The sequence below is a fragment of the Myxocyprinus asiaticus genome, chromosome 1 (genome assembly GCF_019703515.2).
Source record: "Myxocyprinus asiaticus isolate MX2 ecotype Aquarium Trade chromosome 1, UBuf_Myxa_2, whole genome shotgun sequence".
NCBI classification, from domain to species: Eukaryota; Metazoa; Chordata; class Actinopteri; order Cypriniformes; family Catostomidae; genus Myxocyprinus; species Myxocyprinus asiaticus.
This window is the reverse complement of record NC_059344.1, coordinates 42,678,355-42,822,533: the sequence shown is the minus strand read 5'-3', so window position 1 is coordinate 42,822,533 and position 144,179 is coordinate 42,678,355. Positions and strand designations below refer to the sequence as shown.

The 144,179-nt window shown below is 40.0% G+C and overlaps 1 protein-coding gene across 4 annotated transcripts; it reads left to right on the top strand.

Moving 5' to 3' along the window:
* Positions 1 to 32,120: 32,120 nt before the first annotated feature.
* Positions 32,121 to 124,458, top strand: LOC127446082 (cadherin-11-like). Of its 4 annotated transcripts, none has more exons than XM_051706752.1 (13): positions 32,121 to 32,574; positions 80,533 to 80,607; positions 104,760 to 105,225; positions 106,000 to 106,294; positions 107,054 to 107,173; positions 107,865 to 108,032; positions 109,551 to 109,738; positions 113,196 to 113,449; positions 113,976 to 114,112; positions 116,005 to 116,126; positions 116,383 to 116,500; positions 120,199 to 120,450; positions 122,689 to 124,458. In XM_051706752.1, the coding sequence occupies exons 3-13, from the start codon at positions 104,977 to 104,979 to the stop codon at positions 123,183 to 123,185; spliced, it is 2,400 nt and encodes a 799-aa protein (XP_051562712.1). In that variant the 5' UTR covers positions 32,121 to 32,574; positions 80,533 to 80,607; positions 104,760 to 104,976; the 3' UTR covers positions 123,186 to 124,458. The 4 variants fall into 4 exon arrangements, with proteins under 4 accessions (XP_051562712.1, XP_051562693.1, XP_051562703.1 ...); XM_051706743.1 differs by lacking the exon at positions 32,121 to 32,574 and adding an exon at positions 73,246 to 73,341; XM_051706733.1 differs by lacking the exon at positions 80,533 to 80,607.
* The last annotated feature ends 19,721 nt before the right edge of the window (positions 124,459 to 144,179 follow it).

Below are 144,179 nucleotides of genomic sequence, written 5' to 3'. Positions count from 1 at the left end.
AAATTCTGTCCATTGACTAATCCTCTTATCTGTCTGCCATAGTTACACTCATATCACCCAACACCCATATTTGCAGAAGCATCAAATATCTTAGAGCAGAGATGGGCAAAGTTTTTTGGTACAGAGCCCACAGCTGGCTTCAAGTAGTACATAGGCAGCCACATTGTATTCCTTTTGAGATACAATGTTCTGCATTGATTTAGTTCTTGTATCTTTTAAGCATAGAAATAGTTCTCATTCTAATGCATGATGCACAATTTTCTGACATGTATTTGTGACCGATGATGGGACTATTCTGCCTGAAGTATTGCTCTATAAAGGTAGATACTTTTCAATCAGGCATTAGAAAAACTTGATAAAACTTGATATAGATTTTTTATTTGATCATCTCTACTTTCCTGGTAATTTATTTTCCAAATGAACACTCTCTACATCAGGGGTTGGTACCTCACATTTTGGCGACATTTTGAAGTCTATTTGACCATATAGCGCTTTTCACAACACGCATAGTTTCAAAGCAGCTTTACAGAAAATTACATTGGAATGTCTGGAATGTCTTAAAGTCCTCATTCTGCGGTTTGATAAAAAAAAAAAAAAAAACATGATTGTAGATTATGCCTTGAAAATTATATATATATATATACGTATATACAGTTGAAGTCAGAAGTTTAAATACACTTAGATTGAAGTCATTAAAACACATTTTTTAACCACTCCACAGATTTCATATTGGCAAACTATAGTTTTGGAAAGTCGTTTAGATCATCTACTTTGTGCATGACAGGAGTAATTTTTCCAATAATTGTTTACAGACAGATTGTTTCACTTTTAATTGACTATATCACAATTCCAGTGGGTCAGAAGTGTACAGGTGCATCTCAATAAATTAGAATATCGTGGAAAAGTTCATTTATTTCAGTAATTCAACTCAAATTGTGAAACTCGTGTATTAAATAAATTCAATGCACACAGACTGAAGTAGTTTAAGTCTTTGGTTCTTTTAATTGTGATGATTTTGGCTCACATTTAACAAAAACCCACCAATTCACTATCTCAAAAAATTAGAATACATCATAAGACCAATAAAAAAAACATTTTTAGTGAATTGTTGGCCTTCTGGAAAGTATGTTCATTTACTGTATATGTACTCAATACTTGGTAGGGGCTCCTTTTGCTTTAATTACTGCCTCAATTCGGCGTGGCATGGAGGTGATCAGTTTGTGGCACTGCTGAGGTGGTATGGAAGCCCAGGTTTCTTTGACAGTGGCCTTCAGCTCATCTGCATTTTTTGGTCTCTTGTTTCTCATTTTCCTCTTGACAATACCCCATAGATTCTCTATGGGGTTCAGGTCTGGTGAGTTTACTGGCCAGTCAAGCACACCAACACCATGGTCATTTAACCAACTTTTGGTGCTTTTGGCAGTGTGGGCAGGTGCCAAATCCTGCTGGAAAATGAAATCAGCATCTTTAAAAAGCTGGTCAGCAGAAGGAAGCATGAAGTGCTCCAAAATTTCTTGGTAAACGGGTGCAGTGACTTTGGTTTTCAAAAAACACAATGGACCAACACCAGCAGATGACATTGCACCCCAAATCATCACAGACTGTGGAAACTTAACACTGGACTTCAAGCAACTTGGGCTATGAGCTTCTCCACCCTTCCTCCAGACTCTAGGACCTTGGTTTCCAAATGAAATACAAAACTTGCTCTCATCTGAAGAGAGGACTTTGGACCACTGGGCAACAGTCCAGTTCTTCTCCTTAGCCCAGGTAAGACGCCTCTGACATTGTCTGTGGTTCAGGAGTGGCTTAACAAGAGGAATACGACAACTGTAGCCAAATTCCTTGACATGTCTGTGTGTGGTGGCTCTTGATGCCTTGACCCCAGCCTCAGTCCATTCCTTGAGAAGTTCACCCAAATTCTTGAATCGATTTTGCTTGACAATCCTCATAAGGCTGCGGTTCTCTCGGTTGGTTGTGCATCTTTTTCTTCCACACTTTTTCCTTCCACTCAACTTTCTGTTAACATGCTTGGATACAGCACTCTGTGAACAGCCAGCTTCTTTGGCAATGAATGTTTGTGGCTTACCCTCCTTGTGAAGGGTGTCAATGATTGTCTTCTGGACAACTGTCAGATCAGCAGATTGTGTAGCCTAGTGAACCAAACTGAGAGACCATTTTGAAGGCTCAGGAAACCTTTGCAGGTGTTTTGAGTTGATTAGCTGATTGGCATGTCACCATATTCTAATTTTTTGAGATAGTGAATTGGTGGGTTTTTGTTAAATGTGAGCCAAAATCATCACAATTAAAAGAACCAAAGACTTAAACTACTTCAGTCTGTGTGCATTGAATTTATTTAATACACGAGTTTTACAATTTGAGTTGAATTACTGAAATAAATGAACTTTTCCACAACATTCTAATTTATTGAGATGCACCTGTACATACACTAAGTTAACTGTGCCTTTAAGCAGCTTGAAAAATTCCAGAAAATGATGTCAAGCCTTTAGGCATTTAGCCAATTAGCTTTGGATAGGCTAACTGGCTAATTGGAGTCAATTGGAGGTCTACCTGTGGATGTATTTTAAGGCCTACCTTCAAACCCAGTGACTTTTTGCTTGACATCATTGGAAAATCAAAACAAATCAGTCAAGACCTCAAAAAAAATAAAAAAAACAAATAAAAAAAAAATAAATTGTGGACCTCCACAAGTCTGTTTCATCCTTGGGAGCAATTTTCAAACACCTGAAGGTACCACGTTCATCTGTATAAACAATAGTATGCAAGTATAAACACCATGGGACCATGCAGCCTCAGGAAGGAGACACATTCTCTCTCCTAGAGATGAACGTAGGTTGGTGTGAAAAGTGCAAATCAATCCCAGAACAACAGCAAAGGATCTTGTGAAGATTCTGGAGGAAACCGGTAGACAAGTATCTATATCCACAGTAAAATGAGTCATATATTGAAATAACCTGAAAGGCTGCTCAGCAAGGAAGAAGCCACTGCTCCAAAACTGACATAAAAAAATAGACAACAGTTTGCAAGTGCACACGGGGACAAAGATCTTACTTTTTGGAGAAATTTCCTCTGGTCTTATAAAATAAAATTTGAACTGTTTGGCCATAATAACCATCATTATGTTTGGAGGAAAAAGAGTGAGGCTTGCAAGCCGAAGAATACCATCTGAACCGTGAAGCATGGGGGTGGCAGCATCATGTTGTGGGGGTGCTTTGCTGCAGGAGGGACTGGTGCACTTCACAAAATAGATGGCATCATGAGGAAGGAAAATTATGTGGCTATATTGAAGCAACATCTCAAGACTTCAGCCAGGAAGTTAAAGCTTAGTCGCAAATGGGTATACCAAATGGACAATGACCCCAAGCATACTTCCAAAGTTGTGGCAAAATGGCTGAAGTACAACAAAGTCAAGGTATTGGAGTGGTCATCACAAAGCCCTGACCTCAATCCGATAGAAAAATTGTGGGCAGAACTGAAAAAGTGTGTGTGAGCAAGGAGGCCTACAAACCTAACACCAGTTCTGTCTGAAGGAATGGGCCAACATTCCAACAACTTATTGTGAGAAGCTTGTGGAAGGCTACCCAAAACATCTGACCCAAGTTAAACTATTTTAAGGCAATGCTACCAAATACTAAAATTCGCGTGTGTAAACTTCAGGGAATGTGATGAAAGAAATAAAAGCTGAAATAAACCATTATCTCTACTATTATTCTGACATTTCACATTCTTAAAATAAAGTAGTGATCCTAACTGACCTAAGACAGGGAATGTTTTCGACGATTAAATGTCAGGAATTGTGAAAAACTGAGTTTAAAAGTATTTGGCTAAGGTGTATGTAAACTTCTGACTTCAACTGTATATACACTGGCAGCCAAAAGTTTGGAATAATGTACAGATTTTCTCTTATGGAAAGAAATTGGTACTTTTATTCACCAAAGTGGCATTCAACTGATCACAATGTATAGTCAGGACATTAATAACATGACAAATTACTATTACAATTTGAAAAAAATGTTCAGAACTTCTTAAACTACTTCAAAGTGTTCTCATCAAAAAAAAAAAAAAAAAAAAAAAAACCCAAGACAGTAAGGATTTAAAAAGGTAAGCTTTTCTGATGACCCAGAATTTTTTAACTTTACATCTATATCAGTTGAGTGACACATTCAAAGTCATAGTGTGAATATATAACCTAATATTTGTAAATAGCAGGATTTTTAAAAAATACAGCCATGTCATAATTATTCAACCCCTATTGCATGTAGCTGTTTCTTAAATATGTAAGGCTCCACAAGTAATTGTTTTAAACAAAATTAAGTCATCAATCTGCAATTGCACTTATTTAAGTTTAAAAATGTAAGTTTAGCATTGTAAGCAAAAATGTATTTCTATGCAAAAAATGCAATTCAAAATAAGCTGTCTCAAAAGCTAATAGAGGAGATTATTTCATTACACAAGAAATGTCATGGCTAAAAGTACATTTCCAAGGCACTTCAATTTACAGTAGACAAAGTTGGCAGCACCATTCATACATTTTTTTAAATATGGAACAACAGCAACCTTCTTGGGGTGCGGAAGAAAGCAAAACTTCACCAAGGGAAATGTTGACTTGAATATTCAAGAAGTAATTAGGAAAGACCTGTGGAGTCCTGGAAGGTTTTATAGACGTATGACACTAAACTGAAAATGAGTTTTAGACCCATGGGTCAGCAGTACGTCTGGAGTAAGATGACAAGGTGATGACAAGAACGACACCATCCCCACAGTCAAGCATGGAGGTGGGTCAGTCCTGTTATGAGGGTGTTTTGCAACTACAGGAAACGGCTATCCTGACTATGTGACTGACACCATGGATTCTTTCAGGTATCAGGCCATTTTGGCATGAAAAATGTGATGCCTTCAGTGTGTAAACTGAAGCTCAGTGATCACTTGACTTTCCAACAAGACAATAACACCAAGGATACATCCAAGTTGTCCAAAATCTGGTTCAGGGATAGGTTGTGGAATGTCCTTAAATGGCCCTTTCAGTCCATCATTAAAATCCCATTGCAAACCTTTGTTGGGATTTCAAGGAAGCAGTGGCAGCACAGAAACCAAAGAAAGTCAATGAGCTGGAAGCTTTTGCTAAAAATTCTAATAGAGAATAGTCAGAAGCCTGAGAACACTTACCTGAAACATTTATTTGCTGTTATTGAGGATAAAGGATGCTCCACAAATGATTGACTTTGGGGGTTGAATATTTTTGACATGACATTTGTGGAGAGAATTAATTATTTTTTATTTTAAAATTTGGGTAAACTGAACTCTTTGTTCTCAAATCACTCAAATGTGTATTAAAAACTTACTTTGACTGTTTACTGAGGTTTTAGTTGATGTGTTTTAATTCACATCACCAGAATGTATTGCTGGTCAGGGGGGTTGAATAATTTTGATTGCAACAGTGTATATATATATATATATATATATATATATATATATATACAGTGGTGTGAAAAAGTGTTTGCCCCCTTCCTGATTTCTTATTTTTTTGCATGTTTGTCACACTTAAATGTTTCAGATCATCAAACAAGTTTAAATATTAGTCAAAGATAACACAAGTAAACACAAAATGCAGTTTTTAAATGAAGGCTGTTATTATTAAGGGAAAACAAAATCCAAACCTACATGGCCCTGTGTGAAAAAGTGATTCCCCCCTAAACCTAATAATTGGTTGGGCCACCCTTAGCAGCAACAACTGCAATCAAGTGTTTGCGATAACTTGCAATGAGACTTTTACAGCGCTGTGGAGGAATTTTGGCCCACTCATCTTTGCAGAATTGTTGTAATTCAGCCACATTGGAGGGTTTTCGAGCATGAACTGCCTTTTTAAGGTCATGCCACAGCATCTCGATAGGATTCAGGTCAGGACTTTGACTAGGCCACTCCAAAGTCTTCATTTTGTTTTTCTTCAGCCATTCAGAGGTGGACTTGCTGGTGTGTTTTGGATCATTGTCCTGCTGCAGAACCCAAGTTCGCTTCAACTTGAGGTCACGAACAGTTGGCCGGACATTCTCCTTCAGGATTTTTTGGTAGACAGCAGAATTCATGGTTCCATTTATCACAGCAAGTCTTCCAGGTCCTGAAGCAGCAAAACAGCCCCAGACCATCACACTACCACCACCATATTTTACTGTTGGTATGATGTTCTTTTTCTGAAATGCGGTGTTACTTTTACGCCAGATGTAATGGGACACACACCTTCCAAAAAGTTCAACTTTTGTCTCGTCAGTCCACAGAGTATTTTCCCAAAAGTCTTGGGGATCATCAAGATGTTTTCTGGCAAAAATGAGACTAGCCTTAATGTTCTTTTTGCTCAGCAGTGGTTTTCGTCTTGGAACTCTGCCATGCAAGCCATTTTTGCCCAGTCTCTTTCTTGTGGTGGAGTCATGAACACTGACCTTAACTGAGGCAAGTGAGGCCTGCAGTTCTTTGGATGTTGTTGTGGGGTCTTTTGTGACCTCTTGGATGAGTCGTCGCTGCGCTCTTGGGGTAATTTTGGTTGGCCGGCCACTCCTGGGAAGGTTCACCACTGTTCCATGTTTTTGCCATTTGTGGATAATGGCTCTCACTGTGGTTCTCTGGAGTCCCAAAGCTTTAGAAATGGCTTTATAACGTTTTCTAGACTGATAGATCTCAATTACTTTCTTTCTCATTTGTTCCTGAATTTCTTTGGATCTCGGCATGATGTCTAGCTTTTGAAAATTTTTTGGTCTACTTCACTTTGTCAGGCAGGTCCTATTTAAGTGATTTCTTGATTGAGAACAGGTGTGGCAGTAATCAGGCCTGGGTGTGGCTAGAGAAATTGAACTCAGGTGTGATAAACCGCAGTTAAGTTATGTTTTAACAGGTGGGGCAAACACTTTTTCACACAGGGCCATGTAGGTTTGGATTTTGTTTTCCCTTAATAATAACAACCTTCATTTAAAAACTGCATTTTGTGTTTACTTGTGTTATCTTTGACTAATATTTAAACTTGTTTGATGATCTGAAACATTTAAGTGTGACAAACATGCAAAAAAATAAGAAATCAGGAAGGGGCAAACACTTTTTCACACCACTGTATATACAGTACTGTGCAAAAGTCTTAGGCACATAAGATGTTTTACAAAAACAAAGTATCAATAGGAAATATACATTTTAGACTCACAACCATTCCTTTTGCTAATTGAATAGAAGAACAGGGAGCCCTGCAACAGATGGCAATGCCCCCACTGAGCCCCCCACTGAACATCGAGTCAGTCTGGGATTACATGAAGAGACAGAAGTAATTGAGACAGCCTAAATAGATAGAAGAACTGTGGCAAATTCTCCAAGAAGCTTGGAACATCCTATCTACCAACAATCAAGAAAAACCGTGTCCAGGTATACCTAGGAGAATTGGTACTGTTTTGAAGGCAAAGGTGGTCACACCAAATATTGATTTAGCTGTTTTATATTTACTGGACTTTGTATGATGTTAACTGATAAATGAAAACTATATATGGCATTATTTTTGAAGACATTCTCACTTTGCAACATTTTTCACAAGTGCCTAAAACTTTTGCACAGTACTATATGTGTATATACACACACACACACAGTATACATATATTATTTGTCGTTAGGCTGTGGCAAGGAACTGTGGCAAGGAACAGAAAAGAACAAAAAGTAAAGCACAGCACATATACATATGCCGCCTGTTAGTCAAACAGTTGCTACAGAAGCAAAGAAAATAAAAATGCTGTTTTAGATTTTATAGAGATCAAACTGTGGTTGTCTTGCTATCACAATCATCATAATGAGCACACCTGGTCTAGATGTAGAACATAGTCTAAATACTGTATAGAAAATTACTCAAAAGTTGCACCACGTCAGATTGTCACCTCGCACCCAGTGTTGCCAGATTACTTTGATGATTTGCCCAAAATGCCCAAATAGTGTATATAAAATCAAGCACATTTAACCATAATAAGGAAGCATAACCTTGATAAACTTAATGACACAATTAAGCAACATAACAATAAAGTTTACAAAAACCTTTACTTTTACCCCTTCTTTTCTTAGGGCGTTTTCACACTTGGTCCGTTTCAGGGGTCTGAGCACGGTTCGTGGGATTTTTGGCCCATATGTGAACAGTCCAAATGATCACAGACCACTTTAAAGTGAACCGAACCGAGACCATCTCGGGAGGTGGTCTGAGTGTGGTTCGCTTGCAGTCTGCAGTTCGGTTCGCTAATAACGTGCATTGTGAACAGGGTTGGGGAGTAACGGAATACATGTAACGGGTATACGTATTTAAAATACAAAATATAAATAACTTTATTCCGCTACAGTTACAGATTAAATCACTGGTATTCAGAATACAGTTACATTCAAAAAGTATTTTGATTACTGAAGAGATTTCTTTGCATTTTATTGTCATTTGTTTCATTTAATATTTAGTCTTTTCAGATGGAAAACATTTATACATATAAATGATGCAATCCAAAATGCATTTTAACAGCGGTGAAACACTTTCTTATGATGTGTTACAGTCATACGAGCAGACAGAGAAGTAAGTTTGAAGTAAGTTTGGAGCAGAAGAAATAGAAATAAACCTTGTGTAAACTGTCAGCTTTACGCTAAGCTAAAATGCCATTTCTAGCCATTTTACATGCACGTCACCACGCACGATCATATTTTTTATCAAGAAAATTCGCGTTGGGTCATCATTTCTTTTTTTCTAGTAAGACCTTTGATATTAGGGCAAAAATCTTATTTTTGATAATAATGTTTTTTATTGTTTTCCTGTAAAAATATCTAAAAATCCTTAAAACAAGATCAGTTTGATTTACTTTGTTTTAGAATCAACACTGCATAAAATATTTAGGTTTTTCAGAGAATGTATTTTTAACATGTGTATTTTGTCTTACTGTACTGGCAGAGTTTTTATTGTCAAAACAAGTGAAAAAATCTACCAGTGCTGAAGAAGTAATCCAAAGTATTTAGAATACGTTACTGACCTTGAGTAATCTAACAAAATATGTTACAAATTACATTTTACAGGATGTATTCTGTAATCTGTAATGGAATACATTTCAAAAGTAACCCTCCCAACCCTGATTGTGAACACAAAACGTTCCGGGCTAACTTGATTTTCTCTTTCACCTAATGCCAAACATGTTCGACCCTGAGAGGTAACCCTACACAAGTAATGATGATGCACAGATAAGTGACGCGACGAGCCGCTTATTCTGTTTCTATGGAGATGACAGAGTAAGTTGCTGATGAAAACTATTTAGACTGTTTAAGACTGCATTAGAATGGCACGTGACAGTTAGAGATTACGATACGAATATATTACTATTGTTTTCAATGAATGGATGTTGCCCGATGCTTTCAATAGATAAAATCATGGTCAATCGTATTTTTATTTTATTATTTTTTTTGTTGATAATACGACTAATCTGCCATAATCCATGATTGAATTTCTTGAATTTTGCCTCTAAATACAGTATTATTATTATAAAAATACAATTAATTCAGATTAATGCATTGCTTTTCCCTCTTAATTTATAAAAAAATACAAGATGTTATATATTTACACTATGTAATACAGTTCTTTTTTGATGCAGAAGATCAATAAAATATGTTTTTCCTGTGGATATTAAGAAGCCAAATAATAAAAGTGCTGTAAGTCGTTGTGCTATGATTGAAGTTATGTTTTTGCCATTCAGTAGTTTATGAATATATCAAATAAAGATCATATGTAATCTGTCCTACCTTTTTACACTGTCATGGCTCATTCCAAATTCCAACTTGAACATAACTGTAAATCTTTGAACAGCCAGTTGAATTGACTAATACACAGAAGAGTCAAAGTTCCCAGCTGTCAGGGAGAATGGGAAAACAGCTAATCCATTATCCATTGTGTAGTGTTACTCATGAAAATGCTCTCTCCACATGATTATTAGATAAAGAAAAAGCAATATGATCACCATGAGTGCTAAAATCTCAAAATATCCTGCAGTGGTCTCATCCAGCATCATTAAACTGCTAGATCTCAGGAGCAATTTTTCCACTGTGTTGCAAGAGTGACAAATATGCTTGAGAAAACGTCCACAGTCATTTCCCCATTTTTGAAATTATCTTACATTTTTAATCACTTTGTCATTTTTTAGATTGCCTAACTAACTTCTATAGCTAAAATCTACGAGCAACACCTGCAGATCACACACTGGTTTAGAACATTGTAGTGGGTGTTCCTCAGAACAGGATTTAACAAATTTTCTGTCAGTCATTGTTTTGGCTATTTGATTGAATGATTGGGTGTGGGTGGGGACTATTGATTTTAAGTTGTGGATTATAAATGCTTTGTAGATGCACTCTGTTTGCTCACTTAGCTGTTATTCTGTGATTGACTGTAATTCTCTGCAGGGTCATTGATAGTGTAGTTTTTATGCTATTTTTAAAAATGAAGATGAAATAACATGGACTGATGACTTCAGCAGAAGCATATGCCATTGATTAACAACCTCAGAGTTCACAGTAGGTTATTGTTAAAAATTGCATATGGGCAAAAGTAATGGTATTTTTTTTATTTCTGGAACCAGACTGTTGTGTTCTATTGGCTTCTAAAAATAATAAGAAGAAAGGAAGTCCATGTTAAATTTTGTAAACATGAATATCATTATTATCAAATAAAAAGCAGAGTTTCACGTTTAATAAATTTAACATGGACTTCCTTTCTTATTATTACTTTGAGGAGCCAATAGAACACAACAGTCTGGTTCCATAAGTAAAAAAATACCATTACTTTTGTCCATAGGCAATTTTTAACAGTATCCTACTGTGAAATCTGAGGTTATTAATCGATGGCATATGCTTCTGCTGAAGTCATCAGTCCATGTTATTTCATCTTCATTTTTTAAAATATCATAAAAACTACACTATCAGTTAATAAATAATGAATAAATTATTATACAGAATTTTAACATTTTATAACTGACATTGAGGAAGTGATACCACTGTAGTCTGTGGTGTTGGATCTTTCTTTTACTGTGAATACGCTCCAATTTTTGTCCATGCTGTCTGGTGATTAGCCACAGTGGTCCATCCTTGACACTAAGGAAATGCCCCATGCCACTTCTTGGCATTAGAGGATGCCAGCTGGCTGTGGATTGCTCGATTTCCTGCAATCTGAAACAGGGATTTCTGCATGCTGAAGCCTAGGCCATAAGGGATGAAAGGATAAAGTAAAATAGAATTATTCTGAAGGTTTTTGTGTTGAAATCAAACTCAAACTCAAATGTTGCATAAGTCATAACGATGTAACCAGCATTTTGGTCTTGTAACTGGCATTTTGTACTCAGTTAATAAATATATACAACATGCTCACAGTCATTAGAGGGATGGAGTTTGAGGGTGTTTACGAATAACAGGCAAAGTGTTATTCTTTTTTTTTTTTTATTCCTTTTCTCCTCAATTTGGAATGCCCAATTCCCAATGTGCTCTAAGTCCTCGTGGTGGCGTAGTGACTCGCCTCAATCCAGATGGTGGAGGACGAATCTCAGTTGCCTCCGCGTCTGAGACTGTCAATCTGTGCATCTTATCACGTGGCTTGTTGAGCGCGTTACCGCGGAGATGTAGCGCGTGTGGAGGCCCACGCTATTCTCTGCGGCATCCACGCACAACTCACCACGTGCCCCACTGAGAGCGAGAACCACATTATAGCGACCATGAGGAGGTTACCCCATGTGACTCTACTCTCACTAGCAACCAGGCCAATTTGGTTGCTTAGGAGACCTAGCTAGAGTCACTCAGCATGCCCTGGATTCGAACTCAGTCAGCATCAATACTCGCTGAGCTACCCAGGCTTCCGGCAAATTGTTATTCTTAATCTATTTGAAATTGTGGCAGCAACAGCAAGCTGATGAATTGTGAATTTTAGAGGAGAGCTTATGTAATTGACTCTGTGGTGGGTCGTGACTCTGAACAGATTGATGGATGAGTTGGACTGAAGGGGCTATAGGTTGCGACAGCGTGATTCGATTGAGTGTCCCCTACCAGGTGAGGGGAAATTTTGGAGAAAACACAAGGCAACTAAGTGACAGGTATGGCCAGGCGCTGTCAGAGGTGATTCTGGTATGGTGCTTGAAAGGAAGTTAGAATCTCATCCACCTTGTTTAAAACAGTGACAGCTGTTAAGTCACTCAACTCAGACATGCAGCAAAACAGCACACTGTTTGATTAGCTGGAGACATGACAAATCAATTCCGCCATCTGTTTTTGCTAATTTAGCGTATTTGAGGGTCAAACTACCTTAGCATCATTCTTCCACAATTTCACAAAAAAAAAAAAAAAAAAAAAAAACGAAAAAAACTCCATAATACTACAATTGATTGAGCTGGAAAAAGGGAGCCCTCAATTTGTGATAGGCATTGTTGAATAAACTCATTTTATACTGAATGTTTGCCTGGGGCCAAGACCTAGTTTTCATCAAAGTATAATCAACATCTCCTAGAGCTTACAGGAACTAGTTTATCTTAAGACTGCCTGAAATATAACATCCTTATGGCATGCCCACTTAGAAGAGGACTATAGGACTATATTTACCAGGGGTTATATATCAGTGCATGTGTACTGGTATATGATAAGCACTCAATATAATCATGGCAATTAAAATGTGCCATGCGAAAAATAACATTTGTAGGCTAGTGTGTCTTTAATCATATAACCCTGAAGCACATTTTTGGAGAATTTCGTGAAACTGAGGAAATGCTGACTTCTCTCATAGCAATTACTAGCTGGAGATAAATACAAGCTAAATATTGAAATGAGTGCTAATGATCCTCTGATTACACCAAATTTGCATTGCCTGTTCGATCCATGTGTTGTAGCATGTTATCATTCTCCTTGTATACCCTCAGAAGTGGTCTCGGGGTATCATGCTTCTTGCGAACAGATTAGAGGGTAACACATGGCCAAGGGGCTAGTAAGATTGGGGGAACGGGTGCTGGTCCAACTCCATGGCATCCAGTAGACGAAACCCCATTGGGCTCAATCATATTTACTGGATATCCATAGTAGCAGGAGCCCTCCGTACTGTGGCAAAGATTCCCATTTGAACCCAGCAGCCTGTTTCCTTTCCATTAGCTGGTGCAGCACTGCACCATTCAATTACATTCGCTATACCTGCTAATGGCTCCCCTGCACCAGTGCGGGCTGACCCACTCATTGCCTGGACTTATCAAGTTAACTGTTTAAAACAGGTTTTACTTTTACCTATTCAAATTTAGGGGCAGTAACCTGAAAATAGAAAGCAGAGTGGTAGACCAAGGTAATAGTCTACTTTAGTTTGATTAGCAAAGTAACAATAGATGAAGGGACTTTTCAAACTAACACTCGGACAAACTATTAATGGTTTGAACTGCTTGTAACATTCTCAATCAGATTAACATGAGGCTTGCAGTGATTTCCATGTACAACTTTTATAAAAGAAATACTCAATGTTTGATTGTCAAATTAGGATGTATGTGTCTGTGTATGCTGTCATTCAGGAGACAAACTTTTTTTATTAGCATTCCTTCTATTCTTTCAAAGAATTTGCTATCTCTAAAGTGACACCACCGAAATATTTCTGTGATGAGGAGGAGGGTGTGGCCGGGCAGTAAGGACAGACACCTGCTGCTGAGTTGCCTCAATCAGACGGCAGAGGGATAAAGAGGAGCCAGAGACTCCAGTTCGAGAGAGAGAGAGTTGCACACAACTCGCAAACGTGTGCATTCTGTGTTGGGCCGGGAAGGTCAACATTGTAAGCATCACACAGAGCTGTGTGTGTGTCTGCCGGCGCGTGTGTGCTAGATAGCACTTTGTATGTTGTGTCTGAGTGAACTGTTTGTAATTAAAGTCCTACGTGAAGTGTTCACCCAGTTCCCGCTTCCTCCAGGTCTGCCACAGTTTCCTTATTAGCATATATGTCAGAGAGTGAAACTTTTAGCCAGCTGCACCATCAATTAGCCAGTTTCTTCATAAAGACTTGTATCAGCAGAAAAAAGAAGTAATCATTTGCAGTAATGCGAAAGGCCTTCCTCCATGGTTTCCTCATTAAATTATTCATAGGGCTTCCTCTGCTTGTATGTTTTCCATTTAGAATGACAAGGTTCATTATAAAGATGAAGCTCCTGTCGTGTTTTTGTGTAACTCTACTGACAGGGTCTTTTCTGATTTTCTGGATCACAATCACATGTCATGGATCACAGGCATGAAGGGGGGTAAAAGAGTGAGTAAAAGAGTAGAGAATCAGGAAGAGAAAGTAATGAGTAGAAAAGAAAACAAGATTAAGAGGTAGATCTAGAACAACAACATGACTGTTTGCTTGCTTTGTAATTGCTTTCATTTTTACTTCCCACTTAAAGTCTATCCATGTCCATTCTGATGTGACATGACCTGATAAAGAGAAAGGACCCAGTGTTTCTAAAATCACCTAAAGTAGAAAGTTGGCACCTCACCCACAACCATATATTTGGAGAATCTCTTAAAGAAAATAAAGAGAGCTCTCTCTGATGAACACCTCCAGCTGATAAGGTGTCAGATGTACCACTCCATTACTGTGACTAGGGTCGTTCTGTTTTTCTTTCATTTGAAATCTCACCGCAACAGAGTGAGTAATCAGCCTCACTCCGTGCTCTGTACAGAGACCCCTGCCAGCTCTCTGATCCACAAACAGGTATTAGTCTGTCTAATAATGGATTAAAATAGGGTTAGGCAAAATGGATATCATATCAAAGAGTGCATGTGTCTTGCTGTTTCTGCAGTGCATATGTGATCAAAACAACAGACAGAGTAATAATAGTTCTAAAGTGTGTTGGAATCCCATCTGGGGGACAACATGTTTTATTCAGCTCCTGATCTGATTTTATTTACCCAACTGTGCCCTAGTAAGACCATGCAATACAATATATTGGCAGTCAGTTGTCTGTGTAAATGAACAATAGACATTAAAAAGCATGTTCATTTTTTGCCATATCTGAAATATTATGCTTTTCAGCATATTACTTTATTGAATTTTTTGTGTTCCTTCAAAACTTAATCTCTGGTGGAAAGTTAAAGGAATGGTTCACCCAAAAATGAAAATTCTCTCATCATTTACTCACCCTTATGCTATCCCAGATGTGTATGACTTTCTTTCATCTGCTGAACTCAAATTAAGCTTTTTAGAAGAATTTCTCAGCTCTGTAGGTCCATACAATGCAATTGAATGGGTGCCAAAAATGTTAAGCTCCAAAAATCACATAAGCCAGTATTAAAGTAATCCATAAGACTTTAGTGGTTAAATCAATGTGTTCAGAAGCAACATGATAGGTGCTGGTGAGAAAAAGATCAATATGTAAGTCCTTTTTTACTATAAACGATCCTCCCTGCTTAGTCACTCTCCACTTTAACTTTCAGTTTCACATTTTTCTTCTTGTGTTTTTGATGATTCACATTCTTCATGCATATCACCCCCTACTGGGCAGGGAGGATAATTTCTAGCAAAAAAAGGACATAAAAATTGATCTGTTTCTCACCCACACCTATCACATCACTTCTGAAGATATCGATTAAAACACTGGAGTTGTATGGATTACTTTTATTATGCCTTCATGTGCTTTTTGGAGCATTACAATTTTGGCACCCATTCACTTGCACTGTATGGACCTAGAGAGCTGAAATATTCTTCTAAACATAATTTGTGTTTTGCAGAAGAAAGAAAGTCATACACATCTAGGATGGCATAAGGGTTGAGTAAATGATGAGAGAATTTTTGGGTGAACCATCCCTTTAATAAGACAGACTGTATAAAACATGCCATGGACTTCTCCAGCGGAGCTTAAACAGTCTCTCCTAAGATGTAAAATTGTAAGTTGATACGTGCAATTGGGATTTAGAGAGGAGAAGCAAGACGTTTTCCTTATATGACGAATAATTTGTGCCTCCATGGAAACTGATTAAAAACTGACACGCATCTGATTGCTCTGCCATCCTGAGGAGTCACTGCCAAAGTGGTCTCTCTCTTTTTCCCTTCCATCCACACCCCTGCCCTTCTCTGCTACTTCTCTCTTTCTCTCTCACTCTCTCTAACAGACTTCTTTAAACCACCCTTGGCTGAAGCGACAGTGTGAGTAGTGAATCCATTATCCAAGCGACAGCTCAATTCAATTATTAGATGGACTAATAATCTGACTGAATTGATTGTTCACTATATCCCCAGCCAAATGGCTGTTGGGAAGAGGATCATGTTTGAGATTTCTTAGCGTTAAGACAGGAATAAAGGCAGGTTGACAATGACTAGGATCTGCTCTTAATAAAAAGCACTACGCTTCCTAAATCTGAGAGTGTGGAACTTGAAAACATGGAATTATTATTATTATTATTATTATTATTATTAGCGAAACTCATGTGATAACTTTCTTTATTATAACATGGTTGCAAAAACACCAAAGAAACAGTGAAGAAAATTATTTTCATCTCATTAAACTCCATCTAAACGGAAAGTTATGCATTTCCCCTGATAGACTCCAAAATGGGATTCTAAATAGCGATATTAGACCTGAATTGATGTAAGATCCACATTCACTGATAAATGGACTTTTCTGCCTAAACCTTAAGCCACAAATGAAAAACAAAGTGGGTCAAACTGCAGTTTCACTAGACTACCAATTTCAATCAACAAAGCAAAATGGTAAGAGCAGACATTCCAATTAGCAGGGCAGTAATGGATACCATAATTATAGACCTAACCTACAATTAAGATCTGACATGATGACCGGAGTAAAGGTCTTACTGCATAATGACCTGTTTCCAAAATGAGTTTTGGTGAGCTTTGTTCTGTTTCCACGAATGTGTGGAACAGTCAGGACCATGTATTTCTTTCTATAGGGGAGGGGAGGTGTTGCCCTTTCGGCCATCCTCCCACTGGCCGGTTTTTCCCACTACTGGGAATCTGAGTAGGGAGAGGGGAAAGGGGAAAGAGAGAGCGGGAGAGCCCGAGAGAGAGAGGGGAGAGAGAGATAAAAAAAAAAAAACTCTGGTTCCTGACCACGCTGCCACATGGTCCTCAACCAACTGCACTGCCCCCTGGTGGATGGCAGTGGGCTCCTCCTCCCCGTGGTGGACAGAAACAGGCTCCTACGCCCAGTGGTGGATGGAAACGGCACCTCCGCCCCCTGGCGGACGGCAGCGTAGAGGATTCCATGACAGCGTGTCTTCCTCCAATCCCGGGTTTCGCACCAGTGTGGCAGAGATGCCTCTTGTTCATCGGGAGAGGAAGAAGCAGGAACCGGGTTATCAACCAAAAAGACTTTAATTACAACTTAAACACAACACAAACACTGACACACATACACAGCGGCTGCGTGCATCTCTCCCGCTCTCTCTCAAACTGGCATCCCTGGCTCCTCTTTATCCCTCTCCCGGCTGACTGGGCTGATTTAGCACTGGGCGTCCATTGTTACGGCCCGACCACGCCCTCCTCCTTGCCATATACACTACCGGTCAAACGTTTTGAAACACTTACCATTCTATATTATAATTTTTTTTCTTCACATTTTAGAATAATAGTAAAGCCATTAAAACTATGGAATAACATAAATGGAACTATGGGAATTATGTTGTGACTAAACAAAATCCCAAATAAATCAAAACTGTGTTATATTTTAGCATCTTCAAAGTACTCACCCTTTGCCTAGAATTTTCAGAAATGTACTCTTGACATTTTCTCAACCAACTTCTTGAGGTATCACCCTGGGATACTTTTTAAAAGTAAATTCCCATCTATATGCTGGGCACTTATTGGCTGCTTTTCTTTATTATTTGGTCCAAGTCATCAATTTCAAAAACTTCTTTTTTTTATTTTACATAATTTGAAGTCAGAAGTTTACATACACCTTAGCCAAATACATTCAAACTCAGTTTTTCACAATTCCTGACATTAAATCGTAGAAAACATTCACTGTCTTAGGTCAGTTAGGATCACTACTTTATTTTATGAATGTGAAATGTTACAATAATAGTAGAGAGTGATTTATTTCAGCTTTTATTTCTTTCATCACATTCCCAGTGGGTCAGATGTTTACATACACTTTGTTAGTACTTGGTAGCATTGCCTATAAATTGTTCAACTTGGGTCAAATGTTTTGAGTAGCCTTCCACAAGCTTCTCACAATAAGTTGCTGAAATTTTGGGCCATTCCTCCAGACAGAACTGGTGTAACTGAGTCAGGTTTGTAGACCTCCTTGCTCACACATGCTTTTTCCATTCTGTCCACAAATTGGATTGAGGTCAGAGCTTTGTGATGGTCACTCCAATACCTTGAATTTGTTGTCCTTAAGCCATTTTGCCACGACTTTGGAGGTATGCTTGGGGTCATTGTCCATTTGGAAGACCCATTTGCAACCAAGCTTTAACTTCCTGGTTGATGTCTTGAGATGTTGCTTCAACATATCCAGATCATTTTCCTTCCTCATGATGCCATCTATTTTGTGAAATGCACCAGTCCCTCCTGCAGCAAAGCACCCCCACAACATGATGCTGCCACCCCCATGCTTCACGTTTGGGATGGTGTTCTTCGGCTTGCAAGCCTCACCCTTTTTCCTCCAAACATAACGATGGTCATTATGGCCAAACATTTCAATTTTTGTTTCATTAGACAAGAGGACATTTCTCTAAAAAGTAAGATCTTTGTCCCCACGTGCACTTGCAAACTGTAGTCTGGCTTTTTTATGGTGGTTTTGGAGCAGTGGCTTCTTTCTTGCTGAGCAGTCTTTCAGTTTATGTTGATATAGGACTCATTTTACTGTGGATATAGATACTTGTCTACCTGTTTCCTCCAGCATCTTCACAAGGTCCTTTGCTGTTTTTGTTTTGGGATTGATTTGCACTTTTCTCACCAAACTACACTCATCTCTAGGAAACAGAATGCGTCTCTTTCCTGAGCGGTATGATGGCTGCATGGTCCCATAGTGTTTATACTTGTGTACTATTGTTTTTACAGATGAACATGGTACCTTCTGGCATTTGTAAATTGTTCCCAAGGATGAAACAGACTTGTGAAGGTCCACATTTTTATTCTGAGGTCTTAGCTGATTTCTTTGGATTTTCCCATGATGTCAAGCAAAGAGACACTGAGTTTGAAGGTGGGCCTTAAAATACATCCACAGGTACACCTCAAATTCAGTACACCTCCTATCAGAAGCTAATTGGCTAATTGTCTAAAGGCTTGACAACATTTTCTGGAATTTTCCAAGCTGCTTAAAGGCACAGTTAACTTAGTGTATTTAAACGTCTCACCCACTGGAATTGTAATATAGTCAATTAAAAGTTAAACAATCTGTCTGTAAACAATTACTTATATCTTGCACAAAGTAGATGTCCTAAACAACTTGCCAAAACTATAGTTAGCAAATATTAAATCTGTGGAATGGTTAAAAAATTAGTTTTAATGACTTCAACCTAATTTTATGTAAACTTCTGACTTCAACTGTATATCAGGCACATGCCGTGGGCTTTGAGACTGGGCAAGCATCAAATATTTTTAATACACATTATTAAATGCTGTGCCCAAAACACATTATACGGGTGAGTGTAATGTCACGGAAATTTTATAGACGTAAATTGTTGCTTTAGAACCCACCAGTCAAAAGAAAAATATCACAGTGGCGAACTGCATGACCAAATTATTTTAAATTCAGGATAGCAATATTGCTCATATCACACAAATAAAATATTGTCATATATTGAGCCAAGCATGTCCACTGAATCATACAATGAACCATAGTGCCAGAAGAGCTTTTTTTGACATACAAAAAGAAAAAGAAAAGATTGCAAGTTACTAGTTTCACTACATCACTCTTCCCACAGTTCAGAAACACTGCAATGGACAGCAGCATTTAACTAATCTGACCTCCAAAGACAACATTCTTAACCTGAATGCACAAGGCAAATACGGCAGTCATCCCTTAATATATATATTTTTAAACAGACACTGCGCCCTAATGTTCTAACTATAAAACGAACAGAGCATAACACAAGAAGGACATGATTGCCAGATCACCACTTCATAACCTCAGACTAACCAGAAACAATGACCTAGTATCTATGACCTAGTATCAGCAACACAGATTTTTAATAAAAATATTAACTTACCTTTACTGAAACACAAAATCCATGCATCTCTCCTTGCGAATGAACATCTCCGTCACTTAGTTTGAGTACAGAAATACTCAAACCAGCCCATCTGGCACCAAAAATCATGCCACAGTCCAAATCACTGAGATCACATTTTTTCACCATTCTGATGGTTGATGTGAACTCTAAATGAAGCTAGATGGGCTAGTTAGAGTATTTTTGTAAATGCTGATCTCCTGCGATTTTCACACATAACAGTCTAGAGTTTACTCAGAATGGTGGCAAAAACAAAAAACATCCAGTGAGCGGCAGTTCTGCGGACGGAAACACCTTGTTAATGAGAACAGAGAATGGCCAGACTGGTTTGAACTGACAAAGTGTACATTAACTCAGATAACCACACTGTAAAACTGTGGTGAGAAGAATGCTATCCTGAGATGCGGGTTGGCGCTGTTTTGGTGGAACGAGGTGGACCTACACAATATTTAGCAGGTGGTTTTAATGTTGTGGCTGATCAATGTATATACAGTATATACAGTAAAATACCTATCTGATATATACTGTATATATATCCACCTGGGGAAACATTGTGGGTGGGACTTCTGCCGGAAGTCGTTCTATAGCATTACCTAGCTCTGGCTGCAGTCAATTTAGACCCTGTTTACAGCTGGTATTAAGATGCGTTTCGGATGATCCAATCTCAAATGATCAGCACTAAATATAGTTGTAAATGGGGTGCAAATTTTTTTGTGATTGGAAATACAGAGGTAGTCAAAAACCACATCGCATTTGAGGTTTAAAATGCTGTTCTGATGTGACCCCGATGGCAGCGAAGCACCACCTCTCACCAGTCAATCACCTGCAGAACAAATGTATAAATGTTTAATAGGAAATTACCGTCAGATCGGACAACTTGAAAAAGCGATTACATACCCAAGGACAGTGCTTGAAGTGGGTGGGAACTCAGTGGTAAGCAGTACCTGCACTTCTCTAATTTAGTCTACAGAGTACCGGCAGTTCCCTATCTGTCACTCACTCGACGTTGTGTCGATGTAGTGACACTAGGGGTCACTCTTGGGAGCCCAAGACACCTCTGGTCTTTGATAAAAGGCCAATGAAAATTGGCATGTGATATTTGCATGCCACTCCCCCGGACATACGGGTATCAAAGGAGCTGGCGTGCAACCACTCATTCAGATTTTCTCTTCGGAGCCGAACAGTCGATGTTTACTGAGCTGACTGTTCATTCACCTCTGCTGGATGTGACAGCGCATTTCAGCAGCTTCTCCCTCCTCTGCAATGTTGCACTGCAGAGAACACCCCTTCAGCAGTATCCACTTCACCTTGGTTAAGGACGAAAATGCTGCTACCTTGCGTGCGGAGATCGCCACCCTCCTACGGAAGGTATCTCTTTTCTCCGTTTGGAGTTGGTCTCGTTGACAGCATACCTCGCGAACGAGCGCGCACAGTCGGTGCAGACCTGTTTGAAGGCATTCAGACAGAAAACAGCGGTTCCACTGAAACTCTTTCAGAGGCTCCTGGGGCATATGGCATCCTCAGCAGTGGCCATTCTGCTCGGGTTGAGGCATATGAGACCGCTTCAGCACTGGCTTCAGACTCGAGTCCCGAGATGGGCATGAAGCTGCGGGACACATCGCGTGGTCATCATGCCGATCTGTCACCGCCTCTTCAGCCCTTGGACCGAACTCACATTTCTACGGGCAGGCGTTCCCTTAGAGCAGGTCTCCAGGTGCGTCGTGGTCACGACAGACACCTCCAAGACGGGCTGGGGTGCCATTTGCAACGGGCACGCAGACGCCGCCTTGTGGACGGGCCCGTGGCTGTGTTGGCACATCAACTGCCTCAAGTTGCTGGCAATTCTGCTCGCCCTGCAGAGGTTCCAGCCATTGATCCAGGGCAAGCATGTGTTAGTTCGGACAGACAACACGGCAACAGTAGCATATGTCAACCGCCAAGGTGGTCTGCACTCTCGCTGTGTGTCACAACTCGCCCGCCGTCTCCTCCTCTGGAGTCAGCAGCACCTCAAGTCGCTGCGAGCCACTCACATCCCGGGTGACCTCAACACTGCAGCGGATGTGCTGTCACGGCAGGTTACCCTCAGGGGAGAGTGGAGACTCCACCCTCAAGTGGTCCAGCTGATCTGGAGTCAATTTGGACAGGCACAGGTAGACCTATTCACCTCCCAAGAATCCTCACACGTCCGCTCTTATATGCCCTGACCGAGGCACTTCTCGGTATAGATGCGCTGGCACACAGCTGGCCCCCTGGACTGCGCAAATATGCAAGGTCAGGGAGGACAAGGAGCAGGTCGTCCTGGTAGCATCCTACTGGCCCACCCAGACGTGGTTCTCGGACCTCACACTCCTCGCGACAGCCCCCCCCCGGCGAATTCCCCTGAGGAAGGACCTTCTTTCTCAGGGACGGGGCACCATCAGGTTACGTGTCGGCCTGGTGCGCTGGCTATGAGGCACACATTTGTCTGCCCATCACACACCACCAGTTCACGTAACACAGTTCAGCCAGTTGCGGCGTTTTGTATAGGGACCCCTAGTGTCACTACAACGACACAACGTCGAGTGAGTGACAGATAGGGAACGTCATAGTGTTGGGCCTCATATATTCAGATAGAAGACAAAGGCAGGCCTAACACAGTCATAAAACCTAACTCTGGCCCACATACAAAGTCATGAATCTTAATGATAAAAAACGCGCCAAAATCAAACAAAGGGAGTCAAAAACAGACTACAAATCCTATGAAGCCTTGCTCACTAAAGGATTGAACTCTCAACTCCTATTGGATGAGGCACACAACAGAACGCCCCTCAACCATGACGTCATCGGGAGTAGAAATATCTCTGAGATGCTTCCGGGATTTGCTTCCAGCAACTCTGCTCACGGTGCGTAGACGCAGCTCATCGCTGCTTTCAGGTGTAGCCTCGTGGCACAAGGAAGTAACGTCCGACATGAAATTGTGGCCATACAATCTCCATCTCGCTGGACGAGTTGAGATTACTCTGTGTTCCACCAAACACACTAACGGATCCGAAGGAGACCGCTGAGCAATCCGCATCTTCATCCGTTTGCCTGCAGAAGTGAAGAGAAAAGATTTCTCTTCCATCTTCAATCAAGTCGACGTCGCTGATTTCTCCTCCAGCCCGCCGAGAATCAGCAGCCGTACTGCCCACCTACAGAGCGAGGAAACGGCCTCCCGTCATCACCCAAGCCTCGAGGAACCAAGTCGGAGTTGAAGGATGGATGAACACACATTCTAGCCGCATCCTCATGAGATTCAAGTAAGAGGTTTACGTCTGGGCAGAGACAGAATATTATAGTGTGTTATTCTTGTGTATCAAGGTTATTGCTTGTACAGTTTACAGACCATCGAGTCCGCTCATTGCGGCTAATACATAAGGTATTACTGTATGTACTATTATCACGAATGAGATCTGCTGTGTTGTAGTCCAACCACATTGGACTGTTGTGTATTTCCACCATCGCGGGTGAGACCGGCACACCGAGTTTATCCATTAAAGAATCAAAGACTGCGGGACAGTTTACGAGCTGTCCACCACGTCTCTGAGTGATTAACTAACAGCTGCTTTCTCTCCCACAATCGCGAAACCGGCTTTGGTGCTATCACTTAATTCTCTCTCTCTCTCGTACTAACCACACACACACACGCGACCCCTCACAAACATTCTCGCACACACTTTTGGCTAGTAGATACATTCGTTATAAAGCTCAGCTTTGTCCCTAAGTTATCGTACAAGCAGAGACACGTGGTAAACTGGTAGACGCCATTGACCGGTTTCTCTCCGCCCACATTTGTGGCCATATTCTCTGGCCGGAAATCTCGCGTGACGTACTCTCCACGAGAGTCAAGTCTGCCATTTTGTGCGCGTCCCTCCTCACACACACACACACACCTTCCTCGTGTTATAGGATTGTTTTGGTTTCCATATCTAATCATATCACTGTTTAGTTTGTAGTTGTAAGTCATAAGTTTATTGACTGCATTGTATTAATTATCAATTGATATTACTGCATAAATAAACTTCGTTATATTTCAAAGAGAAGTGTTTTGATTTGTTTTGCATACACCTGTGTCAAATGCTGACGGGATGTCAGTGCTCGGATTCAAGCCTTCACTGTTTTTTTTTGAAAATCGATGTCGATTTTCCTAAGAGAACAATTTAATATTGAGACTGTTATACTATCTGGTTATTAGTCCCTGATTCCAGGGTGGTACCCCAGCGATATTATTCCTTATTAATATTCTATTGATTTTTGATAATTGATAATTATCTTTGATGATTGTTGAATTTGAAGAATCAATAAGCTATTGTTAATTTTAATCAATGTTTCATCGATGTTAACAATTAGCGATGATCTTTGATAATTGTTGATGTAAAGGATTAAAAAAAGCTAACATTGATTCAAATCAATGTTCTATTGATTTTAAATATTAATAATTATCTTTGATAATTATTAATTATTGCTAATAACCAAACCCACTCCTAAACGTAGCGCACTACATTTACTGGAGCCCCATATGAGGTTTTAATGAGTTAGATTCTATTATTTAATTTAAATATTAATTAATAACTAAAGAAATAATTATTAATTAATTCTGATAGTAACACTGATCTAAACAACCAGTAAAGTCCTACAATGGTTACTTGTGTAACCTCCGTTCCCTGATGGAGGGAACAAAACATTGTGTCCCTCCTGCCACAACGCTGAACTTCCCGCTGAAATGGCCGGACCTTGTCTCAGCTCCTCAGCATAAAACCTGAATGAGTGGTTGCACGCCAGCTCCTTTTATACCCGTATGTCCGGGGAAGTGGCATGCAAATACCAATCGCCAATTTTCATTGGCCTTTTATCAAAGACCAGAGGTGTCTCGGGCTCCCAAGAGTGACCCCTAGTGTCACTATATCGACACAATATCTCGTTCCCTCCATCAGGGAACGGAGGTTATGCAAGTAACCATGACCTTTTTTTTTTTTTTGCGTACCACCACTTCTCATAGTCTCCCGGTACAATGTAATGTCTTTATTAAATGTAAGTTGGTGATTTGATGAGACCTGCCAATCACTTTTATCTGACCTTCCAAATATCCGAGCGCAGCGCTCTCTGAGTTTAACAACACTCAGCACGTGCAACAGCCTAGTGGTCGTCAAGCAATCCATGGTCCAGTTCCGGACTGGAGCACACGTATTTAAGCTGGTTTGGACATAGTTCAATTACACTCTTCTCCAAAACATGAACCAGGAACTTTTAGGTGAGCACATTTTATTGCATCTTATTCACTCAAATGTATTTATGCAAATTGTTTAGCTGCAGGGTCAAAACTACAGACTTAAAAAAAAAAATTCAAAGCTGTAACAGAAACGATGTCAGCTTATATGCTCAACCCAAAACCCACAAGCCCAGAATATGAACAAAATCTTAGTACTTTAAGCTACGATAAGCATTTTCTTTAAAGAGTTTTCTACACAGGAAAAATGCTTAAAGAGCAACTTTGTGCATTGCATTCAGATTCTGGGCTCATCTGCCTACCTGTATATAGTATGCGTCATCAATAAGGTGCATACTGAATTTGGTCTTCAAATATCACTGTTTTAGTACTTTGAGCCACGTTAAGCATTTTTCACGTTAAGCATTATAGAATGTCCCAGATTATGTGAAGTGTCACTGAACCTGCCTATGCATGATATATCCTGACAGTGTTTAGTTCTACATAGAGATGTTTGTCACGCTGGGTTCACACATCCTCCCGCAGGGTTCACACATCCTCTGTGAACATGGTGTGAGCAAGGGCGGTCGCATTGGATGTTTACATTGGCTGAGTCTGTTCGGTGAGAAACAGCAGCGTCTTTGCGCAGGAAATAATGTTGTCATAACTGGGATAAAATTAGGGCCACATTTTTTCTTTAATAAGGTTATAATAAGCTGAGGTTATTGCTGCTTCAAGGACAACAGTGGGCAGTCACTTGCACCTCATCTTTATCAACACACTTGGTTGTGATTGGTTAATGTTGTGTCTAAACTGCACACCTATATACACTGAATGGCAAAAGGTCCGGTAGTTTATTAATTCTTTACTTTATTGACTTTACTTGCATGTAGACATATAAATTGTACTGTACTATAGGTTCGGTTTGAATAATTTTGATTTGCTGATTATTTTAGTGTTGTACTGCACCCAGAGCCGCTGAGTTTAGCGTGAGCCACACGGCAAAAATAGGCTCAACGCAGAAACTATCCGCTCACTGCTGCATCTGGGATGCTTCTGGGACTCTTCACTTCACGACTCACCCTTGCAGTGTAAACGGTGTCATCTGTTAATATGGGCGCCGAACGAAAACGCTCCGCTCACGCCTCGCTCACAGATGATGTGTGAACCCGGCATCAGCGTTCACAATCCTGAACATCATCAAATAAGTTTGTTCATCATTATTATGATCTGCACAAGTATCTGGCTCCTGTGTGCAAATTCATCATATGTGCAGGACAAAGAAAGGCAAATTTTCCCCTCATTTATTGGGAGGATAATGGAGAATTGGAGAACAGACATAATGCTCTTTTTTGTATTTTTTTTATTTTTTTTTATGCTACACTTATTTTGTGTAAAAAGACAGTTCTACATTAGATTGCCACTGTTTTCTTATGTGGGTTAATATTGTCAAAGTTTAGAAGATCTAAATGCTCCTCAGTTTTCATAAATAATAATTCTACATGTTTTTATTTTCAAGGTAAAGGTAATCAAAACTTATTTGTTAGTTGAGGGTTTGAGGTCATGTTTGTTCTTCAGACAAATTTTAATGTAATTACGTACTATGTTAATGTAAATAAACACATATTATTAATAATGTTTTGTTTTTCATATTATCATGTTAGTTGCAATAAAAGTGTTAGGTAAGACAAATATGGAAGAAAAATATTTGCCCTAGCTGAGTGTTCATCTGGATAATCTGGCTCCCGCATGAAAGTTTTTGAAGAGCCCTTCCGGATAGTATAAAACATATATTTATTTATAAATAAGCATATGTTGTTAAGAAAAAAGTTTCACAGTATCATTTATTTACCCCCCAAAAATGAATTAATATTAACAAGAAGAGTATCTGACAAGATGACAAGTACTAGGGTGACAAGATTTAGAATGTCTCAAACCTGGACGGGACTGCAATATACAGGTGCATCTCAATAAATTAGAATGTCGTGGAAAAGTTCATTTATTTCAGTAACTCAACTCAAATTGTGAAACTCGTGTATTAAATAAATTCAATGCACACAGACTGAAGTAGTTTAAGTCTTTGGTTCTTTTAATTGTGATGATTTTGGCTCACATTTAACAAAAACCCACCAATTCACTATCTCAAAAAATTAGAATACATCACAAGACCAATAAAAAAAAACATTTTTAGTGAATTGTTGGCCTTCTGGAAAGTATGTTCATTTACTGTATATGTACTCAATACTTGGTAGGGGCTCCTTTTTGCTTTAATTACTGCCTCAATTCGGCGTGGCATGGAGGTGATCAGTTTGTGGTACTGCTGAGGTGGTATGGAAGCCCAGGTTTCTTTGACAGTGGCCTTCAGCTCATCTGCATTTTTTGGTCTCTTGTTTCTCATTTTCCTCTTGACAATACCCCATAGATTCTCTATGGGGTTCAGGTCTGGTGAGTTTGCTGGCCAGTCAAGCACACCAACACCATGGTCATTTAACCAACTTTTGGTGCTTTTGGCAGTGTGGGCAGGTGCCAAATCCTGCTGGAAAATGAAATCAGCATCTTTAAAAAGCTGATCAGCAGAAGGAAGCATGAAGTGCTCCAAAATTTCTTGGTAAACGGGTGCAGTGACTTTGGTTTTCAAAAAACACAATGGACCAACACCAGCAGACGACATTGCACCCCAAATCATCACAGACTGTGGAAACTTAACACTGGACTTCAAACAACTTGGGCTATGAGCTTCTCCACTCTTCCTCCAGACTCTAGGACCTTGGTTTCTAAATGAAATACAAAACTTGCTCTCATCTGAAAAGAGGACTTTGGACCACTGGGCAACAGTCCAGTTCTTCTTCTCCTTAGCCCAGGTAAGACGCCTCTGACGTTGTCTGTGGTTCAGGAGTGGCTTAACAAGAGGAATACGACAACTGTAGCCAAATTCCTTGACATGTCTGTGTGTGGTGGCTCTTGATGCCTTGACCCCAGCCTCAGTCCATTCCTTGTGAAGTTCACCCAAATTCTTGAATCGATTTTGCTTGACAGTCCTCATAAGGCTGCGGTTCTCTCGGTTGGTTGTGCATCTTTTTCTTCCACACTTTTTCCTTCCACTCAACTTTCTGTTAACATGCTTGGATACAGCACTCTGTGAACAGCCAGCTTCTTTGGCAATGAATGTTTGTGGCTTACCCTCCTTGTGAAGGGTGTCAGTGATTGTCTTCTGGACAACTGTCAGATCAGCAGTCTTCCCCATGATTGTGTAGCCTAGTGAACCAAACTGAGAGACCATTCTGAAGGCTCAGGAAACCTTTGCAGGTGTTTTGAGTTGATTAGCTGATTGGCATGTCACCATATTCTAATTTTTTGAGATAGTGAATTGGTGGGTTTTTGTTAAATGTGAGCCAAAATCATCACAATTAAAAGAACCAAAGACTTAAACTACTTCAGTCTGTGTGCACTGAATTTATTTAATACACGAGTTTCACAATTTGAGTTGAATTACTGAAATAAATGAACATTTCCACGACATTCTAATTTATTGAGATGCACCTGTGTGTATATATATATATATTGCAGAAAGTTTAATGCAAATTTTAACACATTTTTACCTTTTTTTAATGTACAAATTCCATGTAGACTGTTCTTCCTATTTTATGTCCTCTTGTATGTGTAATAATATGTCTTGTCAGTGCTTGAATTTTCTTGTCAACTACACATTTTAACACAAAGTTTGCAACATTAGAATCTAAAATTTTAAATGCAATTCCCACATTTCAACATTGAATTGCTTGTACTACGTAAATAAATGCAGTGTGTCTGTCTTAGCTGTCTGAATATAACCTGCAATCTCTGATTTACCTCTGTGGCCATGGGAATGTGAACATTTACAGTGACAGCAAAACACTAATTAAAATTTTCCTGTGTCGCTCAAAGAAATGGATCTGCTTCTTTCAGCTTTTTGAACACGCATTTTCATTTGGCCATTTCTAATTTGTGCTGGCTGATGACAGAGAGCAGCAGTGTGCGCCAAGCGTGGCATTGTTGTCATGGTAACCAGAAACATTGTAAGCGGATTGTTGTAGACTAAAGTGAAAGTATCGTCAAATCAACAAGCAATACAACAAAATAGCTTCCCTTCCCTGCAAACGATACCAGACACTATACCTAGAAGGACGTCGAGGATATTTAATTTCAAAGAAAAAAAATCAGTGAACCTAACAGCTGAAACCGGGACATAATTAAATTTTTCAGGTAATCATCAGGACACTGGGACACACCTCGTAAAACCGGTACTGTCTCGGGTAAACCAGGACGTCTGGTCACCCTAACATGTACACTAATCTGAAATTGAACTAACACAGGTACTCCATAAAAAAACAACCAATAATTTTGCTCGCAATGTTGCATTTGTGCTTAGATTAAATTTCAACTGCATCTGGGAGAAACAGCGCAACAGTTTTGTTTGCGCTTTCTTTGTCTTTTATGAATTTTTGCAGTTTTTTATCATTCAGTAACACTAATATAGTGACTGATGTATGTCCTCATGAAATCATAAAAATCCCAACACGGCAACGAAAGAATGAATGGATGTACGCTGCAAAAACAGCTGTGTTTACTTGACAACGGAAGTAACAGCCACATTTGCCGCTAAGCATCACAGGACATAGGAAAAACGTGGATATACAGTGCATTCATAAAGTATTCAGACCCCTTCATTTTTTCACATTTTGTTATGTTGCAGCCTTATGCAAAAATGCTTTAAATTATTATTTTTTTCACATCAATCTACACTCCATAACACATAATGACAAAGCAAAAACCAGATTTTTGATAGCTTTGCAAATTTATATATATAATAATAATAATAATAATAATAAAAAAAAAATAATAATAATAATAAAAAAATATCACAATGACATAAGTATTTAGACCCTTAACTCAATACTTAGTTGAAGCACCTTTGGCAGTGATTACAGCCTCAAGTCTATTTGGGTAAGAGGCGACAAGCTCTGCACACCTGGATCTCTGAATTTTCTGCCATTCTTCTCTGTAGATCCTCTCAAGCTCTGTCAGGTTGGATGGGGATTGTCGGTGGACAACCATTTTCATGTCTCTCCAGACATGTTTGATTGGGTTCAAGTCTGAGCTATGGCTGGGCCACTTCGAGGGCCTGAGCTCTGGACCAGGTTTCATTAAGGATATCTCTGTATTTTGCTGCGTTCAGCTTTCTCTCAACCCTGGCCAGTCTCCAGTCCCTGCTGCTGAAAAACACCACAACAGCATGATGCTACCACCACCATGCCTCACCGGTGGGATGGTATTGCGTAGGTGATGAGCGGTGCCTGGTTTCCTCCAGATATGACGCTTGGAATTGAGGCCAAACAGTTCAATCCTCATTTCATCAGACCAGAAAATCTTGTTTCTCACAGTCTGAGAGTCCTTTAGGTGCTTTTTTGCAAATTACAAACAGGCTTTCATGTGTCTTGCACTGAGGAGAGGCTTCCGTCTGGCCACTCTGCCATACAGCCCAGATCGATGGAGTGTTGCAGTGATGGTTGTCCTTCTGCAAGTTTCTCCCATCTTCACATATGATCTCTGAAGCTCAACCAGAGTGACCATTGGGTTCTTGGTCACCATTATTACTAAGGCCCTTCTCCCCCGATTACTCAGTTTAGCCAGGCAGACAGCTCTAGGAAGAGTCCTGGTTGTTTCAAACTTTCTTCCATTTAAGAATTTTGGAGGCCACTGTGCTCTTGGGATCCTTCAGTGCAGGCAAAAAGATCTTTTGGAAAGATGCCTTCCCCAGATCTGTGCCTCGACACAATCCTGTCTCTGAGCTCTGCAGGCAGTTCCTTTGACCTCATGGCTTGGTTTATGCTCTGATTTGCATTTTCAGCTGTGAGACCTTATATACTGTAGACAGGTGTGTGCCTTTCCAAATCATGTCCAATCAATTGAAACTGCCACAGGTGGACTCCAATCAAAGTGTAGAAACATCTCAAAGATGATCCAGAGAAATGGGATACACCTGAGCTAAATTTCAAGTGTCATAGCAAAGGGTCTGAATACTTATGTCAATGTGATATTTCAGTTTTTTTCATTTTTTTTTTAATACATTTGCAAAGTTATCAAAAATCTGTTTTTTGCTTTGTCGTTATTGGCTATGGAGTGTAAACTGGTGTGGAAAAAAAATATTTAAAGCATTATAGCATACATGGACACAAAATGAAATTTCTATGAACATGACACATGTTTTAATCTAATTTTTAAATGATTTATTATTGTAATCAGCCAAGTGTATTTGTCAATAACCACATACTAACATACAAATTGTATTAGCCTAAAAAAAGCAAGAGAAGCATTACTCCTACTAAGACATGCCCAGTAGACAGAACTGCATAGAGAGTGCATGGGGAAAGAGTAGCCTATAATGAAATTGCAATCAAAATAACATCTTAATTCGTCTTTGAAAATCGATGCCTCAAAGAGAATTTTGTCAAAAAAATAAATAAATAAATAAATAAAAAAATAAATAAAATAAATTCTACCTAATTCCATGTTTGTTTGTTTTTTTATTATTATTCCCCATTGGGGGGCTTAGCTTTCATCCGCCTGTTTTGATTGGAGGAGGATTTTAGAGGCCGGTTTAACTATTGCGTTGATGGGACTCAGATGGGACCGCGCGACAGGACGGATGAGAAACTGCTTCCATCTGCAAACCCAGGGAGAGGAGGGTTGTCTCGACTTAGTCACCGGCGGTAAGGCACATCCTGTTTGCGTTACTGCACCGGTCATCATCATTCCAACTGGTAGAGGAGGAGAGCGAACGTGCGCGCAGAGCAGCAGCACCTGACTGATCGTGGATACCTCAATTGTATTTGCAATTCTTCAACTAACAGTTGCCATCGGTACTTGCTTAAGAAGGAATATAAAAAGAAGTCAAGTGGGATTCTTTTTTATTTTTATTTTTGGTTGGTTCAATTCTGGGAGAGGACTTTGGCAAGAAGGACCTTGTGTCTGGAGTGCTAGTAGGACACAGACTCTTGTTGGATGTTGATTGTTTGTCAAAGTGAAGAAGTGACAGCGTTCGACCGCTGTTGGGATCATCACTGGACAGCCGGTGTCGTGTCTGAAAGTCTTCGAAGGTAGGGAGTGATGATGCTCTTAGGACTGTTGTAGCGTTTTTTGAAGGAAGAGAAGGCGCACATTAGATATACGTTTAATGACAACGGTGGACGGCAAAGTGCTAACTTCAGAGGAATGGAGAGGACAATTCAGGCGATCTCACCCAATGTCCTCTCCATTCATCTATAGACAGCTCTTTTGCAAACCGTGCACTATTCCGTCTGCAATAAATGTTCGCGCATTAGATGACATTGACGAGTGATGGACTCTTCTCCTATGGCTCTGTGAGTAGCGCAACTTTTAGTTTTGAACTGTTCTTGACACCAGAACGGCGTGGTGGATATGACAAAAAAAAAAAAAAAAAAAAAAAAAAAAAAGCAATAAGCATTAAAATCAAGTTTACTGAAATACAGGTACGCAATTACGAGACCATTGCAGAAATACTGTAGCAAAAATGTCGTTCTCTTTTTAATGTTTATCTGTTTATAGGTTAGCTTCTCTGATTATTTGATTTATTTATTTCCTTTGGCTACGCGATTAAGGCACTATGCCTTGAAGAAAAGTCTTCATGCTGTTTTATATAATAGTCATATTAATATGCCGTCTCGTGCACAGTGCAGGCACGGTGTTCTTATTTATTTATTTATTTTAAGAAGAAGTTCAAGTATAGAGAGCACCAGTAAAGACAATATTTAGCTACAAGTCGTGGCTCTTTTTTCCGCATAATATCTTCGGCGAATTTCTGGTCTGCAGAAGGGCGTTATATAAAACTGAGAATGACTGAGTCGCCTCTCGCTTGAGTGAATCCATAAACCCCTCAGCATTCACGGTGATTTTGTTCGGCTGAGAACGGAGGAGTCGTGCAGGCGGAGAGAGAGTACAACTCTGGGCATGAACAGAGTCATATACCCCCCCAGTGTGAGAATCACATCATTACGAACTGCCTTCACGAACGATATCAGTTCCTCAGAAAGATATTGAACGCGAAGAAATGGTCAAGACAGTGAGTGAATTAGCGAAACGGAGCTGTATATGTCTGAATTTGATTGGGAGGGGCCCTTAAAAGTCTGCATGCTGTGATTTTTAATTAAATAAATAAATAAGAAACATATGCAAACAAACGAATTACAGTTGTAAAAATAAAATTGTTAAATTCTTTCTTTCTTTCTTTCTTTTTTTTTTTTTTTTTTTTTTTTGGCAGTTTAATATCTTGAAATTTTATTTTGACCCATGAAATGAGTGTTTTAGTAATTTTGAGCTGACATGCAATAGATGTAACGTGACTATGAAGCAAATAAATCTCATATGCAGGCTAACTTACAAAATATATTGAAATTATACAAATATTAAACAAATAAGTTCAGTTTTCCTTAAAATACAAAACTAATCCATAAACATTGAAAGACCACTGGAAAGGTGGAATAACACAAATAATTAGTGGTGGTAATAATAATAATAATAATAATAATTATAATAAAAAATATTATTATTAAAAATAAAGAACACCATGTATGCTTACAGGCAATAGATGGTGCTGTTGTTCTTTTTAGACCTGGCCGAGTTTGCTCACCACAGTTTTGTCTCGGAGGGCCACTCAAAAAGATTAAATGCCACCGTCTGTGTTGTCCATGCTCCCCAGGGATGCAGAATTCAATCTAGCAGAGGCTCTGGCTAATGCTGTGGCACTTTGTCAGGATTAACATCTTTCTAGTCAGTGTCTTCTTCTGTTACCTTTGGTGTCACATTACCACCTTGAAGTTCAGGGGTTGCACCAGCGAATTTTGATTTTTGGTGCTGAAGAGGTGCTAAATCATTGACGGGGGAGCTGAGCTTTGGTCACTAAATATGTACAAAACCTGGCATGGCCAAGCGATTTTATTAATATCAGTTTGCAGGTGACAACATAAGTGAAATCTCTACGCTGCAGCCTCAATAAAACAGGCAACACACTTTCAGGGGTGTTTTCAGCTTTTTACAATACTGTCTGAAGCACAGGTACGGCAAAACAGTGTACCCTTATTAGGGGTCTGAGGACATGCTCCCCCGGGAGAAACCTTTTGTAAAAACGGCACTAAAGCATCTAATTCAGATGACTTTAGAAGGAGCATTTTTACCTTTTCACAAGTATATATCTTGTTGCAATTAATGTAACTATGGGCTACAAAGCATTGATAAAATACTTATTTACACAACACATCCAGCACTAGTTAAAGTTCCTCAAAATCAGCAACCTTTAAAAAAAAAAAAAATAGCCTGCTGTGGCAGGACCATGGTATTGTGATGATATCAGATGGTAATACTGCTGTGCGCTGATGTACACCATGGTATTTACATAGTACTCCAATGTACATGTAAAAAAACAAACAAACTTTTTGATACCTGTTTGGTTGGAAAAATGGCTTTACCTTGAGTTGTTCAAAAGTTGCACACGCAGGTGTTGAACTTAATAAAAACATTATTTGGGTTTTTGGCTGGGTAGCTAATATTGACGCTGACCACCACCCCTGGAGTCGCAAGTTCGAATCCAGGGTGTGCTGAGTGACTCCGGCCAGGTCTCCTAAACAACCAAATTGGCACGGTTGTTAGGGAGGGTAGAATCACATGGGTTAACCTCCTTGTGGTCACGATTAGTTGTTCTCGCTCTCAATCGGGTGCATGGTAAGTTGTGCATGGATCGCGGAGAGTAGCATGAGCCTCCACATGCTGTGAGTTGCCACGGTGTCATGCACAACGAACCATGTGATAAGATGCGCGGATTGACTGTCTCAGAAGCGGAGGCAACTGAGACTTGTCCTCTGCCACACGGATTGAGGTGAGTAACCATGCCACCACGAGGACCTACTAAGTAGTGGGAATTGGGCATTCCAAATTGAGAGAAAAAAGGGAAAAAAAATCAAATTAAAATAAAGACATTATTCATCGCTGTCAAACGAAGGATGCACTTGAGGTTTTGTTTCAAAATATCACCTCTATGAATGGGCCATAATCTTACACCTGGCCCAGTGACGAATAAGGTTTTCAACTGACCAGAAATTAAAATAGGTTAAAACCGCACATCAAAGTAGTTTTTGCCTTTATGAGGATGTTATTGCCTTATTACTAAAATCTTACTTTCAAACAATGTATTTTAAGTGTTTTAATTGAGAATCATGTCCACATTTTGAGCTTCAGTTAGCATAGTAGCTTACAACAAACTGAGACTAGCTAACTAGCTAGTCTGGTTGTTGAAGAGCATTTGGTATAGTTAAACTTACATATTTTGCCAAAATTTTATTCTAATCACTTCTGGCATATTTTATGCTGACAGGTTTATCATGTTAAGCTAGGGCAGAGCAAGCAAGCAAACCTATGGAAAATTTGTCAGTAAGAAAGTAAACTACTCACTCACCTCAGGGGCTGGTTGCACCAGCTATACATGCATTACAACTTAGCCTAGTTGTGGCGTAAATGGGCACTGAGTCACAATTTATGCACTATTAAATATTTGAGCGTTGCACCATTAAACTTAGGTAGGACGTAACCTTACGTATGAACTAAATATTTATGGAAGCCTCCAACCAGGAGTAACTGGTGGAATAAAAAAGCAGACTTATTTAATGACATCAATGAGCTCATGTTTTGGTTGACAAGCTTCAGTCCTTTCGACATATCCTATATGATGATGTTGGCATTTACACTCGTTTATATTTACAGGAGAAAACATTATGTAAAAAACGTACTTCTTCAGCATGAAACCGATCTAACGGTGCACTTTCCTGTGTATGCCGCCCGGTGTAAAGTTTCAACATATACGAAATAGATATTAAAATGAATAAATATGTATTAGTACTTATTTATTTATTGCCCCTTGTCATTTTAGATACAGTTATTAAATATTGTTATTTACATTGGCTAAATATACCATTAATTAAATCTTGTTTTATTATGTATCATATTTCAGTGGGGATATAATTTATTACAGCTGACATTTACGTGAGTAAACAAGGTTTGAACATCAACTGTAACAAGATAAAACTGAAATGCACGGCTTTTTAATACTTCTTTGTACAAATTTGATGGCTGTTTATTGGATCAATACAGGTAAACATCATATTATGCGACTACGCATTACTTTACGGAGAGCTTACGACCTACTAGTTAAGTCTTGCCTTAAGAACAGGTGGTGCAACCAAATTAAGCACTGACTTAGTTACAAATGAACTAGTAGTTACTAAGCCCTTAGTGAGAACTTTACGTCCTAACTTACATGAGAACTTACGCACAGCTGGTGCAACCCTACCCAGTTGAATTTCCCACCACTGAAGAGAGAAAAAAACTGCATCTGATGTCACTAGAGTGGATGCCCATTTCTTAAAGGGTGGATTCCCCAATATGACAGGTTGGACAATCATTTAATTTAATTATAATTTAATAATTAAATATGATTATTAATATATATTTTGTTAGTATTTAATTAAACAATGTTCTTTAATGTGTTAATATCACAATAAGAATGGAAATTATAAAAATAAAAGCTGAAAACTGTATAAAAAGAATATAATGTCAAACATGTGTCATCCGAGATAACGGATGACATTATGGGCTAACAGAAAAAAACTGTTATCCTATATGACAAAATTGTTATCCGGTATGACAAAACTCAGTTTGAACCTTAATCAGGCAGTTGTTTTGTCTACCTATGGAAATCTGGAACCTTGACCTTCAACTTCCAAGAATGTAAATTCATATTAAATAAACATATTTGCATAAAATGTATATTATATATATATTTTTTTAGCGTTATCCCAAATGACACAGGATTTTACTACATAGTGTACCAGTGAGCAAAAAAGGATAAAGTAAACACATTTTAAGAGAGACTTACTAACATTTCACCATTGTTTGGAGGCCCTTCAGGGTCTTCCTGATTGTGTAACATTCTGTCTGATAACGTATCAAAATAAAATGCCCCATAAAATTGCTCCAGATTGCTTGTTATCCCAGATGACATTGGCTGACTGCCAGTTTTGGGACAGAACGCTCCAAAGCATAACAATCAACAGGATGTCATATTTTTTTCATATTTAAATATATTGTTGGTAACACTCATACAATAATGCCTGTGGCAGAGATTTTAGGTTTTATTTGATTTTTAACACTTTTTGTAGCTTTTTGCATTTCACCATGAAGTCCGGACAGTTATCCGGTATGACATTGTGTGACTATAATGTCTAATAACTCTTAAACTTTGTAAAACCCTCATTACATGTTCATATAATTTGATAAACAGAGATTAATAGATTTGATAAATGTGTTTTTTTATAAAAATGTTCCTTATTTTTACTCCATAAAGGGGTCTGGACATCAAAATTGCACGTCACGTCATTGGTCCACCTACATATCGCAAACTCATCTGTGACTTCTCTTAATAAACAGGCCATTTTTATTGTAATAAATTCCACACATTTTTCCACACATTGTTGAGTGTAATACATGTTAAAAATTAGTGGACAGGCAGCCAATTCATTAAGTTATGCGCTGTTTCCTCACAAAAGCAGTTTATTATTCTTGTATCTTGTCTACTCGCCAGTGAACCGCCATAAGAATGTCTATGGGACCGTTGCATTACGCTTTTTTTGCTAACTTTGTAGGTTTGCCTTGGTAGAAGAGCTCTGGTTGTTACAAAGCAGGGTCCGGTTGCTAGGTTACGGGGGCTGCTCCACCATTACTGAGAGAGAACTGTTGTGAGACATGCAGTTGGAGTTTCAACAGTAAAGTTTACCTCCTCATCTGCTCTGTGTATCATGACACTAAACATGCCACTTGATTGTTTTCTGTTCTATTTATTTAATTTATTTTTTTAGGGAGTGAGAAACGCTCCGAATGATACAGTGCGTGAGCTGTCTGAACGATTCGGACCATTTTGCTAAACCGTTTGACTTATTCTTTGAAAGAATTGACTCAAATGAGTAATTCATTCATAAATTGGCCATCACTAGTTCTGATTCTAAACAGGCGACAGAAATATGGTACACATGACATGATTGCTAAAATATTTTCTGGGAAAATGTTTCTTCATACAATCTTCATACAGAGGATAATCTGCTGGCTTTTACAAACATTTGCTGGGGGTGCTACGGGGGTGGTATGGACTTTCTTGGGGAGGCTGAAGCACACACTAGCCCCTCCCTGGTGCCGCCTCTGAAGTTGTATGGAGGGAGAAAAAAAACTAAGCCTCGGTATCTTGCCCTGCATTGTGCTGGGTGCTGCACTGCCACATCACTGCTGGTCGATAGAGGAAGAGACTCAATCATTTTCAACAAAAAAAGACATTTGTTATTTTGACTGGTGAAGCTTCCCTAAGAGCTCTTTTTTTCACTATCAGCCATGTCGAAGCAAGGCAGCTGATGAAAGACCTCTGTATTGAGTTTAATTTTCAATTACTGAAATTATACCTCTGCTAGAAAGTAACAGAAAATAACATTCATTGAGCTCTTCTGATCACTTTTGGTCAGTCCTTGTTCATTGAGGGATTGTTTGTTTTCTGGTTTCATTAATGCAAGTTTTTTGAAAGGCAAAAAGTGAAAATGAAAGATATTCACACAAATAGTGCTTTTGCAAATACATTGTCTAGACTGAGGAAAGGTGATGTAAATGAACCTAAACTCCTAGGTAAATTCAGTCATGTTGAAGCATGAAGAAAAGTATTTTCCATTTCTTCTGGCAGCCTCCTCAACTATGCTCTCATTGTGGTGTTTTTTCCTCGGGCGCAGAATAATGATGATCATACTGGTGCTTGGGCAGGGCCAAGCAGTTCATGCATACTGTCTCTAGTGCAGGGATCTCATGCCATCTGTTAATGGCCTTAGAACATGTAAATAAAATTTCTGACTGGTAGAATGGTGCTTTAAGACAACACTACACTTTGCTGTTGTGCAAAAACTCTTTCCTGGTAATTGCGGTTGAGCATCCCTCGTGCGGATTGATGAAAGTGGTCCATTTGATCTGTCTGCATCCTCACATGTGAAGTGGTTTCACAAAGAGTCAAGAAGAGAGTCTTCAGTTACCACTTCTACGAAATAAGGTGGATAAAATGTGCAGAGTAAGCCAACAGGAGAATAAATTGGATGCGTTCGTTTTTAAAAATTCCCCTCAAATAATTATTAATAGACTATTCGACACAGTGGAGAATTATAGATTAATTTATACATAACAGTCTTCATTGTTGTACTAATTACTGCGTGGGTGCATAGAATACATCCATTCACCCTTATGAGCAGCAATTAGCAAAGCAGAAAATCGTACACCCTTTTTATATGATAACTCGTAGAGCAGGGGTGATTTTCTTTTCTTCCTTGTATTCTTTTAATGCCTTACTTTGCAAGGCAGTGCAATGACAAACAATTACTCATCATTCATTATCTCATAACGGTGTAATTCAGTACCAGGGAGATGTTGGGATGGGATTGTGGAAATGATGCTGACTTAACAACACCTCAGTGGTCCAAAGATTTTGTTGGATTTCAGTAATACAGCTGATTCGGTATGCATGTCGTATGATGATGAAACAAAATGTGTCAGTGGGTCTGTTCCAAAACCTCATGAGCTGCCTTCGGAGCAGCATTTTAAGGCATCGTAGCTGAACTCCTGACATGAAAGCTGTTTCAAAAGGTAGGTATCTTCATTATGCTGCCTCCTAAGATATCCTTCCCTGGGTAGGCGGTCCCATAATTCACTGTGATGAGTTAAAAAAAAAAAAAGAAATTCCAAGATGGCGGACGAACTGAGGTAAATTTTGAGAATACATATACTTATTATCCATTTAATACTGAAAAGTTTTGACAAAATATTGTTTAAAATGATAGAAAACATACTATTTCACACAAAATGTGTGTGTGCTATTTGTATATACATTCATCAGAGGATTGCATCGTTCCTCTCACACCACCTGTTCTGAAATCAGTTGCAAGGTGAGTCTCGTGGGCTGCGTGTAAGGAGTGCTATTTGAATGTGTATGTCGACCATTCCAAATTGGTCTCTAATGAGGCTCCATTTTAGTTAGGATGCTGCCATAAAAGACAGCTGGGCAATTCCACGAAAATGTCAACCATACCATGAAAAAATAATGTTTTAAGCAAATGAACAAAAACTCTTTTAAATTGTTCATTTAGGTCTATATTTTACTGTATTATGGTGATATTATAATTTTTATTAGGAAATTATATTGTTTATCCACCTCTTATGAGGACTGCACCATTTCTAAAACAACATTTTCAACCAGCCATATTTCATGGTCGCAAAAGAGGGGTCAAATGACTCTTTATTTTCACTTTATGTTAACAGTAATAATTTTCCAGAAAAATATGAAGACATATAAGACATATATAGAGTCATTTTGTCATAACAGTGTTTTTTTTATTAATTTAAAGGAGCCTCATTTATTAGGTCACTACGTTTCAGCACTGTGTTACATCTGTAACATTTTAGAGGTTAAGTTTATATCACTCAAACAATATTCATTCAAAGAAGTTGATATTTTCTGTACAAAGTTAACCTTTGTTGATGTTGCATGATGAACAAATTGTCTCCCTTCCTTACTTTAAACACCCATAATAATGCATTATGGACGTGACTGTTATGGATGCTTCATATCAAATCATATGGATAATCACTGGGTGAATAACTAACCTCCGAGCTCCACCGCACGTTTGTTTACATGGTGTACTCTAAATTCTTGTGCTAATATAACGAGAGAGAGAGAGAGAGAGAGACTTTAGTTTATGTTTCAATCATATTTTATTATGGCTCTTTTTTTGTGTGTGTGTAATATTTTCTTTTTCTTTTATGTGCGACTTCATTTTTAGTATTTAACATGATCCTTTTTACCTTATATGTCAAGTTGGAGTGAATTTTTTTTATATTATGTATGTACGTTGTTTTGCACTGTCTTTGTTTTGCACTGTTTTACTTGTATGCAGCTCAGCTGTAAAAGCTTTGGCAATACGGATGTACAAATATTTGTCATGACAATAAAGCACCTTAAAACTGAAACTGAGAGAAAGAGAGAGAGAGAGATGAATGAATGAATAAATAGGCGGATCTAAGCGGGTGCTAACTCGCATGGCCGGTTTATTAACATCTTACCATAAAGGACACGCTTCTTGACGTATTTTCCCTCGTCGCTCTCGCACACGCTGTAATTGGTCACAAAGTCTGTTATTTCTGAGGTGTTTCCCAAGCTTTGATTTTTGGATCTAATTCCCACTTTATTCCCACTAATTTATGAGTAATTTTACACTTTTTAAGTATATGTAAATTTATCTGTGAAAAAAGCTGTAAATGTAGTGTAATTGAAAAAAATAAACACAGAAACACTGTGCTAGTCAGTTTTAACTGCATTATTTATTATAATATAGCAATGCTAACATTACAAATAAATAACAAATAATAAATACTGAAAAGCAAACAGTAAAACTATATACAGTAACAAATAACAAATGAACAAAAAATAACAAATTAATACACATCATTTTACAGCGCTATGGCAAAAACGAATGCTGAAAGACAGAAGGATTTCAGGGAGAGGAAGAAAAATGATGACTATTTTAAAGAAAAGGAAAGGGAAAGAAAACAGGCAGGAAGAATGAGAAAGAAAGAAACACAATTTAAACAAGAGGCAGATAGTGTCAGAGCCCTTGCAAGACAAAGGCAGAGAAAAAGGTGTTTACTGAAAAAGTAGCAGGTTCTTAGCTCAACCAAGCGATCTCCGTTTAAAACAAGACAGACTTTAGGCAAGGCAGTGAAACAAGCACTCAGAGCTTTACCAAATAGTCCTCTCACAAAAAAACAAACAAAAAATGCTGTCATACAAAAAAATTCCATGTTAATGGTTTCTTCCAGTGAAAAAAAAAATTCCATGTGACTCCCACTAGCACTACATATGATTGTGTCAGGCATGTCTATGAACGAGACAACATTTCAAGACAAGCTCCAGGGATGAGGAATGTGGTCACTATGAGAGATGGAGGGCTAAAAAGATGATTCAGAAATGGCATTTGATAATGTCCATCCTAGAGGCCTACCGCTGTTTCAGAAAGGGTCATCCAGAGCCTGCAATTGGGAAATCAAAGTCTGCTGAGCTCCGGCCATCCCATGTACTCCTGTGTTCAGACACGCCAAGGAATGTGTGCCTTTGCCAGTATAAAGAAAATATCAAATTAGCCCTGGACTGAGTGTATCATGTTATACCAAGGCAAGCATTTAAAAGCACACAGAATTTTATCGAGGCTGTAGTCTGTAGCCTAGATAGGCCTCAGTGCATGCTAGACCAGTGTGCTGAGTGCAGAAATAACGAGCTCTTGGAAATGCGTACCTTCTGTCACATCCCTGAGGAAGACAAACAAATTAAGGTCACCTGGTATACATGGGAAGCAACAGGAGGGCTGCCATGTAAGGTACAAAAGAATGGCACACTGGGTGATGTTTTTTATTTTCTCAAGGCAGCCTCTTCTAAGTTTTTGCAGCACTGTTTCATAAAAAGACAACAAAGTGCCTCTTTTCAGACAAAAAAAATAAAATAAAAAAATAAATAAATTATCCAATTTAAAGTCAAACAATGAAACTGTGGTGCAGCAAGTTGACTTTGCAGAAAACTACACAGCTGCCTACCAAGATCAAATCAAATCTGCACACTGGCATCAGAAACAGATCACGATATTTACATCTGTTCTATGGTCTGATGGAGATTCAGAGTCATAAGCCATTGTGAGTGACAGATTGGAAATTGACAAGAGGTCTGTGGCAACATTCCTCACCAAGATCACAGAAAATGTTCGAGAGAAATATCCTGAGATGAGACAGCTTCACATGTTCAGTGATGGTGCTGCATCTCAATTTAAAAATAAATTAATCTGGTGTTTCTTGTCAACCTCTTTCCAGGAGTTGTTCTCAAATTTAAGTGTAGTGCCACAAGCCATGGCAAAGGTGCTGTAGATGGTGTGGGGGGGCAACATTAAAATGGGTAGTTAAAACAGATGTTCTCAGCAGACAGGCAATCCTTGTTACAGACGCTGCATCATTTGTAGACTCTGCCAGAAGTTGCCCAAACATTTAAATAAAACTGATCACATCCATAGACATCAGAGATTTCACAGAGCAGCACCAGCTGGATGACAGGTGGGCCAATACCACAGCTGTTCCAGGCACTCAGTCCATCCATTACATCATAAAAATCTACACAGAGGCAGAACAGTTAGGTGTCCACACATTTCTGCTCTCAGAGGCCACATCTACTGATGCCGCTGAACACTAGTCCCCTGAGTCCCAGTTAACTGCTGTAAAGAAAATAAAAACTGGAGATTGTGTCTTGATGCGGTTCCTTCTGCCAGTTTGTTGGACTTGTACATAACCAAGACCATGGAGCACTTGCAGTACTTTTCTTGAGAAGAAATGATGATGCTTGATTGGTGTACATTGGTGTGATTGGTTTCTTGCCTATGGTGGAGGACAAAGCTTGGGTGACACCAGACGAAGTTATTCAGACTTTGAATCCGCAAGTCGACAATGGAAAGGTTCTGGCAGAGTAGAAAGAAAAAGATTACTCACATTTGTTCATATTTGTTTAGGTTAATTGATATTTATTTATCTTGTTGTATTCACTACCTCTGATTTACATTAACAATAATACTTAAGTGTTTCTGCACTTTAATAGGTAATATAATAGCTTTAATAGGTTCATCACTATAAAGTGTTGGGTTGTTTACAGTTCAAGTGTGTGAATAAGGTTGCTTTTGTCAACTATTACTTTAAATTGTCATTGCTAAAATTATTTCTGAAGCATGTTCAGGTTTAACCAGTAAATTATACATTTGAAATGAATATGAATACTTAATATGAAATATTAAGTGTATGCTGACCTTGTCGTTGACATCTTGTTGTTATTTTAGATCATGTTGCTCCGTCTTCGTCCTCTTCTTAGAATCCAAAGTGCTGAAAGTGACATCTTGCATTGCGAGGCATCATTAGACTTAACATGATTAGAATAATTTTTACAAAAAAGCATAGTAGGCTAATGCGATCTTTTTGACGCATGATTGCGACTTAAACTGAGATAGACTAGATTAAATATAATAGCGTGATCGTTTTGACACAAAAACATAGACCATGTGATAATTTTGACGCACTCGCGATTTGTTCTGTAACATTTAACACTCGTGTAGCTGTTTAGAACAAAGCAAGCTTTAGCCTACTATATGCATTCCTTTCATCACAAGCATATGCCAGAAATGCATGAATATCACATTCTCTAAATTCAGTATTATCTACACACAGCTCTTAAAAAAGCCTTCAATGATACACATGAGCACGCGCCACATGTGCTTGGCTTAAATTCCAAAAAGTTGCTCCGTCTTCACTTTGACAATAATCGCGCATCACCATGTAGCATTTTCACACTGCAAATGTCAGTTTTAATTTAACATTATTATACAGCCTTAACCCGATGTCTCAGATCTTATAGTTTAAAGACCTAATATATACTGAACAAAAATATAAATGCAACATGCAACAATTTCAAAGATTTTACTGAGTTACAGTTCATTTTAGGAAATCAGTCAACTGAAATAAATTCATTAGGCCCTAATCCATTCTAATCTAATCTAATCAATGCGTATGGAAAATTTCTGGGATTTTTTATTTCAGCTCATGAAACATGGGACCAACACTTTACGTTACTTTTATATTTTTGTTCAGTGTAGTTCACTGTTAATTTCTTCTCAGCAATTTACATGTTTTCCCATAGTCATGTAGATGCAGTATTCAGAGTGGTCACATCCGTAATGGAGAGATGTCACGTCCGTAACGACGGGTTTTCCCCATTTATGTGAAAACGACAATGAACAAAAAATAAATATTACATGTTCCTATGAGTGCCAATTCTTCTACCTTATATGGCTAGTAATATTTCTTGTTTGTTCATTTTAAATCACAGAGTTTTTACAAAGTGTGTGGTCTCCCAAAAACTCACTTACGTAATGCACGTTTATTTCCTGATCTAAACTGGAAGAAAACTTGTTTAGACTTTATTTGAAGAGATTTATGATTATACATACAAATGGTTCTATATACTGGTACTGAGTACTTTTTATGAGAAGTCATAAAGTCTTTACTTTTCATGTCACGTTCGTAATGCTGGAATTGCCGAGCTGCCTTAGCAGGCAGGTGACAGCAAGGCAGCTCACTACGTTTTGAATGAGACCCACTGTGAAATAAAACATGGTGTGATATGCGTTCAAGATCGCAAATCCCAAACTCAGTCTAAACTGAGTAGTTGAAGCTACTTCATTGATAATAATATGGATTATGAATGAATACTCAGGAATGCACTGTGAATTTGCTGCAGCATGTTAGTTTTAGTAGGCCTTAATGGTAATATTGTTCATTTACTCTGGATGGCCTGGAGTTTGACAGGCGAAATAGATTTTGTCAAAGCAGTTTGGAAAATGATTTTATTTTTTATATATATATATATTTTTTTTTATGTCAAGACCACTCTCTGATCTAGCACTATATCATCATATTGCTTTTTTAATCTTGCCTTTGAAGACCATTATGCAGCTTTTGACTATTTTATCATACATTCTTTTATGGATGGCTATACATGCAATACACTCTATTGGAGTTTGATATGAGTGCTCGGTAATCTCATAGGCAATGTACATATTTGCAAAATTAATCGATTCAGTGCTAGTTGCTAGTTACTACTGCTTGTGCTGCAAATGAAAATGTTCCTTATTTACATGCCACAAAATAGAATACATTTACTGTAAAAATTAATTGTTTAAAAATAAAAGAGACAACTCTCATGCTGTATCCAACATAGTCAAAGTTTGGTAAATCAGTGTTATGTGCCCTTTTTCTTTTTTTGCATTGTGAGTATTAGTAGCAGGGATTTATTTTCATTCCGAGAATCTGTTCATAGATACTCAGCTTTAAGTGAATATGATATTTATGATTTATGATATTTCTCACTTTATTTTTAATAACAAGTTAGTGCATGTAAGATTGACATTATCTGTGAGGGTTTGAATATGTTACTTTCAGTGCACATATTTGTTAAGTCCTCTTACAAACATAAAGCTGCCCCCTTTTGCTGAAGCGCACAATACTGATGTTTCCTAATCTTTGTTATAAATGCCAGATCTTGCATAATCAAATACTGTTGCATAATTAAAATTCTGACTAATATTTAAACTGGCTAATTTTGTTGAAATTATCCCCCAAAAATACTGAATCTTGCTGTGTTCTCATGCAGCTGACCTTTAGAAAGAAAGCACAGGTAATAAGTGATGTGGCTTAGGTGTATGAGTACTAATAGGCCTGACTCTTTTCTCAGGCTTGCTTGGCCACAAAGCACCAGATAGCATTTCCTGAACCCATTTCCTCGGTGCACAATTAGATATTAGACATGTAACCTTTTCTTCTATAATGTGTACAATGACAGAAGCGCCTTCATAACCCACCATCAACTTTGTTTTTTCACTCTGTTTGAATTACAGTCGTAATACCACTGATACATCAGTCATTAGACTTGATTATGTTTTGTTTACTTCTCATTTGCTTTTAAGAGACTATTGGTTAGGTTTAGGTTAAAGTTTTAGGTTAGGGAGGCACATTTTACTCATTGAAACCTACCTCCAACATTCAACTTAAAAACCTCATCTGATCACAACACTATTTAACTTACTTTTTGGCACCCCTCGCTTGACATTTCGCTGGGAAACTGCAGCGAAATGTGTAATGAAGCATGTATTTCGTTATTGCAAAAATGTTGCCACGGTCACTTATTTTCATGAGACCAGGCTGTATTCTGTCTTTAAATATTTATCTGTTGCCTCAACAGCCCAGAATTACCAGAATAAAAGGAAAGAGACATAGATTGACAGGCATGATAACAGTGGCTAATGCCTGGTATTTGTCTGTTTAGCTTGTTGTCTCTTATAATCTGCAATTCTTATGTCATCACATGAGATTTTGAATCAACGTTCAAGTGGTTCATTGCTTCCTACTTAAACTTAATGAATATTGCTGCAGATTATTGATATGCAGAAACAAAATTGTGAAAGAAAATATCTTAAAATTAGCTAAGTTTATGACATGAGGCATGAAATTGGATTTTTAAGTTTGCTGCAGACACAGAGAGGGAAAGTGCATTGCTGTTCTCACAGTTCAATGGATCTCTCATTGCTTGCTGTCCTTTATCTCGGCCATATTTCCTCGGATCAGCTGCCTTACCTGTTCTCAATATTTAATGTGGAGTCTTTTAGGCTTGTAATGAAGTGGAGGTCAAGAGCTTCCTCCAGCTTCTTTCCTCCAAACTGGCCCTGTAAATGTCAGACAGGCTGTGAGGAAAGAGTCTGAACTTTCTCCCGTCTACCTCAGTCAGTCATCTTTTTTTTTTTCTTCATCACTGCCCACTCTTTTGCTCCCTCAATCTCCGTCAACCTTAGTCATAATTCTTCTCATGGCCTTAGCCTCCGCTCAGCCATAGCCCTTAGATTTTTTCCATGTTGTTTTAGCACATCATCAGCCTTTTTTTCTGTCACTCATCTGCCCTATAGCACTTACTTTTCTTATCTGATGAAAGACGGAGAAAATCAAGCTAAATGAACTTGACATTTGTGATATGTATTGTAACAGGATATTTGTTTTAGTATATATATATATATATATATGTTATATGTTATTTTTTTTTATTTTTTTTTATTTTTTTGGCAGGGGGGATCTCAAAGGACACACAGTTTATTTTGGCAGAGATAGAGAAAGACATTACCGATCACCTCACAGATGTAGCGCTTCAGTTTTTTGTGGTCCTGTTGGCCAAATATCCATTATTTTAATCCCTAAGCTGACACAATGGTATGTGAAGAACCAGGCTATGTTCCATTCCACTGACCATCTGATGGGCACCATTCTCTAAAGACCTGGCCACAATGCTTGCCTTTGGATGGTTCACTTAGAGAAAACAAGGGATCCAAATCTAGCACCACTGGGGCTTTGTCAACAGTGAATAACAAGCAGAGTAATTACAATGCAGTCCCCAAAAGAACAGGGACAAGTGCTGGAAATACAGGAGCTCAATTTCCATACTGTGAGAGAAAAGTAGGTTTATGGAACAGATTATATAGAACGTTTTGAGATAAAAGAATTGGTTGAATATACTGGTGGGCCAATATTTCAGTGAATGATATGGCTAAATGCTTCCAATTTTTGTGTGTATACATAATGAGTAGAACAAATTGAGTGTGTGCTATCGGGACTTTAACAAGTACAGAGCTGATAACCTTCCGTAGTCCTTGGCATTCATAGCCTTGTATCCATGGTCTCATCTTAACTCTTGGCTGGAAATCTGTCTCAGTTGAATTATAAGACAAAAATAAGCCCAGGGGTTCGTAATCAGTAGTTTGTTTACTTTAGCCAAATGCAGGGTCACAGATCCTGTGTATGATGTGACCTTTTTTCTGCCAGGATCCAGTGACTTGAAAAGATATGTAAATTATTTTCTTTTCTTTCTTTTTTTTCCAGGGAATTATAATAGGACAAGATTCATGATAGATTACATGCATTTATCTAAAGATAACAATCTGAGGACCTCATTTCCTCAGAGGGAAATTGCTACTAAATCAATATGGGTGAATGTTTTTTTTTTTTTTTTTTTGAGAATGAAATTTTAATGTATAATCTTTTGACTCAATATGTTTATCAAATTTTTAGGCTAAAAGGAAAGAACACTCAAAAGAGTGTTCAATCCCTGCACATGTTCTCAAGGCCTTCAGTCAGTCAAACTCTCTAAACGTTATTTGTGTCATTTTCCTTTTTTAACCCTGAGATCATCAAAAATAATGTGAAACGAGTGAATAATGTTGGGCCTCATGTATTCAGATAGAAGACAAAGGCAGGCCTAACACAGTCGTAAAAACCTAACTCAAGCCCCCACATTCCAAGTCGTAAATTATACTGATAAAAATCGCGCCAAAATCAAACAAAGGGAGTCCAAAACAGACTACAAATCCCATGAAGCCTTGCTCAAGGATCGAACTCTGAACTCCTATTGGATGAGGCACACAACAGAACGTCCCTCAAACATGACATCATCAGGAGTTGAAATACCTCTGAAATGCTTCCGGGATTTGCTTCCAGCAACTTTGTTCATCCTGTATAGACGCAGTTCATCGCTGCTCTCAGGTGCAACCTCGTGGCACAAGGAAGTAACGTCTGACTTGAAACTGTGGCCATACAATCTCCATCTCGCTGGACGAGTTGAGATTACTCTGTGTTCAACCGAACACTCTAACAGATCCGAAGGAGACCGCCGAGCAATTCGCATCTTCATCCGTTTGCCTACAGAAGTGAAGAGATTAAAGATTTCTCTTCCATCTTCAATCAAGTCGACATTTCTGAGTTCTCCGCCAGCCCGCCGAGAATCAACAGCCGTACCGCCCACCGACAGAGCGAGGAAACGGCCCCCGTCATCACCCGAGCCTCAAGGAACCGGGTCAGTGTTAAAGGACGGAGGAAAACATATTCTACCTGTGTCCTCATGCAATTCAAGTAAGAGGTTTACGTCTGGGCAGAGATAGAATATTATAGTGTGTTGTTCTTGTGTTTCAAGGTTTTTGCTTGTACAGTTTACGGACCGCCATGTCCGCTCATTATTAATACTCAGGGTATTAATTACCACAAATTTGTTTTGCTGTATTGTGGTCCAACCAAATTGGACTGTTGTGCAATTTCGCCTTCGCGGGTGAGACAGCAACTGAGTTCATCCATTAAAGAGTCAAAGTACGCGGGACTGTTTACGAGCCGTCCACCGTGCCTCTGAGCGATGAACTAACAGCTGCTTTCTCTCCCACGATCGCGAAATCAGCTTTAGGGCTGGCACTTCTCTCTCTCTCTTGTACTAACCACACACACATGCACGCAACACCTCACAAACATTCTGGCACACATTTTTCTGGGGTAACTGGTAGACGCCATTGACTGGTTTCTTGCCGCCCCCATTCGCAGTCATATTCCCTGGCCAGAAGTCTCGTGTGACATACTCTCCACGAGAGTCACGTCCACCATTTTGTGCGCGTCCCTCCTTACACACACACACATACACACACACTGTCACACACACACTCACACACACCTTATGTGTTATAGGATTATTTTATTTCCATATCTAATCATATCACTGTTTAGTTTGTAGTTGTAAGTCGGAAGTTTATTGACTGCATTGTATTAATTATTAATTGATATTACTGCATAAATAAACTTTGTTTATATTACAAAGAGAAGTCTTTTGGTTTGTTGTGCATACGCCTGTGTCTTGGGGACGGGATGTCAGTGCTCGGATTCAAACCTTCATTCATTGTTTTTTTTTCCCGAAAATCGATCTTCTTCGGATGTTGATTTTCCTAAGAAAACAATCTAAAATTGAGACTGTTTTACTATCTGGTTATTAGTCCCTGATTCCAGAGTGGTGCCCCGTCAATGTTAATCCTTATTAATATTCTATTGATTTTTGATAATTGATAATTATCTTTGATGATTGTTGAATTTGAATGATCAATAAGCTAGTGTTAATTTTAATTAATGTTTCATCGATGTTAACAATCAACGATTATCTTTGATAATTGTTGATTTAAAGGATTAAAAAAACTAACATTGATTCTCATCAATGTTCTATTGATTTTAATAATTAATAATTATCTTTGATAATTATTAATTATTGCTAATAACCAAACTTGCTCCTAAACGTAGCACACTACATTTACTGGAGTCCCATATGAGGTTTTAATGAGTTAGATTAAATTAATTAATTTAAATATTAATTAATAACTAAAGAAATAATTATTAATTATTTCTGATAGTAACACTGATCTAAACAACCAGTAAAGCCCTACAATAATTTATTCTGTTCTGCTTCTAGTGGCTTGGTTAATGGGAAGAGGTTTGGTCACAAAGGCATACATTTGTAAATGAGGCAGATAAACCTTTGGGTAGACAAGGAGCGTTTTGTTTGACACAAGAATTCTGTTGTTGGCTGTTTTGGTTGTCAAGTACTCTGGGAAGGCAGGATGTGTACTGGGCCTACAATGGGCCTTTCAGCTAACCATCTCAGATGCACAGAGATGCAGTCCTGCCTCCTTTCACAGTGCCCTAATCTCTTTATCAGGCAACCACAAAGGTGGATTCAGTCTTCAGCCTTGCCGGCGAGATCTTATAGATATACTATAAAACACACATTGCATTGATTTTGAGTTGACATGCACATTTACTGATATTAACAACAATAACATCTATAAATAGTAAACTAACACTTTGTTTATATAGTTAAAGTTGTATAGTTATATAGTTAAAAGTTAAAATATTTTGACAGTAGGGGAGATTGAGATAGGATTGCTTTAAATATAGGTTTTTTTTTTTTTTTTTTTTTTTTTTTTCAGGCTTTTAATTATTAAAGCACTATCACCTATTGGAATTCCTGAAGGCTAATAAAGGCAGTGATTTTTTTCCCCCCTACACATTAAAACTGACCCGATTTCACACTGGAGGAAAAATGACAACTTGGTCCATCACTCATCAAGGTCCAGGCTTTAAAGCCCTTGACTGTTCTTTGTATTTGCCCTTATAAAAATTCATTATATTCTGACGTAGTATCTATAGTCTAACTGTGGTATTTGTAATAGGACAGTGATGACCACACGTAACTTCATTACAATGGTTAGAACTTTGGTGTCCATAAAACAAACTATTCTGTTTGTGAAAAAATTATATCCTAAACAAAATTAGAAACTATAAATTCAGTTGCCATAATTGTAATTATAGTGAATTACATTATCCTAAATATAATATAATATAATATAATATAATTTAATATAATATAATATAGTAATATAACACTTTATATTAGGTGGCCTTAACTACTATGTACAGGGCTCCAGACTAAAAAGATTACTTAGGAGCCATTGGCTCTTAAACTGAAACATAAATTTTTTCGATTTAGATAGCTGTTCAGAAACAAGTTAGAAAGCCAAAGAAAAGGAAGAAAGATGATAACCCTTTCATCGAAGGTTTAATAAACAGTATAGTTGAGAAGATAAGTTTGCATTCCCTTTTGTCTCATAAATGTTCACACCCCTTTCATAATTTATACAAATATAAGTATTTATAATATATAAATATTTTTTATTTAGTACTGCTCTTCGGAATCTACATTACAGATATTTACATAAAGTATAGTATGCATTTAGTAGTGTGTTGTCTTCTTGAGCATCAATGAATTGTTGTGTACAAGACCCTCAATTGTCCTAAGTGTCAAAAGCTTGATTATACACTACCGTTCAAAAGTTTGGGGTCACTTGCCTGGAATGTTTCCCATGATCTTAAAAACCTTTTGATCTGAAGGCATATGCTTAAATGTTTGAAACATTAGTTTTGTAGACAAAAATATAATTGTGCCAAAATATTTATTTAATTACAAAACAAAAATTGTATTTAAAAAAAAAAAAAGAAATGTTTTTGAAATGGATGACTTGGACCGAATAATTTAGAAAAGCAGCCACTAAGTGCCCAGCATATAGATAGGAGCTCCTTCAGTACTGTTTAAAAAGCATCCCAGGGTGATACCTCAAGAAGTTGGTTGAGAAAATGCCAAGAGTACATTTCTGCAAAATCTAGGCAAAGTGTGGCCACTTTGAAGATGCTAAAATATAACACAGTTTTGCACTACAAGAGTGCAAATTGAATGAAATCCCAGATACAGTTTATTGTGCTACTCCAATCCTAATCAATAATTACCAGAAGAAAAAAAGTGGTACACAATACAGGACTTTTGATTATAAAGATGCCCGAAATACACATGGGACTCTTATTTTGAAATGTCTGCGCTCCCAGTTGTGAGCTCATTGACGGCTGATTCGCTGAGAAAGTGAATCTGATTCAAACTGCTAACCTGAGCTCCTGAGTTCAGAGCCTCAGGTCTTTTTAGGTGATTCATGAAAAAGATCCGGTTCAAAAGAGTAATTTGTTCACGACTCCCTCGCGCTGGGCTTGTTGTTGCATGTGGTGCAGCGAGCTCATCAGAAACAGGATGGGTGAAAAGCGGCGCAAGACACACTTGTTGTGTGCTCTAAAGATGTATTCAATAACTCACAAGTTGATATCTGATAAAACTGCATATGAACGCACACAACCAGACTGTTGCCAGTGGTGACTAGATTTTAAATTATTGTCGCAATCAATTATTTTTGGTTGCATTTGCGACAATTTTAGTCACAGTCTGGACTGATGTACTAACATTTAATACATACAAGACTATGTATTTACTGTGTAACTACATGTTATAATATAATATAATATAATATAACATATGACTATACAACATTTCTGCAAAAATACCATTGTTGCTACAGTTTGTGTTACCACAGTAAATCCATGGTCATTTTTTTTAAGGGTGGTGTTATGTGGATTGAAAATCCTTGTAATAACAGTTGTGCATGGAACACTGTTTTCACTGTTTTGCTCATCTATGTTACACTGTAAAAATCAAGTTGTCTTAATTAAATATTACTTGAAATGTCAAGTTTTGGACTCATAACTCAAATTTTTAAGTTCATTGAACTTATTTTTCTTAAAAACAAATCCATAGACTGAAGATTTGAAGTGTTAATAACTCAAACTATTGAGTACAAAATTGAGGCGGGGAATACCCACAGTCCCTTGCTGCTTGAATTATGTTTCCTTGTTCAGAGGGAACAGATTGGGGAATTTAAATAATTATTATTAAGAATTCATAGATGTTTTAGCTCTTTTGTTGTATTATTTATGCTTTGTTGCAAACAGATGTTTGGTGTAATGTCACCGTTAGGGTGATCTGTGTCTCTTTGGTCAAGTTGGACCCTGGTCACACTATCTCAGTTCTCTTTGTGCATGTGCAGCTGAAGTGCATGTATGCATTTCTGTAAAGAATTATTTAATAACTGACCTAGAATCAGTTATCATATTTATTTGAGCTGTGCTGTTATTTGATCTAAAATTGAATCAGTTTAATTAAAATGTACAACAGTAGAAACAACAATATTTAAATTCATATCTGATTTAAGCCTACTTGCATGTAGTTAACTCAACTTAAATAGTTAAGTTCACTCTACTTGAAAACCAAGTTAATTGAACTTAAATACTCAAGTTTTGGGAGACCCCATTACGGGGCCGAGTTTCCTCAATCAAATGAGTGCAATGAACTTATTAGGGTTTTCAGTGAAGGGCTGTTTAATATAGTTTCAAATAACTTAAGCACCGTGTCATTTGTGGGTCCCATTGCAGTTTGTAAAGGAGAATTCTGTCGTATTTAAGTAGATTGCATGACTAACACCTCACTTTCCTCTGGTCCTCGCCTCTCTGTTCAAATTGTTCTTGGCTGCATGGTCCAGTCCAGTCTGTGTGTAAAAAAAGTAACTCTGTGCCATCCACCAGTCGGTCATGCTGTGCTGTCTATTGGCTTGTGCAGATCAATCAGGTAGTTTTGTCTCACCTTAGTATTGTTTTGCAGTTTTGTCTTACTTATAAGAATAAAAAGATTTTTATTTGTCTTTTTCCCAAATGCAGCAGAAAATGGCAGCATATACTCAAAAGTGGTTTGGCCACACCAGTGCAACAGCTTTCAAAGTTTAGTCACACTGGCAGAAAATAAATAAATAAATAAAATAAAAAATAGTTTGGAGCCCTGAAATAATAATAATAATAATAATAATAATAATAATAATAATAATAACTATTATTATTATTATTATTGTTATAGTTACATTATTAATAAAAATAGTAATATTAATAGTAGTGTGAAAAGAACATGAAACTAATTGTGAAAGAGAGTGTTTGTCCATCTAGTGTCCCACTTGTTTAGTGCCTTTCAATGTGAGTTTGCTTCAGTAAACCCATTCACACTCCTGGAGCCAGCACTCTCAGTAATGCACCTGCTTTGCAGTGCTTCAACTGTAGAGCAGACATTTTCATTTCACTTGCAGGGCTGTTTGTCTTTGATGCAACAGCTTTTCCACTGCTTATAGCCTTTCTGAATCATTCTTCACTCTCGTATAAAACTAAATAATAAATATGCATTCAGGCATTTTAGTTTTGGCTGGATCACTGTGATGCCAAATTGCAGTTAATGTCACACTTCTGTAAATTATATTGTGTCAGGGAGGTTATTTTTAGAGCTCTTTCTGTCATGCTCTGTAGTAAACAGTTTCAGGCCTCAGGGACTCCAGCCTGAGGTTTTAATTGTTATAATTTAAAGGAAGGGTGTCCACATCCTGTTGACCCCTGTTTGTAAAGGCTTGTAGGTTACAGTAAGGCAAAAATTATTTCCAGCTGCCTGGCATTGTGGGTGGCCCATCAGTGGACAGTCTTTTTAAAAAAGCAGACACTCCTCTTTCTAATTAGGCTGTTAAACATTAACTGTTGCGGGAGAAGGGATGCAATAACCTTTTCAGTGGGAACGGTAAAGGGATGAACACTGTTTGTCAACTTCCACAAGGACACAGGGCCTTGTGAAGGCCGACAAGGCATGCTTTAACATGACAGTTAGCCTGGTGTGTAAACCAAACCAGCTTGTAATGGAAGTTATTGACCCCTGCTGAGTGACCAGGACAGTGCGGTGTACAGGGGCCCTAAACTCAAGACCCCCCTCCATGAAAATCAGCCCACCTCTCCCAAAAATTGCTTATAAATTGCATCATGCCCTCATGACATTACTTCATTTGTTACATATACTAGAGCAATTTGATTACATTACTTAATTTCTTTGTGCTGTTTCTCAAGCCAAGGCTGAGAGCAGAAGAGTTGCTGCTGGCATTTAAGATCTAAAAGATTTGCTTTGCTTTTCAGTGCAACACTCTGCTGTATGTTATATTTGGGGACAGTTCAGGGTGAGCCAGTGTGCATTGTTTCTCAGAAGTGTCCTGAAGTAGAACAGAAGCATGTGCGTCACCACATGCACACAAATGGGGAATTTCAAAAGCACTGCTCCAAGCGGCTTTTGAAGCAAAGGAAATGGGAGATTATGAGTGGCATGAAAGCTGACAATTCTATAACTTCTTAACTTGGAGGTGTTTCTCTGCATCTGAGGGCTATTTGGGGCACAGAATAATGTTGCTGGATGTGGTGGATGGATAGAGAGGAGAGTAAGTCTTGGTTGCAGATGTGTCTTGGAGATGTTGGCATAAAATACTCCTGAGGTGTGACATGCTATTCTCCATCTAAAACATTTTAAACAGCACTTTTGCTATTTTTTCCCCCCACAATTATGATTATTATTATTCATACTGCAGAACCAATTTAAACCCACAAATGAAGCCAAAAATATGTTTAAAAAAATGAACAACGAAAAAAAAAAAAAAAAAGTCTATGGACATATTATGTGTCATCTACCCCTTGCTTAATTTGGCCTGACTTCACTGCATTATGCACAAGAGGTGAGGAACAATCTATATTTCAAAGTAGCACAATATTTGATCTCATAATAATATATTAATGCATTAGTATTTTTGGGAACAAAGAGACTTAGCACCACTCAGAGCAGAAGTGAGGAGATGGCATTAGATCAACAGACAATTATCTTATTCAATTATTTCTATTCGACCAAAATGAAAAGTCAGAATGAGCTAAGAGTGTAACTCCATAACTTGCCTATGCACCAAAATCCAATGAAGATGAATGAGAAACAAATGGATGTACGATTGCTATTTATTACAGAATCATAAAACACTACATTTAAAGAATCCCAGAACTGATCATGACCTAGATTTCAATATTATATTATATGACCAGGTCCTTGCTGTTTCCCACCCCTAACATGCACTCTAAACACTAAAAGATTTTAAAAAACCTAAAAGTTTTAAAGTAGATTAACTAGATGTTAAAATACACTATATAGATAGGGGGCCTGGGTAGCTCAGCAAGTATTGACGCTGACTACCACCCGTGGAGTCGCGAGTTCGAATCCAGGGCATGCTGAGTGACTCCAGCCAGGTCTCCTAAGCAACCAAATTGGCCTGGTTGCTAGGGAGGGTAGAGACACATGGGGTAACCTCCTCGTGGTCACTATAATGTGGTTCTCGCTCTCAGTGTGGCACGTGGTGAGTTGTGTGTGGATGCCGCGGAGAATAGCGTGAAGCCTCCACACGCGCTATGTCTCCGAGGTAACGTGCTCAACAAGCCACGTGATATGATGCGTGGATTGACGGTCTCAGACGTGGAGGAAACTGAGATTCGTCCTCCACCACCCAGACTGAAGCAAGTCACTACGCCACCACGAGGACTTAGAGCGCATTAGGAATTGGGCAATCCAAACTGGGGAGAAAAGGGGAGAAAATTAAAAAAATAAATACGCTATATAGAGTTGATCTGTTTTTTTTTGTTTGTTTTTTTTTTTCATTTTCCTTAAATGTTTTTTTTTTTTAATTATTTTTATTTTTTTTTTTTGTAGTTTGCAAAACAGTATTAACCTCTTTCCAGTGGGGACCTGTAAAAGGAATTTCTGAATGCAGGTGGGGAAGAAGGCAGGCAGATGCTATAATTTATCATAACCCTTCTGTATGCAAGCAAAGCAAAATCTAGGACTAACAACAGAGAGAAGAAAAAGAAAGTGAGATTTCCATGCCTGTTGAGGCCATGCTGACAGACATAGTCGCCTCCAAGATTAAATCAAATTCACAATGAACGCATCTGATACAAACACAAAGCTCAGTGAGAGCTTTAAAATTGTTATTCATTCAGTCATCCAGTTATTCCACCTCTCACCCAGTCTGAACAGAACACATTATTGCGTGGACGGAGGGTGCCTAGTGGGTCATTATGGGTCAATGCAGGTGTCCCTGGAAATCCTGTTGTGTAGCTACTCACATTGAGGTGGTCAAAGCCTCTTGGACCGTTTTCCCCTCGGTCTCCATCGTCAGTATGCAGCAAACACCGTCGCTCAGACCCTCCATCTGAGGTGGCTTTTCAATTACTGAGCGAGGCTGCAGGGGAAAGGCGCTTGACAAAAGCCATGACATAAACCATTTATAGTGCGGGTCCATCACGGCCCCAATGCCAAACCGGGCTGGATGGTTAATTTAAAAGAGAAATTAATCACACATGGTTTCAGGCACACAATAACAGATTATGACTGGCTAGTGGAACTTCACTGGATCTAGGGATAAAACTTTCAAAAGACACTTAAATCTGTGGAGAAATGCATGGGGATTGTTCAGCCCTTGAACGAAATTGTAGACCTATGATTTTAATTTCAAAGCTGCTGGTGAGCACAGATTTTTATAGTAAAGAGAGAGGAACAAAAACACACACACAGAGAGAGAGAGAGAGAGAGAGAGAGAGAGAGAGAGAGAGTGAGGGAGAAAAACTGTACAAATGTGTATTAGAGATTGAGTTTATAGATTGAGTGTTCAGTTTAATATATTCCCTCATTATTACTGACTTCTTACTGTCAGTATAGAAGATTACTGTGTCTATACTGGCATATTGGCAAAGAGTATGCAAGGCTCAGCTCACTTTCATTAAGCCATTGGAATAATTCATTGTCATGAATTATTCCATATTGTAGTCTGTTTAATAATGGGGCAAATGATTGCAGAAAGGAGGAGACGTGGGCAAAGTATATCAGGGAGAGCCGCTGAAAGGCCAGAGTTAAAGAGAGAGAAGGAGAGATTCAGGAAGCAAGTATAAAGAGAGAGAAAGAATGATGGAGGGATGCTGGACGAAATGGCGAAGTAGCTGTTGAAGTCTCTGAGCGAGAGGCTTATTTTATAGTGGATCTAGCATACCACAACTAATCAGCAATGATGGAGAATGTAGGCATAACGAATAAAGACCTTTATAATGGTGAAAATGACAGATTTAGTAATTAGCCACAGTATGGAGCACACACTGGGTGTTACATCTGCCTCTCCCCTCCACGAGTGAGGGCTGTGAGAGGGGGACGAGAGCCACCGTTTTGATAAATGAGTCTTAACTGCTGCCGATTAGTGAAGCGTCCATGAGTGGGTGAGATACAGAAGCCAGATCGTACTCTAAAAATCTCTCTCTCAGCAGCTTAGCCTGCATCCTCTTTCAATGACTCTTTACACTTTGTTTGTTGCCCGTTAAAGCTTTATTTCTCGACATTCAAGCTTATTGATTTCATTCTCTTTTGTTATATCTGCACATTGGATTTCATTGCAAGGGCGAATGGTGTGCGTTGAGTCCAAATGGATAATTTGGAAACACATTGAGCATTCCAGGATGTGTTTAATATTTACAACAGCAGGCAGAAGCCTCTTTTAATTTGGCAAGCGACAGTGGGTGTATGTCAGCACCCCTACCTAACCTCTGGCTGCAGCGACCTGAGGTAATGGCTGTTTAAAAGAAGGCAGCGATTATAAAGGGAAGGCATTTTTTTATCCCCTTCGGAATGGCTGCAGAGTCTGACTCGCGTCACTTGATATTCATTGGAGGCTGTCACAGTGCATACAGCTCGGGGCCTACTCTTATCAAGATAACCATTCAACTGCTCCTAGCTTTTGAGTGCTGAAAGAAATTGAGTAAATAAATAAATAACTGTGTAAATTAAAAAAAAAAGTGCATGCTATAGGTCACTTTCCAATGACAATGGGCAAGGAAAGAAGAAAAATTATATGTTCTTATCATGAGGGAAGGGGTGATACGTTATCACATTCTCTTTCTCTTATTTAGTTTCTCTTATTTAGCTCCTGGAATGCATGGGATGCACTGAAGTTCAAGTGCTAAGTAATCACAGGGTTTATATCAACTACTAAATTCTGATCTTGCTAAGTTCCGTAATTAAAAATGTGGCAGACAAGCTTTGGACTTATCTCAGTATTAATGCTTGTTTCAACTAAAGAGCGGATAGTTTTTCAAATATCCTTTACTTATCTATCAAGCTATTGAAATATTTCACAAGTATTACCAGGCTTGTTGCATTGCCCGTCTTTTCTATTTAATGATTATTTTATCAGAATGCACAGTGGCTATCAACAGGGCATCAATGATGTGCAAGCACAAAGCCATTTAATAGCAATTTACAGTTTTCACAGATTGTTCTCGAGCTCTCTTCATTTTTAAAATATTTCTGTAAATAGATTACTACAATCAAATATGCTGCTGCACAAATCCTATTAAAAAAGCACCAGAGTGGAGAAAATAATTAGCAGTTTGACGTGAAGAACTATTGACAAATAATAAAAACCTAATGATTTACAAAATTAGGGTCAGATAGGTGGAACTGCAATAATTCGATGTGCACACCGGAAGAAACATTGCTTTTTTTTCAGATGTACACAATAGTAAAGCTGACACCAGTCCCACAGAGTCTAAATGCATGTTAAAAGCCTATTGAATTCCCCTCAATTGTGGGCTTTCACACAGGTAATACGATGCATTAGGAGCCTCTTCTTCAAAAGAAATGACAGTCAAGGAGGAAAAGTTGAGTGATTTAGTTTGGGTTCAAGGTGACCATCAGCAATGCAGGGTCAGTGACCTCTTTTGGAGGAAATAAAGGACAGTTGTTTGGAGGCACGTCTCATAATTTGTGGAATACATATTCAAGAGCTTATTCATAAACAACACCCTCGAGAGAGAAGAGGTGCCAGGAATATCAGCACAAGTGTTTCAATGACCCATAGTCTCCTTAAGCTTCTGCCGCTCTCCACTTTTACATACATTACTGATGCAATCACAGTTTCTTTTGACCTCATGTTGTTGCACACACACACACACACACACACACACACACACATGCATGCACACACACACACATGCATGCACACACACAAACACACAGGTTTGTTTCACTATATAAGTGAGTACATCTCGTAGACTTCCATTAATTTCATAGCAGGCTAATTATATTTTTTATTTCCTATTCCTAAACCTAACCCCCATATAAATCTGTGCAAATCAGTAGGTTTAAAGATAAACATGATTTGGCCAATTTATCGGCCTTTTTTACAAGTGAGGAGGACCACCTAAAATGTCAAGAATTTGGCACTCACAAATATAGTGTAAACTGTACACCTCCCCCCCCCCACACACACATACAGATAGACATATAAACTCTAACTCTCATGTTGCACCAGGCATAGACCTGTAATCACCTCCTCACTGAGAAGAAAATGCTGGGTGTAAAGGCTGTGGTTTTGAGGCTGGTGGTGATGATGCTGCAGGTGAAGGCATCAGGTATAAAGTCATTTCACTTGAGATTCATCTTGGGGATAAAAAATGGTCTGGAAAAGAAATGAAAAAGGAGAATAGATGACTAGCTGTGAAAAGAGGATAGCCATTCAACAGCCACTCATTTCATCCCGCCACATGCTGTGAATTATCAGATTTGTTTCATATCAACTATTCAGTAATTATGTATAGTTTGGGTAAAGGAATTGTGTGACAAGGAGGAGGGTGTGGCCGGGCCGTGAGATTGCATGCCCAGCGCTGAGTTGCCCAATCAGCGGGAGAGAGATAAAGGAGGAGCCGGGGGACGCCAGAGAGAGAGATGCACGCGGCAACTCTGTGTGTGTGTTGTTATGTTTCAGTTCAGCTTTTTATGTTGTAATTAAAGTCTTGTTGATTGTTAATCCGGTTCCTACTTCCTCCTTTCCCTACCGGGCAAGAGGCTTGTCTGCCACAAATAGTTTGTCCAAAAATGAAAAACCCTCTGATGTCATTCCAGACTACATTACTTTATTTCCTATGTGGAACACAAAAGGCAAAAAAAAAAAAAAAAAAAAAAAAAAAAGAAAGAAAATTTTATATATATATATATATATATATATATATATATATTCTGGTCCATCTTCTCAATACAATGGCAGCAGATGATAACACAATTTAAAGGCATAATTTGGATAGTTCACCAAGAATGAAAATTCTCTCATCATTTACTCACCTTCGTGCCATCCCAGATGTGTATGATTTTCTGTCTTCTGCAGAACAAGAATTATTCTTTCGAACAATAATTCAGCTCTGTAGGTCCTCAAAATTCAAGTGAATGGTCACCAGAACTGTGAAGGTCTAAATATCACATAAAGTCACATTAAAAGTAATCCATAAGACTACAGGTGTGCAATCAATTTCTTCTGAAGCGATCCAGTCGGTTTTGGGTGAGAACAGACCAAAATGTAAGTCCTTTTTTTTCAATAAATCTTGACAGCAGTCTCCTTGGCGATTGTAATCGAGCTTAAAAATCATCATTGTGCATAGAGACTGCAATGGCAAGATGTACAGTGAAAAAGGAGTTATATTTTGGTTTGTTCTCACCCAAAACTGATTAGATCGCTTCAGAAAACATTGATTATACCACTGGAGTCGGATGGATTACTTTTATGATGCCTTTATGTGATATTTGTACCTTCAGAGTTTTGGCCACCATTGGCTTGCATTGTGAGGACATACACAGCTGAAATATTCTTCTAAAAATCTGCATTTGTGTTCTGCAGGAGAAAAAAAATGTCATACACATCTGGGATGGCATGAGGGTGAGTAAAGGTAAGATAATTTTCATTTTTGGGTGAACTATCCCTTTAAAGCTTAAAAAGTACCCACAAATATCATAAAAGTAGTCCATTTGGTTTGTGTGTTATATTCCATGTCTTCTGAAGTGATTGTGAAAGTTTTTATTAAGGCATTTTCTGTAAAAAATCATCTGTTGCACGGCCATGAGTGTCATGAGAGAAGCTCGTTCACAGCACTGCTTCAGCTGTTATTGTATTGTGAAGACGGACAGGGATATATATATATATATATATATATATATATATATATATATATATATATATTTTTTTTTTTTTTTTTTTTTGTGTTCCGCATTAGAAAGAAAGTCATATGGATTTTAAATTATAGGAGGATGAGTCAGTTAATACAGAACTGCCATATTTGGGTGAACTATTTCTTTAAAATGAGGCAAGCTGTTAGATGAGAGGAGAAGAGTCTTCATTTGTTCTTTGACACTTTTGATCTCAGCTCTTAATATTTTCCTCTGAGATGTTAAAGACAAAATGTGCTCTGATTACATTGTTGAATGTGATGTGTCCAGTTTCTTTTTTTTCCCCACAGAAGAACAGAGTTAAGTAGTCGTGCAGATTTTTTTTTTTTCTCACTTTCACAAGTGCATGTAACCCATTGCTTTGCTACTGTAGAAACAGCCAATCCGATGCGTCAGCTGCATTTACGTCTCAGAAGCTTTTGATTGTTCCAACTCATGCTTGAGGGAGATTGGGTAGCGGTTATTGTTTTTTGTGCTGCCTGTGTTAGGCTGCATGCATGTTGTTTGTGGATGCTTATTCATTCAGTTTGTTCCACCCCTGTCTCGTTTGAAGTGCTGGAAATCAGGGCCAGACAGTGCTGTTTGAGGCTGCAGAATGCAGAGCTGTGGAAATGTGCTCTTTCTCTCGACAAACCCTTTAAGGTTGCTTTTATTGTGCTGCTTAGGTCATATATACATACAGTATATATATATATATATATATGTGTGTGTGTGTGTTTGTGTGTGTGTGTGTATTCTCTTATACTGCCATGCATCTTTAATGTCCAATTTGTGTGTTCTTATCCCAGGGTAATGTCTGGACATTGTTATTCAAAACAGATAGTTTTCAAATGGTTGTGATTGGACAGCAGTAAAACATTATAAATGAAAATATGTACAATTCAAAAAGAGATAAAGAGGGTGAGAGAACGTTACATTTGAGCCTAACTCTCTATTTCTTCATAATTCCTGAAAACATACAGCTTTTTAGCATGAGTAATTTAGTTCTGTCTGACATCCCTGCCACAAATAACAGTAGTGCCTGGTGTGTAAGAAAGCCTGGCAGGATGCTCGGTCACATGTTGCAAAAATGAAGACTTTGGCACCGGCTCCTCACAGTTGTGACCTGCATATTTACCTCGTAAAAAGGCCTAATCTGTCCACACGTGCCCCTTGTTTGCCTAAACATTGCTTTCATTGTTTGTCTTGATTCACTCAGGCAGTTTTATTTATTTATGTTTTGGACAGGATCACAGTGTTTAGCACGGAATAGCTCTGTTGCAGATTACGGAATTCTACAGTATAGGAAAATGCAATACATTTAGACAGAACACAACAGAGTTGTCAGCTGCGCACACACTGATAAAAAGTAGTTTGTTTCAGAGATACCTCTCTGTGTATTTTGTATGCCTATTTGAAATGTGTACCTTGGTTATTTTTTGGCAGGTCCACATGTTTATGTGAAGAAGTATTCAAGAAGCTCAAGTATTTGTTTTCCAGCAAACAGCTGATCGGAGGTCCTACCCGCTGTAATTACGAGGATAACTCGCTCTGCCAGGCTTCACGGCTAGGCTGTCAGTTATCCTTCTCGTGCCTTAAGATTTGCAGTCGTGCAGCTGAGAAGCAGCAAAACTCAATGGGCTGTGATTGGATATATGTGCTGGCACATTTCTTTCAACATGCATTTGTCTAAATAATCTAGACAAACATCTGTATCTGAACTTTGGAGATATGACTCCAAATTTGACTTTTGGTTTTATAATTTTTAAAAATCAATAACTTTTAGTAACTTTTAGTTTATAATTAGTAAAACTAAGATCAACAATGACTAATGGAAAAAACAATCTTTCAGCTCTACACACAGTCACATTTCAAGTGTTTAGGTTTGATTTTACAGACATATCATATCCTTATAGAATAGTTAGGACAATCATATTTCATAATGATTGCTGATATATCTAACAATTCAAAACCCCTTGTGCCCTTCATCCAATACTTCGCACTGAGAGACCATTTCTCATGCTCCCTCATTACTGTACTGAATCAGCAGCCATCACTGATTTTCATGAAGTTCAGAGAAGTCACTGTGAGTCTGCCTCCTAACTCCCAGAGTTGATTTGATGCTAGCGTAACACTAAATGAAATTCAATATTTCACCAGATTTGCGGGCCCAGAGCATATAGCATTTAATAGTTTAACCTTTCTCCATCTTCCACTGCTGTTCTAGCATGTAGCATTGTGTAAGGAAGAAGGATATAATGAGTTTCTCTCTACAGTGCTTTCCCTGCTCTGACTGGCAATGAGACCGAGGGCTTCTACAGTTTGTCATAAGCACTTATTGTGTGATGTGTTTGTCAGAAAGGTTTTCTAGAATTGTGCACATACTCAGCTGTAATATTAGTGGTAGAAGGACCTGAACATACAACTTTATGAGAGAAGAGGTTTTTTCTTTTTTATTACAAATATAAAGGAAAAATAAAGTATGAATGTATTATTGGTTTAAAAACATATTTGGAATCAATACTTGTTCAAACATCAAAGGAAGAAGTTAAATAAGAGAATTTCACTCTTTAAAAAAAATCCTGTTAAATTTATGGTGAGAAACGTCTCCCTGGTTCCCTGAGTGGGAACGAGACGCTGCGTAACTGCATTGGGACACTCCCTGAGCATCACATGGTCTGAAGCCCTTGTACAATCACGCCAATTTATTGGCTGGTGGCGCTTAAGTGACTCCCCTAGTGAGCTACATCACGGGCTCCATAAAAGTGCTCGCTTTGATGCCATCGAGTCAGATTTTCTGCAGAAAGGCACGAGCCTATGGAGCTGCTAGAGAGTATGGCCAGCTTACGCCATAGGGCCAGTTGCCTTTTGTAGGAACGCAAGCTGCGTAATTGTATTGGGAACGATATACATTCACGCCATGCAAACAGTAGCAACTGTCTACGCCCATGTGGCAAGTATATAGCGGCGCACAAGCGAGCTAAAGCATCTGAATAAAACAGAGAAAATTATGAGTTTACGCCTATTCCAACAGAGAGAACCTGTGAAGCAGGAGTCAAACCCTCATCCAGATTATAAAATCTAACAAATGTTGATTTGAGGACCACCCTGCAGTCTTAAACATGTCCTCCAAGGACGCATCTCTAGCCAAAGACAATGAGGATGCCATCCCCCTCGTAGAATGGGCTCGAATACCCAAAGGCAGAGGTGAACCACGTGCTTCGTAAGCTTGAAATTGCATCAGTAAGCCAATAAAACAGCTTTTGCTTGGACACCAAAACACCCCTGTTGTGGCCACCAAAGCACACAAACAACTGTTCTGACTTACACCAATGGCTAGTATACGGTCAACATAAACTTGCAGCGCCCGAATTGGGCAAAGCATATGCAATCTTTCATGCTCCTCCGACTTAATTTGGGGAGGATAGAAAGCCTGAAAATTGTAGAAATGTTGTAGAAATGACCTTGGGCAAATAGCCCAAACAAGATCTTAACACCAGTCTTGAACACCCTGGCACAAAATCCATACATAAGGGACTGATCGACAGGGCATGCAAATCACCAACCCTTTTAAACGATACCAATGCTACTAGCAGGGCCATTTTAAAGGTCTGAAACTTATAGCGACTGTTGCCAAGGGCTTAAACAGAGCACCCAAGAGCACTGCTAAAACAACAGATAAATCCCATATGGGAATGCGGATGGGACGAAAAGGTCTAAGCCTGCGTACCCAGCGCATAAAAGGAGAGACAAGAGAATGTCTACCTACAGAGACTCCATTTATAAGCACATGCTCAGCCACTACAGCGGAAACATAGACTTTAAGCAAGCTGGGGCAACCCTGGCCCCAAAACGCTCTTGCAAAAAAAATCCAGCACTGTACTGAAAGGGCAGTGAACTGGATTTACATCTCACCACTTTAACGTATAAAGCTTCCTAGTTGATGGAGCTCTAGCATTCAGAATGGTATCAACCACAGTGGGGGATAACCCATTATTCAAAAGAGCACCCCTTTGAGGGGCCATACCCATAACTTCTACAAGTCCGGCCGGGGGTGCCAAATGCTGCCTTGAGCCTGAGACAATAAGTCTGTTCTGACTGGAATCTCCCAAGGCATTTTCTCCAGGAGAGAGACCAGAGTCGAAAACCATACTTGAGATGGCCAAGACAGTGCCACTATCAGAAGCCGAACCGTATCCTTCTGAACTTTCTGCAGAACTGCGTGCAGCAGACTGATCATGGGAACGTGTAAAGACACATTGTTGGCCACTGATGTGACAGTGGTGGTGCCGGGAGCGAAAGGGAAAACCAGAGGGGACAGTGTGACATCTCACTCGAAGCGAACAGGTCCACTTCCGCTCTGCCGAACATTCTCCAGATTTGTTCCATAATCTGAGGATGAAATGTTCAGTCTCTGGGCATCAAGCCATTTCTGGACAGGAGATCCGCCAACAAATTCAACCGGCCCGGGACATGCACAGCTCCTAGAGACAACAAATTGCACCGTGCCCACAGAAGAATACGACGTGCCAGTCTCAGCATGGCATGAGAACACACTCTTCCCTGGCGATTGATGTAGGACACCACCGTCCTGTTGTCTGACCAGATGAGGACATGGCTGCCATGAATCTCCGGGAAGAAAATCTTTAACGCCATCAGCACCGTGAACATCTCCAGACAGTTTATGTGTCAATATTACAGCTGGCCTGTCCAAACTCTGTTGGCTGGATGACCGAGGGTGCTCCTCCATTGCCTTATTCATGTGCATTCTCCCAGAACGACCCTGAAAAAGAAAATAGGGACAAAAGGGCCAATTTGTTGCTCAAGACATGCATGGTAACTCTTTTGCATGCTTGTTCATCAGAAAATGGCTGCCGAGCTAGGCCTCAGAGCATGTCTGATGAGCTCCAATCTGGAGGCCGTGGAACTGAAACAAGTGGGGATAACGCCACATGGTGAGAAATTTCGAGCCTCGAACAGTGCCGCTGTCCCTGTTGGACCCTTGTAATGTTTGGAAAAAAACACATAAAAATTGCTCTGAAACTACGCTGCATAAAACGACACTAAATTCTTTAAATTCTATCCTGTGTTGCCACTCAAAAGGGAGAATAATAATGATCCTCGCTTCAATGTGAGTCATTGGTACAACACGGGCCAGACGAGATCATGCATTGAAGAAAAAAAAATCTGACTCGATGGTGCAAAAGCGAGCATTTTTATGGAGCCCATGACGTAGCTCCCTAGGGGCATCACTTAAGCGCCACCAGCCAATAAATAGTGTGATTGTACAGGGGCTTCAGACCATGGGACACTCAGGGCATTTCCCAATGCGATTACGCATCTCGAGTTCCTACAAAAGGGAACTGGCAGCTGCGCTTGCCAAAAATTAATGTTTCAGGCATTACAGGGCCTGTATATTTTACAGTTAATAACTCTATTTAATTAACTGATATAATGTTAGTAGACTGTATCAGTTTATATCAGCTTTTTATCTTAAAATACATATACAGTATATATATATATATATATATATATATATATATATATATATATATATATATATATAAAATACTGTATATATATGATGTATTTGTATTTTAAGATAAAAAGCTGATATAGTCTACTAACATTATATCAGTTAATTATATATATATATCACACACATATATATATATATATATATATATTGTAACAACTCCACAAGCAGAAGGGAAGGAGGACACAGGAAAGCGGGTTTTTCCAGACTCAGGTAAGGCTTTTAATCGGCCACTTCAATGCTTTACAGCTTCACAAACTCAGTCCCAGAGGCACGTAGGCACTCAACTCATTAGTTTCACATAGGTAAACACTTTAGCTTCATAAACATAAACAAAACTTTTTGGCTGTGGCATGGCTGTTTATATGCCGCTCTCCCCAAGCTCACTGGAATTAGAGACAGGTGTTAGACATAATTTAGCTCAGGTGTAAGCGCCCTTACCGGCACTCGACCACACCCCCACTGCCACATATCCCTACCGCCCGACTCAGGCCAGGGAGCCATCCGGCCTGTCTACCACTCCCCCCCATTTCTGGAAAGGAAGTCGGCGACAGCCATCTGCACCCCCGGTATGTGGACCACCTTGAATTTAAAGGGCTGGAGAGCCAGATACCAACGGGTGATCCACGTGTTGGTATCCTTCATGCGGTGGAGCCATTGTAGTGGGGCGTGGTCTGAGCAGAGGTTGAAGGCCCGCCCCAGCAGGTAGTACCGGAGGGTGAGGACCGGCCACTTGATGGCCAGACACTCCTTTTCCACAGTGCTGTACTTCGTTTCCCTCAAAGAGAGCTTACGGCTGATGTACAGCACCGGGCGCTCCTCCCCCTCCACCACCTGCAAGAGTACATCCCACAGCCCTCTCTCTGAAGTGTCCATCTGTAATAGGAAAGGGAGAGAGAAATTAGGTGCATGCAAAAGCGGCCCCCTGCAAAGTGCGCCTTTAATCTGTGTGAACGCCTGTTGGCACTGCTCCGTCCACTGGACCGGGTCGGGAGCCCCCTTTTTAGTGAGATCAGTCAGCGGGCTGGTGACGTCCGAATAATTAGGCACAAACCTCCTGTAATAGCCAGCCAGCCCCAGGAACTGTCTCACCCCCTTTTTGGTCTTGGATCTCGGGCAGGTCGCAATCGCCACAGTCTTGTCAATTTGGGGATGCACCTGCCCATGACCCAAGTGGAACCCCAGATACCGTACCTCCACCCGCCCAATTGCGAACTTCTTGGGGTTTGCTGTGAGCCCCGCCCGCCACAGCGATCTCAGGACCGCCCTCAGGTCAACAACCTGGCTGGACCAGTCACTGTGGGATTCCTCTATTACCCCCATATCAAGCATCGCATCCAATTCTTCCAGAACTATTTTCTTTTTGTGTTTGGGCAAGTGATAGGGTTGGCTACGTACCACCACTTCCGGTTCGGTCTCGATGTGGTGTTGGATGAGGTTCGTACGACCCGGTAGAGCGGACAACACATCTGCAAATTCTTATTGCAGCTTGGCAACTCCTGCGAGCTGATATGGTGAGAGGTGGTCTCCGCAAGTGACCGGGGTGTTATGATTAGGTTTGTATTCACCTCCGACCCGAGCTCCGCCCTCACTGGAACTACCATAGCCAACGTCACAGGAACCACCTCCATCCATAATTTCAGGAGGTTGAGGTGATATATTTGACGTGCGCCCCCTCTATCGGTTCACTTAACCTCATAATCGAGATCCCCACTCGTCATGTGACCTCAAAGGGTCCTTGCCACTTGCCGAGTAATATGGAGCTCGATGTGGGGAATAATATGAGTACCTTATCTCCTGGTGCAAATTCCCGCAGAGTTCCCCTGTCATACAATCAGCTCTGCCGTTCTTGAGCTTGGAGCAAATTCTCCTCTGTTAGTTGCCCCAAGGTGTGGAGTTTTGCTCTAAGATCAAGAACGTATTGAATTTTGTTTTTACTGGTTGAAGGTCCCTCCTCCCATGATGTATGACGTATGACATCCAGCACGCCGCACGGCCGTCGCCCATACAACAGCTCGAATGGGGAAAAACCTGTGGAGACTTGTGGGACTTCTCATACTGCAAATAACAGGGTATCAAGCCATTTGTCCCAGTTTCTAGCATCCTCGTGCACGAACTTACGAATCATATTTTTAAGGGTTTTATTAAATCGCTCCACCAGGCCATCTGTTTGTGGATGGTAAATGCTGGTGCAGATTGATTTAATGCCCAATAATTCATAAAGCTCACGTAGTGTCTGTGACATAAAGGTTGTGCCCTAATCGGTGAGGATTTCTTTTGGAATCCCCACCCGGGAGATAATTTTGAAGAGTGCCTCCACAACACTACGTGCTGAGATGTTGCGCAGAGGCACTGCTTCCGGATATCACGTTGCATAGTCCAGTAGGACCAATACAAAGCGATGTCTGCGTGCTGACCATTCTAATGGCCCTACAAGGTCCATGCCAATTCTCTCGAAGGGGACCTTGATCAACGGAAGGGGGCTCAATGGCGCTTTTGGGGTGGCTGGCAGATTCACCAGCTGACATTCACGGCAAGCCGCACACCACCTGCGGACATTGCCGCCAATGCCCAGCCAATAAAAACGGCTATTAGATGGTTTAGTGTTTTCCTTTCCCCTAGATGACCCACCATGGGATTATAATGAGCCGCCTGGAACACCATTTCCCGGCAGCTCCGCGGTATCAAGAGCTGGGTTGTATATTCCTTTGTTTGAGCATCCTGCATCACTCTATACAACCGCTCGTTTATAATTGCGAAATAGGGATATGAAAGTGTGACACTCGGCTGGAGTTGTTGACCATCGATCACTCTCAAATGGTCAAAGGCGTGCTTGAGGGTTTCATCTCGCAACTACTCCAAATGGAAATCCCCTTCGGGAAATTGCCTGAGGATGGGAGGGGCTGCAGCCTCTCCCCCCCTCACGTCATCCTGATGTAGAGCTGATGAAGATGGCCCCGACTCTGCCTCCCCAGCCAGAGCATAGCACATTTCATATCTCAGCGCTTTTATGCAGGACCCATCTGCACAAATTCCCATCAATACATTTCTGAATTCAGGCCAATTAGTCCCCAAAATCAGTGGATTGGTGAGGCAGGAACTAACCGCAAAATTTAATCACAAGGGTCACCACAGGGTAACTGTGAATATCCCCATGCACAAACTTCACCCTCACCCTTTTGGTTGTGCCCAGTGCCCCACGTTGAACCAAGCATTGGTGAACCATGATTACAACCTGTGTCCACCAATGCTTGGTGAGTACCCCCTTGATTCTTACCGGTATCCGGTACGCTCCGGCTCAGTCGGGGGCAGCCTGCGGGGGGTCGGGGATCCAGACCACCGTCCCCAGCTCCATCACCGGACATTGATCCCGGAAGTGCCCCGGATCCCCGCAACCCCAGCAGACCGGCCCAGACGCCACGCCCGTACCTGCATCGGCGGGCACTTCCACCTGAGGGGGAGAGCGGCAGGGCACTATAGAGGTAGGGGGTGGTGTCCACCTCCTCTAGTGAGGAACTGGCCTTGATGGCAGAGCTCCCCATCTCCACAGGGCAGGAACGGGCCCTGGGGAGAGAGCAGAGTGAGAGGGTTGGGGGGAACACACAGGGGGAGGGGGAAGAGAAAGAGAGAGAGAGGAGGGCTCTTCCGCCCTTGGGTATGCCACCAAGTGGTCCTCCGCAAGCTGGACGGCTTCCTTCAGTGACATCAGGTGGTGGCACTGGACCCACTCCGCTGTCCCCTGCGGCAGTCGATGAATCAGCTGTTCCAGTACCACCTAGTCGATCACTCCCCTGATGTCACGATTCCCCGCCAGCAGCCATTGCCAGCACGCGTCTTGGAGCCGTTGGGAAAAAGCAAACGGGCTTCCCCAGCTTCAAGGTCCGGAACAGTTGGCGATACTGCTCCGGGCTACGACCCACCCACTGCAGGATGGATTTTTTTAGGTTGTCATAGGCCAGGAGATTAGCCGGTAACTGTTGAGCCGCAAGCTGGGCTTCCCCGGACAGTAGTGGTAGGAGCCTGGCCGCCCACTGGTCACGTGGCCAGCCTCAGATTGCCGCTGTCCTCTCAATCAAATTGAGGAAGGCCTCGGCATCATCCTCCATGCCCATCTTCAGGAGTGTGGGGGGAGGCAGTTGGCTGCGGTGGTCCGGGGTTGCCGCTTGCTCTCTCTCCTGACCGAGGAGGCTCCGGATCGCAAGCCGGTCCTCTGCTTGAGCTCGTAGGATCTCAAATAACCGTCGTTCCTGGTCTTGGCAAAGCTCAAGCAGGGATTGCTGGTTGGACTGGTGCAGGCTGGTGAGGGACTGGAGGATCTCGGCCACCTGGGAGGACTCCATGGGGCTTACTTCGAATTCCCGAGTTTCGGCACCAGTGGAACGACTCCACAAGCAGAAGGGAAGGAGGACACAGGAAAGCGGGTTTCTCCAGACTCAGGTAAGGCTTTTAATCGGCCACTTCAATGCTTTACAGCTTCACAAACTCAGTCTCAGAGGCACGTAGGCACTCCACGATCACTGTAGGCTCTCTCGTGTCAGACTCTCTCTCTCTTTTTGGCGGTGGGTGGCTGTTTATATGCCGCTCTCCCTAAGCTCACTGGAATTAGAGACAGGTGTTAGACATAATTTAGCTCAGGTGTAAGCGCCCTTACCGCTCGCTCTCTCTCCGGACGGGCGCTCGACCACACCCCCGCTGCGACACACACACATATATATATATATATATATATTATATATTTTATCTTTTTGGCTTTCATAATATTCTTTTGCGTGCTTCATTTTAAGGTAAAACAAACTGATTTTATTATGAGTGATTATCGTCTTACGACATATACATATTATACTTTTCTGCTCCTTGTTGGGATTTGTGAACCTACACTACAGATGTTGCACCTGTTTTAATTACAAGCTCCTCTTCATTTACTTGACTTGTTTTGGAGTCCTGTTCTGTGGAGATATTTTTAAGAGCTTATGAAATGCCGAAAACAAAATGAATATAATTTATTTTGCTGAAATTTTTTAAAAACCCTATCCATGTTTGTATATGCCCATGCTGCACGCATGGATATTTACATATTAAAATAAAATAAAATAAAATTAAATTAAAATAAAAAAAGTTTTTCCAAAAGGATTCACACAGACTGTAGAATTAATGTGAGAACTGCTGCCTTTACTTGCACGCGACTACTTGACATTTTCCTGAGCATGCACTTACTCGCACTTATATTTTTGTGTTCTCAGACAAGATTCTTAGAAATGGCATTTTGAGAGTGAAGTTGTGAAAAAACTTGTGAATAATCGAAGAAGAATTTCATGGATCCCTATAGTGTTGGCTAGTAGAGCTGAAATAATAAGTCGACGTTATCGACAATTTTTTTTTTTTGTCGAATAGTCGTTTGATCTCATTTAACGTTACATGAGATCATATTAAACTCTAATGATGATGCGCAAGAGCAGCGGAAGAAGAGGAAGAATTACACAGCTCACAGTCTAGATGCACTCTAAACTTTCCAAACAGCTTCAGGTGATGTAGATCACAAAGTATGAGGGAATTATACAAAAATACCAAATAAGTAAATACAGAAGCACACTCGTTGTGGAATAAGTGGAGCCGGAGCTCTTTAAAGGAAAAAACCCGGCATTACATCTTTAATGCAGTTATATTTAATGCGTTATAGCTTTATTAAAGTACGGAAGCAGATCATGTAAATAACTACAAACTCCGAAACTGGCATTTCTCTGTGCGGTCATCACCTCTTCTATGAGTTGCGCGAATGTCCCTATCTAAGTGGGAGAAATTGAAACTGCACCCAGCTGAGGCACACTCTGTTGCGGGGATGCTCATCCCTTGAGAAAATTGGCAAAACGCAGCTTTATTAATAAGAGAGAGGGTTTTTGTGTGTGTGTGTGTGTGTGTGTGTGTGTGAGAGAGAGAGAGAGAGAGTTAAAGATGGATTGCAGTGAACAGAAAGGTGAGAGAGGTTAGTCTTCGCCCCATTACACTGCAATAAAATACACTGGCAGCCAAAAGTTTGGAATAATGTACAGATTTTGCTGTTTCGGAAGGACATTGGTAGTTTAATTCACCAAAGTGGCATTCAACTCATCACAAAGTATAGTCAGGACATTACTGATATAAAAAACAGCACCATCACTATTTGAAAATGTCATTTTTTATCAAATCCAGACAGGCCCCATTTCCAGCAGCCATCATTGCAACACCTTGAGTAATCATGCTAAATTGCTAATTTGGTACTAGAAAATCACTTGCCATTATATCAAACACAGCTGAAAGCTATTTGGTTTGTTAAATGAAGCTTAACATTGTCTTTGTGTTTGCTTTTGAGTTGCCACATTATGCAATAGACTGGCATGTCTTAAGGTCAATATTAGGTCAAAAATGGCAAAAAAGAAACAGCTTTCTCTAGAAACTCTTCAGTCAATCATTGTTTTGAGGAATGGAGGCTATGCAATGCTTGAAATTGCCAAAAAAAATTATATTTCATACAAAGGTGTACACTATAGTCTTCAAAGACAAATGACAACTGGCTCTAACAAGGACAGAAAGAGATGTGGAAGGCACAGATATACAACTAAACAAGAGGATATGTGCATCAGAGTCTCTAGTTTGAGAAATAGATGCCTCACATGTCCTCAGCTGACAACTTCATTGAATTCTACCCGCTCAACACCAGTTTCATGTACAACAGTAAAGACACAGGGGTGCAGGCCTTATGGGAAGAATTGCAAAGAAAAAGCCACTTTTGAAACAGAAAAACAAAAAGAAAAGGTTAGAGTGGGCAAAGAAATATAGACATTGGACAACAGATAATTGGAAAAGAGTGTTATGGATCTTTTTTTTTTTTTTTTCCCTTTTTCACCCAATTTGGAATGCCCAATTCCCAGTGCGCTTTTAAGTCCTCGTGGTCGCGTAGTGATTCGCCTTAATCCAGGTGGCGGAGGATGAATCCCAGTTGCCTCTGCGTCTGAGACCATCAACCCGTGCATCTTATCAAGTGGCTTGTTGAGAGTGTTGCCACGGAGACATAGCATGTGTGGAGGCTTCACGCCATCCACCGCGGCATCCGCGCTCAACTCACCACGCGCCCCACCGAGAACGAACCATATTATAGCGACCACAAGGAGATTACCCCATGTGACTCTACCCTCCCTAGCAACTGGGCCAATTTGGTTGCTTAGGAGACCTGGCTAGAGTCACTCAGCACGCCCTGGGATTCGAACTCCAGGGGTGGTAGCCAGCATTTTTTACTACTGAGCTACCCAGGCCCCTCAAGTGTTATGAATCTTAACCCCATCAAGCTTTTGTGGGATCAGCTAGACTGTAAGGTGCGTGAGAAGTGCCCGACAAGACAGCCACATCTATGGCAAGTGCTACAGGAAGTGTGGGGTAAAATGTCACCTGAGTATCTGGACAAACTGACGGCTAGAATGCCAAGGATCTGCAAAGCTGTCATGATGAGAACTCTTTGAAGTAGTTTAAAAAGTTCTGAATTGTTTTTATTTTTTTTTATTGTAATAGTAACTTTTCACATTATTGATGTCCTGACTATACATTGTGATCAGTTGAATGCCACTTTGGTGAATAAAAGTACCAATTTCTTTCCATAAGCGCAAAATCCTGTACATTATTCCATATTTTTGGCCGCCAGTGTTTTTGATTTGTTTTTGTTTTGGCTTGTTTTCCAATATAAATATCTAAAACTCCTTTAAAACAATGTACATTTTCTTTAGCAGCTATACTGCAGAAGAAAAAATAGTTACCTGAGAATGTTGAATATAATATTAAAAATAAAAATATTTTAAAATATCTAAAAATCCTTTAAAAAAAGATGCATTCACCTGAGTAGCAGCATATAAGATATTTAGACTTGCTTTTAGAGAATATATCTTGAATAGAAGTATATTTTGTCTTTACTGCACTCGCAGAAGTATAACCAAGTGAAAAAATACACTTATAAACAAAGTACACCTATATTTAAGATATATTCTCTTATAACAAGTCTAAATATCTTATATGTTGCTTCTCAAGTAAATGTATCTTGTTTTAAGTATTTTTAGATCATTTTAAATGGAAAACGAGACAAAAACATTTGATAATAGAATTTTTTTTGCGGTGAATTTCTTTACTGAATTAAACTTAGTAAAACTTTTTTTTTTTTTTTTTTTTTTTTTAATTCAGTGAATGTCATTGAGGTATTTTTAAAAGATGATTTTGTCCTCTTTATTGTTAGTAAGCTCATTTAATACAACCTTTTAATTTGGGGCACAAGCTGAATAATCAGTTAAGAGCTAATGATTAATCGTTGCAACAATCGCAGAATAGTCGAATAATCATTCTAATAATCATTAGGTTAATCGATTATCAAAATAATCGTTAGTTGCAGCCCTATTGGATAGCTTTGGACACGACATGATGTTGAATTTAAATGTAAAGTTTTGATAGCATTTTACACAATGTTACCGGTTATTGTTACTCGCATTGAGTTTTTTGTTGAAGACGAGATATGAATGCTCTTCAATACTGGGCTGTTCCAGGAAAAAAAATATTATATGTATTATACATATTATAAAGGAACCATATATTGTGAGACATTTGATGTAAACATATCTCTAGGTTTATTTCTTCTCCAAACACCTTAGACAGAGTAGTTGATTCAATTAGTGTGACATATTGATGTGTGATGCATGTAAATGTCATGTGGTTAAACAATGCGCATCTTCATACCAATGTCCTCTTGCCTTCTTGCCTTAAGCAAGCTTTTACCTCCCATTATTTTATGACATCAATATCTGACAGCTCTCAAGACCTTTAAGATATGTGTTCACACAATGCATCATGCATTAATGTACCTTGAATTCTTGTCTTTTTATACAACCATACCAACTGAATCTCTTCTGTTAGAGTATGAACTAGGAGTATTATTTATTTATTTATTTATTATTATAATTTTTGGGGGTGTGATATTTGTTATGGCTTGTAGCCTAGCTTTGCCATATGTCATGATTGTCAGCAGCCACTAATTCTGTACTGTCTACAACGTGAGAAAAAAAGGCAAGAAGAGAGATGCCAGATTTTAAGAAAATGTCCTGGGAGCTGGATGCTAATGTTAACGTTTGCAGCAGTTAGCACCCTTCTGAGCCTTAACCCCTGACCCTGGCCCTTGCATAGAATAAATCAGTGTGCGGGTGACATTTATAGAGGACTCAGACTCTTCATGTGCAGATTATTCTGTTGTATTTAACCTTATGACCAAGAGACCCGGCATTAGCTCAACACACATGCTAGGCATTGAAACAAAACACTTTGCCTTCTGAATTTTAAACAGAGATTATAAATTTAGTTCTAGCCATGTGAGTTGAAAGACTAGATTTATGATCTTGTTGCTATGGTAGAAGACAGATTTTTTTATTTTTTTTTCCCAACTAGTTCCCAGTTTATCGCTATAAATAGATAAGCAGCCTTCGATCCATCCAAATCACTACCCCTTAACAGATTTTCCTGGATTCTTTATATGTCTTGGGTGTTTTGCAGACCCACTGGAACTATTGATTTTAAACAAGAGTTTGATTAAACTGAAATACAAAAATGATAAATCAATAGTAGTGCTGCAGCTGAAAGCAATTGCTCATATTTGTGCCACTTTGATCAAATTTGTACATACCAGTTAGTGTACAAACACCAGAAGCCCCTACGGAAGTCTATAATGTTTAATTTATAATTCAAAATGTTAGCAAGTGTTTGAAGTATTACCTATAAATCTTCAGTAAGAACTTTAATTAAAACTAAAATATACTTACCAAATGAATGAATAGATTATAAATAAATAAATAAATAAAAAGTCCCGATAAATAAATAAAGTTAGTAGAACTCCCTTGTTGTGGGATTATGATGGTTCACAAACTTGGAGAAACAAAAAAAATGTAAGCCCCAGAGGAATAACATCCCATTTTCTCACTTGCTAGTATAAAGAGAGGATTGTCCTGCTTCCTCAGATTATTATATTCTTATTTTCTACTGCTGCACAGGAAGTGTGACCATGTGCACTGTGGCCTGGGCAGCTCAGGTAATAATCAAGCAGGCAGGTGAGCCATCTTTTGTGCTGCTCTTGATATGGCAGATTGTGTCAACTGACGTTGAAAGCCCCTTGAGGCATGTTGACACGCCTGTCTCGATGTGTATGTATTTGTGTAAAGGTCATTATGCAAAGGCAAAAAAACAATGTATAGAGAGGAAGCAATGCCTAATTCTATGTAGGATTGGTTGGGGAAGATACCTTTCAACAGAAGAGACCTAATGTTAAGGTGATTTGATCTGCCTTGCAGTGATTTAAAGGTTATGTTATACATACATCACCTACAGTATATGCACTAAAACACTTTAAGCCATCATGTCATCTTCTGTGAAATAAGTCATGGCAGCTCTCTATAACTTCACCTAATCACTATATGCCTTGGCATGGGTGATGGCTAATTTCCTGAATAGTGACTCAGACAGAGAAGAGCGTCTCCTAATTGACTCTGGATTATGACTCATTAACCTGAAGCTCTGCGGTTTTAGAAATATGTAAATGTCATTCACTTATTATATTTTTGCAGATCGGAAAAGTTAGTGCTTATTAATAACCATTGCTCTTAACTAGAAGGTCTTGAAATTAATGATATCAAGTGGAATTGTAAATTGTTTCTTTCTCTACGTTTTCTTTGTTTACTCCCCACCGGTCTACATGTCCAAGGTTTGCATTATTATATCACTGCCTTCTCCCATTTTAAATCATTTACACCTAATCGGTGGCTTGAGACTGTCTCAAATGAGCCCTGCTGGAAGGCAGTTGTCACCAGATGTTTTAAGGAAGACATAGCATATTTGCTGAGTCAGCGGTGCATGGCAGGGGAGGATTGGGTTTGAGGATTGAGGACAGACATCTCCCTGTTTTAACCACCTCTCAGGGTCTCTAAGCCATAGTAAGAGGGAAGCTTGAGCTTAAAATTGCTTGTGTTGAGAGACAGATGCATTCTCTGTAGTGCCCTTAGAAATGGTCCAAAAGCAGCTTTATATATATATATATATATATATATATATATATATATATATATATATATATATATATATATATATATTTTTTTTTTTTTTTTTTTTTTTTTTTTTTTTTCCAAGGGCAAAACACAGTGTCTGCTGTTTCTGCCATTGTAGTTTTATGTATTTTTTTCCTGATATGAGGTTAAAGGAATAGTTCATAATTTTTTATTTTTTTTTATCCTGGATTAATTTATTTATTCTGTGAAAGACAACAAATGTATGTTAGGCAAATAGTAAGCCTTAGTCACCATTGACTTTTATTGCATTTTTGATGCAAAGAAAGAGAATATATGAGGGTAATAATAATAATAATAATAATAATAATTATATACTGTGTGTGTGTGTATATATATATATATATATATATATATATATATATATATATATATATATATATATATATATACTGACTTTTAAAGACACTTTTTGTATTGTCTAATCAATGCTTTATTTGTTTGCCACAATAATGCAATATATTTAAATCTTAATAGTTTAACCACATTTTAAATGTCTTCTGTGTTTGTTTAATAGCCATAAAGACAGTTTTGGGTCTACTGCCTGCAGCCATGAGCAAGACTAGTTCAGTGGCTATGAGGCTATGAAATTGTGAGTTTAACATTTTTGTTTGTATCTTTTCTATGTCTGATCCCCACATATATCTATTTTGTTATTATTATTCTCAGTTATGCTGCATAGCCATAATGGTATACTGATTTCTCTTAACAGTGTTATGGGACCTAGAGTAGTGACATACTTACATTTTGATGGGAGTGAAACAAGGCTGTCAGGAATAAAAATCCAGTCAGATCAGTGGGTTGTACTGTTGTTTAAATTGTGTTGATCGTTCAGCTGTTGGAACATCTTTTCAAAATGTTTGTTGTTTTTGTTGTTGTTATTGCCAGAAAATCCAGAAAACACAAGATGTGATAATCTGTGACCTTTATATACTACATTGCATGCCATTGTACAGACTTAAGTCTATCCCTCACACCCTTGTTCCAGATAAAACTTAAAGACCCTACTCTTACTAAGCTCTATTCTAACCAGTAGATAACCTGTAAAATTTTCAACAATAATTTCAAAGTCAGCCAGTCTGTTTATTCTGTCACATTTATCGATCACTTTGTAAACAATGAGATAATGATATGAGCCATGATATTTCTTAAAGTCTGTGATGATTGCTTTAGGACAAGTCCATTCATTGACTTCAGGTGACAACATTTCATCCTTAATTCTTTGCAGTTCTGTGCCAGAGCAGCTGGGTTATCATTTTAGTCTTTCTCCCTTTCTGTTGTGCACTCTATTGAAATGGCTCTGAGGTTTAATTTCTCTGTTTACCAATTCAGTGAATTAACCTCTCCTCAGAGGGGAAGCTTTGTGAAAAGGTATTAAAAATCAAGTGATGTTTATCAACGCGCCATTTGCTTTTCAGTCATCTCGAAAAAAGTCAAACAATGAAGCTGTCAGTCAAGAGGCTTCAGCATGGGAGAAGCTTGCAGATGCTATTGGTAAAAAAAAAAGTGGATTTAAAAAAAAAATCCACACTGAAATTCAGAAGGGTATTTATTGAAATATGCCTAGTGACTTAAATATTGGACTTGGCTTGGTCAGATAAGTTGTCTGGGCTCTGCGACTTGAAATGGCTCCCTAAATCCACCCGAGTTTGTCACAGTAGCATAACAGTCTAATTTCTCTTTCACTTCAGTGTCTCCCTTCATAGAGTTTGGTGGGATCCAATACTTTTTGTCTGCTGTCCCCCAACCTCAAGAATCCAGAGTATGTTATTTTCCTTTTGCCTCAAATCAATTCCAGACACTGCTGTTTCCTTCTCCCCGGATCCTCCAGGATGGGGCTGTCTGAAAACCCTGACTAGTCCTCCATTTTCCAGGAAATGAAAGGTTTGGAAATGGGAGACTTTGGCAGGCCCTCACCATTCACCTCTTTATAATGTAGCAGTTAAAGGGAAAATATGTGTGAGACAGAAGAGAAGACAGAGGGCCTTTATTTGCCTTGTACATTTTAATAATGGATGAAGTGTCTTGTGGGTGATTGAAGCTCTGAGGAGATGCAGCTGTCTTTAGTCAGTGTTTTTATAACCTAGTCATTAGTATTCTTGGATACACAGTGAAGCTATGAAGTGCTTATTGGAGCTGCATAATAACTGAAGACATAATTATGATTTTATTGATGTGTGAAGAGGGAGAAAGAGAAGAAAGAAACAATCATCTTAAATTATTAGAAACCATGTTAAATGACATCCAAGAAGTCAGCTGAGAAGCTGTAATACTCCGGAATAATCTTAAATTGCTAAATATATTTACAAGTCAATCATGCATGAGCTATTTCCACAGACATCAATGACTAGATTTAACACTGCTATGCGGGTCTCCTTGAACTGATTATCTTTCATCTTTTGTTTATTTGTTATCAATTTTGATAATTGCTCAAAACAATTTTTTTATTTTTTTATTATTATTATTATGTTTCAGTTTCCATGTCACCATCTACAATATGCAACAGGGAATGGTTTATGCTTTCAGTGTATTTGTACATCTATTCATGAAAATTAGCATTCTTATTACTGTACTGATTTATTTATTTAATCAGTGAATTGTTATTTCTTATTTGGGGGGTTATGGCAGGAAAAGCACAGGCTTGCTGAGAGAATTTACAGATTGTTATTAATACTCCCGTATTTGTGCCTGCATGAATAAACACGAGGGTGATGTGTTAGCAGAGATGAATAATGAGATGAATTACCATTACCAGGCATGAGCAAAAGCTGATCCTTGTAGATATAATTACAGGTAAAACTATAATGTGTTTTGGTAATGTGGCTGAATGACTCAAATACACATCCCCACCAAATACAGGCCCACCTGTATATTCACACACACCATTTTAATGAGAGTTTGATAGAAATTGTGCCATATTTGTAGAGTTCTGTTTATTACCTGGACATACTTCTGTTCACCTGTCTGATGGAGGCTGATGCTTTTTTGAGTCAAATAGACCTTCTTGAATGCATAATTGAGGTATGTAGGGAATACAAGGTATACATTGTATATAGTGAACTCTTGTATTTGCCTTTAGGTGGCTAACCTTCATGTTGTTCTAGGTAACATAAGTAGAGTGCTGAGCCTTGTTTGCCCTAGTAAGGTGATACTCAGTTCTCTTCTCCAAGGGCACTTGCTGCCTTCCTAAGCCACTAAACAGACAGTAGCAGAGCCTTGAGCTCTTCTGAAATAACATCACTGACAAAATGTAAGGGCATTCATCTCTGTTGTCCAAGTTACAAAACTCACCACCATTGCTCCGAGCAGTGTGGACTCTTTGCGCTCAACTGGGAAGGCTGGTTGTTAGCTGTCATACCTAGAAACTGTGGTTGTCCATTGGCGTGATGTTCCTGGTGGCAGCAGCAGCTGCATCAACAACATAAACAGAAAGGCATTGCGTGTTCCATCATGTTCCCTCTCCTCTTACTATACCTTAGAACCTTGGCCACAATTGTTTGAATATTCATAATCCCGACCTCTCAGAGGAAGTGCGGGAGGCAGGAGAGGAGAAAGAGGCATGAACATTAGTCACCTTTTTAGAATACAAATCAGCTCTTTAGCTCTGCAGTGAATCAGGCTGAAGGATTTTTGTTTGCGAAACACCTCCACCGATTAGTCTCTGTAATTGAATTTCAATTAAGAGTCAGGTTTCGCCTTGTGAGCACAATCACTGACCAGGGGAAGTGCTGCTGTGTAATGAGAAACCCAAAAGCTCTTTTCTCTGTGACAGCATTGGGAAAGGCTTTGATGGCAGAACTTTGAAGTGAATAGATACACATCTCAATTGCCAGGTCCTTTATGAGCTTGTGTAATGTTTAGAAGTTATGACTTCGTGTTACATTGCACTTTTTAAAAGCCTGTTAGTTTCTATGCCTAAAATAGCAATTAGCCATTGAACGAAAACTTCTGTTTTATTTCAACCTACTTTACATCTCAAATAATGGTATCTCTTCTAGGCAAAAAGCACTCCAGCCATTACTTAAAACGGAGTTGACACTTTTGTCTATGAAGAGTCAACAGGCTACACAAACATTGCAAAAGAAAGGTTTGAATGACACTCAAAAGTTCCCATTTTTAAACACTTTGCCTGGTTTTAATGTCCTGGATGAATCTAGTATTCAAATCTTTGTGTCATAATACTTTATCTGTGTGCCTAAGGAGAAAGTGTAGGTGCATGTAGGGGTGGAATGAGAATGGAGCATCCTTCTCTGAAGTTCACAGTTCACATTGTCAGGGCCTTTGAAAATGTGAAGCTGAGAAAGAGTCACTCACTGCCTGTGGTGAAATACGCCTACGTAAGCACACATTTGATTTCTCCATCAAAACCCTAATGTACAATTGTCAGCATTGTGATTCTTTGGACTCAATGGAAGTGAAAAGAGCAACTGTCTCTTTTCAGAGGCATAAGACTATTAGATAGAGTCCAGTCATGTGAGTTCTGCAGTGTATCCATTAGAGTGGACTTCGATGGACTTCAGAGGACGAACTGATGCCAACTCCAACTGTAAGACATCGGATACTTCATATGCCACTGCCTGAACCTTGGATTTAGGATGGACCCCTCCGAACCTCACCGAAATGACCTGCCGGTTGAACTGTGATGCAACTCATTGATCTCTGCCTGCATCACCTTTGTCTATTGATGGACTACCCTCTTGAAATGGAATACATAGACAATCATTTAATTGCCAACAAAAGCCTTCATCAGCCAACTAACAAAGGACAATGCATCTATGTTAAGTTATGCAGTTAATCCAGGATGGATTTCATTAATCTTACAGTTCATAAAAAATATTTTTTAAACACCGGCCCTTAACACTTACTTAGTTTACAAATTTTAAACCATGACTTGCACTGCATCCAAATAACTAATATTTGCCTTATATTAATGTTGTTTAGCCAGAGGGGAACTGGCACCCACAGTGAGCCTGGTTTCTTCCAAGGTTATTTTTCTCCATTAACCAACATCTAATGGAGTTTTGTGTTCCTTGCCACAATCGCCTCCAGCTTATTATTTAATTATTTATTTTTTATACACAATTTACAATCATATTGAATCAAACTACACAATGATCACTCTAAGACTTTATAGATATTACAGTTTCATTTTTTGTTAATGCACGATTTTCTGTAAAGCTGCTTTGAAACGATGTGTGTTGTGAAAAGCGCTATACAAATAAAAATGACTTGACTTGAGAGTGGATATACTGTATGATGGTAAAGTGAAAGCTGGGTTACTTATGTGCTATTAAAATGCCTCCCCTCAATAAACACAAGGGTAGCAAGCACCAATAACTCTTCACTTCTTCTGCAAGAGCTTCAAAGCCAGACATCAACTAAGCAGACAATACTTATTATATACTTTTTATTATTATTATTTATTTCAGAATGCCCCTGTCAAATGACAGAGCTACAGTAAAATATACTAATATGCACTGTCAATTTTATTACACAAATCAGACTATCAAAAACCAGACTTTAACAGGAGTTGCTATAGAAAATGATGCTGATACAACAACTGGATCATTGAGAAACACCTTAAGTGAATACCTTTAAAAGGTATTGACAAATATAGATATATATAGAGAGTTTTACTACATTGGTGAACATACCTAGGCTACATGCCATTTTAATACCCTTTTATTTATCATTATTATTTTTTTTATTTTATTTTTTTACAGAGAACCATGAATTCTTGGTTTCCATGCTCCTTGTTTAATCTTGATAAAAGGTTTAATATACAACAACTGTATTGACCATGTCTTCCATGACACCAATTGTGAGACTAATTGGAGAGATGCCCTAGAAGTAAAATTTACAATTAGCTGACAATTACAGCTTGCTATAAAATGAATTGTTCAGACTCTAAATTCTGATTCCAGAAGCCATGGCATACATTTTTTGTTGATGAGCAAAGTTGCTACATTGCTTGACAACCATAAAAATCCTTTTGCTAGGCTAATGCACTATTACTTGGCAAAATAATTGTTCAGTGTAACCATTTATTGATCATTGCCCCTATTTTAAGCAAAAGCCACTCAAGGTCATGTGTTTGGGCCCCAAAACACTCATGGCGAACTGCTTCCTAGTTCTTCGCTCAGAGCCAAAAAGAAGTCTGAAAACTTGTTTGCAAACATTCAAACACCCGCAACACAGCTGGGTGAGGTGTTTAGAGGTAGATTTAATTATGAGGATGCTACATGTAAAACATCAACTAATATGATATTAAAATGTGTTGTCAATGACTTCATGTTTCATAATACACATTGTATTAACTACTGAATGATGATTTAAAGTTATATAGTTATATGTATATACAGGCAGGGTTGGGGAGTAATGAAATACATGTAACGGGATTATGTATTTAACTTAGAAAATATAAGTAACTGTATTTCACAACAGTTACAATTTAAATCATTGCCATTTAGAATATAGTTACATTAAAAAAGTATTTTGATTACTGAAGAGATTACTTTGCATTTTTTTTGTCATTTGTTTCATTTAATATCTAGTCCTTTCAGATGGAAAACATTTATATAAATGATGTGATCCAAAGTGCATTTGAACAGCAGTGAAACACTTTCTTATGATGTGTTAAATTCATACGAGCAGACAGAGAAGTAAGTTTGGAGCACAAGAAACAGAAATAAACCTTGTGTAAATTGTCAGCTTTACGCTAAGCTAAAATGCTATTACTATCCATTTTACATGCACATGTTACCAGGCACGATCATATTTTTTAATCAAGAAAATTCATGTTGGATCATAATTTATTTTTTCTAGTAATACCTTTGATATTAGGGAAAAAATCATATTATTGATAATAATTTTTGTATTGTTTTCCTGTAAAAATATCTAAAAATCCTTAAAACAAGATCAGTTTGATTTATCTTGTTTTAGAAAAAACACTGCATAAGATATTTAGGCTTTTCAGAGAATGTATTTTTAACATGTGTATTTTGTCTTACTGTACTGGCAGAGTTTTTATAGTCAAAACAAATGAAAAAAATCTACCAATGCTGAAGAAGTAATCCAAAGTATTTAGAATACGTTACTGACCTTGAGTAATATAACGGAATATGTTACAAATTACATTTTGCAGCATGTATTCTGTAATCTGTAGTGGAATACATTTCAAAAGTAACCCTCCCAACCTTGTATAAAAGTGAATTTTTTCACTTGTTTTGACTATAAAAACTCTGCCAGTACAGTAAAAAATCCCACTGAACAGCACTATCCCACATAACCATCGTCGATAGTTTTCCTTTTCAAGAACAAGTCCATGTTAGCAGCGTGTTTACGCGTAATGTTTGAAATTCGGCTATGCAAAAAACAAGTAACATATGTACACTGTATAATGAGGTCACAGCTGACAAGAGCACTAATTGGGTAATGAAAAACCAACAAATTTGCGTCTTTTCTAATTTGTAGATTAGTTCATGCAAATTAATTCTTGCAATGCCACAGCAAATAAATTTTGTATTTATGTATTTATTTATAGGGCTCCAGACTAAAATTTTTTATTGTTGAATGAATGCTCAGAGAGCATTAGAAAAGATTTTACACAGAATGCTGTTAGAATGTCGGGGCAATTTAATACGTTTTTAAACAAATAATAAATGCTGAATCCGCAACCCAGCCGCTGTGCTGTTTATGATGATCTGCATGGCGGAGCACTCATGACTAGTACACATGTAAATGCACGTCTCTGCACTGATCTGTCCATTGAGCCTTGAGCCATGCTGACTGATCCGGGTAGAGCCGTTTCCTTTCGCATTTGGAATGTTTGCCATTTAATATTACTCATCCGCAACAAAAAATGACAGCGCACAGAGTCGGCCAACTTTGTAGTCGCACCAGCAAGTTTAATCACTAAATATTTTAATGACTAAATATTTTCCCGCAGCACAGTGGTTGGGATCACCTCCACGATTTCAGTTCTGTTTTCTCACTGATCTCTTGCACAGCCCTTCATATATCACATTTTAGTAAATCTTTGACTTGCTGATTTCAGTTGTTATTATTTTCCTTCAAAAAATATTTTAGCCTATTAGCCTATTTTTAAGATTAAGGAAGGCGAGGAAAAAGCACTTCTAGAAAGTCAGAATGCGAGTATTGTATGTACTGCAACTGATTTGTATATTGCCTTTCATGTCGCAAGTGAACTCGAAATCGATGGAAAGACAAAGAATGTAAAGATGCCAAGAAAAGGAATCGTAGATGTTGCCTGTATACTGTAGTTTTTTTTATTTTTTTATTTTTTTGTGTGTTAAATTTAGTAGATATATTTACAGAAAAACAGTTTGTGTTATTAACAAACTTTCTATCTGTAGGTTCAAAGCTGTAATGAGTTGATATGACTTAAGACATTAAATAGCCCTCAGTTCTGGCATATTTAAAATAAAATAACTAATAAATAACATTTTAAAATGAATGTTTTTATCGGTGACAACTTATGCAATGGATTCACACATGTGGTGGAATTTGCATGCGGATGCGGCTCCCTATCAATTTATCACTGTTAAGCAAGAAGGATAGGCTATGACAGCGTTTGTTTGATTATTGTACTTTCTCACTGGAGGGAGAACGAGAAGTTGTGTTGATGTAGTGACACTAGGGGTCACTCTTGGGAGCCTCTGATCTTTTGAAAAAGGCCAATGAGAATTGGCGAGTGGAATTTGCATGTCACTCCCCCGGACATACGGGTATAAAAGGAGCTGGTATGCAACCACTCATTCAGGTTTTGTGCTGAGGAGCCAAGACAAGGTCCCGGCCATTTCAGCGGCTAGTTCAGCATTGTGGCAGGAGGGACACAGCGTCTCGTTCCCTCCATCAGGGAACAGAGGTTAAAATAGTAAGACGTTCCCTGTCTGTCACTCACTTAACGTTGTGTCGATGTAGTGACACTAGGGGTCCCTATACAAAACGCCACAACTAACTGAACAGTGTTATGTGGACTAGCGGTGCGAGATGGGCATACCTTTGTGTGCCTCGTAGCCAGCGCATCAGGCTGTCACGTAACCTCCCCCAACACTGCTATGAGCGTCAAACGGTCCTTCAGGAACAAGTCGACTGCCCAACAAATAGGGACAGGCTAACCCAGCCGAGGTCTCTTTTCCCTCTTTTTTCTCCCCAAAAAGAGTGGAATTTTGTTAACAGACTGGGATCCGCAAGTGTCCACTTCGGGGGGGTGTCACTCCCAAGGGGAAGACACCGCGAAGACCACACCCCACCCGGGGGGGGGGGGGATTTTGACTGGAAATATGTCACTTTATCGAGCCTTGTCGGAAGTATGTCATGTGGAGAGGTCCAATGGTAGGTCCTACCCAAAGGGGGAGGAGTTCCTACAAAGCATGGCGACCGGGGGCAGAGGGGCCCCTGCCCAAGGAAGACGCAGTTTATGACAGGGAAACGATTTTGCAGAAAATATCACATGTGGTTGCCTTCGGGGGAACCAGCACATGCGGAGCACCTACCTCAGTAAAGGGCCTCATTAGCGCACTTACTGAGCCGGCAGCGAGTTTCTTTGCAAACTCAACTGCCACAGGGCTAAGGAGGAAAGTCATCCAGGGATCACAGTCTGTGAACACTACTGGGAGTAAAGAGCGCACGTCTTCCCCTCAAGGGAGGGGAAAGGCACTATGCGCAAGCGGTAAACCCGGCCAGTTGTCCCGGAACTTACCTGCTTGTGCCTGCCACTACATGGGACGAGACCGGCTCAACCCAGAGATTGTAGAACCTCACAAAGGTGTTGGGTGCTGCCCAGCCCGCTGCTCTGCAGATGTCTGCCAAAGTGGCACCACTGGCCAGGGCCCAGGAGGCCGCCACACTCCTGGTAGAGTGTGCTCGTAACCCTGCAGGGGGTGGCATGTCCTGAGCTTGATATGCCATAGCGATGGCGTCAATGACCCAGTGGGCAATCTTCTGTTTGGAGATAGTGCTTCCTTTCCGTTGTCCCCCAAACAGACAAAGAGCTGCTTGAAGCTTCTAAAGCTCTGCATGCGATCCAAATAGATGCGTAAAGCTCACACCGGACACAGCAACGTGAAGGCTGGGTCTGCCTCCTCCTGGGGCAGCGCTTGCAGGTTCACCACCTGATCCCTAAAAGGGGTCGTGGGAACCTAGGGCACATAGAACTCCAGGCAAGATTCGCTGACAGAGAACGCTTGCAGGTCCCCTACCCTCTTGATGGAAGTGAGCGCAGTCAGGAGGGCAGTCTTCAAAGAGAGTGCCTTAAGCTCAGCTGACACCAAGGGTTCAAAGGGAGCTCCCCGTAGACCCTGAAGGACTACAGAGAGGTCCCACGGGGGAATGAGGCATGGTCTAGAGGGGTTCAACCTCCTAGCACCTCTCAGAAACCTAATGATCAAGTCATGCTTCCCCAAGCACTTACATCTACCGCATCTTGATGAGCTGAAATAGTGGCTACATACACCTTCAAGGTGGAGAAGGACAGCCGCCCCTCTAACTTCTCCTGCAGGAAGGAAAGCACCGATCCGACTGCACATCTCTGGGGGTCTTCGCATCGGGAAGAACACCACTTAGCGAACAGACGCCACTTCAAGGCATACAGGTGTCTCGTAGAGGGAGCCCTAGCCTGAGTGATCGTGTCTACCACTGCAGGCGGTAGGCCATTTAAGTCCTCCGCGTTCCGTCCAAGGGCCAGACGTGGAGATTCCAGAGGTCTGGTCGCAGGTGCCAGATGGTGCCCCATCCCTAAGAAAGAAGGTCCTTCCTCAGGGGAATTCGCTGGGGGGGCTGTCGTGAGGAGCGTGAGATCCGAGAACCATGTCTGGGTGGGCCAGTAGGGTGCTACTAGGATGACTTGCTCCCCGTCCTCCCTGACCTTGCACAGGGTCTGTGCAAGTAGGCCCACTGGGGGAAACGTATACTTGCGTAGTCCAGGGGGCCAGCTGTGTGCCAAGGCGTCTATACCGAGAGGTGCTTCAGTCAGGGCATACCAAAGTGGGCAGTGGGAGGATTCCCAGGAAGCAAACAGGTCTACCTGTGCTCGACCGAATCGACTCCAAATCAGCTGGACCACCTGAGGTTGGAGTTTCCACTCTCCCCTGAGGGTAACCTGACATGACAGCGCATCCGCTGCGGTGTTGAGGTCGCCCGGGATGTGAGTGGTTCTTAGCGACTTGAGGTGCTGCTGACTCCAGAGGAGTAGACGGCGGGCGAGTTGTGACAAGCAGTGGGAGCATAGACCGCCTTGGCGGTTGATGTAAGCTACCATTGCTGTGTTGTCCGTCTGGACCAACACGTGCTTGCCCTGGATCAACGGTCGAAACTTCCACAAGGCGAGAAGTACTGCCAACAACTCTAGGCAGTTGATGTGCCAATGCAGCCGTGGGCCAGTCCAAGAGCCAGCGGCTGTGTGCCCATTGCATACGGTGCCCCAGCCCGTTTTGGAGGTGCCTGCTGTAACCACAACACACCTGGAGACCTGCTCTAGGGGAACCCCTGCCCGTAGAAATGCCAGGTCGGTCCAAGGGCTTCAGAGGCGGTGACAGACCAGCGTGATGGTCATCACGCCATGGCGCCATGGCCATCTCAGGACTCAAGTTTGAGTTTGTGAGGCACGCTGTCATCGAGACTGAGTCCAACTCCAGACCGAGAAATGAGATGCTCTGCACCGGGGAGAGCTTGCTCTTTTCCCAGTTGACCCAAAGCCCTAGTCGCCTGAGGTGCCGGAGCACGAGGTCCCTGTGTGTGCATAGCAACTCTCGAGAGTGAGTTAAGATCAGCCAGTCATCAAGATAGTTGAGAATGCGGATGCCAACTTCCCTTAGCGGGGCAAAGGCTGCCTCCGCGACCTTCGTGAAGACGCAAGGGGACAAGGAGAGGCCGAAGGGGAGGACCTTGTACTGGTACACCTGGCCCTCAAAGGCAAACCGCAGGAAGGGTCTGTGTCGAGGTAGGACTGAGACGTGGAAGTACGCGTCCTTCAGGTCTACCGCCGCGAACAAAACTAGATGTCGGACGCTCGCTAAAATTCGTTTTTGCGTCAGCATCTTGAACGGGAGTCTGTGCAAAGCCCGGTTCAGTACTCGCAGGTCCAAGATTGGTCGCAAACCACCGCCTTTCTTTGGTATGATGAAGTAAGGGCTGTAGAACCCTTTCCTCATCTCGGCTGGAGGGACAGGCTCTATCGCACCCTTGCTCAGGAGGGTCGTGATCTCCGCACACAAGGTAGCACCGTTCTCGCCCTTCACTTCACGCCGCTGAACCTGGGCGGGCGCCTGGCGAACTGAATTGCGTAGCCGAGTCGGACGGTCCGGGTCAGCCATTGCGACGGGTTTGAAAACGTGAGCCATGCGTCCAAACTCCGGGCGAGGGGGACCAAGGGGATAATCATGTCGGACGTACCGGCGTACCATGCTGAGTCCAGGGACATCGAAGCACTTTCCTGGCTCCTGCTGCCCACCATGAGATTGGCCGAGGAGGGGGGAGGAGGAGTCTCGTCCCTGTGGTCCATCGGCACTAATCCCGTGTGGGGGTATTTGTGCCACAGCTGGGTGTCCAGGGGTGGGGGGTCTGCCTCTGGAGTGCCAACCCTGCCAAAAAGGAATGGTGGATGGTGGTCGTGACGACGGCCGTGCACACCGGACATGTGACCCAGTAAACAAGAAAGCTGCTCTTTTGCTGAACCTTTGGGTACCGCAGCCTCTGGGGCATGCGGCGAAAAAAGAAACAATAGATTCTCCTCCCGGCCCTCCACCGGGGGATGGAGTGGTCTGTGCACCAGCTCCAGAGGAATGGGTCTCCTTGCCCCTGTGTCACCCATCTCAGGGGCGCTTTGAAGCCTTCCTTGGGTTCTTGGCAGTCAGCCGTGAGATGGGTGGTGTCTGCTTCCTGCAATGGGCTGCACGCAGGGGCCGGGCCACGGGGGTGGGCTGCAGTGGAGCCGGAGATGTTGCTGCAGGGAGATGCCCTTGGCGATGAGCAGACGGGGTGCGGGATCTTGAGCCGCACCGGGGCAGGATGTGCTTTATAGTCTCTGTCTGCTTCTTCACTGTCGAGAACTGCTGGGCAAAGTCCTCGACGGTGTCGCCAAACAGACCAACCTGGGAGATGGGGGCATCAAGGAACTGTGCCTTGTCAGTCTCTTGCATCTCTACCAATTTGAGCCAGAGGTGGTGCTCCTGGACCACGAGAGTGGACATCGCCTGCCCGAGAGACTGCGCTGTGACCTTCGTCGCCTGGAGAGTGAGGTCGTTCGCCGAGTGCAGTTCCTGCATCAATCCCGGGTCAGAACTACCCTCGTGCAGTTCTTTTAGCGCCTTGGCTTGGTGTACTTGCAGGAGAGCCATGGCGTGCTGGTCAGAGGCGGCTTGTCCAGCGGCACTGTAGGCCTTAGCCGTCAGAGATGATGTAAACCTACAGGCCTTGGATGGGAGCTTCGGGCGCCCATGCCAGGTGGCGGCGCTCTGCGGACATAAGTGCACCACGAGCGTCTTTTCCACCTGGGGGATCACCGAATACCCCCTGGCTGCTCCGCCATTGAGGGTATCGAGAGCGGGGGAGCTGAAAGATCATGACCGGGCAGTAAAAGGTGCCTCCCACGATCTTGTCAGCTCCTCATGCACTTCCGGGAAGAAAGGAATCGGGGTGTGGCGCAGCTGTGGGCGGCACCCCGAGCCCAGGAACCAATTGTCGAGCCGCAAGGGTTCAGGGGAGAGTGGAGGGTTCCACTCTAGCGCGATGCTCGCGGCCACCCAGGAAAGCATGTTCATCATTTCAGCATCAGCCTGAGACTGGGCGACCATTCCCGAAGGAGGAAGCCCAGTCGAAGCCTCAGCATCAGACCGGAAAAGCTCGCTCTCCGATGCTGCGCTCGATAACTCATCATCTTCCGGGGCGGCAGACGAGATGTAGAACCCAACCTGAGGCGAGCCGGCGATCTCGCCCGAGAGCCCAATCGGGGCAAGCGAGCGTGCTGGGGAATGGGAGGTCCGTGGGGGGATACCCAGCGGAGGTGGTCCCATTGAGGTCCCCAAATCGCCCCCAGTGCTAACCGGCACAGCCTCATAGGTAGAAGGACCGAGACGGGGAGCCGCTGGGGTGGCTTGCTTTCTTACGAATGCAAGCCACGACTGCAACGTTGCCATGGTCATGTTCTCGCAATGAGGACATGATCCATCCACGAACGATTTCTCCGCGTGAGCAGCGCCCAGACACGTAAGACAGCAATCATGGCCATCAGAAGCGGAGAGATAGCAACCGCAACCAGGAATAACACACAAACGGAAAGGCATCTTTAAAAAGACGTTCCATGTGTGCCACTCTTTTATGAATGGAAAATATACTCTTTTCAGAATATACTGTTTATTTGCTCTGCCGAAGCGCCCAGGGGCGTTCTCTGCATTGCACAGGCACAGAGGGGGAGAAGCCGCTGAAATGCGCCGTCAAATCCAGCAGTCTTTTTGCTCTGAATGCAACTGCTCGGCTCCGAAGAGAAAATCTGAATGAGTGGTTGCATACCAGCTCCTTTTATACCCGTATGTCCAGGGGAGTGGCATGCAAATTCCACTCGCCAATTCTCATTGGCCTTTTTTCAAAAGATCAGTGGTGTTTCGGGCTCCCAAGTGTGACCCCTAATGTCACTACATCGACACAACGTCGAGTGAGTGACAGATAGGGAACTGAAGATTTCATACAAAGGTGTTCTCTGCAGACAAATGACATCTGGCTCTAACAAGGACAGAAAGAGATATGGAAGGCCAGATGTACAGCTAAACAAGAGGATAAGTACATCAGAGTATCTAGTTTGAGACATAGACACCTCACATGTCCTCAGCTGACAGCTTCATTGAATTCTACGTGCTCAACACCAATTTCATGTACAACACTAAAGAGAAGTCTCAGGGCTTATGGGATGAATTGCAAAGAAAAAGCCACTTTTGAAACAGAAAAACAAAAAGAAAAGGTTAGAGTGGGCAAAGAAACACAGACTTTGGACAACAGATAAATTGGAAAAGAGTGTTATGGATCTTAACCCCATGGAGCTTTTGTGGAATCAGCTAGATTGTAAGGTGCATGAGAAGTGCTCAACAAGACAGCCACATCTATGGCAAATGCTACAGGAATCGTGGGGTGAAATGTCACCTGAGTATCTGGACAAACTGACAGATAGAATGCCAAGGATCTGCAAAGCTGTCATTGCTGCACGTGGAGGATTTTTTGATGAGAACACTTTGAAGTAGTTTAAGAAGTTCTGAACATTTTTTTCAAATTGTAATAGTACATTTTCATGTTATTAATGTCCTGACTATACATTGTGATCAGTTGAATGCCACTTTGGTGAATAAAAGTACCAATTTCTTACCATAAGAGCAAAATCTGTATATTATTACAAACTTTTGGCAGCCAGTGTGTGTGTGTGTATACCGTATATATATATATATATATATATATATATATATATATATATATATATATATATATATATATATATATATATATGTAAAATGTGTAATTTGTAATATTTACATCATGCATTGATGGCGCTATATACACTCTGCATTCTAAATGGGATAAATGAGCATCCAATGGGCACTTTGAAGGGAGAACAATTATGGCCGCCATTGAAGGTTAATTCCAAACCAAAGTGCTCATAAACAGCTGCTTCAACGGGCTCTTCAATGTTTCCATAGGGTTCACCTGATGGACACTTTGCTGCCAAGAGAACCGGAACCGGAGCATACGCATGTAGTGTGATATAAATTATTAAGCTAGCTACAGATCTAAACACACTCTGGTTCAACAAACAGAAACATGTGACATCCTTTTCTCTGTGCTTTGCAAAGCTTTTAATTATCATAATGAACTTAAAAATAATAAATAAATAAATAAATTAAACCCCTGTCTTTCTGTTTGAAACTGGCTATTGCTTTTGTTATTGTATTGTGAATTTGCTTGATGTGTTATTCTAATAAGGGGGGGGGACTATAAAACAGATAAAGCATAAAAGTAGACTGGACATGATCTGTTACAGTAGCACAATAGCAAGAAGCTATTTACACAATCCAAATGACACCATACATTATCAGTTAATGCTACACAGCATCTTACACTGGTTAGCCAGCTAATGCTTAGTTGCGGTAGAATGTTAGTAACATTACGGTATCCCCAAAAGATATCACTTCACAGGGGAAACCTCATGGAAAAGATGTTTACTGCTTAAGCCATTTTAGATTTATTATACTTGATGTGGACATATATATATATATATATATATATATATATAAATGCAATCTCAGAGACTCATGTAAAAACATTGTGCGTATAGCTGCTGAGGGAGCAAGCAGACAGTAGCATATATCACATATACACAGAGATGATTTATCTTTATTGCATAGTTCTATGCAGGTGTTTCTTAGACTGGTCCTAGAACAGTGAATTTTGCTGTGAGAAAAAAAAAAGAAAGAGCAAGATAAAGGGAAAATTTGAGTGGAATGGAGTACAGCTGACCACAACATTTTCACATTAGTGTTTGCTCTCAAGTCACTTTTCGTTAGATACTAACTTCATGGTTGAAGATCCAGAGAAGTAGAGTGTGCTTGCAGCTGAATTGCTGTAATTTTCTGTTTTCGTTTAGCGATAGCTGCTAAAATTCAGAAACCAACAGGGTTTACTGTGCAAAGAACAAAATAACTTTCAATCACTCAGGTCTCAGAAGATATGATAGAAAATTATATTTTTCTTAGACTTCTGAATGCTTGCAATAGGCCATAAAAGAGCATTTGGATACAGTTTGACATTTCTTCTAAGGATTGTAAGATTTTGAAATTCATCCATACATCTGTCTGTTAGTCCATTTGTCAATCCATCCATCCATCGAGTTATTTATTTCTTGCATTTATACTGGTTGAGCAATCTCACAATTCTCAGGAGAGGGTCATTTGATTTCAGGCTCTTACAATGGCAATAATTGAGTCCATAACTCTGTATTGTGATTAAGGTCTTGGCATTTTATAGCGTATTATTCAATATTGTGTTTAAGGGATTTGTAATATATTCCACTGAATATATTCCACTAAACTAGTAATTACAGGCTGTGGCAGCATCATCTGTGGTTCCAAAACACTGAGACATTTCCTCCCCCTGTCCTCCTTTCACAGTAACAGTACATACTAGCAGTTTCTTGGTCTTTTTTTCATGAGACACAGTAATACTGTTGCTTGAATATCAATATCTGCATTTTCCTTCTTCCATTAAATGTTTTAAGATGTTCCACACACACACATTCAACTGAGCTTGAATTCCCTGCTTAAAATCGCTCAGTGGAGATACTAAAACACTGGACATCTGGCCGAAAAGATTGCTCAACAAATAACTTACTGTATCGCTGTTAAAGATGTGGTTGTGTATGCAAATTATTTATCATATCTGCGTGATCTAGACTTGGTTTGCTATACAAAAGTTCCAGTCAGGCCTGGAATAAATCAGTCTGGGTTTAACCATTTTCTGTAATCATCTATGTTTTCACAAATCATCAAGGGTGGTGGTTGAAACGAGTTTTTGAACGAGAAAAGGTTCAGATTTTTTATTTTTTTTATTACAGTTTTAAAGGTAAAATGAAGAGCTGTCTCCAAGTCCAGTCTCATTCTAACATAGTACAGATGGAGCTTTATTGAAAGATATGCAGTCGATATCAAAGTGTTTCTTTCTATAGGGTGCAATAGATGTCAGTTACGTAATCTTAGCCTCAAACAAGGAGATGCTTTCTGTGCCTCTCTGGTTTAATTTCTAGCCTTTTTCTTTGATATTGCATAGATGGAAAACATCCTGGTTACTTTTGTAACCTCCATTCCCTGATGGAGGGAACGAGATGTTGTGTCGTTGTAGTGACACTAGGGGTCACTCTTGGGAGCCCCAAACACCTCTGATCTTTGAGAAAAGGCCAATGGGAATTGGAGAGTGGAATTTGCATGCCACTCCCCCAGACATACGGGTATAAAAGGAGCTGGCTTGCAACCACTCATTCAGGTTTTGTGCTGAGGAGCCGAGATAAGGTCCCGGCCATTTCAGTAGGTAGTTCAGTGTTGTGGTAGGAGGGACACAACATCTCGTTCCCTCCATCAGGGAAGGGAGGTTACGAAAGTAACCAGAACGTTCCCTATCTGTCACTCACTTGACGTTGTGTCGATGTAGTGGCACTAGGGGTCCCTATACAAAACGCCACAACTAGCTGAACTGTGTTACGTGAACTGGCGGTGCGAGATGGGCAGACCATTGTGTTCCTCATAGCCAGCGCACCCAGCCGTCATGTTACCTCCCCCAACGCTCTTACGAGTGTTGTATGGTCCCCTGCACCTCGGGGACAAGTTGACTGCCCAAAAAATGGGGACCGGCTGCCCCAGCCATGGCCTCTTCTCTTTCTTCTCCCCAAAAGGGAAAATCGTTCAGCTGGGGGCCATATAGCATCTGCGTCGGGGGTGTCACTCCCAAGGAAAAGACACTGCGGAGACCACACCCTGTCCGAGGGGGAGGAAATTGTGTGCAAATACGTCACATGGTCTTACCGAGTCTTGTCAGCAGTGTCTCATGTGAAGAAGTCCCCGTGGTAGGTCCTACCCAGGGGGGGAGGAGCTCTACAAACATGGCAACCGGAGGCAGAGGGGCCTCTGCCCAAGGAAGACGCGGGTTCACCAACGGGGTAACCGTCTCACGGAAGATACATCACACAGGGTTACATATGGGCAACCAGCGCATGTGGAGCACCTACCCCAGTACAGGGCCAAGTTAGCATACTTACTGGGCCGGCAACGAGTTTCTCCGCAAACTCGCCTGCCACAGGGCTAAGGAGGAAGGACATCCAGGGTCCACAACTTCGTGAACAAGACTGGGGGTAAAAAGCACACGTCTTCGCCACCGGGAGGGGAAAGGCTCTATACGCAAGCGGTACACCCGGCCAGCTGTCCCGCAACTTACCTGCTTGTACCTGACAACACACGGGACGAGACCGGCTCAACCCGGAGATTGTAGAACCTCACGAAGGTATTAGGTGTTGCCCAGTCCGCTGCTCTGCAGATGTCTGCCATTGGTCAGAGCCCAGGAGGCCACCACACTCCTAGTAGAGTGTGCTCGTAGTCCCAAGAGGGGCGGCATATCCTGGGCGTGATATGCCAAAGCGATGGTGTCAATGACCCAGTAGCCGATCCTCTGTTTGGAGACAGCGCTCCCTTTCCACTATCCTCCAAAGCAGACAAAGAGCTGCTCAGAGCGTCTAAAGCTCTGCATGCGATCCACATAGATGCGCAAAGCATGCACCGGACACAGCAATGATAAGGATGGGTCTGCCTCCTCCTGGAGCAGCACTTGCAGGTTCACCACCTGATCCCGAAATGGGGACGTGGGAACCTTGGGCACATTGCCCGGTCGGGGTCTCAATACCACGTGAGAGTATCCCGGACCGAACTCCAGGCACGTGTCGCTGAAAGAGAACGCCTGCATGTCCCCTACCCTCTTGATGGAAGTGAGCGCAGTCGGGAGGGCAGTCTTCAATGAGAGTGCCTTTAGCTCAACTGACTCCAGGGGCTCAAATGGAGCTCATCGTATGCCCCGAATGACCACAGGGAGGTCCCACGAGGGGACGAGACATGGTCTGGGAGGATTCAGCCTCCTCGCACCTCTAAGGAACCTGATGACCAGGTCGTGCTTCCCAAGAGACTTACCGTCAACTGTATCGTGGTGCCCCGCTATAGCGGCCACGTACACCTTCAAGGTGGAGGGGGACAGCCGCCCCTCCAGCCTCTCCTGCAGGAAGGAAAGCACTGACCCGACTGCGCATCTCTGGGGGTCTTCATGTCGGGAAGAACACCACTTAGTGAACAGATGCCACTTCAAGGCATACAGGCAACTCATAGAGGGAGCCCTAGCCTGAGTGATCATGTCTACCACTGCGGGCGGTAGGCCACTTAGGTCTTCCACGTCCCGTCAAAGGGCCAGACGTGGAGATTCCAGAGGTCTGGTCACAGGTGCCAGATGGTGCCACGTCCCTGAGAAAGAAGGTCCTTCCTCAGGGGAATTCGCCGGGGGGGGGGGGGGCTGTCGCAAGGAGTGTGAGGTCCAAGAACCAAGTCTGGGTGTGCCAGTAAGGTGCTACTAGGATGACCTGCTCCTCGTCCTCCCTGACCTTGCACAGCATCTGTGCAAGTAGGCTTACTGGAGAGAACGCATACTTGCGTAGCCCCTGGGGCCAGCTGTGTGCCAGCGCATCTGTGCCGAGGGGAGCCTCGGTCAGGGCATACCAGAGCGGGCAGTGGGAGGATTCCCGGGAATCGAACAGGTCTACCTGCACTTGACCGAATTGACTCCAAATCAGTTGGACCACCTGGGGGTGGAGTCTCCACTCTCCCCTGAGCATGACCTTGCACTGTTGAGGTCGCCCGGGATGTGAGCGGCTCGCAACGACTTGACCAACTGCTGACAACAGAGGAGGAGACAGCGGGCGAGTTGCGACATGCGACGAGATCGCACGCTGCCTTGGCGGTTGATGTACGCTATCGTTGCCGTGTTATGAGTCCAGACCAACAGGTGCTTGTCCTGGATCAATGGCCGAAGCCTCCGCAGGGCGAGCAATACTGCCAGTATCTCGAGGCAGTTAATATGCCAAAGCAGTTGTGGCCCTGTACAGAGGCTGGTGACTGCACGCCCATTGCACATGGCACCCCAGCCATGCTTGGAGGCACCTGTCGTAACCATGATGCACCTGGACACCTGCGCTAAGGGGAACCCCTGCCCGCAGAAATGCAAGGTCTGTCCAAGGGCTGAACAGGTAGTGGCAGATTGGTGTGATGGCCACGTGATGTGCCCCGCAGCACCATGCCCATCTCGGGACTCAAGTCTGAAGCCAATGCTGAAGTGGTCTCATATGCATCAACCCGAGCAGCGTGACTGCCGCCGAGGACGCCATATGCCCCAGGAGCCTCTGAAATTGCTTCAGTGGGACTGCCGTTTTCCGCCTGAACGATTTCAGGCAGTTCAGCACCGACTGTGTGCACTCGCTCGTGAGGCGCACATCATAGAGACTGAGTCTAACTCCATGCTGAGAAAAGTGTTGCTCTGAACCATGGAGAGCTTGCTCTTTTCCCAGTTGACCCAAAGCCCCAGCCGGCTGAGGTGGCTAAGCATCAAGTCCCTGTGCACACACAACAAATCCCGAGAGTGAGCTAGAATCAGTCAGTCATAGAGATAGTTGAGGATGCGGATGCCCACTTCCCTTAGCGGGACAAGGGCTGTCTCTGTGACTTTCATGAAGGCGTGAGGCGACAGGGACAGACCAAAGGGGAGGACCTTGTATTGGTACGCCCGGCCCTCAAAAGCAAACCGCAGGAAGGGCCTGTCGAGGTAAAACCGAGATGTGGAAGTACGCATCCTTCAGGTCTACTGCTGCGAACCAATCTTGATGCCGGATGCTCGCTAAAATGCGTTTTTGCATCAGCATCTTGAACGGGAGTCTGTACAAGGCCTGGTTCAGTACTCGCAGGTCCAAGATTGGCCGCAACCCACCGCCTTTCTTTGGTACGATGTAGGGGCTGTAATACCCCTTCTTCATCTTGGCAGGAGGGACAGGCTCTATCGCTTCCTTCTGTAGAAGGGACACGATCTCCGCAGGCAAAGCAGCGGCGTTATTGCCCATCACTGAGGTGAAGCGGACACTGTTGAACCTGGGCAGACGCCTGGCGAACTGAATCGTGTAGCCACTGCGACGGGTTGGGGAGCGCAAGCCATGCCCCCAAGCTCCGAGCGAGGGGGACCAAGGGAACAATCGCGTCGGATGTACCAGTGGGTGGTACCTCGTAGTGGGGCAGAGCCTGAGGCACCACGTTGGGGGGGCTTGAGCCCCAAACTCATGGCTGTGCTGAGTCTGGGGACATCGAAGCACTTGGCTCCGTATACCCACCATAGGACCGGTCCGGGACGGGGGAGGAGGGAAATCGTCCTCACGGCCTTTCGCAACCGTCCTGGCATGGGTGCAGTTGTGCCACAGCTGGGCGCGTGGGTGCAGGGGGCCTGCCTCCACAGTGCCATGCCTGCCATAAAGGTGCGGTGCCCGGCGGTCGTGATAACGACGCTTCGAAGCCTTCCTCTGGTTCTTAGCGGCGGGCCGTGAGACGGGTGGCGTCTCCTTCATGCGGGTGGCTCCACGCCGGGGCCAGCCTCCTGGGGCGGGCTGCGGCGGAGCCGGTGTTGCTGCCGCAGGGGGACACCCTTGGCGATGAGCAGATGGGGTGTGGGATCTTGATCCGCGCCACGGCAGAATGTGCTGGATAGCCTCCATCTACTTATTAACCGTTGAGAACTGCTGGGAAAAGTCCTCAACAGTGTCACCGAATAGGCCAACCTGGGAGATGGGGGTGTCAAGGAATCGTACCTTGTCAGCCTCCTTCATCTCGACCAGGTTGAGCCAAAGGTGCCGCTCCTGGACCACCAGGGTGGACATCGACTGCCCGAGAGATCGTGCCGTGACCTTCATCACCTGGAGGGCGAGATCAGTCACCGAGTGCAGCTCCTGCATCAATCCCGGGTCAGAACTACACTTGTGCATTTCTCTCAGTGCCTTGGCTTGGTGCACTTGCAGGAGAGCCATGGCGTGCAGGGTGGAGGCGGTCTGTCCAGCGGCACTGTAGGCCTTAGTCATCAGGGAGCCCAGTTGAGTCCTCGGTGTCAGACTGGACGAGCCCGCTCTCCGATGCTGCAATCGAGAGCTCATCCTCTTCACGAGCCCTGAATGAGATTGCGAGCTCGCCCTGAGACGAGCCGGCAGTCTCATCCCAGAACTCGACCGGGGCACATGAGCGTACTGGGGAATGGGAGGTCCGTGGGGGTTTTCCCGGCAGAGAAGCTCCCACTGAGGTCCCCAAATCGCCCCCAGTGCTGACCGGCACGGCCTCATACCCGTAGGTAGAAAGACCGAGGCAGGGAGCCGCTGGGGTGGCTTTCCCTCTGACAAAGGAAAGCCGCGACTGCAACGTTACCATGGTCATGTTCTCGCAATGAGGACGTGACCCATCCACGAATGATATCTCCGCGTGGGCAGTGCCCAAGCACATGAGACAGTGACTTGTCCCTCCTTTTCTTTAAAAAAAAGCTAAAATTTGAGCTACGAGGCACTTATAATATAAGTGAGTGGGGCCAATCTGTAAGCATTAAAATACTAGCTGTATGAAATGTAAAGCCACAAGAAGAAAACAACATGCATGTTAACATGACTTTAGTGTACAAAAAAAAAAATCACTTACTACCCTGTTCTGTGTACAAATACATCCAATTTTACAACTCCGTTACCAAGATGTTATAACTCTGTAAACCCTAAAATGACTGTAAAAATAATGAGTTTAACAACTTTGCAGCTCAATAAATACATGTGTTTTTAAAGAAGAATTAATTCAAGTGCTTTAATAAAATTAAAGCTTAACATTTCTGTCCAAAAGTTTGCCCCATTCACTTCTATCGTAAGTGCCTCATTGTAACATCGATTTTTGCTTTTTTTTTAAGAAAAGGAGGGATGACATTATTATTTGTGGTAATCAGCATTATGCCACAAATAATGTCGATTGAGCTTAAATTGTACATAACCCAGAATATTCCTTTAAGCGAAGTAACTGCTCTAGATTCCACAGGAAACACTCTTGAGAAGAAGGATTTAGAGGTTGTAAAAACACTTCAACTAAAGGAGCATGTTGACATTTTGGTGGCCAGTCAGTAATGAAATGTCTTCTTTCACTAGCACCATTGCCAATTTACAGCCAAGACTGAGAAGAGCATGAAGCAATATAATGTAATCATTATAGGGCCTGACAGGATGACAGTCTGCCTGAGTTAGGGCACCTAGTTCTCCTCTGGATGAACTTTATTTGGCAACTTTATTTACAAGCTTAGCTTTGCAGATTGGGGATTGGTTAGGTTTTGTTTCTCTCTCTCTCTCCCTTATCCGCCCCTCAATTGCCTTTCACACTTTAAAAAACCCCTCCTTCCTGCATCTATGAAGTGAGGATTTGGATGCTGCAGTGTATGCGTAAGAGTGTGTGTGTGGGTGCGACAGGCCAACGTGGTGGTTGTTGTCGTCAGAGCTGAAGGTTGTTAGAGGCTCAGTAGATGAGAAAATACCCAATGGGCCTAACTCCCATACCACTTCCACCTACACCCAGACAGAGAGCGATGAACGACCATTATGGAATTTCACCCAACACCTCAAGTGGTTAATTATGGGATGTGTAATATGACAAGTGTTTAAACAGGATAGAGATTTGGAAAGGGATGCCATTGACAGAGAGGAACTCTGGAAAAGGTGATTGACCACAGAGTTAATACATACTGTATATGTTCTTTATTTATTCTGAAGCTGTTTTCCTTGAGAATTGGACAAAGTTCTTTTACATCACTTTCTGAAATAAACAGCCATGATACCTGCTGAGACTTGTGGTTTATATTCTGAAACATGGAAAAAAACTTGCTGCAACAATGGCTTGCTGGTAGACCGCTGACAGCATAATGCCTAATTGTATAAGAGCAAATGGGCTTACAACCTCAGATGCTTAATTAGTTCAGGGTACACTGTTACAGAATGAATTAATACATTTCAACAGTCAATTTAACTTTGATTCCAGTGTGGTCTGAAAACCCATGTTTTTAAATGCATACTCTGTGCTCACTCATGTGACCAATGGCATGTCTGTTCACTTTTTTCAGACTAAGGTCCACATAGAGAGGGAGAAAGAGAGGCAACGTACAACTTTGTGATGAATTTCCACATGGGAAGTCAAATCTGGTGAGGTCTGCAACCCTTGTCCTCCTGACCCCAACCCCTCAACCCCTTTAGAGACTATACCAGATTATCTCTGGACCTTAATACTCATCAGAGGGCTGTGAACAGGAAGGCCCAGAGGAAGTGGAGAGTGTGGGCAGGATGAGGGAGGGACTTAGACTGCAGGTGTTCTTCTTGTGTTTGGGAGCTGCACTATGGACAACAGCAGCAGCAACATACAGGGGCTCAGGTCCACGAGAGCACGGCCATCGGCGTCATCTCTCCTTACACAGACAGAGAGAGAGGGGCAAAGAGGGCCAGGTGCTTCACCGCTCCAAACGAGGTTGGGTCTGGAACCAGTTCTTTGTCATAGAGGAGTACACAGGCCCAGATCCCGTCTTAGTAGGTCGGGTAAGCAACTTCCACACTCATTTATTGTTGTCCTTATACTCATTCTCTCCTTTGCTCCCCCTCTTTTCTCTTAAGGTTATGCTGTGAATGAAAGTCAGTGGGGTTTTCATTACAGACAGAATGCTTGCAATATCCTCCATTTGTTCCACAAAAGCAATGAGTGGCCTACTTGATTAAAGGTTATAAATTGGATTCCCTTTTTAATAACGGTGCAATCCCCTTTGGTTTTTGCATAAGGGAAATGGATGATTTATGGGGCGACCTGATAGTTACATGGCCAAGCTACAACGCGTTGGCATTTTAATTCCTACCTGAACTGAACTGGAGATTTAAAGTTATTGAGTGGGGATATTCTGTGTCAGGAGTTTAGTTTCATTTTAACCAGCGTAATCAACATCCCTTAATTCAAAGCAGTTCTAAAAAGTATGTGTGCAACATAAACAATAATGCATCACTAAAATGAGGTCTGCTCTCATTTTAATGTGAAAAGTTGATGTTTGCTTGAGAGTAATGTAGATTTGCACTCAGTAGAAGCATTATTACTTGCTGAACACACTGCAGATGCAGGAGGCTATCATGTATATTATTGTAAGTTGTGAGTGTGTTAATGTGATACTCTAGTGAAGATGGTATCATGGGTCACTGAAGATCAGCTAAAAGTGTTCTACTTCAGAGTCAGTGTTCCTTTCAGGTTACCACATAGTCTATATCACCTGCTCATTGTTATTGGAAAACTTTAACTCACATATTTTCTCTCGCTGTCTTTCCTTCCAGCTTCATTCGGACGTCGATTCAGGAGATGGAAATATTAAATACATTCTCTCAGGCGAGGGAGCAGGCACTATTTTTGTCATTGATGACAAAACCGGCAACATTCATGCCACAAAGACTTTGGATAGAGAAGAACAGGCCCAGTACACCCTAACTGCCCAGGCTGTGGCCAGAGATACCAACAAACCTCTGGAGCCTCCCTCAGAATTTATTGTCAAGGTGCAGGACATCAACGACAATCCTCCAGAGTTCCTTCATGGCCCTTACTATGCACGTGTGGCTGAGATGTCAAACGTTGGTGAGTCTGGACTTCTGGAAAAGCATATTTGTCAAGCTCTTTCTCTTTCTCTATGAAACCATGCCTGACAGCTTGTTCCTCATGCATTATTCAAAACAGCTGAAACCTGACTCTCAGAAAGTGAGTCAGTACTCTTGTTGCAACTATTGTTTTGCAGTCAGACTGCTGACTTATCTAGGTATATATGTGTTTGTGCACCTACATTTGTTTGTGTGTATCTGAATGTGTTTACTGCTTTTTAACTGTGCAATACATCATCAGTAATGCTCTCTTGTCATGAGGTAATGATCTGTTACCCTGATACCCCCATTCACAGCTCTGGTGGGATCCTGGAAAGGCCAGTTTTGGCCAGGTCAGTTCCAAATAATGTTAGACAAGTTGGTAAACATAGTGAGTAAATCGATTTAAGTGGGTAAAAAGAATCAGATTTCAGGGAAATTAGCTTAGTTGGAGCTAAAACTTACATGCAGCCTGAGGCAATGATAGGCTTAATATTGATGTTCATCATCAGATCACCTCTTCTTGGTTTTAAACTCTGCCCATTCTGAAATTCTCTTTTTTTTTTTTTTAAAGGGCATTCAAACTCTAGTTTATAACATGTGAAACTGCTATGTTGCAAAATCTCTATTATTCTGTGCTGTGAATGTCGGTGGATGATGTATCTCTGACTGAAATATTTCAAATTTTGGGGCAAGAATCCAACAGTGTTGTATCCCTATTTTATTGCTTATGAGTCAACATTATTGCCTTCTTCTTCAGGTACGTCAGTTATAAAGGTCACTGCTACAGATGCAGATGACCCCACATACGGCAACAGCGCCAGGCTTGTGTACAGCATCCTACAGGGCCAGCCTTATTTTTCTGTGGAACCACAAACAGGTACAGTCCCCAGATATGGTATTTTACTGGTTCAATGTTTGGTATGTGTAGCTAACCATGCCTTCGAATATGCATCACGTGCAAATTCATGTTTGGCTTTAATTCAGTTACCATGGTGTGAGGATTAGGAATGAGGAGGGTAGTCCTTTCACGCTTCATGAGTGCACCTTTCGTTCTCAGAGCTAAATTAACCCGTGGTCAGATTAGTCCTACAATGTCCCAGTGGCAGTCAAAATCTTTGCAGCAGTCAGAAGGGATAGAGCAGATGCTGCTAATAAACTAAAGCTGGATATTTTACCTGATCCTGTTCAGTGCTGACATTTCCAATTCACTCCAGGCTTATCTGTAATGTACTATCAAAGCCAACATACTGTCCCACATGTATTACTTTTTCAATATGGGGGAATACATTAAGTGCTTAATGAACCTCAGCAAAGAATGAGATCGACAAATCCTTATCAAAGCTGGGTGTCAACTAGGAGAGTAAAGTGTCAATTGAAATCAGGAATTTTAGTAATTTGAAAATCACATTGGTTTGGAAGCTGTGCATTTGGACTGGACAGTCACCTGTCACACAGACTCGATTTACAGCAATGTCCTAAATCGTAAGATCATAGTCAGTTGCAGGCCCTGGATTAAAGATGATTGTGCATTATCTGTGCATGTTATTTATTTGTGTGTGTTTCTGCAGGAATAATCCGAACAGCTCTTCCCAACATGGACAGAGAGGCCAGGCAGGAATATGATGTTGTCATCCAGGCCAAGGACATGGGTGGACACATGGGTGGGTTGTCAGGAACCACTCAGGTTAAAATCACCCTGACCGATGTCAATGACAACCCTCCTAAGTTTGCTCAGGGTGAGATCATTTATTCTTTATGCTATAAATGTGCTCTATTTTCCCTCTCTTTCACCATCTCTATCTCTCCTCCATCCATCCATCTTTTTTTTTTCGTCCCCCTCCATCCCTGTCAGGTTTTATTACAGTCAATTTGGCCATGCCTTGCTCTTTGGCTGGCTACATTTTGACCTCTGCTGTGAATGCAATAAGGGAGGAGAGTTTGTTGTTAGCCAGTGTACAGCTCATTGTTCTTGACACTTCAGTTCTCAAACCCCATATTAACATTGACAAGCCCTTCAGGACCGAGTCAGAATCTGCTAATACAAACTACAGATCTTAACATGAAAATATCACCACTTTAATTATTCAAATGTTCTTTAAACGTTCAGCACAAGCATGATAACATCAAGTCTCTTGAGAGTGAAAGGCTGGATAAAATATTTACAGTTTTTGTGTATACTGAAGAGAGCAGGAATAGGCAGCATTAGCTAGCATTCGCATGTTGCCAATGTGACATTAAACTGCGCATTAAGCACACAGATTTGATCTGTCTTTTGTTGCAGTAATCGGCCATATAAATCTCCTCCGAGATTTTGCTTTTTTGTGCGCTTTGATCCTCAGGGTTGGCAGCAAAGGGACTTGAAGCTTTTCCCTGACTTAAGCAGAATGTAGCATGGTCCCAGAGCTGCAGCTCCTACCCAAGTCCTGTTTTTGGTGGTGCTATAGACCGTTACTCATGGACCAAAATAAACTGTACATTGGAAGGTTATTGCCCACAATGAATAGCTTAGGCTGGCAGATCCTTAAATCTACTGCACCAGTAGTTTTGATCCTACTGCATTATGGAAAAGTTCAGGGAGAAGCTTTTATAATGTGGACAGCAGTCTGGCTCAGAATACGGATGAGAATGTGAGCTTCTGATATGTAATGTGGTTCCATTTTCTTAGGACATGCCGCTTGAACAGTCAACTGTCTCTTTTAGGCTCAATTTGGAGTTTTTTGTCCCATAAGAAACAGACTTTGACACCACAGCCTAAGTGTGCTTTCAGACTTACAGTAGTTCACAAAAAAAGTCTTGATGTGAATGCTGCTTTTTTATTATTGTTGAGGAGCTGATTGAAAAAACAGACCCATTTACATGCCCTGGCCTTTCTTCATTTTTGTCAATGCAGCTGAAGCCTTTGGCTCTTAGCAGACAGGGAGTGGAGTCATATGGTCCTTCTACTCACCCCAGCCTCAGGCAGGTGTCTGTTATAGTCTTCACGCACCCAACCACATGCGCACACACATAGACTCTCACTTTAGCATACAACAATTAATTTTGCACATATAGTCACTCAAGTTCCCACTAGCTAAGAGCTCACAGGTGCCAGGCAGCTGAAGGTAGCACTTGTGTGGCAAACAGGCTCTATGTTCCTGAGTGGGCAGTGTGATCATGATTTTTCTTGCCTGTGACTCAGAGATATTATAATCCATATTACCGTCTGGCCCCCTTGCTGAGAGCTCCTGGGACTCAGTCACTCTCCTCCTCCACAGGTGTGTATGCCATGTCAGTCTCCGAGGATAAGGTTCCTGGTGAGGAGGTTGGCCGATTGAAGGCCAGAGATCCAGATCTGGCGGAGAACGGACTGGTGGATTATCGCATTTTGGATGGAGACGGCGTGAACTTCTTTGAGATCACGAAGGACTCTGAGACCCAAGAGGCTGTCTTCAAACTGAAGAAGGTGAGGAGGAATGGAACTAGTAGAGTGTGAGAGTGCAAAAGAGAGGATGATTGCCAAAGCAGTATGTGTGAATGCTATGCCTCGTTATGTAAGTGTGAATGCGATTGGAAGGAAGTGAGCATGTGGAAAACAGAGGGGTGTTCATGTTGGGTAGTGAGATTGTTTAAAGGAGATATCAACCTCTACAGCTTTTGAGGCCTTAAAGTGGTGTCGGAAATATCGCAATTATGAGTTCCAAACACATTAATGGCCTAGAGAAGTCGCAGAATTTTAGATGATACCTGAGTTGCCAATTTGTGACATTAGAAGTGATGTGTCGACATGACAAATTGATGGAAAGTAACAATTTAGCTAAATTATTTCAATTTCAGTGCTTTATTTAAATAATATTAATTTGTTATATATGAACTATAATATAGTAAACTGATGTAAACATATTGACTCACCTTTGTTTGTGTGTTTTATGCAAATTGATTAATTAGCTGTTAGATACCATGCATTACTAAATCAAATAGGTCATGTAAAAGTGATATAGGTGTATTCATTTATGCTTATGTACTGGCATACTAGAAATAAAGAGCTTTTGTCATCGTTCATTGTGTATTTTGAAATGCATTTCTTCTTGAATGTGTGACATGCTATAATAACAATTTCCCAACTTTTCTGGTACATTTGAGGGTGGCATTTATTTTTGGGGAAAGTGTTACTGTCAACTTCAGAGTCATGTAAGCCAACCATATAATGGCTCTCACGTCAGTTAAGCATTTTTTCTTCATATTAAACTCCCAACAAAAAGTTTATTCCAATTATTATTTAATGGGAAACTTGCTGATGATTAGTGGACAGGCAGTCATTTTATTATGTGGTGAGCTGTTTTCCTCACAAAAGCAGTTTATTCAGCATACTCAAGCATCTCCTCCATTGACGTCCATTCAAACAGAATGGCCCCTTGTCTCCCTGTCAGGATCCTGCCACACTATGCATTTTTTTGCAAATCCTGAAGGCTGCCCTGTGGAAGGGGCTCAGTCAATGCTTTGAAGTTTTCTATTTTACTCCCTATCACTCTTTTTCTTTTCTTGAGGAACTATTTGCATATAGCTTATTTGCTTATTTATTTGTATTCATATTTGCATAGATACACATATGTGTGAGGTCATGAGTGCAGGTGTAGGGCCTTGGGTTGTGCAGTCGGGGCTGCATTGATTTTTCACCATTCCGCTCTTGAATTGCAAAGACATTGCCTTCCCTTCCTTATTATATCTAAGATGAGCATTAACTTCAATAGCTAGTTCTCTTTCTCCATCTGAGGGGAGCTGATCTGGGCCATGCAGCATGCTGTGCTGCAAGACTGGGCTGGAGCATGGGTGATTCCTCCCTTGCTCTGAGGCCCTGGATTATGCAGACAATTACACAGCCACTCAGGTTAGGCTGCCGCCCATCTGTACCCCCACCGCCTGTTGCTAAAAGAAATTCTCATAGTGACCCTAGCAGCCTGAGAGCCACCAACCAGCTTCAGCCTGAGAGCCAAAGAGACCCTGCCTGCAGCCGTAAGATTGCCACCTGCTGGTGATATGCTCTATTTCGTCCCAGAGTTTAAGAGCTCTGATGTCAATACATTTATGTTGTGTCCAATTCTATAGTATGTCATTAGTCAGAAAATGTATGCAGTGTAGTATTATTGCATTACTGTTCTGTTTGTTTGAGATTTGCAACCTGGTGAATCATCAGCACTGTGGATTTGTTTGTGTTAAAGAGGTGTGTATAGAGCATGAAAGGTTTGGAGGCAGGGGCTGTAATTGTCAGCCTCGCTTGGTTTTTAGACATCATGGCCACAGGCCACAGCAGTGCCTTTTCAGATTGCCGAAAAGGGTAAATAGGGGGTGAAGCGAGCAGAAGGGTGAGAGAACAGACAATACGGTATGCCAACAACAATCAGCTTGATGCAATGCTGCTTCACTCAATAACACAATGCTTCGCTGATACACCTCTTGGGAAATTATCACCTTTTGCTCTTCAAAGCATGTTGAAAATTGAAGTCGAAATTACTGATGGAATTGCCAGGGTTTTAATCAAGTATTCTGTTTCAACTGCGGGCAAGCGACACAGGCTGAATATTAAGAAGAGATGTAGCATTATTGTGAATATTATCTGCTCTTGATTAGGTTCAGTTGGGAATTATTAGCTGCCAAAATAAAGGACTGCAGTAGGGGTAAAAGAGGGAGAAAGAAAGAGAGAGGAACCCCTGCTGTCTGGATAAGCAGAGAATGGTTTCCAACCTGTTGGAGGAAAGAACTGGGTCATAATTGTTTCCACTGCTGGCAGCTCCATTAAAGAGATTCATAGAAAAGAAAACAATAAGGTTGGGGAAAGGGAATGAGTAAGCAAGAAAAACAACTTTGAACCAATCAACACAGAGCTAGCCAGAATGTGTACCTGTTAATGTGTATTTGAGTTGATATGTACTCTTTAAGTATAATTCTCTCTTAGTAACTTGTGACCGTGAGGTGTGACGGGTGAGACAGGCTAATCAGAACACAGGCAGATGTGTGAAAACTGTCCATGCAGAAGGAGACCAAATGACTAGTGTATGGTTGTACACAGTACAGTTGTTCTTAAAATATTGTTTTTCATTTGATTGCATTTAAATGGCATGTGGGTTAAATATGAGAATTGTGAGAAGTAGTGGGATCTCTAACTATTATACTGAATGTCTGCCAGATCCATGATATCCTTAAGCTCTATGTTATGTGCTTCTTTATATAATTCCATCTCCTTCCCAAATGTATTGCAACACTGCCCTCTAGTCAGTTTCTCCAAAACTTGTTTCTTTTAGACTTTTTCTAAATGTGGTTAGATTTTAAAGGGATGAACCCCAAAATAACAATTATGTCATGTACTCAATCGTGTGTTGTTCCAAACTTGTATGACTGTCTTGCATCCAGTGATCACAAACAGAGATGTTAAGGCAGAATAACAACCTCAATCACAATTCACTTTCATTATATATAAAATGCAATGCAAATGAATGGTGAGTGAGGCTATGCCTAGCATTCTACCTAACATTTCTTTTGTGTTCCACTGAGGGGGAAAAAAGACATGCAGGTTTGGAACAACATGTTGGTGAGTAAATGATGACAGCATTTTAATTTTTAGGTGAACTATCTCTTTAAATTACTATTTTGTGTGTGTACTGTATGTTCTTGTGTTTTCTGTTTCTGTTTTATTTCTGTTAATTTATTGATAATATATTCACGATTATAGTTTTTGCTCAGACCCTATGAGCTGGTAATTAATCTGTAGTCCTCCATGTAGTACTCAGTCAAATTACATATTTGTACATGCACAATAATTCCTGAAAATTGCCATTTATTTATTTATGTTTTATTCATTTATTTTTATTGACAGCATCCATCAAAAAAGTTATTTATTAAAATTAGTCATGACTTCTTGTTTTCAGCCTGTGGACTTTGAGACCAAGCGATCATACACACTGAAGGTTGAAGCCTCCAACCCACATGTGGATGCCCGTTTCATTGCCTGGGGTCCATACAAAGATACTACCATTGTGAAAATAGCAGTAGAAGATGCAGACGAGCCCCCAAACTTCATGGCTCCTAGCTACAACTTTGAGGTGGAGGAGAACACCCCAGATGGCACGCTGGTTGGCCGTGTGCATGCCAAAGACACTGATATCGCAAACAGCCCAGTAAGGTAACACCTGCTCCCTCTCAAAACAAGGCACAAATTACTTGTCTTTGGCTGTTTATGTTTTTTGTCAAGACCACCAGTATTATCTGTGCTTTGTGCCTGATGAAAGTCTACAAAGTTGTTTACTCTTCGGGGAATCTTTACCCAAAATGAAAATTCTGTAGTCATTTACTCATCCTCAAGTTGTTCCAAAACCTTTTTTTCTTTTGTAAAACACAGACTGTTACGGGCTGACAGCCTCAGGCACCATTCACTTTCACTGAATGGCTGCTGAGACTGTCAGGTCATAACATTCTCCCTAAGATCTCCTTTAGTGTTATATGAATAAAGAAAGTCAAATGGGTTTGGAACGACATGAGGGTGAGTGATTAAGGGAGGGATGAAAGGATTAAATAATTTTGAATGAAGAATACCAAAAAATAATTAATTACAAATAAATAAATAAAAATAAAAAATACAAATACAAAGAGAGTCAAAGAGAAAGGAAAACAAAATATAATTTTCACTTTTTATTTTTCTTTCCTCCCAGATATATGATCCCACGTTACACAGACTTGGAAGAGTTCTTCACTATTAATCCAGAGGATGGCACTATAAAGACCTCAAGACCCTTGGATCGGGAAGCACAGGCTTGGCACAACATCTCTGTCAGTGCTACAGAGATTGGTAAGATCAATGTCACCAGGCCTCCGGAATGATTTCAGAAGAGACAGCCACAGATTACATCTTCAAACTCCAAATGATATCCTCAGTTCAGTAAACATATATATATATATATATATATATATATATATATATATATATATATATATATATATATATATAGTATATGGACCAATCAGCCACAACATTAAAACCACCTGCCTAATATTGTGAAGGTCCCCCTCGTGCCACCAAAACAGCGCCAACCCCCATCTCAGAATAGCATTCTGAGATTCTATTTTTCTTACCACAATTGTACAGAGCGGTTATCTGAGTTACCGTAGACTTTGTCAGTTCGAACCAGTCTGGCTATTTTCTGTTGACCTCTCTCAACAAGGCATTTCCATCCGCAGACTATTGTGCGTAGAAATCCCAGGAGATCAGCAGTTATAGAAATACTCAAATCAGCCGTCTGGCAACAACAATCATGCCACAGTAAAAATCACTGAGATCACATTTTTCCACATTCTGATGCTTGATGTGAAAATTAACTGAAGCTCCTGACTTGTATCTGTATGATTTTATGCAGTTGCACTACTGCCACACAATTGGCTAATTAGATATTGCATGGATGATTGTTGGTGCCAGACGGGCTGGTTTGAGTATTTCTGTAACTGCTGATCTCCTGGGATTTTCACACACAACAGTCTCTAGAATTTACTCAGAATAGTGCCAAAAACTAAAAACATCCAGTGAGGGGCAGTTCTGCAGACGGAAATGCCTTGTTGATGAGAGAGGTCAACAGAGAATGGCCAGGTTTTTTTTTTTTTTTTAAAGCACCTGATCTCCTCATGGTGCAGTTAACATTTACGTCTGGTTGGATTCAACGATACAGTCTCATACATTTTCCTTTTCATTCCACTGTCTTTGATAATTTCAAGCATCTGAAATTCATGTCTGGAGCTCCACACAGAAAATGTTCTTTTGTTATGTGGAATACACTCATGTCTGGAAACATAATATAGGCATTCACAAAACCTGATTATTTCAGATTCAGATAGGAGTCAATGGAGCACACTTTGACAGCTCTGGTTCTGTCTCGTTTGAAGTCATTCATTTACATCTACTAAATCCAAAACTTCAGTTTATACAAAACACTGAATACAAATAGGGGAGACAGGGGTTAGTTAATAATTAATCATTTTAATTAATAATAATAATTTTATTTATTTATCACACATTTGTACATATACAGTGAAATTATTTTTTTCACATATCCCAGCTAAGCTGGGGTCAGAGCACAGGGTCACACTTTTTACTTCAATAAATATTTCTGAAGGTTTCATTTTTAAAAAATCTGCACACATTGACTACAAAAAGCTATTGAACATTTCTTCTGGTATTGCCCAGGAAAAGGATAGCCCATTAAAACTCATATTAAACTTTTGTGAAAACTTGCCCTATAATAGCAGGGCATCTTGTTGCACTGTACGGAGTAATTTATACAGTAGAAAAAAATAAAAATAATAATACCTTTCAGTTAAAATCTGCTAACATTATAAATTTCACACTTGTTTGAATGTTTGCAAGTGTGGTTTTTATATTGTTGACTTGTTTATCCAACAGCTATAACCAAAATATGATATTATATAATAAAATATTTAAATTGTATTTTGAAGAACTGTATTCACTTAAATTATTCTGATTTAAGAGGTTTTTGAACTTCTATAGGTATTTGAAACCAACATGCAAAACCGCTGCTACAGAAACATCATATTTGTGTTATTTGACTTTTGACTCAAACCCATATAGTTACTGTGATACAGTATAGCAACTTTTCCACATGACAACTAGCCCTGCTCTCCCCTATACATTAATTAATTTGCGTCTCTCTTTGATTTCTGTTATATTTACAGGTGGCCATCACCAAGACGCAAAAGTACGAGTCAATATCAAAGTCAAAGATGTGAATGACAACGCCCCAGAATTTGTAACTCAAAGTGAAGTGTTTGTGTGTGAGAATGTCAGCCCTGGCAAAGTAAGTCACTGTTTATTTGGGAACAAATTATATAATATTTTAGCACAAAAGCTGATGGCGAAAGCTATGCTTTGGTAACTTGATTGATCCTTGTACTGGAGACTTGTGAAATCTTGACTTGTGGTGACTAGGAGTGTTGTAAATTTGGAAGTTTGAGGAGTGACAGAAAACATTTTATTTGAAATTGTATTCAAAGGCATGCCCTGGCCATCTTAACCAATTTAACATGACATAATTTGAACTCTCTCTTCTACAGCTCATTGAGACAGTTAGTGCTGTGGATAAGGACGAAATGGCCCACCGCCAACACTTTCATTTCAGATTGGCCCCTGATGTTGTCAACAACCACAGTTTCTCCCTGAAGGACAATAGAGGTGTGTGACACACAAAACACCCTATTATAGAATTATTTCCACTGCAGAACTGCCTCTTTCAAGCCAAGCAAACTACCTCTGGAAATATGCCAACTGAAAATACAAAATATTTTAATGTCTTTGCAAGCCAAATGAGTTTATCCATGCGTAGGAGTAAGTGTCTTCAGAGTCGCCCAGCCAACCTTGTGTTGATAATTAGGTCATGATGAGGTGGGCAAACTCAAGTCAACTTCCTCTCTTATTAATTATGGAAGTTTCATTTGAGCTTCTCCATATATGGATTTGAAATGGGGGAGAGACACTGCTGGTAGGCAGCAGTGTTTGTATCTGTTTCTCAGGCATCCTGCTTGGTGCATCTTGGAGAATTTCATCACCACGCTTTAGTCCAACAGCCCACAAGCCCAAGCCTTGCCGGATTTTGCCCAAATATGCAGACGCATGTCAGAAGATTATGTGTAAGAGCCTCACCTGATGTGAGACCAAGTTGCTGGGGAGCCGCTAATTTGCCTTGTGTTGTGTCTCTCTGAGGAGTGCTGTGGTGACTGGGTGGTGCTCAGTTTGAGGGGAATTTCCTGCTTTTATATTAACTTATTATGCGATGGCTCTTGGTGGATTACGAGGCTGAATTATGTATGCTTCAAAGAAACTGAAAATGGTGCCATGGGTTTCCTCAGCTAACCATAATTTTGGAGAGCTCAGTATGACTGCTATGATATGATAATTAATAGTATTGCATATTTTATCACATTAAACTATTTCCATAGTTCCCACCTATTCCACTGCCTAATTTCTGGCTGTGCTATATATGTCTTTGACCACTACACATTAGGAAATATTTGAGTAAATTGCTTGTTGCCACATAACCATTGCTTGACTGATTAGAAAACATTTTCAATAACAGCAAACTTCTCCAAATTTTTTCCCTGTGAAAACATCGCCATACTTGTGACCAAACCCTGTTTACCTGCAATGTGATGCACTGTGGGATGCGGCAAAACTAGGCAAAACATGTATTTCTATTTTTTAAGTTTGATAAAATGATACTGCTGTTTACTTACCCAACCAGAATTAAAAAAAAAAAAAAATAAAATGTTCTTGTTATTATTTCAATAAAGTTTTTATTTATAAAAGTATATATACTTTGTATACTTTATTTCACAACAGTTTAGCATCGATGAAGCACGAGAACAGTAACAAATGAGAGCGGTGACGAAACACTTGTTGGAGTTTGCTCATTTATTCAGAAAATATTTAGCCTAAAATTTTGAAATTGTCCCTCAAACATCTTTGACATGTAGGTTGGCATTACCTGAGTCAGTTTAATGTGTAACATAATGAAGTTGAATATAGTTAAACTGGAAATAAATGACAAAGCACTATAATGTCATTATGCAGCATCTATTTAATGTGTACAACAGCGTGCCATTTTGCAATAAATCGATGCAAGTTTTAACAAGGCATATCGGATGAAACTAGAGACTACTCTTTTGACTCAAACAGGTTTTAATGTAAAAACTTAAGCTGGTTTCTTACCAGATGTAGTTTTGTTGCTGTTTCTCCGAAAGACAAACTCGGCTGTGATCGGCACCATGTGGTTTTGTCACAAGACTCGGTGTGCTGAAAGTTTAACCCTTTAATGACAGCTTAGATTCTCCTGAACTGAGATCAGTTGGTTTTAAATAAAAATAAGCATAGCCTATAGCGAAGCCAAAAAGTAATGTTCACGCATGTGGATGCAGGGTCTCACAAGGTTACGATTATGAAGCAGAGGATTTATTCACAACTTGTCCAAAGCAAGTTAATGTGGAAAATACAGTATTTTTAAATGATCATTCCTTATTTTAAAGCTTCAAATATACAGTTTTAAATGCATGACAACAGTAGTTTAAACTATACCCTTAATGCCTTCTGTGTATCTGACCGTAATGGGCTGCTCTAAAAACAGCTCTTGCAGAAAAAAAAGATCATCGCAGACTTTTTGTAATAGAGTGACCAAATCAGACAAGAAACAACACAAAAACACTTGGAATTTTAGAGATGTTTACATAGATGCAAATGTGTTGATGTACTCTTTAAACTCATCAGACTCACTGGTGTACAGAGATGGATCATAGATATATATAAATATATGCACATTTGGCAATCTTGTGCAAACTTCAGACCTGAATATTTTTTCTTGAGATGTTTTTTTTTTTTTTAAATCACGTTACTCAGGTGTTTTGCCATAAATAGGTGACTGCAAGGAAAATGTAATGTGACCAAAATAGATGAATAGTTGCCCAAATGTTTTGCTACCTTTAAAGTGACCTTATGGACTGTGAGACACACATGATGTCATGTCATCATGAATACTTAAGGAGTAAACGATGCATTCATTTTTGTTTTATGGGTGTGTGTTTAAAATCACAGATCTGCTTAGACTGTTCTCTAGGTAGATAGACAGAACCCATGTAAACTGAGAAGTTATGAGTGTGAAAGGGAGAGATAAATTACACTCTCTTTCCCATTTGGTCAGCTTTAATGAGAAAAGAGATGAGCACTTTTTAGAAGACGATTTCAAAAGCCAACAATATTAGGGAGAGAGATTAGGTGACTCATACTGACTGGCTTTATCGGGTCTGGAGCCTTTCAAATGGATCCAGTTTTCAACAGCTTTGCCCATCAGTTTATCTAAAGCTCCATTATGCTCAGCTCTGCACAGAGTCTCTGACACTGTTCCTCTTATCAGTTTGACTTAATGAATGCCTGCTGATTATGCATTTGCATGAACTCTAAATATTTGTCTGAACTGAGTATAGAATATTATTTGTGCTTAGTTGAAGTGATAAAAGCAATAAGTCCAATGTTGGATTTAAATTATATTTGATTAATCACCATCTCTAAGGCAAAAGCGAATGCAGCAGGCCTGGTTATTTATGTGTGCTGTGAATCAAACTGATGTTATGCGATAAAGTATAATAGCATAATCAATATATCATATGAATTAATGCTCCCTTCCTGGCAGATGCCAGAGTTCTCCATGTACAGCATTTCCCAATTATAGTGTCCCAAGAAAACCTCAACACGACATAGTAAACAAGGACCCAGAGGAACTCTCAGGTTCAGCGTGGTAAACTGATACTTTACACTAACCATGGTAATCTTCCTGACAGAATATGATATAGAATTATAATGGCTAACACTAGATTGATTGAACCTGTCTGTGGTGCCGTGCTATACGAGTGCTGTAGCCATATCATTAGTGGCCTTTTCCCTGACAGAGCCGCTGAAGGTTGAAGACAGTGGTGCCAGAGAGAGAGACAATGACTAAACCACAGGCGCTTAAATGAACTCACTCCATCTATGCCTTGAGCGTGACCTTGCACTGAGTCAGGGAAGTGTGCTGGCACTGATCCATCTCTCCCAGTCACAAATAAAACCAATACTGCTTCCTCTGCTCTAACTTTGATCACACTTCCAAAAGCTGATCATTGTTCACAATATTAAACATGAATTTAACATTGGATGATTCACACCTCACTGACTCTCACCGTTGGCTGTGAATCATTCTTCTGGCACCTAAACTCCAGGCAGAGGAGATATTTCTTGTAATTCTGTACAGCGGTTAGCACATTTACAACTCTGTTGTGTAAAAACTCTTGTAACTCCTTTTCAATTGAGATAAACGTTCCTTTAATGTCCCTCTGTTGGTTCTACAGACAGCACCGCTAGCATATATGTTATGCGGAAGGGCTTCAGCAGAATGACCCAGGATGTATACCACCTTCCTATCGAGATCAACGACAACGGTGTACCCCCCATGAGCAGCATCAATACCCTTATAATCCGTGTATGCAGCTGTGACAGCAAAGACACCATCCTCTCTTGTAACGTGGAACCTTTTATCCTGACGGCAGGGCTTAGCACCGGTGCCCTGATTGCCATCTTGGCCTGTATTGTTATTCTACTGGGTGAGTATTAGACATTATTTTAGAGGACCAAACGATTCATATTATTTTCCTGATGTATTTCATTATCAACATTTTTTTTTTTTTTTTATATAAAGCCTGCAGTATGAAGGAAACTGAAAATGAATAATTGTACTACCGTATATAAATAAGAAAGGGCTGGCTTGGTTGGCTTAAAGGGATATTTCATCCAAAAATGATGTCATTATTTACTCTTTATGAAGCCTTATGTTGTTCCAAACCTGTATGACTTATATATATATAAATCTTCACTTGTCTTTTTGCCATATCATGAAAGTGAATACTGACTCCATAAACACCATAAAACCACAATAAAAGAAGTTGATATGACTTGTATATGCACTACTACAAAGAAGATGTTCTGTATATGACAATATGCACTATTTTCCACGTCTTCTGATACCATTCGATCATTTTGTATGAAGTCAATATTCACTCTCAAATTCAATCAAACTATTAATCAACTCCCTAAAACAACATCAAAATCTAAACCTAAAACAAAATCAAATACAGTGACTATGTCAACATCAAACCTCATTGATTCTCGTTTCATGATATCATGGTCTTGAGACGCACAAGAACCAGTGAGGTTTGATGTGGTTTTATGGTGTAGTTTGACAGCCTAGAGTCACTATTCAATATCATTTTATGGCAAAAGATTGTGTGAGATTAACAAATAAATAAATTAATAAATCCTTTTGTGTTCCATGGAATAGAGTTATGTGGTTTTGGAGTGAAATTAGGGTAAATAAGGACAGAAATTGTATTTTCTTATGGGGACCTGATGAGGGTAAAAAAAAAATACCATCAATTAGATCACTTTTATCCATCTCAAATATATAAAATAACTCACTATATATTAATATTAAATTAAACAGGCATGCAAAGATCTCTTTTAGTGGACCAAAAGGGTCACCATTCTCTTTGAATTCAGACAATTCCTGGCCTTTATCTCTTTTCAGTCCACTTTAGTATTTATATATTTATTCAGAAACAATGCACATTAATTAACATCGTGTCGATGTAAATGTTTCAGATTTAGCCAAAATGGCTCATTTTCATCTAGCATCCCTGAGCAGATTAATTCCAAAGTGGAAAAAATACAATAACCAAAATAATCTATACAAACTATACACAATCTTAAAAGAAAGTAAAAGGAAAACAAAATCACAAATCATACAAATCAATGCATATGAATCAAAAATATATTACACTAAATACCATGTTGACAATTTTGATTTTACAGCAAACAAATTTTACATTTTCATGAAAAAACAGCATGAATTGTTTGGTCTTTTTAGTCTGCTGGAAGTGTATTTCAGTCATAGGTCTGAAAACAAAGGCTTATTGACAAAAGTACTTTTTCGTAATGGTATGTTGCAATCACCCTTTGTACCAGCCCTTGTGAATCTTCTTGTTCTTTATTTTTAAATTTTTTTATGCAGTCCTTAAATGTGGGTGGAATTTTAAAAACCAGCAAGACACCTGAAAATGTAATCAGATATTCCCAACTCAAAAAAATAAAATAAAATAAATAATAATACATAGCTATAATACCACAATGGTAAAATCTATTTGACTTTTTGTCTAAAACCTTAAGAGCTTGAGTTTCAACAGGCTTAAGAATGGGTTTACATGTTTGTTTCCAAGCAATATGGGAAAGAATCATAGCATTTATTGGTCTAGCTGTTTTTAATAAATCTAAAAATGACTAAATTAAATTTCACCATATTAAGTCATCTGCCACAGTGGTGCATATAAACAAAATGTACCCACATGTGGCTGGTTGTGGCCATTAATTTTACACCCTGGACCTGACGCATATCAATATAAGCATTTCACTCCACAATGGTCTGAAGTCTGTCTCACACTCTTAGAGGCTAAGATAAAGCGCCATCATGTATTTACTTTGCTCATCCCTAGAAGCTGGTCAGATCTTCAGAACTGTTTCTTGGGGATTTCAAATGTACTTCTAAGCAGTACTTCATCATTACCCAAAATATATTAGCAGTCTCAAGTTAAATTAACTTACTAAAGAGCAGTGTTAAAGCCTTGTAACAGGACCAATTTATCTTTGTAGTCAAGTATTTCCAGCATCTACTGTATAATAAGAAATCTGTTTCTAATGAGACAGAAGCATCATAGCAATTGTAGCCAGTGTGGTAGATTTTTTTTCACATGCTTTTAGTGTTGACCTGACATTTGTTTGCATGTCTGCAGCGATTGTGGTGCTGTTCGTCGCCCTGCGCCGCCAGAAGAAGGAGCCTTTGATCATATTTGAGGAGGAAGACATTAGAGAAAACATCATCACCTACGATGATGAAGGAGGTGGAGAGGAGGACACAGAGGCATTTGACATCGCCACCTTACAGAACCCAGACGGTGCCAACGGCTTCCTGCCCCGGAAGGACATCAAGCCCGAGCTGCAATATCCCATGCGCCCTGGTCTGAGGCCTGTCGCTAACAGCGTGGACGTGGACGATTTCATCAAAACACGGATTACCGATGCGGACAATGACCCCACGGCGCCACCGTATGACTCCATTCAGATCTATGGTTATGAAGGCAGAGGCTCTATTGCTGGCTCTCTCAGTTCCTTGGAGTCAGTGACCACAGATTCAGACCTGGACTATGATTACCTCCAAAGCTGGGGGCCACGTTTCAAGAAACTTGCTGATCTTTATGGCAGCAAAGACTCGGAAGATGACAACTCTTAACGTTCACTCAAATAAATCCTTTTACATCTCCCTCTGCCCTGCCCTCCTCCACTAACTGTGTGTTCTTTGTGAAGTTTACTATAAGTATTCCTTGAGTTTATCAATTTATAGTAAACTTTAGGTTGTTTGTTGTTTCAAGTATACGTCCAGTATACTAGATGCTGAGAGGGTCGTATGATCACGATGTGCTTCAGGGGAGCCAGAAGGGTAGACATTAAAATGTTATCAAAAAAAAAATAAAAATAAAAAAAAGATAAAAGAGACACCTCTGTGGGATGTTTTGGTGTGTAGGAATCAAGAAATATGTGACAATGTTAAAAACTGAAGAACATTACTATTCACTTTTGATGTTTGTAGGTTCCTGCAAGTTTGAAGTTATGGATGTGGATCACAGAGAGACATGGATTTGTTGATACTGTGAATGAGCTCATGGAGGGAAAAAAAACAAAAAAACAATTGCCTTATGAAAAAATCTGGAGAAAACAAATTAAGGCTTTTACGTTCTGTAGCACCTCCATGTTGTCTTTGGAGATGTTGTCCAAACAGGCCCTCCTGTTTTTTTTTTTTTTTTTTTTTATATCTGGAAGCAGATGGATCCAGCAAAAATAGAATTATCTGTTGTGTTTCTGTCATCTCAGAAAAAAAAAAAAAAAAAAAAAAAAAAAAGAAGAAAAAAGAGGGAAAAAAGAAAAGAAAAGAAAATCCTTTGGCCTAGTTCTATCGATGAACAATCACAAAGAAAGACCTGTGAGCTCAAAAATCGCCTTAACTAAATGGACACTCTTGCAACACAGTGCATTTTTTGTAACTTGAAAGCTATATCCTAAAGCAAGCTAAAGTCCTTATAACATATGTACAGTACAATGTGCAAAATATGTCTCTTGAGGATCAATCTTACACCTATCGATTTATGTAAATCTTTCTCTTTTTTTCATTATGCTGAAATCATTATTTTCAGTTTTCTTCATTTCTAATTTTCTTTAATGGCTTTTGTTATTCTCCTTTGTGAGAAAATAGTCTGTCCTGCCGCAGTGAGAAATGGCAAATTTTTATGTTGATTTTATGGTAACTATTTGTACAATTTTAAAAGTTATTATTTTAGTATACATACAAATATCAGTATTTCAGCATGTAAAGAAAAAATTACAGCATCACACTTATATTTTATGAACATTGTACTGTTGCTTTATTATGTGCTTCAATCTGTGAAGCAAAAACCTTTGAAATAAATGCTCTTTTTATAAAATGATTGATGGCGGTAATAAATGTGTAAGAACATGTATCTATCATCGGTTTGTACAATGCATAATTATTGTATCACGAGTAATGACAGAAACACAAAGGTTGAATAAGGACACAGGGCCTTTGATCTATGAATCACATGAATTTCATTCACTCTCACAGAGACATGCAGAGCTTTTCACTGGTTTCAGTGCTTTCCAGTTGTGGGTCTCTCTCCATTGTCTCCCACCAGAGAGCCTTGTATTCTTCCCTCTCCCAGGGTAGCCACACATTGAAAGGTCAATGTGCACTTTGCTAAAAGAAGAGAAAAAAAAAGAAAAAAGAATGAAAAGAAAAATAGTTACATAAAACTGAACTGCAGCCCACCTGAATGGGATTTGACAGCAATTTCCCTGAAGGGGCTTGGAGATAAACAGAAGAGCACTGCTGCAGGCCCTTTTGCCCATGCAAGAGGACTATACATGCTGTAGCCATGTATAAAGCACAGGAAATAGCCTCTGATGATTGAAGTGTACGATGTGGTACTGCAACTTTTAGCTATTCACCACAGAACCCTGCTGACCATGCTCTCATAAAGTAAAACATGCACTTTAAAAATACTGGTTTGGTGTATTTTACCAAATCAGTATTTTTCTGACCATCATGTTGTATATTATATGGCCATTAAGGGTGTGTTCACACTTATAGTTCGGTTCTCTTGGTTGTCGTGGTCCGGACCAAAAAATAAAATTATACATTTAGTCCTGGTTCATTTAGCGTTCACACTGGCATTTTTAACACTGAACCTAAAGATACAAAACAAAAGGCATAAGGATAAGGTCACAACCTGATTGGACAGCTTTTATGATGTATATATTGCAATGGATCGTGCCGAACATCCAAAACAATGCTGGCTGCTGGGCTAAATGTGCTCGTTGGACACACTTTCCCTTAACCTATCACTGAACATTTTGCACACTTGAGCATTTTTTGCGTTTTTTCCAGTATACTGGAAATATGCTCGTCGGACCAAATGTTATGTTAATAAGGAACTTTACCTCCTCATTGCTCCATGTTTGCGCTCTGCTCATATTGTTTTGTTTACACTTGTCTTACCACTCTTTCTATGTTATCAAGTCACGTGATTTTTAGGGTCGCATCTTATGACATCACATCCTGTTATTGGTCCGTTTAGACGTCTTTGGTCCATGCTGTGTTTATATATCAGTCGAACCGCATCAGAGTTCGTTTGTAAGTGGACCGAGACCCGCTATTCAGGGAGTCTCGGTCCACTTTTTTGGTGCGCACCAAAGTTCGGATGGCAGCGTTCACACTTGTTCAAATGAACTGCACTTACACAGCAATCGCACCAGAGTTTGTTTTAATCTAACCAAACCTGCCAAGTGTGAACACACCCTAACTGTTTTCTTTTCAGTTTCTTTTTATTTTATTTTTTATTCATGTTTATGTTATGTTGCAAGATGTGTTTTATAAAAAAAATATTTAAAATTAAATTAAAAAAAAAAATAGATGACAAAAGAGAGTAATCTTAGGTGTACTAACAGTGGGGATGCAGCCTCTTTTTAGCCGTTTAGTGATTTCCAACCAGTGCGCCAAAGATGCATGTCTATCACTACTCTCCTGCAATCCCCAGAATCCCACTGTTGCTTTTCAACAACACAGCTGATTATGTGTTGTTGAATGGGGTTTACTGTTGCTGAAAAATATTCTGTCTGCCCAAATTGTGGTTTAAACTGGATTTTAGAATTTTGTTTACAATTTTTACATAAGTTAAAATTTTACATTTACAAAGGACTGTGAGTGCTAATCGGTAGCTTTGTTTCTACTATATACAAAGGCAGCTCATTTTAAATTGTCCTGTGTTGTGACACAGTGTCCTGCCTGTAATGTGAAATAATATCCCATCTAAAACTTCTTTAAACAGCATTTTTCAAATTGTATTGTAGTGACTGTGCATGCAGTTTTCATGACCTCATATTAATTGAAAGACAGTATAATATTCAGAAAGACTACATGGCATATTTGTACTTAAGAAAAAAAAAAAAAAAAAAAAAAAAAATATATATATATATATATACACACACACACACAGTACTGTGCAAAAGTTGTAGGTACTTGTGAAAAACATTCAAAGTGAGAATTTCTTAAAAAAATTATGACATAAATAGTTTTCATTAATCAATTAATGTAATACAAAGTCCAGTAAACAGAAAAAGAGCTAAATCAATATTTGGTGTAAACCCTTTTGCCTTCAAAACAGCACCAATTCTCCTACTTACACCTGGACACAGTTTTTCTTGGTTGTTGGCAGATAGGATGTTGCAAGCTTCTTGGAGAATTTGCCACAGTTCTTTTATTTATTTAGGCTGTCTCAATTACTTCTGTCTCATTGTGTTATCCCGGACTGACCCGATGTTCAGTGGGGGGCTCTGTGAGGGCCATGCCATCAGTTGCGGGGCTCCCTGTTCTTCTATTCTATTCTATTTGCAAAAGGAATGTTTGGGAGTATAAATGTATATTTCCTATTGACACACTAAAGTAGCAGATATAAATAACCATCTTAAGACAAATGTTTTTGTGAAACATCATATGTGCCTAAGACTTTTGCACAGTATTGTGTGTGTATATATATATATATATATATATATATATATATATATATATATATATATATATATATATACAGTTGTGCTCAAAAACCTTGGAGAATTGGTAATATTTGTACCATTTTTAAAGAAAACATGAGTGAGCAGGCAAAACACATTTCATTTATTTCTTATGGGATTCATATTCAACTGTAGGTTATAACAGAATGGCACAATCATAAAACAAAACATGGCAACAAAGAAAAAAATGAAATGACCCCTGTTCAAAAGTCTGCATACCCTTAGTTCTTAATACTGTTTATTGCCCCCTTTAGCATCAATGACAGTGTGCAGTCTTTTGTAATAGTTGTCTATGAGGCACCAAATTCTTGCAGGTGGTATAACTGCCCATTTGTCTTGGCAAAATGCCTCCAGGTCATGCAAAGTATTTGGTCTTCTTGCATGAACCGCACGTTTGAGATCTCCCCAGAGTGGCTCGATGAAATTAAGGTCAAGAGACTGTGATGGCCACTCCAGAACCTTCACCTTTTTCTGCTGTAACCACTGGAGGGTCAGCTTGGCCTTGTGCTTAGGGACATTGTCATGCTGGAAAGTCCAAGAGCATCCCATGTGCAACTTTCATGCAGAACAAAGCAAATTGTCTGGCAGTATTTTCTGATAACATGCTGCATTCATATTGCCATCAATTTTCACAAGATTCCCTGTGTCTTTAGAGCTCACACACCCCCAAAACATCAGTGAGCCACCACCATGCTTCACAGTGGGGATGGTATTCTTTTCACTATAGGCCTTGTTGACCCCTCTCCAAACATAGTGCTTATGGTTGTGACAAGCTCTATTTTGGTCTCGTCACTCCAAATTACAGTGTGCCAGAAGCTGTGAGGCGTGTCAAGGTGTTGTCAGGCATATTGTAACTGGGCTTTTTTGTGGCATTGCCGTAGTAAAGGCTTCTTTCTGGCAACTCGACCATGCAGCTCATTTTTGTTCAAGTATTGTCGTATTGTGCTCCTTGAAACAACCACACATCAGTGCAAGGGAATGAAACAATACAACAGCCTGTATTTCTCCTGAGGTTACCTGTGGGTTTTTCTTTGTATCCCAAACAATTCTTATGGCAGTTGTGGCTGAAATCTTTCTTGGTCTACCTGACCTTGGTTTGGTATCAAGAGATCCCTGAATTTTCCACTTCTTAATAAGTGATTGAACAGTACTGACTGGCATTTTCAAGGCTTTGGATATCTTTTATATCCTTTTCCATCTTTATAAAGTTCCATTACCTTGTTACGCAGGTCTTTTGACAGTTCTCTTCTGACATTTTTGAATTACTAACGAAGGCTTGGATGCATCAGTTGGTTTGAACTAGCAATGGCAGATTCTGATCCATCGTGTAAGAAAGTAGTTCTATGCACAAATGCGTTTTTGTGACCATTACTCAGTTTTTCCTAATTTTTAAAAATGTACTTGTTCATTGAACTGCTTTAACACCATCATCATCAAAACCATCATCCCAGCTATTCTCCAGAATAAATTACACCAACTCTCTTTTCCCACATCTATCTGTCAGTGGATTACCAACTTTCTGATGGACAGGCAGCAGCTAGTGAGACAAGGGAAATTCACTTCAAGCACCTGTACAATCAGCACAGGTGCCCCCCAGGGCTGTGTGCTCTCCCCACTACTCTTCTCCCTGTATACAAATGACTACACCACCAAGGACACCTCTGTCAAGCTCCTGAAGTTTGCAGACAACACCACTGTCATCGGCCTCATCCAAAATGACGATGAGTCTTTATACAGAAGGGAGGTTGAACAGCTGGCTGTCTGGTTCAGTCAAAACAACCTGGAGCTGAACACGCTCAAAACAGTGGAGATGATTGTGAACACCCCAACACTGACCCCCCTCACCATTCTAAACAGCACTGTGACAGCAGTGGAGTCATTCAGGTTCCTGGGCACTACCATCTCACAGGACCTGAAGTGGGAGACCCACATTGACTCCATTGTGCAAAAGGCCCAGCAGAGGTTGTACTTCCTTCGCCAGTTGAGGAAGTTCAACCTGCCATAGGCGCTGCTGATACAGTTCTACTCAGCAGTCATTGAGTCTGTCCTCTGTACTTAAATAACTGTCTGGTTTGGTGCAGCTACAAAATCAGATATCAGAAGACTACAGAGGACAGTTTGGAATGCTGAGAGAATTATTGGTTACCCCTGCCCTCCCTTCAAGAACTGTACACTTCCAGTGTGAGGAAAAAGGCTGGAAAAATCACTCTGGACCCCACTCACCCTGCCCACTACCTTTTTGAACTGTTGCCTTCTGGCCGATGCTACAGACCTCTGAGCACCAGAACCATCAGGCATAGGAACAGTTTTTTCCCTCAGGCTATCCATCTCATGAACAGTTAAAACTGCCCCATTGAGCAATAATTATGTGAAATTCACAGTTTAGTCTTTTTAAATCTATCCAGCACATCCTACCTCTTCTGCCATTACATTCCCTTGCACTGTATATAACAGATTTGTATTTGCACTACGTATATATGTATGTGTATGTATATATGTATATAAAGTACTGTGCAAAATTCTTAGGCACATAAGATGTTTCACAAAAACATTTGTTTTAAGATGGTTATTTATATCTGCTACTTTAGTGTGTCAATAGGAAATATACATTTTATACTCCCAAAAATTCCTTTTGCAAATAGAATAGAATAGAAGAACAGGGAGCCCTGCAACAGATGGCATGGCCCTCACAGGGCCTCCCACTGAACATCGGGTCAGTCTGGGATTACACGAAGAGACAGAAGTAATTGAGGCAGCCTAAATAAATAAAAGAACTGTGGCGATTTATCCAAGAAGCTTGGAACATCCTATCTGCCAACAACCAAGAAAAACTGTGTCCAGGTGTAAGTAGGAGAATTGGTGCTGTTTTGAAGGCAAAAGTGTTCACACCAAATATTGATTTAGCTCTTTTTCTGTTTAGTGGACTTTGTATGACGTTAATTGATTAATGAAAAGTATTTATGTCATTATTTTTTTAAGAAATCCTCACTTTGAAAGTTTTTCACAAGTACCTAAAACTTTTGCACAGTACTATATATGCATATATGTATATTTTGTCTTATTGTGTATTCTATATATACTTTATTTTCTATCTGATTTTTATTCTTATTCTATTTCTATTTATTTATTTATTTTATTATTATTTTTATCTCTGTCTTGTTGCTGTATTGTATTGTTGTGCACTGGAAGCTCCTGTCACCAAGACAAATTCCTTGAATTTGAAAGCATACCTGGCAATAAAGCTGATTCTGATTCTGTATATAAACAATATCACACTCGCAGTCGTGCTATATAGCCCTAAAGCAGCACTGCTGTGATTATCTACGGCACTCGGCCTGCAGCTGAATCAGAGCAGTGCTGATATAGGGCCATATCGCACTCTTGCTCGTGTGATATTGCTTAAATATATACTGTATATATTGTCACACTGCAGGACTATTGAAACAAACTAGTGAAAACTAAAAGCTGATTCAAAGTGGTGTAAAACATAAACACATACAGAACTCTCCTTTAAACAAATATAGATCTACAGTAAGCATTTTAAGCTAAATCTTGATGTAATTATTATTATAATATTTTTATAAAAATGCTTATTTGTATTTGTCAAATGCCCAAATTGTAATTCCAGTAGTGTAGTCTAGGGCATATGCAGGTATATGCCGTATGCCCACCTATCTTTCTTAGGATTTTGCATATGCCCACCTGAAATAAGTGATGATACGTATGGCCGCCAGAACAACTAGTCTTTTGACCCGGAACTTTTTCAATCTATTAAAGCGATGCCGCAGCACCGTTGAGTGAATTGTCTATATATACAGTATATATGTTTTTTTTTTTTTTTAAGTGTACAGAGATTCTCTCTAAATGCAGCACGGAGCTGCGGAAGCGCAACTGATGGCACTGGCAAGACAGACAGTCCGACTAAGCCGATCCACCAATAAGAACATTCATTTCAGACACGATTGGATATTTGCTAACCAATAATATTTTCAGTTTCAGTAAGGGGCGGGACATTTCCAGCATCTGATGCAATTTTGTGAAAATACTGCATGTTATTGCACCCCTGCTAGTTTTTGATGCTCTCTTTTTTTGCCTTTGACTGCTGTTGGTGGTGCCTTTTTCTCGTGATATCAAATAATTTACATTTTAAGTAGGAAAACTATTTCACTATACACAGAAAAGCACATAAAAGTACACAAATAAAAAAAAAAAATAACCATTAATTTTTATGTAGGCTATATATGGTAATACAAGATAACGTGTCAATGTGAACATTACTACACTCATATTAGCTACAATGCTTAACAGTTTATAGTGTATTATGAATTTGTTTATTTGTTTAGAGTAATAATAAACTATTAACAATTTTCTTTGTAGTCTAATAAAAGGAACATTAACATATCAATTGAAATACATATTTAACATCAAGTTACCATACCATTGTTCTTAGTGTATTGTACACCATACCAGCAAGAAACTTACTCTAAAAGACATTTTGTAAGTTTATGTGGACTGTAAATACAACAGTAATTTTTTTAATGAAAAAAAAAACAAAAGAATTCTTACAGGAAAACTCAGACAGCTTCGTCATGCCAAAGAGGATGCTTACAGAAGTGGGGATAAAATATTGTACAACCAGGCCAGGAACACACTGACTAAGGAAATCAGAGTGGCTAAAATAAGCTACTCTGAAAAGCTGAAAAAACAGTTTTCAGCCAACGATCCTGCATCTGTGTGGAAAGGCCTGAAAAGCATCACCAAGTACAAGACACCTCCCCCTCGCTCTGTAGAGAGTCAACTAATGGCTGATGAACTGAATGTATTTTACTGCAAGTTTAAAAAGCCTAGTCTCACACCGCTCCCCCGCTCTGATCTTCACTTCACACACACACCAACACCTCCTGCAAGGATCCTATTTGTGGACTTCAGTTCAGCCTTCAATACCATCATGCCTGATCTTATCTCAGCCAAACTGACCCAGCTCTCTGTGCCCACCCCAATCTGTCGATGGATCACCAGATTTCTGACAGATAGGCAGCAGCTAGTGAGACTGGGGAAACTCACATCTGGGACCCTCACTATTAGCACTGGTGCTCCTCAGGGATGCATTCTATCGCTCCACTGCTCTTCTCCCTGTACACGAATGAATGCACTGCAAAAAAAAAAAAAAACACTGTCAAGCTCCTGAAGTTTGCAGATGACACCACAGTCATCGACCTCATCCGTGACGGTGACGAGTCTGCATACAGATGGGAGGTTGATCAGCTGGCTGTCTGGTGCGGTCACAACAACCTTGAGCTGAACATGCTAAAAACTGTGGAGATGATAGTGGACTGCAGGAGAAATCCCCCAGCACCCCCCTCTCCATCCTGAACAGCACTGTGGCAGCAGTGGAGTCATTCAAGTTCCTGGGCTCTACCATCTCTCAGGATCTGAAGTGGGACACCCACATAGACTCCATTGTGAAGAAGGCTCAGCAGAGTTTGTACTTCCTTCGCCAGCAGAGGAAGTTCAACCTGCCACTGGAGCTGCTGACTCAGTTCTACTCAGCCCTCATTGAGTCTGTCCTGTGTACATCTATAACTGTCTGGTTTGGTTCAGCCACCAAATCAGACAGAAGGAAACTTCAACGGACAGTCAGTACTGCTGAGAGGATTGTTGGTGCCCCCCTGTCCACCCTCCAAGACCTGTACATCTCCAGAGTAAGGAAACATGCAGGTAGAATCACTCTGTACCCCACATACCCTGCCCACTCCCTCTTTGAACTGTTGCCCTCTGGCTGGTGCTGCAGAGCACTGAGCATTTTTACCCTCAGGTCATTTTCCTCACGAACAATTAAACTGCCTCAGGACTCCCCCATAGTGCAATAATGTAAATACTGTACATATCTCATGTACATATGTAAATTCACATATTTAATTCAATAACTGTACATACCCCTACCTTGCAAATATATTACCACTTGCACATGTATATACGCCATTCTGTTATATGTCCTATTATTTGTATGTCTATTTATACTCTTACCTTGTTTTATATTCTGTGTCTCACTGTAATTTTCTGTGTACACTTGTTTCTCCTGTCACCATATCACCACTTCCTTGTGTACGTGTAAACACTTGGCAATAAAGCTCATTCTGATTCTGATTTTGCATATGTACTATATATAAATGTAAATTCATTTTACAGATTGGGTGCATGTGTTTTTATTTGTATTTTTTTTATATATATAGAAATAATTATATATTTATTTAAAAAAATGTATATATATATATATATATATATATATATATATATATATATATATATATATATATATATATATACACACACACATAATAATCTGCTACTGAGCTTGAATCTTCACAATGGTTTGAGGTAAAAAAAAAAAAAAAAAAAAGAGGCTAAATTACATGAGAGTAATATGAGGAGTACTAGCAGCAGAGATGGAGCCTCTTGTTAGCTGATTAGTCATAGTATTATGTCAGTCATGCCAGAATCTTGTCAGTACTGGGTTGATTACAGTTTTGAGTATCATTGCTACAGTTTAGAAAGCAAGACATTTAAATGTCACATTTGCACTCAGAAGACTGTGAGTGGGTTTTAAAATATTGTTTGGGGTTACAGAACAGGATGTGTGTCTCCTGTTTCTATTGGATGACAGTGGGAGGTATGGGCCCTGCAGTAACCCCCTGCTCTCCCTCTCTCAGCCATACCCACTTTCCATTAGGCTGGCTGCTCAGATGATTATCCTGTCACCCTTTGGGCCCCTCAAGCCCTTTCAATCCTACTAACTGGGCTTGGGCGATTCCAATAACCTCTGCCTCCCCTCAATATCTGGGGAGTGGATGGGGAGAGGCAGGCTTCGGTTCTGACTCGAATCTCAGGGATCTTTAAAAAAGTGTCAGATTCTTCCTGGGTATGATGAATCAATAGTTCTATACTGACACTGGTGCTGGAAGCATTAAGCATGGTTGGGTGCACAAAGGTGTACCTGAGAATAGGGTTCATTTTATATGAAAGAAATACCGAATTATTAGGTATTACAGCTTTAGAAAACAACGCTGCATACTTCAAAATCAATGTCAGTGCCAATTCTAAGATCAAAATTATTTTGAAAGAAGATCAGAGTGGCCTCAGATTGTTATTTATTAGTCTGCAATAAATAGACAGTGAAATAAATATACTGTATGTCGGTACTGTATCATCTTTAGTGCTTAGCTGTGTTTTGTTTTCTTTATGAGAGCAATACAAATAATAATCATAATAATAATAACATTAATTTCTAATTATAATTATTATAATTAGAAATGCAAGCAGAATTCTGTTGTTTGATTGTTACTAAGCCGAATGTTAAGCTTGTAAGCCTGCAGTATTAAGAGGCTACTAAAGCAAATGCAGTAGCCTCAGATGTTTGTGAAGAGACAGAGAAATGGATGAAGAGGAAACATCTAGCTTTTGACCTTGAGTAGAAATCAAAACAAGAGACTTCTAGAATTGTGTTAGTTATTACTTTTTGGGTAAATAACTTGTCAAATGCTTACACAATACTTGCTCCTCCTCCCTGGAACCTCCAGGATGGCAAAAATGAAGGTGTAGTAAACAAAATCTTGTTCCATGATTTATGGTGTGTCACAGGAAACTAGCAATAGCTTAGCTTCCATAATTCACAGCAGGATCCTTGCAAAGCTTCAGGGCCATATTGCTTTTCTGCTCTGTGTCCCTCACCCACAGGGGTGCAGGGATAAATTCATCTTTGTGCTCCAGCAATATTGCACACTTTTTGCTGTTCTTCACGAAATGCATACAGACCACCTGGGACAGTCACATGGCACCGAGATTTACTTCAAAGCATGGTGAAGATAGAAGCTCAGCAGCAGATTTATATATATATATATATATATATATATATATATATATATATATAATTATTATTATTATTATTTTTATGGTGTGTGTGTGTGTGTCATTGAAGTGCCATGCAATGCTTTGCAGTAGGCTATTGGAGTACTATCTAAATACCATGGTATTTAAATAAGGTAGTTGATCATTATGCTATCTATCTTCAATAGTATTACAATTTGATACCCTTAAGGGGGTCGCACACCGGACGAGTCTGGTGGACGACATGGCACATTCTAAAGTTAGCAACAACTGCTTTCAATGAAGGTACGCACACCATCGCCACAACTCGCCATCTGTTGGCGGCACCCAGCTACGACTCTGGAGGCTGCTCAAATTTCTGCCATGCCATGGAGCGCAAATTACAAAGTTTCAATTAAATTCAATCTAAATCATTATCAAAGGACATAGATTATTTACTTTAGCATTCTTCATTCTTGAACAAGGGAAAAACCTTTGTAACGTTTGTGTGTACTGTCTGCAACCTGAACCGCATCGACGTGCCCCGTGTTTGATACCTGTGCCGTGTCCTAGCCGCGACGCGGTGTGGCGCTTCTTGTCCAGCGTGCGACCACCTTTACTGTGCCACCTGGTACCACCACAGTACTATTTTGTTTGGGAAACCATACAGTACAGGTATGTCTGATCATCACATTGCTACTGTGTAGTTTAACATGAAGACTGTTTTGTGTTTCATATAATATCCTGATATATTATAACATTCTTCCTTTTTAACTGCACTAACCAAATTATCTTCCATAACTGCTAAAAAGTTACTTTTCTGTAGCTTTCCACTTTGTTCCAGTTCCTCAGTGTGAAATGTCCTGACATTCATTGTGTTCCCATCAGAACAGGTAGTGCTGTGGTGTGACAGCAGCCATTGTGATGTGGGAGTTAGCATATTTAGGTCAGCGTATGCTAGAATGGGTAAAAGCTTCTGAGAATTATTTCTGGACTCACAGAGGACTAGTGGTGTGAAAACAATTATGTTTTTTTTTTTCTTTTTTTTGGGGGGGGGGGCTTTAATTAACATTTTAGTTAATATAATTGTCTCCCAGGTCTTAATCGCTAGAGGTATGGCTAATTAAAACATATATCCTTCAAACTCTTAATAAGTAGGCATACTATGCATTCTGATGTGATAGATCTAATCTGGTGTATCTTTCCACACTGTTCTACAATCTACACTTCTGCAACAGTTGTGTAGGGGTTGAAAGGAGGCTGTAACTTCCCTGAAGTTATGATCTGATATACAATTTCAGGGGCTAAAAATTGATCAGAGAAAAGATGTTTGATAAATAATCAAGGATATCATTTTTGGTAGCCAATATGCCATCTAATTATGCCAATTATTAACCTAATTCTAGTTTGGGCATTTCAAATGTGTTCTTATAAACTAGGTCAATTAAATCAATTCTCAAAAGTGGAGTTATTTAAAACTAGACATGTTCATCCTATCAGGAAATCAACTTTATTCAGTATTTTTAATTTCATAAAGGCCTAACTTTAAATAGCATTTCTTTCAAGCATAGCTTTTATCAAATTATTATCAGCTTGTTTTTATTTTATATTTTTATTTGTATTTTAATATGCAAGTATAATCAGGTCTTAGTTACTTATTCTTTCTTTTAAGTGATAATATTGCATTAATTGTTTTTTTTTTGGGGGGGGGGGGGGGTGATTAAGAATGAAAATGAGTGAACAGCCCCTGTGAGCCACCATATGGAGATGTTCACATAGACAGTTTTTACTCGAGTGATTCAACAGACCAACCAGATTGGGTATCTTCTTATCTCCAATGACATCAAATCAAAGCCCAAGGACACGATAAGTGAAGGCCAACTGTAGTACCACTTTCATTCCCCCTCACAGACACTGAAATTACCACTTGCACTTTTATATGTGTTGGTGAGATGTGTACGTGTGTGAATGTGTGTGTGATACTTTCTGAGAATCTAAGAGCTGTAATTATTCTACTTGACAACAAACATTATCAGTGGTCAGATGCTGGGTAGTCTTCAGTGAAATGTTTCATCACGGCACAAAATGTTCTGTGGATTTAGTGTGATGAAAACATGCAAGATGTGCAGTGAGCACAAACATTGATTTAAACTGATCCAAGATGTGGATTCACTAATGTACCTAGTTTTCCCCTCTTATCTCCATCAACTTCATTGAATGTGTTGGAGATTAAATATGTTCTACATTTATCATATTTCATGGCATTGACCATATACATTTTGCAATAACTCATATTCCACTTCTTTTTGTTTAATCCCAGTCTGCATGTGGGCCTAGAGCTGACCATTGTCTTAGCATGACGACTGTGGGTTTGGGTTTGAGAATCGCCTCAGACTGCCACGGTGGGGACAGGCTGTCTTTACTGTGCCAGACTGTCATGGCAATGAAACAAGTCATTACTAAACTGGCTTCACAATCGACTCCCTGGGCACCAACTTGTGTACTAATCCACCTCAGATGTTTATCCAGCAAAGCCTTAATGTGTAACTGGATTAGAACTGCTCAAGAAATTACAATCATTGCCATGAGATGACTGCCACCTTTGTCTCCCTACTGTTTTAAAATGTTTTTGTGTGTGTGTGTGTGTGTGTGTGTTTTTTTTACTCACAAGGATTAAGATCTCAAAACAAGTAAAAATACTTGTTTCACAAGTTCACAGGTTCATACAGCCCTGGAGCACATTAAAGTAAACAGATTTGGCATGCTGTCCATAACGGAGGGGCTCGAGAGCAGGACTGGGCTTGAGCTCTGGTATCCCCTCCTGGACTGACTAAAGCAAGAAATAGACAATGTTGAAATTACAATTGGTATAGACATTATAATGTTGGAGACGGGGGAGGAGGAGGGATGCTGGAAGAATCGTCACCAGTGTGAGGGAGGTGGCTGCTTATATATCCTTAGGAAAAGATTGGCAGGCCTAAATGAACAAGCTCCTCCCGAACTTACATTTAGAACTTCATTTAGGTATATATTTGAGGTTCCTCTTGTGATAATCTATGAGCTTGTGAAGGCAAAGAGTCATATGTGCATAAGTCTAACATAATTACTTTAATATTACAATCAGTGTTTTACCTTTCCCCACTGATAATCACTTATCACTCAAAATCTGTTGCTGTAGAATTGTAATACTCCTGTGAATACTGAATCACCCATAATACAGATTCTATTTACTGGATTTATCTAGGATAAAATTTATAAAACAGGAAAAATTACAGACAGACAAAATAAAAGATTCATTTTACCAGCCCATCCAGACATTTTATATCTAGTGGTACAATCACATTAAATGTAAGAGAGTAAAGAGATGCTTGAAAGCAACATCAAACACTCAGTGCTTTTGAGGAATCTCTGCAAAGACAGAGGGTTCTCCTGTTTAGAAATGCTGACCTTCTAACCAATCCCACAATTCCCTGTTTAATCAGATGTATTTCCCATGTAAATGCAGGATTCGACTGCAGCATTCATTAGCATATGAGATAAGCCAATGGCCACATTTTATTTATTTATTTATATTTATTTTTATTTTTTGCATGGTGGGTTTAACCTGAAGCAGCTGCGTATCTTAAAGCCAAGATAAAGAAATATTTTATCTGGGATTTGGGATACTCTTTGTCCTTTGTGCTACATTTCTTTCTGTCAAATGTTTCCTTTGTTCCACTCTATCCAATCATTGTGCTAAGCCTACCCCTATAGATAAGACTAAAGCTTTTCAATTCAGAGGGAGTGGGACTTTAGAGATGTGATGATCACTAGGGACATGGGCATAGGGGCTTTGCTAAATTCCCTATATCCCCTACTGTATGCCCACTTCAAATGCAAGAGATGCATGTCTCAAAATCTAAGAGATCTCAAGGACATTAGCTCTGTTTTCTACAGGTATATCACAGTTGGAAGTGTGATTTTGAGAAATACAGCAGTGTCAGGTGGAACCATACTGCTTGTCTCTGTTGGGTCAATGGGAAAACTGGTAGTCTTTGTTGCAGCACTTTTGAAGATAAAGCTAGACAGCTAATTGTGATATTGTATGTGTGGGCTGTTTGCTCAGATGTTGAGCTCTGTAAACTGTCACAGTTCATACCCATTCTTTCCATTCCTTCCCTTAATTTTTCATCAGAAATAAGACCAAATTCAATTATTAATCTGCTACTCTTTTATTCCCATATGATTACATCTTAAACCTATAGCACCCAGGGAAAATACATCACTTGCTAAGTGGGTTTTGCAAACACCTCCAGATTGGTTCTTATGGATGATGATGAAGGTGTGATAGATATAAAACATTTTCCCCTCTAAAGAGCTAGAGTTTGAGTGTCACTGCCATTCATCTTCCTGCAGCATTTAATGACTACAACAACAATAATGAGGATATTTTATGGACTTCTCTTTCCACGGCTCATCTCCTACATGAGAATCAGCACCGAATATACATCACAAACAATCCTGGTGATGACAGATGAACCCTATAAGTGTTCACCATATATAACGGGCCTTCCAGCGATAACAATCCTTATGAAAGAAAATGTATCCTATTAGTCTGAGGATTTCACCAAATCCCCTATCAGATCCATCATGACAACAGCAATATTAGCATTACACAAAAATGGCTTTTGTACCTACTGTATGTAGTTTGAGGGTAATCAAGACATGAAAAACACACCAAACTGCTCTGAAAAATAGAGGGACCCACTTTATATTAGGTGGCCTTAACTGCTATGTACTTAACCATTTGATACAATGTACTTATTATGAACATACATGTTGTTGCATTGTAATTACATTTAAAGTGCCTGCATTTAATTGCATTTGTAGTTACACTGTTAACTTTACCCCTAGTCCTAACCCAACCCTTACCCCAAAACCTAAGTCTAACCCCTTATCCTAACCCTAACCCTACCCTTACTCCTAAACCTACCCGTACCTCAACCACAGTAGCAGCAAATGTGGATATTTTGCAGAACAACATGTAGACATACAGTAAAAACATAGTCTTGTATGTATTTAATGGTAGTACATAGTAGTTAAGGCCACCTAATATAAAGTGTGACCGAATAGAGAATCAAACAGGGAAATAAAGAGAAATAATTTTACTTATACCACCAGTCTATTGAATGCTTGATTCTGATTGGTTCATGGAGGTACTAAGGTGTGCAATGGCTATCAAGTAGTTCCAGGTCTTAACCGCACAACGGTTCCATATCACTTCACCAAATTATTTCAGTTATTTCAAAGAGCCCTACAGGCTACCACAACAAAATAACCAATTAAAAGTAATTGGTTAAAGTAAATAGGTTAAGAACGTCAAAACAATGTCTAAAATATCCTACATTTATCTCAATTTAAGTTAAAAAGAGCCCTGGTGCTCCCTCGTCTCCCCTGCACTTACACACGCTCACACACACAATCGCACACGCACACACATACCTCACACATACATACGCACGCGTGCACACATGCTCACACACACATACACTCGCACACACACACATACATTCGCACTCGCACACACACACACATACACTGGCGCGCACACACACACACGCTTGCACACACTCACACAACCTTTTTACTCCTATGCCGAAAAGCAGCACTCTGTTGCTAGTTCGTACATGACGTTTTCGAATTAGCAATGGAGGCTTGAGCTGTATCAGATCAAGATACACTTAATCAATACAACAGTTTCTATATTATCTGAAAAATCTGTGTAAAATTTTGTGCTCCCCCTCTCTCACAAACACTCTCACACTTGTGGACAAACAGACATTTTATGCGTACTCATGAGAGAAAAACAGAGTCGTTCTGTCAGTGCACTCCTGCATCTCAGTGGTTATGAAAAAAGTTATTAAGGTTTACAACGGGAATTTGGTGACAAGCTTCTTCGTGATTTTGAAGCAATGTTACTTCTGACAAGAGCTGCAAAAAAAAAAATAAAAAAAAATGTAAAACAAATAATCCCAGAAGCGAGATATCTCATTTTCTGAGTTTCTCTCTTTCAATCCCTCACACACTAACTCACACAGACTCACATACGCACAAACAAATAAATTGTTACTCCAGTGAGTGCTCCAGTAAAGCAGCGAAAACGTTTTCGAATTAGTAACCAAGGCTTGGACTATTATTAAATAGTATTAAAGCAGGACACCGAATCTGTGGCGAAAGAAAGTAGTTCCTCTCATAAAAGCATTTTAGGGAGGACAACCAGAAAATGTCTTGAGATAAAACCCTGAATGAGGTCTTAAGGTGTGGTAACTGTGGTATAAGCAGAATAATTTACTCCAGCCCGTTAAATTGCTAAAAAATAATGCACACCCGCTGCGCATCGTGACCACATTACCACCTCGGGTGTGCATTATTTTTCAACAATTCAACAGTCAGTCGTCAATTATTCCTTACATATACCATTCTTCTCTTGCGCCGATATTTTACTCTAGTATACAATTAATATCCATATCATTCAAAGACAGTTATCTATAGCATCTCTTTGTCAGTTAACTTGTAAAACAGGCCCCTGGAAAAGCTGCACTGACATTCATGTTAATGCGAGGGTGCTGGCACATTTTCTTATGTCAAGTTTATGATTTTTTGTTAATAACCCCATTTTACTTTGATTTCACTTTTATTATTGTAGTAAAAAAAAAAAGAGTATTCAGTAATCACAAGCCTACTGTTAAAATTATGCTAAAGAGGAAGAGCACAACCCCATGGAAATCCAGCCAAGTGCAGCTGATAAAGAACTTCAAACCTGCACTTTTAATTCTGTTTCATCATTCTTTATTACTCCGGTACACCACAGACAAAAAATGCATTATAGTTATAGACTGAATGGTCATGCTACAAAAGTTAAATTAAGGGAAACATTCCACTCAGCCTTTATGTGATGGGATTACCAGATGCATTTCAAAAGAAAGAATGAGTTCTTTTCATAAAACACTCATCAAAAATGTATAATATTTTAACATCTGAAAGGATGTATTGCAATATGACAATGAAAATGGGATTTTCTCAGAATTATTTTAAATATCTGTTTTCCAATACAATTACTTTGCTTAACTGAGACTATAAACAACTTCTGCTGAGAAGTCATTAAGACTTTTGTTGCAGAAATGTGAATATTCTGTAAGCTGGAAGAGATGTGATTACGTTGCATTGATCTGTGCCTCTAAACTACAAACAAGATGTATGCCAACACAGCAAGCAGTCGAAACTGAAAACTAGATCTACTGTCTATCTTGCACATTTGATTAAATTATTTTTATTATTTTAACAATAAATCACAATTATTCCATTTTCAACAGCATTCCATCTGGTTTTGAATTGCGACAGAGAAAAATAGCTAATTTGACACACCCTCAATCATAGAGACACAAAACAGCGAGCCTGAGGCCTGCCTCAGGAGCCTTTCAGGTACACATCCCATTATTTTTCCTATAAACCCAACTGATGCAATTAGCACCATGGCACCACGCTGAGCCTAGTGATGACCAAATTAGCACAACACAAACAAGAGACAGAAGGTTAACTGCAACGTGTTGCAAACTTGTTTTGATGGGGAGTTTTTTTACAGAGCCGAAGTTACGAGAAGTCTCTTGCTTGACAAAGTTGTCAGATTCCTGGGGCGAAACGAGACAATTTCTACCCTCACACAACCGTCTTCACTGTTTCATCATTTGTAAATGACACATTATTATTCTTTCTCCCTACTGCCTGATTCCCTCTTCTCATTAGGGATTTGATTTATTTATTTATTTGTTTATATTTTTTGGTTGTTTCCCAAGCACTCTGAGCCCATTGAGTTGTTTGACAAGTGCAAAGGATGTCGGTGACAAAATGAGAACAACAAAGAAAGGCACTGTTACATTGTTGATCATTTTTTTCCAGTCACTTTAACTTTTCATAAATAAAACTGCCATTTACATGGCTAAAATTATTACCAAAATGTACAAAATGGTATTTGCTGAGCATTAAATCATTGTTTCATACAAGAATCAAACAAAAGGTATAATTTCTAAAAATCTCAGTGCATTTGTTTTTTGTTTTTTTTTTTTGCAAAATCAAGACCTTGTAGTGATTTCAAAATGCACTGATTTACATACACCAAAGACAACAACCAAATCAACAGCAAATCAACAAGAAACATGGCTGCATAATTCCACCACCTTTTCTTTAATTAATTCATTATCAAGTAATTAGCTTCTTATTCATTTAACTTATCTTTACATTTGCATCAAGCCACATTTTTTTTTTTTTTCAATTTTCACAGAGTTAGAAATCTCCAACAAAAACAAAAATCATAATAAAGCATACATTAAGTATTGTAGATATATATTTGTTGTATGATGCTGTTTTGATAGTGTGCATTTGGCATTAATGACTGTTTCATTTGAAATATGGTGTTCTGGTGGATTGCAAAATGTCAACTTTGTTGTGAGATGTATTTGAACAATCAGAAATACAGACAATGAAGGTAAAATAATCACACAAAAAATGTACTAGTTGCTGTGAGGCCTTGTCAGCAGACAAAAATGGTGTGGTGATAGCTGTACGGGAGCTGGGTGCGAAAAAACAATGAGACAGATGAGGGGGAGAGAGAGACAAAGAAAGCAGATGCATGCTTACAGACATGTACACATTTAAACCAGTTGCGGGTCAAGAGTGAGATGTTTCAAAAGGAGACGTTCTTACAGTTGACACAAAGAAACTGCAATTTTATTTCTGCATTAAAATAATAAAAAAGAAAAAAATCAAATTGTGTTTTGTAATGACAACTGAGTCTAAACAATATATCACTTGCTACAGCAATGAGAGCAAACTGTGAATCTGCGTCCAAAGGGATCTACAAAAAAATTCATTTATACTTTGATATCTATGCCGATTTTTTGCATTTCCAACCGGTCGAAATAATATACACCTCTTGTGGAATGAGTTTTGATTTTTTGGAAAAATTGGGTTCTTCTTGCAACTGTCCCTTTATGCTGAGATAGAAATTGCCAAAACCAGTGATGAGCTGCTACATTATGATACAATCAACATTTTGCATCATGAACCACATTTCTAAATAAAGGCAACACAGACAACAGGCAACAGATCTTTACTGATTCGAGCACTGTTGTCATGTGCTAGTTTTGGACTTCAAATATTGCTGTTTTTATATTATACTCTTTGTTCA

Coding starts and splice junctions, on each gene's coding strand:
- LOC127446082 (XM_051706733.1), top strand. CDS start 104,977: ATGAGGGAGGGACTTAGACTGCAGGTGTTCTTCTTGTGTTTGGGAGCT. Junction 106,295..107,053: donor GGCTGAGATGTCAAACGTTG/GTGAGTCTGGAC, acceptor CTTCTTCTTCAG/GTACGTCAGTTATAAAGGTC. Junction 116,501..120,198: donor CTCCCTGAAGGACAATAGAG/GTGTGTGACACA, acceptor TTGGTTCTACAG/ACAGCACCGCTAGCATATAT.